Here is a 144179-nt window from a genome sequence, read left to right as displayed (position 1 = left end):
TGATTTCCTGGAGTACATTCTAGAGTGAAGTAAGAAATACTTCTAGGTTCTTTGCATGAAATATGAGCCTTTATTAACTTTTCTTGATAACTCCAACTGAATGCTTTGATATTTTTATATTTAGTGTTGTTTTACTTTGGTTTTCTATATCAGCTTCTTTTTTTTCTTTTCTCTTAATTTTAATTGTTCTCATCCTGTACTTTGGCTATGGATGTGTGAGAATAAGGATCAGAAAAGCTGATTTCCATTGAGCCCATACATAGCAGGGACATAACAGTTCTTTCTTTACAATGCATGTTACAGACTTGGCTGAATCAAAACTATTGTAGATCCTAACAGGTAATATGTTAGTGTGTGTGAAGAACAACATTGTTCATAGACTGCATTAGACAAAAAAAGTAATGGGTGTCTAACATATCCAGTGGTTTTGCTAGCAAGTTAATTTATACATAGGAACATGTAATAAAGTATTACATTTTCTATATAAATGGATTGCTTTCTAGGTTCTGGCTGATCATTCAAAAATTCATGGTTTCCCTTATAGTAGGTCTTTCCATATTCATGTACCTACATATCAATTAATTTTTAAATGTAAATGGGATTCCAGACTTCGCAGAAAGTAAAAATTAAGAAAATCAGAGGTTGAACTCTTGGAATCACAGAATACCCCACTGTTCTCTTTCTAAAAATATTCTGTTGACGGTTTTGATATTGGCTTGTTTTAATTTTTATTAAGGTATTACTATGCTAAAAAGCAACATGTTGAGAATCACGGAAGGAAAGAGAAGAAGAAACCATTGGTTTTTTTTCCAAATATGTCTCATTAGCTGTGCTGTTGATAGATTAAAATTATTATTTCATACCAGAATCTTAGTGATAATGTGATTGTATATCTGATTTTAGGTCCCAAATTATGCATTATATATAAATGATAGTTATAGATATATATATAAAAAGCAGAAAAATTAGTTTGTATCTTTAAATTAACACAGAAATTTTAGTCATGGATGTATGATTTGATCAGGATGCGCTGACAGTTTTTACCAGGTGCATTCTTGCTGCCTCAGGCTTGTTGACAGCAGATATTTATCTCGTTAAGAATGACACCACAATTGACCCTTCTTTTCGGAGACTAAGCAAAAGGTGAGGACTAAGGCATGCAACAGAAACCCTTTCCATCCAGGAACTGTCAAGCTGTATCTATGTATCTATGATTTTCAGATCAAATGCAATCTGGTTTCATTGAAGACTACAGGAATTTAGAATAGAGTCCAATGGCGTCAGAAATAATGTCTCAAGAACAGTGAACTTTTATTTTTGAAGAACTTATTAACCCAGAGACATTTTGGTAGAGTAGCACTGATGAGCTCTGTTGTCTCTGTGTTATTTTGGTTAGTAAAATATCAACACAATGCAAATCAGGTAATAAAAATAGAAAGACTCTGAGATCCATCTTTTGGCACAGATTTCTCCTCCTTTATTTCATCCTACGTATGCTGCGACAGACATTTGTACAGAAGCAGAACGCCTATTATATCTTGAATTCAGAAAACAGAAAACATTTCTCTTTAGTCTTTCAAAATATTCAGATTTTTAAAACTTTGAATCTTCCATAATAGTGTTACAAAAAAGAAAATAATTATATAAAACAGGTAGTTCTTTTTAAAAATGTTAGGCAAGTACACAAATAAATATTAAATTTCATTTTGCCTAGTCTCCAATTGTTACAAGTAAATACCATTATGAGGAATAAAAAAGATTAAGAGTGTTCAGGAACTGTAGATATAATTATTTTGTCTTCTTTCTACTTTACATATCTTTTCCTTGTTGTTAGGATTACAACTGTAGTATGATAGTTGGAAAATTTGATAATGGTATTAAAAGCTAGTTAAATGTTCTTTCCTTTCAAATGTTTACTACCCAACTATTTCTAACATAGGTCAATGGAAAGGATTTATACTTGAAGTATGACAACTACCATTATCAGTTCCCAGTCACCCAAGACTACAATGAACAAGCTCCCCAACATGGAGTACATAAATAGTCTTCTATAGCTTCAGAGAATCCTCTAGTTCAATCTGCAAGAATATTCTAAAATTAGTGTGTACTCACAAAGCACGTTCTCTTGGCATGTACATGCAAACCTGCATAATGAATCTGTCCCATCATCTGTTTGCTAGATGTCCTTAGTTTTCTTTATTTTTAATTTAGATACAAAGATGGCATCCTCCTCTTAGTGGTGTTTGCTGTGAAAAGTGTAAAACCTTTCAGTATGCAAATATTGAGCATACACTTCAATGAATATCTAAATCAATAATTGTAGTGTCAAGCTATTTTCAAAGCAAATGAAGACAATTATTCAATCATTGTTAAAAATTAATATAGAAAATAGTACTAAAGTCTGCTAATTCCCAGACCTTTGGATCTCTATATTTTTGTGGGATCTGTCTAGAAGATACTTGTAAATACTCTGGGCAAGTGGAAAAAATTTCAACAGGCAATCAGAAAAATCAAATTGACTTTCAGTCACCTTTCCCATAGGAAAAGAAATCCTTTACCCACAAAATTGATTCTATAATCCTATGCACCTTGAAATGCAACCAACACAGTCCTTGACACATATATGTGCAACATAAGAACAGTCTGGTGGGGCTAGTCTGCAAAGCAAAGCACATTTCTTACTGTAGTATCACATCCCAGTTATTCTACATATTTGATTTCCAGCAAGAAAAGCCTATGGTTGCAGTACAACTGAGACTTCTTTTCATTTTTGTAGTGCGTGTTTTCTGAGGGTTTCTTTTGCTGGGCCACAGAAATGCACTCAGTAAAACCATAATAAAAGAAAATGAACAAATTCTACAGAGGTCACTACAGAGCGTCAGCTGGGGTATGAAGTGAGAAGTAGAAGCCAAACTCTCTGTTCTCTGAAGCATTGCCGTGGGAAAAAAATGGGTAAAATCTCTGCAAAAATGTTGGCTTGATAGCAGTACAGTGGAAGATTTTCCATATTTCTATTTTACATTCTGTGTATTTATATCTGCATTTCTTCCTTGAAAGAAAATCTGAGTTAATGAAATATTAAGGGTGGATTTCAGTTCACATGATGTTTTGATGTAAAGTTTAAGTAATCTATACCTCACCTAATCATTGTATAATCCCTCTATGGTCAGTAAAATTAAAGGAGTCCATCAATTTCTTAGGTATTTTCAGTTGTCTTTTTCTCTGGAATTGTCTAACTTTGTCCACTGATGAAGAGACCCTGCAGAAACTAGTCTAGAAACAGACGCCAAACATTTAGGTGCCTAAATTAAGACAGATGAAGTCTACCCTTAAGTACTAACAAACATTTCTGTTGTGTGAGGGCCCCCCATGATATGAAATGACCTTGATTCAATAGAAATAAAGCCAAATACATACATTATTTTTAAGCACTGTTTTGACTTTTTTTTTTTTTTTTTTTTCTGTAGAAGTTCTGATTTTGCTTTAAGAGAAGATCAGCTTTCTGTATAAATTCTGGAATCTGCCAGTTTAGAATTAAGCATTCTTATGTTTTGAATTTTGGTTTTGTTTTTATAAAACTTAAAAAAATAATTATTTTAAGCCAAGTTGTTGTTTCAAATGATTTTTATTTTTTTGAAGTTTTTCAACATGTCTCATAGAAATCCTGAAAGAATCTTACTCAGGAACTTTCAACTGAAATTTCACATCCTAAAAAAACAAATGTTCTAACTAGGTAGAAGTGCAACTTACCTGTTTTAACTGACCACTTAAGTTATGAAGTATCTGGGTGGAACGAGCATACAAACAAGGCATATTTTTCCTTAGTCACAATTTCTTTTTCTCTCTGTTCCTCATACTAATTTTATTTTGCTCTTTTAATTTGACATAATTTATTCTACCTCTCTTTTCTTCTATTCCTTCCTTGTCCAAGGTACCTCGAACAAACTTGTCCTAGGATACTTTTCAGTTGGAGGAAAGAGCAGGCAGACAGTATTGTTAGAGTGTGCAGATGTTACTGTGTGATGTGCTATTTCTTGATAAGTAAAGCTGATGTTGCATGCTATGTGGAGCATAAGTTGTCTGCTGTCTTTAAGAGGAAATGTCCATCCTCTACCTGGCACACAGGTACCTTCCTCCTGTCTTGCTTTCCCATATCCTTTCCTGTTTGCACAAAGTCCACCAAATATTTTCTGGATCTCTGGGAAAATATCTTGCTTTCTGTCACTTTTGAGGCTTGTTTTCTCGTTTGTCTCCTGCTTCAGATGAAATCCCAGCTCCTCTTAGGGATCTATGAGGATGAGCTGTTGCCACAGGCTCCCTCCTGTGGCTCTGCCACTGTGTCTCCCCACCCTCCTGACATTTCTGGCAGTCATGCGTGCTTAGCTGTCCTTTGAAAAGACACCATCTCCTTCTGCTTTCAGATGGTTCTCCTTGTTCCACAGGTCTGAAGCCAAGGCATACAGGCCTGCCTTTCTTGGCAGCAGCAGTTTTAACACAAGTCTGGGTGGTGCCCAGAGAGTACCTACAACTAAAAAAAAGAAAAATATTGTACCATGCACCACATGCAGTATGAACTAGAGAAGCAGCTGCTGAAGAGCATTTTGTGTTTGGTAGGGTCAGTATGTTTCTGTCCTGTATAAAACCACAATGTTTTATTTGTTTTGTGTAACACTTATTATTGAACCTTAACTGTTTCAAAATCACACACTCGGTTCTCATAAAAACAGAATTTCTTGTGGATTTTATGGCTTGTCGGGCCTCTGGTTCAAAGCTTGACAGCTAAGGTCTAATGTAGGAGCACATCCTTTCCTCCCTCTCTAGAGCAGGGTGTAGCCAAGGGAGGGGGTGTTCTGTTGACATCTGATGGAAACAATTGGAGAAGATAAATAAGAGGGATTTTTGTTAAAGAGCTTTTCAAATGATAAGGCTTGTAACAATATATGGAAATGTTGGCTAATTAACTCTATGAATATTCCTAAAGTTACTGTTTGCACTAAACTTTGGCAATTGCTTCCAACATCAGGATGCAAAGGCTAGCACCTAGGAAAAGGAAAAATACAGGAGAGCAAGAGACTTTATGTAAATGTCTTCCACAGTGTGTGATGCCAGAAGCTGCTGAAGGATTTCCTGTGAGCTGAGAGACTCTTCCCCATTAGCAACGTTACATGCATTTTTTTCTAGGATCTGAAACAGAAGTGTTAGCAAAGCTGTGGGAGTTAGATGGAGAGGTAGGGAGTGAGGAGCAGCATGAGGCAGAGCTGGTGGGATGAGACGCGGAGCGAGGCAGAGCCAGAGAGGGTGCAGAAGCAGCAGCAGAGGCGGCCTGTGCAACGCTGAGAGCTGAGTGAGCCACAGGTAGCAACTACAGCAGTGAGGCAGCCAGCAGGAACAACATGAACAGCAGGTCGGACTGGCTTAAATCAAACCTTGATGCCTAATGAAAGTTAAAAATGTTAATAAGTGAATGAAAATTACTTCAGTAGAGGCAAACCATTAGTCTCACACAGTAGTCAGAGGAAAAGTCTGTGAGGTTTTATCCTTTGAGCACTGTTTTTACCCTATTTGTTGGAGTTTTCCTTTAAAGTTTCTATTTTGTTGGAATTTTCTTCCTTTAATAAAAATATTACTTGTAAATAAGTTCAATCATGTTTATAAGTGGAGCAAATTAGTTATCTAAGCCCCAGAACATTCACTGTATTTTTCCCAGGTTTCTTCATATAGGTCTGACCTAGTGTTTTTGTTAATACCCCTTTACAATTCTTTTTCATTTTTATTAGTTATTTCATGTGTCTTCTACTGACTTCATAGCCTTTTCATCGTCTACAATTTAAATCTAAATAGATTGTGTTTTCTCTTCTTTATATGACAGGATAGTCCCTGTAAAGATATCTCCCTTCCAAATAAGCTCAGCAACTCAATCCTGGTTCTCTTAATCTTCCTCACTTCTGGAATGAATTCTAACTCATTTGAAATCTGTCAGTAAAATTATTTAAGGTACATTTACTTACATTTCATATGACTGAGTTTTAACCGAGATAATTTAAAATTCATTATTTAGCAGCAGTCTGAAGTCGTGTAAATAGTCCATTGTAATGCATGACTGATTGATTTAGTGATAAATATGGCTTCTTCAAGGAGGAATAGGGGTCAGTATATGTCATCCAAAAGCTATTAGATTGAACTTCACTGCCTCCTTAGGGTGCAGTTTGACAAAATAGGTTCCAGTGAGTTGATAGGTTGTGTAGTGTATCTGTATCTAGAGGCAGGGAACATTATCATCAGTGGAGTCTTTGAAAGTAACATCGGAATGAGTGTAATAAAACCTGAAAATAACAGTCAGCCATGCAGTGCTGGCAGATTACAAAATCTCCCACCATTTTAAATGTCTGTGCTGCAGTCCCCCGAAGAGAAAGAGTGTACCAAGACATGACAAGAATTTATTCTTTTATGGGCTTGGATAGAGACAATGTCCTGCATGTTAATCCAGGAAGGAAAGTGTTAAACACTTACTCTGTGTGTAGCAGTGCTTAGCAGTGAACCTTTACATCCAGTACAATTAATACCCCTTTATGTTTCTTTGATCCTAGTCCTTTTGATTTTAACTCCTCTGATACAGATGTCTAGACGAATCCAAATGCATTTGCAATAAATATAATCTGGTTTGAATGACATATGGTTCAACTCTAAGAAGTACTAACAAGAACTGGTGTTTGTAATATAGTCTATCCATCACTTCTAGGTTGAAAAATGCAGAAAATAGCTAATCACCTGAAAATAAAAGTCTTTAAGGATATTTTTTTCTCTGCATCTGTAAGTACATAAAGCAGGTAGATGCAAAGCTACTGAAGACTGATTTATACTTTTAATCTAGAGTTCATACTGACATATGTTCACATGACTTAAAACTACTCAGGCTTACAGCAGTGACACTTCTCAGGACCTTTAAACAGCTCCGGAGAACGTTGCTTGATCCTCAGAAGTTCATGGGAGCCTAGAGATCACCTAGGTTGCACAAGCAGTAATCCTCTTTAAAGAAAATATATAGTGCCTGACACATGATAGAGTCTTTGAAAAAGGCAGAATCAATGTGGGAAAATTTTAAGAACTGAAAAGGAATGGCAGAAAGATGCTATTTTGACTGAAAGTCTGGGATTACACTGAAGGACTAAATTGTTCTGGGTTTCTGGGAATCATAAAACCAAGCTAGGATGGTTCCCCCCCCCCCCCCAAAAAAAAAAAGGTGTGAGTTGTTAGCAAGTTGGAGTGGTTAAACAGCCAAGTCCACTTCATAACAAGAAATATCCATGTATAAGTTTGGCCATCCTTATTTTTATGTTCAAATTCTTGTTATGGGCAAAAAGTAAATACATCTCTATACAACGCCAAGAGATCATTCTTACTGCAAATGAAATTTAAACCATGTTATCAAAGAAGTATTGTTCAGATCTGTTTGTTGCAGAAAAAGAAAGAAGGAAGAAAAAAGAAAATAAAAAATAAAAACTTGTAAAAAAAGAAAAAGGTGAAAAAAGAAAAAAGTTGAAAAAAGGAAGAAGGACGAGGGAAGAAGGCAGGAGGAAGGTAAAAAATCTGACTAAACACCAGTTAAATTTATTGCATGTGGTTTTACCAGCACCTATCCCTTTCTGTCTGGTGTTACGATCACCCTTCTGCTGTCCTCCGGGGTCCAAAGGATCAGTTTCCAGTGATGAGGGTAAGAGCATGTCATCTGTCCCAGGCTCCTTTCAGGGTGGAAGATTATGGTGGTGGTGGTGGGGACCCACACTGGAGCAGACTGTTCCTGAAGGACTGCACCCCATGGAAGGAATCCATGCTGGAGCAGTTTTTGAAGACCTGCAGCACATGGGAAGGACTCACATTGGAAAAGTTCATGGAGGACTGTCTCCCATGGGAGGGAGCCCATGCTGGAGCAGGGGAAGAGTGTGGGGAGTCCTTCCCCTGTGGAGGAAGGAGCAGCAGAAACAGCATGTGATGAACTGAATTCAAGCCCCATTCTTCATCTCCATGCACTGCTCAGGGGAAAGATGCAGAGAAATTGGGAGTGAAGTTGAGCCTGGGAAGAAGGGAGGGGTGGGGGGAAGGTGTTTTAAGATTTGGTTTTATTTGTGTCGGGGTTTAACCCCAGCTGGCAGCTAAGCACCACACAACCGCTTGCTCATTCCCCCTACATTGGGATGGGGAAGGGAATCGGAAGAGCAAAAGTGAGAAGACTCATGGATTGACATAAAGACAGGTCAGTAGGTAAAGCAAAAGTTGCATGCACAAGCAAATCAAAACAAGGAATTCATTCACCACTTTGCATCAGCAAGCTGGTGTTCAGCCATCTCCAGGAAAACAGGACTCCCATCGCAAGTAACGGTTACCTGGGAAGACAAACACCATCACTCCGAATGTCTACCCTTCTTCCCCAGCTTTGTATGCTGAGCATGACGTTATATGGTAGAGAATATCCCTTTGGTCAGTTGGGGTCAGCTGTCCCAGCTGTGTCCCCTCCCAACTCCTTGTGCACCCCCAGCCTACTTGCTGGTGGAGTGGGGTGAGAGCCAGAAAAGGCCTTGACTCTGTGTAGGCACTGCCTGTGTTATCAACTCTGTTTTCAGCAAAAATCAAAAAAAACATAGCCCCATACTAGCTACTATGAAGAAAGTTAACTCTATCCCAGCCAAAACCAGCACAGTTTCTCATTATCCTACTCTGATTTTGGCTGGTAATAAATTAATTTCCCTGAGTCAAGTCTATTTTGCCTATGACAATAATTGCTGAGTGATCTCCCTGTCCTTATCTTGACCCACTAGCCTTTGTTATAATTTTGTCCAGCTGAGAAGGACACCTGGTATCTAGCCAAGGACAACCCACCACACCCTAAAATTGCGTCAGCTGAGTTCCATAGTCCCTAATACTTTACCTAAAAACTAGTGAGTAGTCTATAGCCTTAGATCTCCAGTATCATCCTGTGCTCCTTTTCTGGTCATGCCATGTCTGTTCTCCTATAAAGTATGTCTAATGTCCTTGCCTTTTCTCAGGCCAGGCTGATGCTCCTCTACAGCATATCTATCATTCACGAGTATGTGCATTGTTGGAGTCATATACAGGGTAACTACTTGCTACTCTTAAGAATTATGTTAAAACACACAGAGAGAGCAGTGCACATAAAACTCAGTAGGCAGAAATGACCTCCTGGTCATTGGAAAAATTGCTGCTACAGCTAAACAAAGTAAAAATAAGAAGGCCAAAACAAATTCATACATAGCAAGCTGAATAGTCTTCTGTGCTCAGGCACTAACCCAGTTATTTCAAAACTTCTGGCCACTAACTAGTAACAGCAATAGTGTATACACTGAACTACAGGGCTTCCTTATCTTATCCATTTTGGTGTCCTTCTACCTAGAAAACCCCCAATCTTAGTTTTCGAGTCTACCCCTACAAAGATATGCTAATTCTTCCCAGTTGCTTCACTCATAATTCTTCTCTTCGTGCTATGTCTATATTCTCCTGGCCTCTGCCTTGGCAGAAAGACAAGGCGGCACTTATTTTCCTGTTGTCAGACATAGTAGGAACACTATCTGGTAATATTCACCTCTTCTTGGAGAGGTTTCATTAAAAACTATAAAGATTAAAGACCTGTGGTGAACAACTTGTTGAGGTTAGCCAGTAACTTTGGTCTTACTTACAGCAGTAGAAAAAAAATTACTATTTTGGGTGAGGATTAATTTTTTTCTGCTGAAAAGATGAAACTGGAAATTACAGAGAAATAATGAAAAAAAGCTACTGTCTTCAGCTGGTGGAAAACCAACATCAGACATTGCCTGTACATTGCCTGTAGTTGATCAGCTATGTTCTAGAGGTTTTATCCCCAGACTCTCATCCTGCCTTTATTCTACCATATCTTACTATTTCATCTGGCTGAAAAACAGGAACAGAACCCTGGTCTTGTCTTTATAATCAGTCCTAACTAAAGTGAACACCTAAATACTTCAGATGATGATGCCTGCATAATGACTGAGAAGAACGTCAAGTATTAACGTACTGCCTCTGATGCTGCAAGGTCATCCTGGGCTGCGATGCTTTTCTCAGCACTACTTCCAAGAATAGCATTTGAACCTTGATTGCAGCCTTGCTTTCCTGAAGTGTCGCCTGGCAACAAAATACAGACCCAGTGATTAGTTTTTTCAATTTAAGCATGTTTTGTGGCTGAGTTTCGCCAAACTTCTCCAAATTGAACCTTTTCTGCTTGATTTAAAGGACAGCAAAAGCTTAATCACAATATGCTATTTAAAAAGTATTGAGCTTCGAAATGTCTGTAAAAAGGTACTGCTTTTGATGCATTCCTGCCATACATTTATATTTGCGTTATTAGCAGTGAAGATTTCTATGGAAAGAGGTTTTATTTTTTATTCTTCTCTTCTAAGATTTTTGCACATGGAGTGCCTGTGTTTGATCCTTCTGGTAGAAAGAGAAAAGTTGTAAGTTGCACATTTGAATAGAGGCATACGGCTGAATATTAAATGAGTACACAGTTATAGACAAGCTCAAAAAAGGTCATGTAGAAAATGAAACACTCCCTTTCTAATTGTAGAGCTGGTATACATGGGGTCTTTAGTGAATTAGCACCTTATCCACTCCTGTTGATGTATGCTTTTGTGGTGGCATAAGGACATATATATTCAGAGTGAAAAGGAAGGTTCAGCAGGAGCCAGTGCTATTAAGCTTCATCTTTTCATCTTGACTTTTATATCTTTAATATCTGTGGCAATAACTTTCACCCCACTCTTGTATTTGTAGCTAGTCACAATATGTAACGGACAGTTTAACTAAATTCTTCTACTGTTTATACCAGTGTGACACTGGAGCTTTTCTTTTTACATACATCAATGAAAAAGGAAAAAAAAAAAAAATCAAAGTACTTACGGTTCAAACGGAAAGAGAACTACTGGGATAAATACTTAGAACATGCCTGGAATTTAGTCCTGGTAGAGGGAGCTGTGGGAATGAGGGCTGGGATCAAGTTGGATTCTGCCCTAACAGGCAGGATGGGGTGGGAGCTGTACCAGGGGAAATACGCCTGCCTCTGAAACATTTGTTGCAGCCTTGCAGAGAAAGGTTATGCAGGTAGCAGCATGAAATTGCTTTCTTTCCTCTTCTACACTGCTATTTCCCAGCATGGTTTTCAGGATCACTTCCTCAGCTGTTCCACCTGCTGCAGGTCGACAACTTAGAATCATAGAATCATAGAATCATTTAGGTTGGGAAAGACACATAAGATCATGGAGTCCAACTGCAAACCTAACACTACCAAGCCAACCGCTAAACCATGTCCCTAAGTGTCACATCTACATATCATTAAATACTTCCAGGGATGTTGACTCAGCCACTTCCCTGGACAGCCTGTTCCAGTGCTTGACAACCCTTTCAGTGAATAAATTTTTCCTATTATACAAACTAAACCTCTCCTGGTGCAACTTGAGACCATTTTGTCTCATCCTAACTCGATAGACTTTTGAAGAAAAGGACAAAACAATGCAAAAGTATCTCTCTCTGGTGCAACTAAAAACATGAGATAGAGCAAGCAACTGATGCCAGCAACAGCAGTTGTGAAAAAGAAAAAGGCATAGATGTTTAATGGCAACAGATTGTGAAGGATGCAGCCTCAGCTTTAGCTTGTGAAGGACACAGCCTCAGCTTTCAGCAAGTAAGGAATAAATGCCACATTTGGCTCAATCTTTCCCATCTCATACAGGCTTTTCCTCTGCTTTTAACATGTGTGAGTAGAATTTGGCACAGTAAAAATGGCATCCTCCTCCTGTCAAGTGGGTTTGCTCCTACAGTGCCTGTGAATAGGCACCATCCAGGATGAATCAGAGTGGAGCCTCCTCCAGATAGACATCAATTGTGCTGCTTTGAATCAGATATGGTATGATTTTTACTTACTGCTGTAAATTGGCTTTGTTTGCATATCTATGTGTCAGTTTTGCCTACATACCAAAATGTTACCTGCCTCCAGATCCTTCAGAAAGGGAAGATGCATGTCTCAACACACAAGGACTATTTATCCAGGGAGCACTCAGGTCAGGGCCTGTTTCGAAGGCACCTCTCTCTACTGGGACTGTTGTAAATCCATATCCTTCAAAAGAGTATTATATGAAGATTGATGACTTCAGTGTGCCACAGCTGCTTAACACACATTAGTGAAAGAAAGTTTGTAGAGGCTTTATAGATGCTTCAAATTTGAGAAGGTGGTAGGAGAGACAAGACACAGGAAACAGTACCCTTTCTGGTCTGGTCAATCACAGGTGGAAGACTTGTGGTTTCAAAGAGTCTTCTTACGCCTTTTTCATCTATCTCACAACCCTCTGAACAGTCCAGTTACAATCTGACCCATGATCTTTGCCAGTATGGAAGGCCCAGTCTCTGATATTAGATGTATTTTTCTATGGATTTTCCTAATAATTTCTCTAAGCATTTAGAAAAGAGGAAAATATTTCCTTATGTATGTTGTGCGTTTGTGCACATCTGTCAGTCTGTTTGGGTGTTCAGGGCTGCCAGTAAAGACTCAGAACTCAGTCTGAAGGTCTCTTCTTGTATTGTCACACTTAAAAATCAGAATGGGAATGCTTTTCAGGCTGGATGTATTGTAGCTTTGAGAAATGTGAAGAGGAGATGAAACATCAAGGGCAACTGCATGCTGCATTTCTGTAATTATTTTATTATCATTTCCAATTTATAGCAGATGGTTGTGAAACAGTTATTAGAAATAATGTTATGTATGTATGTTTGTGAGTGAGAGAAAGAAGGAAAGAGAATACTTATTAGTAATACAGTGCTGCCTTCTGTTTTAAGTACTAGACATACTAAAATGATTGGCATGCCTGGTGACACCTTCCTTAACCTGTGTTCTCTTAAAAGAAGTTGTAGATGTTACTACGTAGAGGGTGTTAGGAGCATCATAAACCAAAATCAAATCAATCTTTAGAATGCATAGGGTACATTTAGAGGGAGCCATAGAGGAAAATGATTTATCAGGAAACATCACCAGGCATACAGGACCATTTGTTAAAGATCACAATGTATGTGAATACTTTATCTTTATAGACCTGAGAGGGCTCAAGGGGCCAGTAAAGCATAAATTCAAGATAGGAAAAATGGTAGACTTTTAGTTTGAAGGGGAAAAATTTACCTTTTGGCTGATTTCATGAAAAAAGTTAAAAAGAGGAATCTACACAGCAATCTAGAGATCATGGGATTTTGTTTTTTTCTTTAGTCACTTTGAGTCATGGAAGGGAGATATATGTATTCTGATGTCATGGTATTTATGTTATAAAGCATCAGTGTGATTTTATAACAAAAACTTCTCAATAGAGCAGGACCCTGCTCTGTTTTCTACAGCTGTTTCCCAGTCCTAGATTCACCATTCCCTTCCTTAAACTGTTTTCTCTGTCTTCATTCATGAGAGAGAAACAGTGCTGCAGACACCAAGATCAGTGAAGAAGGAGTGGAAGGAGATGCTCCAGGTGCCAGAGCAGAGATTCCTCTGCAGTCTGCGGAGTCTGTGGTGACACAGGCTGTCCTTCTGCAGCCCATGGACCACCACACTGGAGCAGATATCCACATGCAGCCCATAGAGGACTCCATGCTGCAGCAGATAGAGATGCCCTGAAGGAAGCTGCAGCCTGTGGAAAGCCCACACTGGAGGAGACTCCTGGCAGGAGCTGTAGCCTCTGGAGAGGAGCCCATGCAGGAGCAGGTTTTCTGTCAGGAACTGTGGCTTACAGGGAACCCACGCTGAAGCAGACCGTTACTGAAGGACTGGATCAGTGCTGGAGCAGGTCTTGAAGAACCGCAGCCCATGGGAAGAACTAACGTTGGAGAAGTTTGTGAAAGACTGTATCCTGTGGAAGGGACCCCACGCTGGAGCAGGGGAAGAATGTGAGGAAGGAGTGGCAGAGATGAAGTGTTATGAACTGACCGCAACCCCTTTCCCCATCCCCCTGTTCCCCACTGTGGAACAAGGTAGAAGAGTTAAGAGTGAAGTTAAGCCTGGGAAGAATCCAGTGTAGGGAGAATGTGGTTTTAGTTTTGTTTTGATTTCTCACTGTCCTACTCTGTTATATACGTTAAATTATTTTCCCCATGTTGAATGTTTTGGCCATGATGGTAATTGGTGAGTGATCTCCCCATTCTTAATTTGATCCATGAGCTTTTCCATTGTATTTTCTACCCCTGTCCTGTTGAGGAGGATGAGTGAGCGAGTGGCTTGGTGGGCACTTGGCAGCCAGACAATGTCAATCCAACAAAATATTTTATGAAGTCGATGTTGTTGATATTGATTAATTCATGACATTAATTTCCTAAATCATGTTTCTCTTACTTAGACTGGGTGAACAGTAGGTGAGAATATTACTGGCTATTCAGCTGTCTTGCCCCAGCTTGGGCTTGAGTTACTTGTATACAATTTAGGAATATTGAGAAAGATATTTTATTTTTCCATATCAGAAAATATGTGAAATAAATAGAAAAGCATTTTTTTCAGCAGTTTTTTTCTCACAGTCTCCAAGTATGAGCAAAAATAAACAGTTGCAACCTAACAATGGTAATAATCTCTTCCTCTTCTATGATTGCTTTCTCTCATTTTTTTTATTTTTATGTGTCTATATATATAATATCTATGTTCATCAGAATTATTTTTTTAATGTGAACTCTAAATATTTTGAATGGCACAAATGAAGTGCAAACCTAATATGTAAACTCTCTGGCATATACCTGTATGTATGCAACGTTTGATGCTGATAATTTTCATTAACAGTGTGGGAGGAGCGTACAGATTTGTAGAATGATGATAATAATGTGAGGCAGGTCATTAAATCTTACTAACAATATTTGTGTTTTCGTATAATAGAATATTATCAGAAGCTTGATTTTTAAATCACTGCTCTTCATTTTAAGGACATTTTTTTTTTTTACTGAGGGTGTGATTAAGCTCCTACAGATGTCAGTAGAAGGAGGACTTGGCTTAAAATAAGCATGTAACTCACATTATCATTATGCTATAGTAATTACATGCATCATCAAAAGCAAATGTGCCCCTAGGTGAGTTCTAATGTAAACTCTAGTGCATACTGTACACACATTCTGTAGCTCATTTTAAAACCTGGGGATAATATTTTTTATGGGAAGACTGCAGATTTGGGAATGCGTTGTCTATCAGGAATGATTATTACCTGCTATAAGTGTGAGCTTCATTGTACTGCAAAAACTTGTGAATGTTCCTCTGAACCTTTATACCAGAGTGTAAAATTGCTGATAAAAGGCCAAAGCGAGCTCAGTTATTCCAGCAGAATGCCAGGTGTGTGGAATGTGTGGATCCTACCTCAGCTCGAAGGTTTAGGTGGTACACTGGGTGTAGTATTCAGGTTGACTTTTGTCTCCATGAATCTGCCTAACTTCTGATTAACCAGGTGTATCATATTGGGGCAATCAAGTTTTCCTTAATAAGATACTTTAAATCTCCATTGAATATTGAGTTAATGCTTGGATATGGTGTTAGTTTTTTACATACATCATTGATGTATTTTTTTTTTTTCACAGTAATGAACAAAGTTACTGCTTTCTGACCTCTCCAATGCTTCATGTAGTACATAAGTCCTTTGCTTTCCTGTAACAGTGTCAGAGATGGTATCACCTGAGTATTTTAGATAACTGTCTGGTTTATGTGATACTTTCTGTCTTGTTGCTTTTCCTCCTGTAATAACCTTCCAGCAGTTCAAAATTTTTGGGTCTGAATCTCTGACTTATCCGTCTTCCCAGAGATATAATTTCATAAGATATATAAAAAAATATACTTATAATATGAAATCGCATATGTTAATTATGTTCATACTTGCTCAAGTGTCCCTCCAAATTAACAAAACCCAATTTAGCTGACTGACACCCTGACCACAGGTGATGTGCAGCAAGACTAAAAAGTGACTATATGTTATATATAGTCCTGTATCACAGTATTCAAAATAATAAGATGTCCAGCATGTTTTCTCTTCTTTTACTGATATTTCTAAGTGCCATTCCAGGTCAGCTCTCTCTCCACTAATTAAAAAGGATCAAGCGGGTCAAGAAGGTCCAGAGGAGGGCCGCGAAGATGATCAGGTGGCTGGAGGACGTCCCCTATGAGGACAGGCGAGACAGTTGGGGTTTTTCAGTCCAGAGAAGAGAAGGCTCCAGGGAGACCTTATAGTCACTTTCCAGTACTTAAAGGGGGCCTACATGAAAGATGGGGAGAGACTCTTTATCAGGGAGTGATAGGATGAGGGGTAATGGTTTTAAATTGAAAGACGGTAGATTTAGATTAGCTATAAGGAAGAAATTATCTACTGAGAGGGTGGTGAGACACTGGAACAGGTTGCTCAGAGAAGTTGTGGATGCCCCCTCCCTGGAAGTGTTTAAGGCCAGGTTGGATGGGGCTTTGAGCAACTTGGTCTAGTGGAAGGTGTTCCTGCCCATGACAGTGGGGCTGGAACTAGATGATCGTTAAGGTGCCTTCCAACTCAAATCATTCTATGAATCTGTGAAGCGGAGAAACTTAGATAAATAACAGGAAAAATATATAGGAAGGCTCAGTCTTAGTTAGGAACAGTTCTGATTGACTGAAGAAGTGAAGCACTTGACATGTATCTTCACAGGTGTTAATATGGATCTCAGCGTCAGTAACAGTTTGGCACTATGGCTGTCCTTTAAATCACTTCCCAGTGGCCAGTCAACTCAATAACTGCTCATGTCACACCACAGATGCTGAGACACCCAGTTCCTTATTCAGGCAGAAAGCTTCTCAAACCTGTACTCCTCTCTTTATTGCATGAGCATGGTTGGATCCTGTGAGATGCATTCTATATGCAGCATCTGCAAAAACCACATGGGAAATAAGCAGCAAACCTACTGATGTGTAATACATGCCTAAGTGGAGCCTAACATATAGCTGTATTCAACATTGGTATATATTGAATACATGTAGTCAAATTAATGTTGTGTATTATATGTTGGAAGTAATGACTGTTACATGCCTTAATAGAATAGATATCCCATAAAATCTGAATGGATTAAAAAAGAAAAGAAGAGAAAAGAAGAGAAAAAAAGAAGATAAAAGGAAGAGAAGAGAAAGAAGAGAAAAGAAGAGAAAAGAAGAGAAGAGAAGAGAAGAGAAAAGAAAAGAAAAGAAAAGAAAAGAAAAGAAAAGAAAAGAAAAGAAAAGAAAAGAAAAGAAAAGAAAAGAAAAGAAAAGAAAAGAAAAGAAAAGAAAAGAAAAGAAAAGAAAAGAAAAGAAAAGAAAAGAAAAAAGAAAAAATCCAGAGCAGATTAAGTTTCATTTGTACTTGGAATCAGTTCTATGATACAACTCAGAATGAAACATTTATTTGAAGTTATGGGCTAGATTAACCTCTGATGTAGATAGTTCAAAGTCACTTCAGCTAAAACCAGGATAAATTAAGCTGAATGTGCCATGGTAAATGTTCAGGCTCATCTCTGGAACACAGTTTTGAAGTATTTGGTGTGAATATAAATTTTGCCCTCCACAAAGTGAATACAAGCTCAGCATTCAATATATCATGTGTCTATTTAATGCTACATTGTGTAACTACTGCTAGTTTTAGTGTTATATTTTTCCTGTTTGTAGAGAATTGCTTAGAGGCTTCTTAATAAAATTCATTTGAAAAAATTTGAAGAGCAGAAAGACGGGGTTATGCTGTCCGTTTCTTGAACTCTGAAACACAAAATAGGGCACACAGGTGGTTACATAATTTTCTTTAGTTACAGTGCATAATATTTCAGTTAATGAACTTAATATATTTTGTAAAATCAAAAAACAGGTAGTAAAACATTAAAAATAACCTTAAAAATGTATTTATTTTTTTTAATATACAAAGCAAATCCAAGAGGACACATAGGCTTAGCTCTCTTATTTCATTTTAATTTCTGTAAATGTCCTCAGAGACATATAGGATTTAATCTATGGTTCTGTGAATCCCACACAGGAAACTATGCTTTTAGGAAACCATTTATAAAGCAAGAACTACCTCAAAATTTTTCTGAACTCAGCATTCTTTTAAAATATATATTGGTGTATTCTCCTTACTAGAATTTTGTGCTTGCAAAATTCCCTGCATTAGTTTTACTGCTCTATTACTTTTAGAAGGTGAGAGAGAAAAAGTACTGCATTTTGAGTGACTAATTGTGTAATCATGTATCTGCAAAAATAAAAAATGAGTAGACCCTACTGACTAACTAAAAACTAACTAAATGAAATGTCCTGAATTTAATTTAAATAGGTAAAGATCACATTTTATTAAACTAATCTAAAGGTGAAATTTTTCTCATTTAACTTGTAACCATCTAAAATTAGGTACCTAGACTAAATCAGTTGTCTAAGTGCCTTTTATATTCCATAAAGAGTTAGACATCACCAGAGACAGTGAGAATAAATCTGCCTTTGGAAACAGTTATCTTCCTTCACTTACTATGTAGAAGAAGCCTAAACTTAGAGTAGACATCCAATTTTTAGATTATTAAAACTAGATTAACTGAGTCCTATTAAATGCTTTCAAAAGGGGCTACTCATAGACTGAGGTAAGAGTCCCTATAGGAAGGTTATTACAGTCCCCCTTCCTGTTAAACCCCTTACTTTTCACATCTGATGGACGCTTAGATGACTGAATATCTTCTACTGCAAGATCAGAACTGTTGATTAGCAATAATGTAATACATGGAGACCATAGTTCTTTCATAAGTGAATTCTGTAAGAACTTTACATAACAATTCATTAACAGTGGTAAAATGATCAGGCCTGAGAGCTCGTTATGTAAACCACAGTGTGTATGAAAAAGAAATGAGTGAAATGGCCATTTGTTGTGAAATCTGTCAAAACATCTCACAGCAAAATAAAGGAAAGTCACAAAACCTATTATAAATCTAATAAAAATAAAGCACAGAAAATAGCAACCAGAACTTTGTTTCTCATTTTCATTCTCTTATGCTGAAAAAAGTTTGGGAGATACAGGGAAACAGTCTGATAGTAAAGCAAAAACATGAGTAGAAAAATTACATCAAGGAATTGTGGAGGTGGAAAGTAGGAACACAACAGAGGTAGAACGATTTAATAAGCATGTAAAATATTAGTTGACAAGGAAAAAAGGCAATAAAATAATTCTTTAAAAAGAGAAGCTGAACTCAAGTGTATTAAGAATTATATTAACAATTATAAATTAAATTTTCATGGATGTTGTATCAGTAATTTATATGCCTACGTAGACAGGGATGAGTCTGATCTATTCTGTTTTGTGGACTTATCGAAATTTGACTTCTCATTAATTTAATGAAGGTACAGGACAAGAAAGTTAGTTTCTTGAATATGCTTAAGGATTAAATGTCTTCTTTTCTAGCAAAACTGAACAATGGATAATGTGTTAAAAAGGAAAATATTGAAAAATTAAAAATTTAATTTCTCTTTTTGTATACTTCAGAAATATCCTGTTTGTATCTTGTCAAGGTTTAGAAAATAATTACTGAAAATTTTGCTTTAGCCAGTTTGCAAAACAAATACATTTCAGTTTGTACACTATTATGTTTTTGTAATGAGTGTTATTTTAAAAGACCAAGTTTTAAACATACATACAATTCAGTATGGTTAGGGCTAAGCAGAATTTGATTTGCCTCCGATTTGAAATGGAATATATTCTGTTGTACAATATAATATCACATTAATTCCACCTCTCTGCTGGGCTGTCCTTATCTTTTATATCAAGAACAAATACTTGTTTTCACTGTCAAGGATATGTGTGACTGATCAGATCCCTGAATATTAGATCTTATTCATTACTGAAATGTTGACTTTCACATTTGACTAATCAATTATGTCAGATTTTATCTCTCAATTATTGAATTCTGAAAGAACTTTCACGCTTCCTTCCATGCAGCCTCATGTAGAGATGTGCTCCCCATAAACAATTGCCAACTAATATATGATGGAGATCCAAAATACTTCTCATTTCTTTTATGGCTAAAGAAGAGTCTTTAGAGTAATCAAGCTGTTGTAGCACTAAAAACACTGCGTACTGGTCTTTCTGCTGTTGCCTTTGTTTTTGTACGTGCCCATATTTTTTGGGTACAACTCTTTTCCCCCATGTAAACTCTTTGGGAAGAAGGTTGACTTTATTTATCTTTCTAGAGAATCTAAGAGAGTAGGTGTTAGTAGATGCTATTGATCTGATTGATCCTAGGCAGCATGGTAACTGCATTGCATGAGGAAATCATTATTGAGCTTCTTCAAAGTATGGAGCTAGTTTCTTAACACTAGTATTGCTATGATAATATTACAGTATTTGACATCAGATGAGACACAAAAGGCATAGTTGCACTAGGGCAAGTCAAAGGTTCACCTAGCTCAACAGTCTTCAACGATGAGCAGAAGCAGATACTTAAGGGAAGGGCAGAATAAAAATTTATAAACTACAGTTATTCTGAGTACTCTGCCAGAAACTCTTGTTATTAGAGGCTCAGGAAGTCCCTGAATGAGCTGTTGTTTCTATGTATTTAAGAATCCTCCAAAGATTTCTATTCAATGAACTTGACCAATGTTCACTTGAGAGGATGTAAACTTTTAGTGCCACAATCCCTTTGGCAAGGCATTCCACAGGTTAGCTAAATGAAATTATTACAATTAGTGTGATATCAGTCCTAGCTGATGTAATTAATTGGTAGAATTAAAATTAGATGTTTATCGTTGTAATACACAGTTGTCAAAGTGTTGGATGATGTGCTTATTCACATACTTGTAGCTTGGCACATATTTCTGTTCCCTTTGATATGCCATCTTTTACACAACATTTCACATCAAAATTCCCTCTCTGTCCTTGGCACTTGCATTGCTGCTTTCAAAGCAAAATAAAAAATACAACTGACAGCATTCCATGGCTATAATGGCTTAGCTGTAAACTACTTTATGGTACCTAGAATAAGAAAGAAGCAATAGAAAAAGTTTGTTTCCCTCCCAGAACAGGTCCAAAGAGAATATCACAAGATCCATCATTTTGATGGAGATGTTAATTATGATATAGGAACAGATGACTACAGGCTTTAAGGACCTGAATTAACATTTACCCACCATTCTTTCATATCCTAATGACATTGTAACAATGATATTAAAGGATTTACTCTCTTCCTGATATGGCTGTTTTGTCATCATTAAACACAATGGAAGTTTTGGACACATTGAAGTGGAAGATATACTCACCATGTCACAGAAAATCCACAAAAAAACATAATTAGCCACTAAACATGATGCCAACAGTTCATGTTCAAATTGTCTTCAAGGTTCCAAGTATTTATTTTAAAGGAAAATTTCATGAGAATAAGGAACAGGACTTGCCCATGTTCAATTACCTCCTTGTTATCCTGAAAGGCATGATTTGCCCCTTTCTTTTAAAACTGACCAAGGATTTAAGCCACAGTCATCAAACCCATTCACAGAGGCTCACAAAATTTGTTCAGCTTTGCCACAGTTCTTGACATAAGAATTGCTTTGCAGTCAAGACAGTCCTTGTTCATACAGTCTTCAATGTGCATGGATCAGCTTTGAGGGGAAAAAAGTTTTCTTCTGTGAAATTATTATGAAAATAGTGGGTGATCATAACAGAGCCCAACTGACACGACTCCTAGTGGCTGCCTTTACCAAAAAGGTTCTTCTTTCAACATGGTCTTTGGATAGAGAAAATGGGCTCTCTGACCTTTAGGAAATGGAGGAGTTGTGACAGCAGAGGTGGATGACTCCTCCTTTCTCTATGTAGATGTGAATGTGGGTGGATGTGAAAGGCATGAGTAGGTCCTCAGTCTGTAGGTGTCCAGATTATTATCTTCTCTTTGGTATTGCTAAGTCTATTTAAATACGCTGAAAAATGTGTGTTGGTGGGAGTATTTCCTTCACTCCTCTCACTCATGAAGCAAGAAGAATTCCTGATGTAACTAAGTGTTCTCCCACGCGCACTGACAGCCACCCACTCACAGCAGATATTTAACTGAAAAGAATAAGGGAAAAAGCACAACAAAAATTTGAAAGCAGTCCTCCACAAAGGAGAGAAATACTGCATTCCTGAAAAGAGGGAGCACAAGTACTGTGACTGAAATATCTCCCGATATTCAGTAAGCTCTGGTATGTCTTTTTTCAGTGAGGGCTGAATCTTATCCATACATCAGGATAACCCTTTAAAACACATTAATTAAATTCTGGTCATACACCTGTATCCAGTCTGTCTACACCCTTCCTACTCCCATCCTACCTTTCTTGTTCCCAGTTTACACTCCATTCACACTTACCACCACTTTGAATAATTATTGTCAAAGATGCAGCTCTTTGTTTCTGGAACAGAAACTGCTGGTCTTTCTAGGATTTTAAGGCCAAACCAGAAGTTATCCTAAATGTCATGGTTTGAACTCAGCCAGTAGCCAATCACCACACAGCCAGTTGTTTACTTTCCCCCTGCCCTCCCTGGTGAAATAGGGAGGAACAAAAAAAGGAGAATTCCTTGGTTGAATAACAGTTCAGTAATAGTAACAAAACAACAGTACCAATAGGAAGTCTAAACGGGTAATACACAACGCAGTTGCTCACCACCTGGCGACTGGTATGCAGCCCACCCCCAGGAGTGATCCCGACCACATCAAAGATCTTGCCACGCTGACTGGAAAACAGAAATAAGAGACCACACGTCTCCTTTATATACCGAGCATGACGTCCCATGATATGGAATACTCCAATGACCAATCCGGGCCTGGCCGTCTAGCTGTGCTCCCTCTCAGCCCAAGGAAAGTTAACTCTATCCTGGCTGAAACCAGGATACTCAACTAGAAAAAAGCCTGTCCTGCAATCATTTACTGTTCTTTGTGTAGGACTGTGTAAAATTATGTGGCAGGCCTAGATATCTAACACTTTTGAACTAAAGGAATTAAAATGTGAAATGAAGACCAAATGAATGGAAGAGCCAACAAATATACAGAAACTTGTCTTTCACTTATTAAAATAACTCTTATGAATACCTAAACAAGACTTCTTTTTTTTTCTCCTTTATTTACATCTCAAGGTATTATTTAGAGTATGCAAATGTGATGTGTTCCACAAATCAAACCTGGCAACTAATAATCACATCCTGCTGTATATGATTTAATATTCATAGATAATCATTGTCACTGACAAAAGTGTGTGTGTGGGAGAAATGTCTATCATTCTGCTATACAAATTAATCAATAAAAAAGTGTGCTTGAGGGTGCTATGAATAGAAGTGGGTATCAGTAGATTTTCCCTAAGGAAAACAGATAATTCCTTTTCCTTTTCTTTCTCCATGTCTCTAACTTGGACTGTTTCTTTAATGTGTATCTTAAACCTTTATTTGTTTAGTTTTTCTGCCCCTCCAGTTTTCTAAAACAGTATATTTAAATATGACAATATATACTAAATGCACAGTATTTTAGAATATCTTAATCTAATCATTTTCCAGCTGAGTTTCTAAAGGTATGTTGCTCAAATCAAGTAAAAGATCTACAGAGATTTCTAGAATATTTTTATTTTTCTGATAAGGTTTTCATTTGAAGATACTGGAATAAATAAATTTTACTTCTTGAAAGTTGTAATGATTTTCTGGTGTTATGGGGTCATTGTATCTTCTCCAAAGAGTAGGGCAGTACTTTCTCTTACCAGGTTGGACTGTGTGCTTCATAAATCCTAGGAATGCTTTTGTTTCTCAAACAGAACAATTAATGGTGAACTACTTTTCAGATTTGCTCAGTGATCCCAAGGTTCAGTGAACTCAGTAATTTTTTTTTTCTTACTTGTCATATATTTGAGAGATCCACTTATCACATGATTCTTTAACTCTTTGTATTTTGTACAGGATTTCATGTGGTTTCAAACATTCTTCAGGTGATCTATCGGTAAATATGTCATATATCCATATGCTGACATACACTTTGGATAACATGCATAAGAACATTTTACCAAATCTTTAAACACTGTGCAGAAGGTAGACAGTGACCTGGGGGTGGGGGAAGAGGGGAAGGGAAGTATGGGAGAGCTTTCATGACAGTAATATTTTTAAGGAAGAAAGTGAGTCATTTACAATAAGCTGTGTGGAGAACTATGTCATCCTCCTTGACAGAATTTTTCTATCCATCACTCTCTCATGTAAAACCTGTGCCCATCATTTTGATTATAAGGCTAAAGAGTGATGTTTGCTGAGGACATTCACTCACATGTTCAAAGGTCACTGTATAAGTGGAAGAGTAAGTGATCAGCTTACCTTTATAGATTCCTTTTCTGATACAGGAGACAGGTATTCACATTCTATTTATTCAGAGGTTTTCTTCTGTGCTGACAAAGTAAGTAGAGTGCTTACTTTTATAAACTAGGTCATGGATAGTATTATGAAAGCCTGTCCTACTAGCCAGTGACTAGTATATTCTAGCCTATTCCATCCATCAACATTAATGGCCTTCAGCATTTGTTTCTGAATTAAGGCTACACTATAAGCTGTTCACCTATAGCTTCTGTCCTTTGTAAGTACTGCAGCTTTGTTTCCTTCAAAAAGAAATGAAATGATTTTTTTTCACGATATTTTAGAGAAGGAATACTATAGAAATTAAAATACCTTTAAAAATTTGGCTATCAACCTGTTCCAATCTGCTGTTGTACCATGTTCAGATTTTAGTGTGAACACACAAAAAATTTCAGCTTCAGTTCTTCTGCTGATGCTATCCAGATTTGACAGTCATGTGTTTCTAATGAGGTAGTGTTTTGCAAGAACTTAGAATTTCTTGCTTTTGAGATTTTCTGAGGTAGATAGCTTTTTATTAGATGACCATAAATATCTGTTATCCATTCAGAAATAATTATGTGTTGTTCTTCTTTATGCCTAATTAACAAGGTTGTTATATTACCAATTATTTTTTTCTTGGCCTTTCTAGCTAGGAGCCTTCTGGCTGCATTACATAAACAAAAACATTATGAAAAGTGGACTTTAACATTAGTTCTGCATTACATGATTTTTGAAACACAGAACTTTTTGACTGAACTTCAAATCTTTTCTCATAATTCTGCTTGTTGTGTAATGTTTTAATTTCAGCACTGGAAGGACTTTGCACTATTCCACCTCAGGCTTTTTGATTTTGTGTTTATTTTTGTTGGGGGCTGTTGGTTTTCTACAATAATGTTTTCCTTCATCTTTGCAAGCTACTCATAAATGTTTCCCACCTGCATGGTCTTCACATTTTCTCTTTACTTTCTCTGAAATTATTTAATATTTCTTTAATCATCTCAGGATCATAATTTAGAACTCTCCTACATTTATTTATATTACCTACAGTTTTTTATTATGGATACTTTAATAACATATGTACATTACTAACCAGTCAGAGCAAGTCAGCACTCTTCTGGATGCCGAAGAAATCTGATTTATTGAGGCAATGGAGTGATGGAAGTCATATCAACCATAGAATACAAAAAAGCATCACAGAACATGACAAATGTGGGAAAGGCATTTCAGGGCATTTCACATTGGATCTGGCTGGGATGGAATTAATTTTCCGCATAGCAGCCCTCAGAGTGTTGTGTTTTGTATTGGTAGCTAGAAAGGTGTTGGCAACATGCCAGTATTTTGACTGCTACATCAGGGCTGTCTCTCTAGTATTCCCCCCCTGACCAGTAGGCTGCCGGTGGGCAAGATCTTGGGAGGGGATATAGGCAGGACAGTTGATCCAAATTTACCAAAGGGATATTCCACACTATATGATGTCTTCTCAGCAATAAAAGCTAAGAGATAGGAGAAGGAGGTGGGGGGCATTTGTTATTACAGCTATTATCTTCCAGAGCAACCTCTTTACTGAAACCTTACTTCACAGAAAGTGGTTGGACATTGCCTGCTGATGGGAAGTAGAGAATAAATCTTTTGTTTTCCTTTGCTTCTGCAGGCAGCCTTTGCTTTTGCTTTATTAAACTGCCTTTATTTTGACCCACAAGTTTTTTCCATCTTGTTTTCTTCCCCTCCCTGTCTTGCTGAGGAGAGGAGTGATAGAGTGGCTTGCTGGGCCCCTGGTGTCCAGCCAAGGTCAAACCAGCACAACATGTTGTGCATTCTGATCCTCTTGTTCTGAAAGATTTGTCAGTGATTTAGATATCTTTTCTACATAAGTCCCAAGTATCAGGGTAAGTCCAAGAGCAAGTTTAGCTCATGACACATCTTTGTTTCCTGAAGATAACATTCTCCTTACAAATATATAATGAAACATGGAAAACTGCTTTGGTTGGGATCATCTCAAGCTGCCTTCTTAGGTGTCTGTTTTCAGGTTTTCAAGATGCAATTGGACAGGGTGCTAGATAATCTCCTCTAGGCTCCCTTTCCCATGAAATGTTGGACCAGATGATCTTTCGAGGTCTCTTCCAAACTGTGTTGTTCTATGATTCTATGAAATTTCCCCATCTTTTATAACAGAAGATGAAATGAATATCCAGAAACCCTTTTAATCTTCACAGTGTGTCTCTGTTATTTAAATTTTCTCTTACATATTTTAACATGTAAATTTTTTTTACTAGTGTTTTCATTTTGAGTGTGTTCTCATCTTGCTCCTAGGCTGCTTATTGCAGTCTTTCTAGAACCTCAGACTATCCTTTTTATTATGGATTTTTTTTTTCTTATTTCTCAAAAATATGGAAAGACCAAACCCTTACATTTGGAGTGTTTTTTTAATTTTATTTTACACATACAGAAAAAACTCTCCCTTTCTGGAAAGTTCTTTCTGCTGTCCTCAGGGGATAGCACAATACTCCTCAGAGAAAGACGAATTAATCAGCAACATATTGTAAGCCTCTTTACTTCATACGTTACACCATATTGACTCTCTTCATTTTTCCCCTAATATTTATGAGGGGCTTTTTAGCTGTAAAATATGCTTATACGCTTTGCTTTCTTTATGAATAGATTACCTGGAGAGACTCTGGAATGTCTGACATGCTAGAAAATAATTTGTCAGGAATGGTAGGGATATAATTGAGTCTATCTTGGTCAGAGAAATAAAGAATATGACATTCTGAGGTCTTTCTGTTCAACCCTGGATTCTATTTCACTCCCTAATTACTAATTATACTCTTCCATCTCCCCATGAAGCTCTTCTCCCATTCTTTTTTTAATCTTTTGCATATTATTTTATTCATTCTGCATCAAGTCCTGCTGTGGACCCATGAACCAGAGAGTCTTCTTTTCACTATACCTTTCTTCTCATACAGACTTTCTTCCTTCTGAGATTAACCATTCCATTCTCTGTCATTTTGCTGATTATTCACCACTACATCAGACCAAGCCTGGGTTTTTGGCTTGTTTGCCACACAAGATTCTAAATATCTTTTGCAAAATGATCTTTAATTTCCCAAAGATGTTAATTGCTTACTTTAATTTTGGTTTTACGATGTGATGATGGTTTTTTTATATATTACTTGAAAGGAAAATAACCTCCGACTATGTTTTTTATTGTTGCCTAGGAAAGTTTCTAATTAATTTTATACATTCCTTTTCTGTATAGTAGTATGTGCATAGCCTGAGACACCTGAAACTTTATGTCCTCCCCAAGTAAGATCAGAAAACTCTTTAACATTCTTGAGAATCAGCTCCTTTTATGTTTTTTATTATTTCTTGCTTCATGAGTAGCAACTCATTCCTACTCCCAAATAATTTTTGATTTTGTTTTGTAGATCTATGTTTCATGAGAGTTTTTATCCTGATTGAGTCTATTCAGTACCAATAATTTTTCAATCTCTTACTCATTTTTGACAGTTAATATTTGAGAAATCTGTCTTAGAGCACTAATTTACCAAAAACCTTTCTAGTATGTTTAATTTCCCACTACAGTGTTCCTGTAATTTAGGACTCTCCCAGACTTTTTTCCTCTGAGTAAAAGGTTGTCAGAAAGTCTCCTTCCATAAAGTATTCACTCCACAAACAAGGTGGAAACTAGAAAGTTAAGGGCATCATCAGTGTTTACAGAACACATCTTGTCCTTGTCACTCCAGATACAGACATATGTTTGCTGTGATAACCTCATGTGTGGTCTCCTTTCTCTTTTGTCTAGGCTTTAAGACTGTTAAACATCACACAAAGACAGAAATATATAAGTGATGAGACTTATTTTGTATTTGGCCACTTCATTTCTCTGTCAAAAGCAGAGCCTAATGACTGGTATGATCTCAGTCTCTTCTGCATTTTGTTTTGGAGACAAAGCTTTATTTTTCAAGGCTCAAAGTGTTTTAGACTGATTAAGGTCTTTAGACTTGATATAGGCCAGCTGGGTGAAACTCAGTGGACTGTATTACATATGCCATAATAAATGATCTAACATGGTTTTTTGGCTTTACATTTTATGAATGTCTCAAAATGTATTAAAAACTGAGTGCACATCTTGAATCTGAAGTGTTTAAATTTAGGAAAAATTATTCAGCTCCAAATTCTATGATTATATCTACAAAGATGTATAGTTCAACCAGTATGAACCAAGTCACCCATGTCTGAAAGTGATTGACAGTGAGGATTGGTTTATTGGTGACAAGATTTTGAAATGTGTGTGTTTATCTGACAGCAGGTACTCACAGGTCAGAACTCTTGTTGCCTTGGCCAGAACCTTGTGCCTGGACAAGTTGGAGACCAATCACTGCTCAGTGTCTCACTTCATTGCAATCAAACTAATAATCTCAACTGATTTTTCATCCCAGAATACTCCTACCATACATATTCTACTCAGAGAAATTACCTGTAAACTATTCCATGGAGGGACATAAGTTCTAATGTGAAAAATAAATGGAGAAAATAATGTTGACATAAGGATCCAAATAATCAAGATATTGCTAGAAAAGAGGCAAAAGAAACATCACTGACTAGAATTTTAGATTTAGAGAAAACTAAAACATAATTGCTAATCAGATTATCTTGAGTATTAATGACCAATGAATGACATTGATAAACAATATAAGATTTGACCTTTTTTTTTAATACATAATGAAGGTTCCACTTCAAATTGGAAATGTCTCCCACCATCTATTTTGTTCATTTTTTTTTTTTTTTTTTTACATCGGCTTGTTAAGAAAAACATAAAGAGATTGAAGTTAGAAAAGGAATAAAAGACAATGAGACTTTAACAAGTTCTGGAAATTTTGTGTACTCTGCAAAATAGGTCTTAAAGATGTCAGCACTGGAAGAAAGATGTTGGCAGAATTAGACATACTTATATTGCATTGTACTTCAGCTGATAGAATTAATCTGTCTTTTCACCATTCAATGACTAAATACAGAAATTTAGAGAAATTAGATATTAGTTGAAGTAGTGGAAGGAAAGTTTCATCAGTATTACATTGTTTATAAGTCTAACTTGTGTGGTTTTTACAGACTGGTAAGAAACAGAAAAGCCCATGAAAATTATAAGACTAACAAAATGTACTTCCAGTTCAGATACTGTTTTAAAAAAGAAATAGGATTGGGCCATCTTAGTTTATTTGTAGATCTAAACATAGTAGGAAATGCAATTCTTGTCGATATTTCTTCCTAAGTTTTCATATGTTTTATTCAAAAGCTTGACTTAGTAACTTTTGTGCTGTATCAGGGAATGTTACTCAGTAGCTCTGATGAGCCATTTCAGACAAACTCTTCCTAGATCTCTGGCCTTTAGGTTTCCCCATGGTTTTCTTTTTAATTCCTTGCATTAATTCTAGCTACTGGTCCTTACTTTACCTTAAGTATAATACTTCAGAGGGAAAAAAATTATGCAGCTAGCTATTGTTTAAAAGTTAAATGGAATTATTTTATTTTAGTATTATCTCCATAATGACTATAACAGCCTCTTTTACATTTGGATTCAGGAAAGTGTCCATCTTCAAGAAAACTCCTAATCAATAATACATAAACACACAGATAATTCTATTCTAATTGAATTACTAAACTGACCATTCTGTTCAATGGGACAATTTATGTGAGCAAAAGCTGAAATACACTACAAAGAACATACTAAAACTACCCTCCTATTTTTTCTGGTCTAAAAATGTGGAGAGTAATGTGAGTTGCACTTTTTGAACACTAGATGAGCATTAAAAATGGCTGGTTTTGCAATAATCACTCTAGGGTCACCTGCTATAAATCTAGTAATTTATAAACTATGAAATGTGAGGCAATCCCTCATCAAAAAAGGGGAACACATTTGGTATAAAATGGAGATAAAAGACATAAAATAAGTATTTCATGGCTGGATGCCACATTAATTGTCTAAAAGTAGGGTTTCTTATACTATAAAAATTAATTCTGTTGGCTCGGAGACATGTAACATATGTAGAAAATCCAGGCTATTCCTGGTAAATTCAGCAAATTCTGAATTTCATACATCACAGTGCAACAATGCTCATTAGGTGTTAATAGGTTCTATGTAAATGTGTAAAGACAAAAAGTGGCTTAATGAAGATGAAAATCCTTGCTGTCACTTGTAAAGAGAAGTATTGATGGAGCATGGAGAACATCAGTGTTTTTATTTGGTTCTTTACCAAGTCAGAACTCATGTTAATGATTGATTACTTTTATAAGAATGAAAATCTGTGTCCCTGAATAGTCAGCGTACTGCTCAAGCAAACATAATGGGTCCTGTTAGTTTGTTTTTGTAAAGCAATGAATCCTTCAAAAACAAATGTGATAGAGAGCGCAACATGCACAGTATACAGAAAACTCAAGGAAAATAAAATGTACTTTCTGTATAATATTAAAATGAGTGACAGGAATTTTTTTTTTTTTTTTTTAATGGAGCATGGATGTGATTCTGAAAAATACGAATTAGTTGGAGCAGTGCTAAATATGGAGTAATTCCAGTAACACTCCAATGCTGGTATAAGCTTCAGAGTAGAGCACAGTCAGTGAATTATAATAAAGAAAAGAAGAAAAGTTGACTGCTGTGAAAGTTATTTTAACAGGCTGTCAAAGTAAATTTTCTATTAAATTCTGGTTCTTATGCCACACCATTCTAATTATTGATTCAATCTATCAAAATGTTAGTGCTGACCTCTAGATACTCCTTCACAATTTAAATAACTAAAATTTTACCAAAAGTATCCACTTATTCAGGGACTCCTATATGGATGTTACATTTTTTGTTGTGGATGTGAATAAATAGCATGGAAAGAAATAAATGCCATGCAAACTGTAAACTACTAGAGTGAGTTCTGGTAAGGGAAAGAGACTGTCGAATTTATAAACAGCCAATAGGGATTGTTTTCTGTCTAGGCAAAACATGCATTGGCTGAGATAACATTTCCTAGTGGAGTTTCCTCCTAGTGGTGCTGTTGAAAGAGATTGGGACAAGAATTTGCTCCTTTTGAAATCAGTTAAATGTGATTTTTTCCACTTTAAAAGGTATGTTCTATCTTATATATAAACAAGTAATGTTTTAAATTTTGGATATCAGAGATCCCGCACCAGTGCATTTCTCTTCAGTAAATTCAAGACTTAAATTCTCTTGTGAGTCTACTACAATGAAAGAAACAGATCAAGTTGCTTCCAGGGTCTGTGATGTCCATGTATCCCCCTGAATTAATTATGTCTTGCAAATTTGTATCACCACAGAACTGAATTATAACAGTTTCTTAGAAGAAGCAACTGTATTTCCAGGCACCTGGGGGAAAAAAAAAAAAAGCCAAGGTGATGTAAAATGATCAGATCTTCAATAAATATTTGAAAGGTTTATAATTTTAATTTCTAATACCTAGACTAACATTCTCAGATCATACTTAATAGTCCCAGAATTGTTGGAAGGGAAGAGAAAAGAGCAGAGTTTTGCTGCAACACCTATTTTCTTCAGAGCACAGCTTCGTGGTTTGGTGCAGACAACTGCACACATGCAGTTTTTGTGCACTGGTCTGGAACTGCATAATGTCATTAGTATACTATCCAGTGTAAACTGAGCTATCTGTCCTCTTAGTGAGGCTTATTAGCTCAAGCTGAACACTGTTCTGCTGTGGCAGTCCAGCTCACAGTTCAGTCACAGTGGATACATACCTTCTGCACCCAGACATGTAAATTTACCCTCAGGCAAAGTGCCCTAAACATTGGATTCCTAACACTGGGATTTCATATTTCTGTTCTTTGGAAGGAAATGAAATTTTTTTCTTCAGATAAGTTTCCTGTGACATTTATGTCTGGCCAAGCCAGACAAAATGTCTCCTCCATCACTGGAATTCAAGCATCTTCAGCTGCACACACAGTCACTAAATTTCAACATCTCCTTTTTAATCTTAATATCCTAACATCTTTGCATGTTCATCAGAAAGAATACAACATCTTGATTCAGTACTTAGGCAGCCTACAATCTGAGGACTAGAAAGTAATGCTGAAACTGTTCTCATGAAAAGGAAAGTGATTATTTCTCCCGCACTAAAAAAAAAAGATCATTAAGATATGTGGGAAAATGTGCAATATAGGCAATTTACTTATGGTACTTGGCTAATAAAAAATGAAATTAAGATTTGACTAACTAAAGAGTGGTCTGACTTTGAACTTTTAACTCATGGCTTTAGCTGAATCTCAGTATAAAAGACAATTCCCCTAGAAACAAGGTGCATTTTTCTGTGAGCATATGGCAGGTTCTAGGCACAAGGAAACCAGTACTTGATAAAATTCAGTGGGAACATCTGTTCAAAGAACCTAGTTGGAAAGTAGCCCAGACATTTAGACAAACCTCAGTTCAGAGTCCAGCTGCTGCAGTGCCGAGTAACATAGGAGAAAAAAGGCAGGAGACAGAAGCAAAGCTGGCTAATACATTTCACATCTCCGTGGACTCTCAAGCCTATGAATAAGTGGAATTATTTACTAGGGAAGATAACAAACACTTTTAAATGCAGGGAACAGAACCAAGAATCTAACTTTAACTGGGTTGGTTTTCCATTTAGCTAAAAAGCTTTCTGACTCAGTAAAAATCGAGAGAACCGAGAACATAAAATATGATTATGTACTGTGACTTGTCCCAATTTAGATATACATAACTGAAAATGTCACCTTTTGTATCAATTGTCCAACTGTGTCAAAAGAAATTGAGGCCCTTATTTCAGACGAGAGTTAACAACTAAAGGAGAATTTTCGGTGTAGTACACATGGGAAGGATGTGTATGAAAATATTTTGATGAACATAGATTTTAATATTGCACAAAAATAATTTGCAGTGCAACTAAGAAGTTTTGCTTTCATTATGCAAATTACCAAAGCTTTCTTCACAAGTTAAGAGGGAGGAGGTGGTGATGGAGGAGTATATGAAATAAAAATCTCGATAGAGGATTGTTTAGTCACTAGGCTACTGTGTTATATTGTTGCTAAGGAGAAGACAGTTATACACAGAATGCTTTAATTAAAATCTGTTTTCATAGCAGGGCAGGATACTGATTTAGGTTAGGCTGGTATGAAGTGAATCACTGCTAAATTTTTATCATGCCTCAGATGCATCTGCTGACTTTCTAAGGTGTTATCTGCCTGAAAGATCATGAGCTGGCCTTTTTTGTTAGAGTTGATTTGTTATAATGATTTGTGGTTTTTTGCACATGAAAACTGTGGTGTATGTGTGTTAGACAGTTCTCTTCTGCTCCCCATCAAGACCTAACATAAAAAGATTAAGTGAGAAAAAGGTAAACATAATTCCTCCACAAATCTGCATTATCGAAAACTCCTTCCTCTGTTTCTGTTCACTACACAGAAATCCTTACCCACATCATCCCATTCACCCAGTGCCATTACTTTGAAGTCCCAGCCAAAACACCCCATGGAAATGCTGAACCCCTTTGGGCATCAGCCAAGGCATATGACTGCCCTGCTGTCAGACCTCCAGAGCTATGAAAGGGTTTACCAGATGTGTCTTGACATTTTGTGGTCTTGGAATCAGGAGGATCCTAGTAGCAGGTAAGTGTCTACATTTTGGTTATTTGACTTGTCCTTAAGGAGGTTTTGCATTGTCCTCCCTCCTCATCTCCCACCTCTGGATGGTGGACGACCTCTTGGCTACTATGCTGCTTCCTGAGGCCCTTTCCCAATACTTTTGAGACTAGTTAACTATCTCTTGGACATCATGTATAGGAAAAGGCCTAACAATGAGAAGCATAGTTAAAACAGCTCAGTAGCCTTTAATTTATGTATGCTGTTATTTTGGGGTCCAGAGTTGATAACAGTCAAAATGCAACTCTTTTTTCTTTTCCTTTTCATGGGGCCAAAGAACAAATTTATAAACAGTTAGGTGTGCAAATAATATGTGCTTCTACTATAGCAGCACTTATAACTCCCATCTGTGATTAAGTCTCCCTTTTAGCAAGCCATACCAACACATACTCTGAATCACCCTGCAGAATCTAAAGTTAAAATAAGCTCATACACATGCAACAGACTGCTGGAACTGGTTTTAGCTAAGAAGTCAGGCAACTGAAGAGGAAACAGCAGTGGTTTAATGGTCAGTGGTTCAGGTAAAACTGCATTGATTCAGGTAAAACTGCATTATCCACAGCTGCATAATAGATATATTGGACTTTCTCAATCAGATCATCAGAAATAAATATTATGTTGTGGCCATTTGTTGACAGACCTTACCTTCCTGTGTTTCAAGCTGGCTGTCAAGCCACAGCATGACATCACTGGACCTGAGCCAGCCAAAGTGCCCTTCTACAGGACACTTGGATCTGACTGTGTCTTTTGGAGGAGACATATCAAGACTAGTTCTTTGGTTCTTTGTACAGAGGTTACAGGAAACTAAGGTTTCAAATGACCCTTGGAAACACAAAGACTAACAGCCCAAAGTTATCTTATTTGGCCTGCTGTTGCCCAGATCTTATGAAACACATTGAAATTTCTCATGGCTTCCATCTGAAAACATTAAAAAACCCTCTTGAGCACGCAAAATTCAGCCAAGAATGTCCCAAAAACTGAAGAGACCTCAAGAAACACGTTTGCAAACCCACACAAACATCTGGATCATAACAAAAGATGAATCTAACAAATTTATCCAAATGCCAGCTTTTGTTAAAGACATTGGTTGGAACTGTAAACAGAGTTACTTGTTTGATAGACAGCATCTGTTACATTTTCATGAACTTTGAACATAAGTTCCCCACTTCCTGGATGGTTTCACAACTTGATGGCAACCTCCCTTTGGTTTTTATTCTCATTGTCTTGCCATATTTGTATACACAAGATCAGTCTGTTACAGATTCAGAAAAGCAATCTCCTGGGGCATCCAGCAGTAGTCAATTTTGCCATGTATTTGTTCTCCAATTAAGCCTGTAATCCTATGAGTGAATGATTCTAATATAATTAATCAGAATTGCACGCATTCAAATCATTGCTGTGGACAAACAGTAACACAGTTGTGCTAAAGATCATTCACAGAACAGCCAAGTCCAGCTACAGCTGCAGAACTTGTAAAATGTTAAAAATGGGGGGGAAAGGAGATCTGGTTTTTGAGAGGAAACTTTATAAAATCTAAAACTACAGATTGTCTGCTCATTATTAACAGTGTGCTGGGCTGGCACCCAAAACCCGAGAAATGTTTTCAATCACTGTCAGTGCCATTGTAAGAATAGTAAGCAGCTGATAAAGGCCTTTTGATCTATTTCTGCCAAGCCTACTATGTCTTTTGTCCTTCAGCATATATAATTTGAATGTATAAATCCAATACATTTTAAAGATTAGTCATCCTAGAGACAAAGAAAAATTATTATTAAATATTTCTATTACTCTTCTAAAAAACAGTGGAAAAGTTGTATTAGAGGTTTTGCAGGCTGGGATAACGCTTTCTACTCTGCCAGTTGGATGAATGCAAGAGGAAAGGATTATTTTTGTGCTGTACAGGTTAAATGGGGAAAGACAAAGCTTTTAATAATCCAAAGCCTAATTAAAATGAAGCTGTACAATAAGACTTCTAATAGTGCACATAATACATACACCGTATCTCACCACCACAAGCCCCTACACAGAATACATTCTGGATGTTGGGAAGGAACAGACCTGTACCATGCACATACTGTGATATCTAAACTCTTTTTTCTTTGTTCACCAACATCTTTGAATCTCATTCTTCAAATCCAAACTGCATTTTCACAAACAATTTATTCTGAGTAGAAAAATGAACAAGTCTGTTTTCTGAAAGGAATGCATCACTGAGGTGATGGCAACAGCACTACTGGCAACTGATGCTTTGGTTTAGTGAAGCACTGCTGCAACTTAAATACTGCTTTTACTGCTTTGAATAAGGAAGGAGATATGCTAGGAAACACACTGACACTGTTTTCTTCTCATTTGTGTTCATGTGCATAATCTGGGATCATATATTATGTGTATTATGTGGAGACTGTGTTGCATTTCATAGCGTGCATCAACATAAGGAGGTAATTTAATTTATCAGAAATTCTTTGAAAGAGAGGAGAAAATACACCAGCAAAATGTGCAGGTTGGAAAGAGATTTGCTGTTTTACTTTTGTCCCTGTATTTACCCCAGGATTATTCAGTGCGCTTTCATTTTTCTGGATACTACCTTTACAATGACATTACATTATCTATTCCAGCTATCCTGTTTGTGTGACCTGAATTTGCACTTAATGCAAGTGAATTTCAAATCACACTGCAAGAATATGAACAACTGTCCAAGATGTTCAAAACTGCATAGTGATTATGAAAGTTAGTACTGACAGATTTTAAAGAGGTCCGACTCCTAAAGAGTGGACCCTTCCTAGTGTGGGATTGGTACTTTAGGTGCCTATAACTAACCCAAATTGCAAAGCAAGATGGAAAGATTCGAAATCTGCTCAAGAAAATGATGAAAAGAAACAACATTTTTCCTACTTTCTTCTATTAAAGGTAACTAGATTGTTAAAAATAGACCAAGTAGTCAGTTCTTGAAGAGATAGTTCACAGATATCAGTCACATTTCTAAAATCTGAGTCAAAAATGTTGACTTTAATGATGTTGTCTCTAATGTTCAGACTTAACAGCTACTCTGGGCTAGGTACATGCCTGAGAACCAAGGCAAGCTGTTTGTTTAGCATTAGTAAGAGTTACTAGCACATTTGAATTATTGAGAGCTATCTGTTAGAAAGTGAGAGCAGCCACCTTTGGCAAGTAATAACTTTTAGTGACTGCCAAAATAGATTAAGGAGGTAAGAAATTGTGTCAGAATCTTTCCCAATGGACCTTATGGAAATACAGACAAATACCTTATTTACCAAAATGTATTTAATATCTAACAGTTTTCATTGAAAAATAACTTTTCTGTCTTTGTGTCTAGGAACCTACTGATAGCTGCTGTGTCCAAATACCATGATTAAGGTGCCTGAGCTGTTTTCAGTCTAGTAGCACATTTGGTCTGACTAGTGCATATATATGTGGATATTTACTTGTCATCCTGTTAAAGTCCACCCACAGACATAGAGTAAAGAGGTGGTTTAAATGACTCCTAGTGGATGACTTCTCTTGGATAGTACTCACATCCAAAATGCAGAATAAGAACATTTACATGGTAGATGGTAATATATTTGATAGGTTAAATTATTTATTTTTCTGTGTTTCTAACTGACTTAGACCTGCCAGAATGGAATTATTGAAGTTGATATAAGCATTTACATAAGAACTGTCATAAAAGATTCTGAGACTTGCTAAATTAACCTATAAGAACTTTAAAAATGTTACGATGTATGAATATTGTATGCATGAACTTTGAAAATTTTGTGAATTGTATGTACTTTTTCTTGTGTAGAAAGATATAATAATAATAATAATAATAATAATTTGAACACACTTTATCTGTTTTTAAACAGAAGGCAATAAAAAGGCTTCATATATTTTGTTATTCCTAGTTAAAGAAGTTTATATTCAGAGCAAAATAAGAATCCAGATGACAAGCTTGCATGAGGACAGTCCTGCTTCTTAAAATTTTGTATACTGTTGTCTCAGTTTTACTATACACACATTAATTCCTGCATTCTTCTCAAGTGATACTGCCAAGAGAAAACACCATTTATACCTGTCACACCACTTGTCTCTTCATCAGTTTAGTCCTACCCACTTGTTGTGCATTGTTTTGCTGGTATAATGGTGGTGGGAGAGAAGGAAGTAATCAATGACAGTATTGAAACTGCTCATAGAGAGTGCTAGAAGCTTGTGCTGGTGGACAGTATGATCATGTAGCCAGCACCTGTGCTGTCTTTTGATTTAAAGCTTAAGTCATAACACAGAAGAGAAAGGAAACATATTTCTCTCACTGACTGTAAATGTAAAATGCCAGAGGGACTGTTTGATAAGCTGATATATACACAGTATGCAGGTTTTAAACAGCTTAGGAGGCTTTTAGGCGTTTTTTTTTTTTTTTTTTTTTTTTTTTCTCCTAATTAAGTTTAGAGGTTTTAATATCCTCTAAAGCATATCTGTATAAAGCCTGTTAAGGTATGTTTAGATTTTCAGGTTTTAAAATGTTTCAAAGAAATCTCTTGGAGTTACCAGTAATTTGAAAATACTATGCAGAAGCAAATTTTCCAGAAAGAAAGGAAAATTCCCAAATAAACACCAAGTTCATCTGATAATTAATTGGATATTCGTGTTCTGTCTGAATTTTCCCAGTTCTCTATTCCAACTCTAATTCGAGAGTAATGAAGAATATTATAAACATAGATTTTCTCTTCCTTTGAATAATATTTGGTCTAAAGCAGTATGAATAAAACAGAACAGAAGCCATAGAAGTCCTGCAATATGTGCAGGATTTTCAGATGGGTTAAAGCATGTTGAGCCTCCAGATTGTAAGTTAAACGCTTGGCAAAGAGTGTGTCTAGCATCTCCTACTCCTTTTCGGTTGCTAATATAACTTACAGAAGCCAAACTCAAATAGCAGAAGTGACTTTACTCCATGGAGGGAGTAAATGAATAACATTCACAAGACATTTTGTTTATACTGTGGACCTCTGAATATCAAAATCTAAAGCTAAGAGGAGAGTTAGAAGTGAAATCATGCTGCACTTTGACACATGGTAAAAACAGTTATTCCATAGCATTATTATCTATGATGTTTACAATTTATATAGGCTTCTTGGTGTCTGATACTAGTGCTGTTGAAGATAATTGTTTAAGTGGGAGAATATACAATTCATTGTAAAACTGATTGCTGCCCCATTCACCATGGATGTTTTGGTTCAGTTAGAAAAAAAGTCCTTGTAGTGCGGTCTTCAACAATTCATATTTGATTCCAACAGTTACATGCAGGGGAACTACTTAGATGCTGTGAGGGGCCTTGTCAAAACAAATGACTCACATGGTATGTTTTTTACTCATGAACATTTAAGTCTATAGGAAACCTAGCCTCACATCAGATGTTTTCTGCAATATAAATGCAGCTGTATATTAGGAAGACTAGATGGAAGTGAGAAAAGAAGCATGTATTTCTTTCTGACACCAGATGATTTGATTAAGTTAACTGCTGATCTGGTCAATAAGAGTTTTACTTTAACAGTTTCAAGATCTAGTTTTTAGCAAAATCTACTTAATAAAGAGTATCTGGAATCAATCACTTCCTTTGTTTTCTACACACATACTAGGCAAGTCGAATGAGATACAAGCCTGAACAAAGAACTGAAGGATTTAGCTTAATTAAAATTAAACCTGAGGAAAGTTAATAAGAGTAATAGCAACATTTCTTTAATATTCCCCAATTTATCATATAACCCTGAAACTCTTAAAGCAATCCTTTTATATTCTCTTTCCTTCTGTTCATGTGATATATTTAACCTTCTTCATTTTCCCTTCAATATGTTATTTTCTTCCTCCTCATGTTTAGCTTCTAGACTGTATTCTCTCACTCCGCCTTTTCCCACCTTCTTCCCAGCTTTCATGCAGTGGATCCTGTTTTTCTTTCTGTGTTACCATGCTGTCTGCTACTCTTTCTTTTCTCATACAACTGTTGCCTCTTTTATTACCTTCACTCTAATGTGATGTTTTCTGACATGCCTCTCAGCAGCCTGGTAAAAGTCTGGTCACTGAGACTTGTCCTTATATCTTTGTGCTGTAGGTACAGTTTTTAAGGTCCTTTCCCTAAATGGAAAGTAAATGTAGAAAAGACAGGCAATTTTCCTCAGGACAAAATTATTTAGATAAATATTAAAATATTTAAAAATAAATTGGATACAGATTGTTAGTTTGGGGCTTCTTAGGCTGAATATGATTAGGTATTCAACTTTTTTTATTGTGTGATTTTCTGAGAAAAATATATTTTGCTCTCACTGTATTTGTATCTATTATATCATATCATAGCTGGTTTAATATTACTACACTGTATGATTCTGCAAGCTTATACCAATAAGGCTGGCAAATTATGTAGTATACATTATATTAGTAATGATTTGGTAAAAACTCTGGAGACAATTCAGTTATCCAAACACAAGCATGTAATACTAGTTTTGGATATGCCAAGGATTCTTGCCAACACCCTACCTGTTGATCCAGAAAGCTGCAGGTCTCATACCACCTAGAGTACCTCAGATAACATTATGAAGCACATATGTCTAATTCAGACAGCTGAATTCTACTCTACATCTCAGTTATTAATCTGAATTAATGTTGTCTTAATTTGGAGCTGAATCCCATCCTTAGATTCACTATACATATTGTTCTAGTATTAGAGTTCTCTCTGGATCTGTGTTTCAGATGGGACATAAAATAGGGGTCCTGATAACATCTGGCTACCAGTGATTACCTGATGTTTACAATTTTAACTACTTTAACTAGGGCTATGCGGAAATTCCAGATTTCCTGTTTAACATTTCCATTTATTATGGTTGAGTTGATAAAAGAATTCAAAGTCTCTGGAAGGTATATTATTATTACTACTTATTACATCTCAGCTACATGTATATGTGTGTGCATACAAGCATGCATGATCTATCTTTTTAATCAAAAGGAATCCATGAATTAATGTTGGAAAGCAGAATTGCTCTATATAATTGAATATTTTGTTCACAGTTGAGGGAATAATAATTTTGAGGTTTGTAGCTGCTACATGTATGTGAAAAGTCTCAAGAATAATATATGCCATAGCAGTATATGTATTTATTCCCTTCAATTCTTTACTCCCAGAAGACAGCAGAGATGTAAAAATGTTGGTAAATCAGGACAGTGGCAGTGTGGAGAACTGCAGCAAGATTACTGTGTTTAGATGTGGATCATGATTTAGTACATGTAAGATAAAAATTGAGAGGTGACATCTGCAGTTACCTGTTGGTGCTATCTAGGGCATGTATTGGTTTCTGGTCCTCCACATAGCTGGATCTCAGAAGTGGTTGGTGGAGCTTACTGTAGTTGCTACATTATTGGTGTATCTAAGTTCCTTGTGTATGTAACCCCATGTGTTCTGCCTGTATACAGAATAGAAATGCATTAAGGTGTGCTGCCAGACTGCATGAAAAAATATTTCTGTTTTCTGTGGTCTAGGTGTAGACAAAACAGCTTAAAACAAACAGTCTGAAAGTGTGTCCTATGACAAAATAATATATTTGGCATCTATCTTGATCTTATCTGAAGATTACCTCATGTTTCATGCTCTCCTTAGTCCGTGCCCAACATAGAAAGTGAATTTCCGACTGGCTCATGACATGATTTATTTATTTTTCCAGTGTTATTTCTAGGTTAAGCCTTATTTGTAAGTCACTTCAATGCATGGTGGTTCATGCCAAGGGTCAAACAGGCTGGTCAAATCAGTCCATTGCCCTGAAAATGTAGTTGCAAATAGTGAAGAATCAAATGCTGAAGATCTAATTAATGCCTGAATCCACAAGTAAAGAGTTAAAAAAAAAAATAAAAAAGAAAAGAGAAAAAAGAAATTTATTGTAGAAAATAGAAAGCTGGCATTGATTCCTTCTGGCTCAGATGAGAGGATCAGCCTAACTTGTCTTTGCTGGTGGGACACTCACTCTCCTTTGATCATGCTGCTAGAGAGACTGTGCTCTGTGGTTTGCTGAAACTGGCTATTATTCAGTAGAACTGAGCTAAAACCCTTAAATTCCCTTTAAGTGCTCCTCAGTCAAAGCTTTACCTCAGATCACCAGCTATGGATTTAAAAAAAAAAAAAAAAAAAAGAAAAAGATAGGATAAAATCACCACCAAATCTGCTGTCAGATTATTTTAAGACACTCAGTTCCAGTCAGTTAAACTGACTCAAAAACATGCTGATATAAAAACAGTATAGTTGAAATGAACTTAGTGAACTCAAAAGAAAAACAATAGCATCAGACAATGTAGACTGCTTCCCCGAGCTTCCTGTCATACAGTTAGTCCCTAAATCCCAACAGAGCCAGTGAAGACAAACAACATTTTATAAAGCAAACACAGAAGTCTGGGTCTTTCCTGTTTTTCATAATGAGGTCACCTGAAAAATGAGCTAGATATATCTCAGGTGTTTGTTTTCTGTTGTCTCCTGCAGCTGTTATGAAGAGAAAGGAAGAGTTTTCTTTCCTGTTATTTGTTTTTTTAACAGATCCTGTGAGTGTTAACACTGAAGAAAGAAAGAAAGCATGGACTATGCAAACAATTTCTCCTTATACAGGTCATTGATGCTATGAGTCAGAAGAGGAAAATGGAATTCAGGATGCTGGGCAAACATTAAAATTACTCACTAATGAGTTGTAAATTGCCTTGTTAAAAAGGTAACAACAAGTTTGTATGAGATGTTTGAATGGCACAATATTATTCAGGAACTGCTTACTGTTGAATGTTGTAACTACAATAACATAACCTCATGCATTGTTCAAAAGCAAAGGGAAGTCCCAACAAAGTACTTTATAATAGTTATTATGAAATAGTAAATTAAATAACAAATTCTGGAACCACATAAAACTTGTTTAGCATTGAATTTTTCCATTTCATCAGTGTCATTTATGGAAAGTTCTTACTCAGGCAAAATGTCCATTGGATCCATCTATATTTTCCAGGCACTAGAATTTGACAGTCTTCGACTGAGAAAAATTTCTTGCTGCTATCCATGTGAGTGATTATGTTGCACACGTAACACTGATCCAGGCATCAAATGGTCACCTGAAATAGGATACATTATCCAGAAGCAATTACAAAATGGTATGACTGTTAAAGTAGCCAAGGCAAAATGACTGAAAGCTGATCCATAAAAAAGGAGAAAACAAACAGCTAGAGACCTAACATAAAACTGTAACAGGGCAAAAAGGAAAACTAGTTTTTAACGTTTATCTTAACTGCACTGGTTTTGCATCAGCATAATCATTAACTTCAAAGTGGCTACTTCTTTTGTTCATCCATGGGAGCTGGGTCAGATTTGAGCCTACAGTACCCCTCTGAACGCATTAGCAGTCTGAGTATTAAAGATGACTTATTTTAATAGTTCCTAAATCTGGTCTTTAGGTATGTGAAACCCTCAGTGACTAAGTCCACCAATGGGTAGGTACATAGCAAATCAATGTTTACCTTTAAATGATGTGCATGACTTCACCTAGAACATAGTAAGAACTTCTTTCTGGGTAGAAGCTTCAACGTTGAAAAGCAAGTGTTGTGGGTTTTTTTTTTCCATACTGTGAGCTTCTGAGGTGGGATTTGTGAGTGAAGACATTTCTTTATGTAACTGTTCGTGAAAGAGACATTTGGTAACAGTAAAATAATCTCACACAAATAATTTTTATGAAACTCCAAGAAAGACACTATCTTTCATTTCTGCAGCCTGAAAGGAGAAAAAATTGGAGTAATTTTTATTTAATTTCATATAGTTACTACGTCTTTTTACTGTACTAAAAAACAAACAAGACCCCAAAATACATCAAAGGTGATCATGTTCATTAAATTTTAAATCACAGATATATGCAGACATTTACTGCCTGATTGGATTCTAAAAGATTAACTTAGTACAGGAGCCCCAAGTTCAGTTAGATGGCTCAAGTGGCTAACATGTGGCTGATTTATTGTTCTCTGGGGACAAAGGGAATTGAAATTTGACAGACAGGGTATGCTGTACCCATTTACTGGCAGAACATTAATTCCCAGCAGTCAGAATGTATGCATTACAAGCAATGCATCTTTTAATTTTGTTTTGTTTTTCAAGCAGTATACATCTGAAAGTAGCACAGACAATGCCTGAATACCTAAGTAACTCCTACATAGTGAACTGGTGCACAGGAAAAGGAAGTGTGGCTGTCCAAGAAGCACTTCAAGGAAGCCTTGCAGGCATACTTGATTTAATGCAACATACTAGCCAAATCTTTTGAGCTCTTAAGCAGCACAGGTCTCCTGAGCAGCAGAAGCAACAGCAGCATGCTTTTCTGGGAAGAAAGCATAGTTTTTCTTCTACATACATAGAATCACATCCTTTAAAATTAAATGTCTTTCTAAATCTGCTCCAAATGTTTTAGCTGAAAATTTTCTTGCCATAGAGTGCTGTAATGCCCAAAATAAAGCTTTTTATGGGACCAGATGCTTTTTTTGACAGTATGACACTAGTAATTCTAAACAAATTAGATTGACTTTATTATCATTGAGTAAAATCTAATAAGATCCATGTATTACGTAGCACCTTTGGAAAATAAAGTGTGCTTACATAGTTAAGTATACTCAATGTGCACACCCTCATGGAGAGTAGAGACCACAATGGATAACAATACAAATTTCAAAATCATTTGGAGGCTTTTCTGGTCACTATTACAACACTTTCTCAAAGTCAGGTGATTAAATGTTTTAGAATGAATTATACTTACAGGAAAGCTATTATCAACAGAATCAGAGCTCTTAGTTTTCTGTTCGCCACTCTTGCTCAGGTTAGTTATGAGTGCAACATCACACCTAGCACTCAGTGAACAAAACGAGGCACCCCAGTTGGGAGTTTTCACTGCTATGTCTTCAACCGCTTTTCCTGCAACTACTTCCTTTTTTTCTTCTCTCACAGGCTATTAATGCTTGCACAATACTTCATCTGTGTTTTGCCCTGAAGGTGGAGCGTTTGTCATAGGTATACTTATTTCTGGAGTTTTTCCATCTGTGGGGTGTTGGGTTTAGAGATCCATTTCAGCTACAAACACAGCTTACACTCTGTGAAAGCATAAAATGTTCTGACTAGATAGCTAATGATTTATTGTTGCCAACAGTGGTTTTCTAATTCCATTACCATAATTTCCACTGAAAATTCCATTTACAACACTCTATGTTTAGACTCCAGGTAAATGAAAGTTAGTAATTTAGTGCTGTGAATGTGCTTCACTATTCTAATTAGCATGTTACTCGGTACAAGCCGTCTTCCTTTCTTTCTAGAAAAAAAGATTCCATAGAAATAATTGCCCCACATTTTTATGAAGAAAACAGATGAGGGGACTTCAAGTGTTATACTAAATATATCACGTAACTTATCCTCTATTCTTAATGCAAACTGTGCACTGTAATTTAAAGCCAACATGCAGTTACCTATTTTCCATTGCTGCTGAACTGGATTACCACCTGCCTTGACTCCATCCTTTGGGAGGCTGCCAGCATTGTTACAATTTAATGCTATATCCCACTGTGTCAGGAAAGACATGCCTCCTCAGTCTCACTGTCAAATGAGTGCTTGTCAACATCCTTAATTATTGCTATTATTAGGAATGAAGGTTAAATATATGTGCTTTGTAAATGGCAATGTCTATTGTCTGTTTTAGTTTTGTTAGGTTCAGTTGTACTACCAGGAAATAAAATAAAGATTTAATTGAAAGATGATTTTAGTCAGGTCTCTGAGTTTATTTGTCATTGTTTGTAGCAAATTTTGTTCAAGTTGTGTTAGCAATTACATTCCAAAATGCTGGTAAAAGAAGAGAGAATACATGTTCAGCAAACTAGGAAAAATATCACTCTCAGTAACTATAAAATAAAACTCAAGTTCCCAGGACACTATACAGACTCAGAAGAATACAAGCAACACTTTCGTCCTGGATAGGATGAGGACTATGAGAAAGTTGGAAAGTGGGCCCAGTTCCCATACCTGATGACTTGTTTTGTACCCAGGCGAATGGTTACTTCTACGAACTGTGGCCTTGCAACTGGCTGACAAAAGACGATAGGTCAGAGAGTTTTTTATGTTAGTGGAAATAAGTAAATTCTTGCAAAATTTTATAAGATATGGTCAAGTTGCCCTTCAAATTATTGCTCATGTCGTATTTGTTTCCAATATATATGTGGCCTATATATGCTGGTCTTTGAGGAAGACAAAATTTTTATTTTCATTGTCATGACATGCCCCTAAGAAGGTATTATAATTACCTCCGTATCAGGCAAGACACTGGCTCTTGGAGCAGGTATGTTACTGTTGCTGACATAGTATCTCACTGCAGAACTTTTCAACTCCTTACTGTTTCCAGCCTCTCTTCTAGCAGTGTAGCTCCTCTTTATGTAGTTCCAACTTCTTTCTGGTTCTGGTGCTCATTAGACACATTTTTTTTCTGCTGCATTAGCTTTCTCCTCCATTCATGAGTTCAGCTGGCCCATGGAGGGAGCTGTAAGTGACAGCCAGTGCAGGAGAGAAAAGAAAGAGTTTAGTCAGGAACAAGGAGGGAAAAAACTCTGTTAAATTCGCTCAAGCTATCTTTCTAACAAACTGTCTGGCTAACTTCAGCCACATTCAGCATAAGCACAGTTTAGGTCAGAGTGAACTTCCCCCTCCACCCCTGGCTCTTCACCTTTCTCTGTTCATCTCATCATCACTACATCTTCCCTTGCATCATATTTTTAAGTCTGTAGTATATGTAAACTCAAGGTACTGATTGAACTGATTAATATCAGTACAAAATAATACTGCTTTCCAGTTGTACCAGGTTAAGTTGACTGTGTGATTACAGAACCTTCTGATCTGACAAGACAGGAGTAGAGGGTGTGTTGCAGTAGCTTAATCAAAGATTGCTATGGGACTTGTCCCTACAACCACAGCCTGAAGCTGGCTGTGCCACCGATGGGTTACAACACCTGACAAATATGTGCTGCTCCGACCAGCGTGATCCACTGCCCTCCGCATTCCTATGGCACAGTCAGTGGTGCCACCAACAACCTGACTTTTTGCATACATAAATTAGGATAAACTCAAGCATTCTATCTTAGCAGGGAGGCAAAAAGAAACAATGCTTTAAACTATGTCCCAGTGTATTAGAAGAGCTTCTTTCACCAGTCCAGACTGGAATACAGAAATAATAGAAGTATTTTAAGTAGCTGTTTTATTCTTGTCTTCAACTGGAGTTTACTGGACTATCTGGCTTATTCTCTCGCCTCTACGAGAGCTGTTGCAAGATCACTCTAGGGAGTTGGCCTTCGCGTACTCAGAGTTTCTCAGCTTGTGCCAGGCAGGCTAGAAGGGACATTGAGTCAATGTTAGGATTTTTAGAAGTTTGTGTGGTTTACTGGTTAGAATAAAGCAAGGACATGACTACAAATATAGATAGTTAGGTGGAAGTTATTTCTAAAAGACAATACAGTATATTGAGTGGGGATCTACTCATGCATACACAATAACTGATGACAGGCACAGGGGAATCATCTCAGCTTCTGCTTGCCTGAAGTTCATATGCCTGATTAAGAGCTGTACACTGGTCATTTCCATCTAACTTGAGTATCAGAAGCAACAATCATCTTGTGCGTTTAGTTTTTGACTTGAAAAAAAGTTTGAACTTAAAATGCAGCCTGAGAAGGAATCGGAAATAGTGCCAAACTTTTCCATAGTAATCAGGTGTTCAATCTACTAATCCAGAAACAGGGAGATCTAAATTCAATCTCTTTCCCAATTAAGTGGTTCAAACTTCTATTTCTCTCTTCCTAGGATGGTAGCATGCATGTTTCTTAACAAACATACTTTGCAATCTTAAATTAAAGTTCTAGTTGAATACAGACTTCTCACCATCCAGGCAGCATGTGAGAGGAGGCTTCCTGTACTTAAAAGCTTAAATTCCTTCTAAATGCTTTCTTAGGTCCTAAAGCATATGGTCCTAATTTTTGCCCCCAAATATTTGCTTTGGTTTACAGGGAAGACCAGATCAGGGAAGTTAACCCTAGTTTCCCACATAGTTGTTTTCCTGCTTGACAAACCTGATCTCCTTCTACGACAGGGCGACCCGCTTATTGGATGAGGGAAAGGCTGTGGATGTTGTCTACCTTGACTTCAGTAAGGCCTTTGACACCATTTCCCACAGCATTCTCCTGGCAAAAATGGCTGCTCGAGGCTTGGATGTTCGCACGTTTTGCTGGGTAAAAAATTGGCTGGATCGCTGGGCCAAAAGAGTTGTGGTGAATGGAGTTAAATCCGGTTGGTGGCCGGTCACGAGTGGTGTCCCCGAGGGCTCGGTTTTGGGGCCACTCCTGTTTAACATCTTTATTGATGATCTAGATGAGGGGATCGAGTGCACCCTCAGTAAATTTGCAGAAGACACCGAGTTGGGTGGGAGTGTTGATGTGCTCGAAGGTAGGGAGGCTCTGCAGAGAGATCTGGACAGGCTGGAGTGATGGGGTAAGGCCAACTGTGTGAGTTTCAATAAGGCCAAATGCCGGGTGCTGCACTTGGGTCACAACAACCCACAGCAACGCTACAGGCTTGGGGAGGAGTGGCTGGAGAGCTGCCAGTCAGAGAGGGACCTGGGGGTGTTGATTGACAGCCGGCTGAACATGAGCCAGCAGTGTGCCCAGGTGGCCAAGAAGGCCAATGGCATCGTGGCTTGCATCAGAAATAGCGTGGCCAGCAGGGACAGGGAAGTGATCTTACCCCTGTACTCGGCACTGGTGAGGCTGCACCTCCATTACTGTGTTCAGTTTTGGGCCCCTCACTACAAAAAGGACATTGAATTACTCGAGCGTGTCCAGAGAAGGGCAACGAAGCTGGTGAAAGGTCTGGAGCACATGTCGTACAAGGAACAGCTGAGGGAACTGGGGTTGTTTAGTCTGGAGAAGAGGAGGCTGAGGGGAGACCTCATCGCCCTCTACAACTACCTGAAAGGAGGTTGCAGAGAGCTGGGGATGAGCCTCTTTAACCAAGTAATAAGTGATAGGACAAGAGGGAATGGCCTCAAGTTGCGCCAGGGAAGGTTTAGACTAGATATTAGGAAGCATTTCTTTACAGAACGGGTTGTTAGGTGTTGGAATGGGCTGCCCAGGGCAGTGGTGGAGTCCCCATCCCTGGAGGTGTTCAAGAGGCGGGTTGACATGGCGCTTGGGGATATGGTGTAGTTGGGATCTGTCAGTGCTAGGTTAATGTTTGGACTAGATGATCTTCAAGGTCCTTTCCAACCTTGATGATTCTGTGATTCTGTGATTCTGTTTTAGTGGCTATTGCCTTCACTTTCTGTGTTGTTTCTCTATAGTAATATGGAAGGAAAATGGCAAATCCAAATCCATCCAAAACATTTCAGGAATTTAAAAAGAAAGTAACAAGTCTTTTACAGTAATTATCTTTAAGGTTTATCATGAAACAAGCCATAACATTATTATTTTTTTTTTTTTTTAATCAGGAATGTGTAGCAGACTAGACAGGGGTTACTTTGAAGGATATAGTTTGAAGGTCATTTCATAGATTGTGAATACACAGCATTTAGAATAGGTGAAGTAGGGAAAACAAACTGGAAGTATTCAGTATTTTGTTAGTTGGTGTCCCTGAAGAATGACACATGTATGCATGTTACCATATTTTGAAAACAGTACCTGCTTGTTCTGATAAACTACCCCTTACAAATCTGAACAGTAAAACATCTCTAGAATTTTGGGATTTTCTGTAAATATTAAAAAATATTTATCTTTGAATACTAATTAATTCAAGAATTATTGCTAATATTCTGAATCCTTTTTTATCTAGACAACATATTTTTCTCTTGCAGAAAACAAATATTCATTATTTTCATGTGTTAACTCCAGTAGCCTATTAGTACATTCTCTAAAATCAAGTTTAAAATATGAGTTTCAATTAAAAAGAAAGCTCTATCCTGGAAGCACTCATTTTCTTTCTTTCATTGAGGTGTAATCCAGCAGTTGATACTATTAATACCCCTTTCTTACTTACTCAATACCAGTGATATTTCTTTCATCCCTTGTGCCACTAAGCCTACTGTGGTAATACAGAATATTTTCTTTTTAGTATGTATTAAATACAGAACCATCAGTAACTCACCCACACATTTGGTAAAACACTGAGAGTCATATGCATAGTGACTTTGAACAACACCAAGGTGAGAGATGGTTTACAGCTGCAGGTGTTGCAAGCTATTCACTTTAGCTTCTGCCTCTCACTCCTCATCGTCCCTTAAAAAAGAACTATGTTCCTTCTTTGAAATTTTTTTTTTTAAACAGATGATGCTGAATTTGTCAAGGTGAGAAAGTATTTGTGCCTGGATTGGACCATTTGTTGCCTTTCTTAGTAAGATTTTATCTATGCTCAGTTATTTCCCTGCCCTTTGAGAAAGAAAGTTCCAGAACTCCTCTCCTATCTCAGCAGTTCTGTCTGGAATCCTGCTTAACTTCAAACACCCCACCTTCCTGGGCACAACTTTCACATGTCTGTTGAGACAGAGTTCTTAAATACCACCATGAAGCAAGCCTTTTAGGATGTTAAATGTACATTGTCTGGTCTTTTCTCTAAAAATACAATATTTACAATTTGTGATTGAAAGTAAACTGTTTATTGCTATGTTCTCTAAGCAAATGTCTCATTAAATTGTCTTTTCTTTCTCCACCTCCCACTTTTCTTTGCTTCTTTCTAATATTTGAAACTCTACTTGGCAGATTTTTTCCTGGGTTTCTGAGACCTGTAAGCAGATCACCTGCTTATTGAATACGGGCCAGAGATCACTCGTCCTTTCAATATTGAGGAAAAATAAAATTTTAATGAAAAATATCAAATTTTTTGTCCTGTAGGACATCTACTTTATTGCTTGATGTCACCGCCACTCATCTGTGCCATTTGTCTTTTAAGTTATTCTGTTGTTAAGGTTTTGTCTTCTGTTTAGATTTTCTAGGCAAGATTTCCATAAATCACTGAAGAAAGGGTCCTAAACCTCTTAATTGCAACTTATAAGTGTAAATTTAGGTATCCATTTTTAAAACTCTGCTCATTCAATTATAAAACAGAGAATTAATACATTAATTCTACATTAATATATCATCTAATCTTAGAAGTAGATTCAAGTTTCACATTTTGGATAGGTAACAACTACCGAAAGCATTTAGATAAAAAAAATTTTGCTCTATTTTTAAATATAGCTACAAATCAAGATAATTTTTAAATTCAAAAGACAGTCTAATTCCTCTGTCTGAAGCATATGCATTTGTGCAGGAAGGAGAAAGAAAAGAGAGTGAAGAGGGTTTCATCACCAGGTCTTGATTTGGGTTGAACTGCAGTGATGTCCTAACAGCGTTTTGCACTTCAAAAACACTAAACATACACTAGGGTGATAACCTGATTACGTTGGATTGAGTCCTGAGTAACCCTGATGTCTACTTTAGCACAAATAATGTAAGGAAATGAAGTAACTTAAAGAAAATGAAGACTTAGAGATACCGACAGCAGAGCTACAGGCAGCACTAGTATGGATGAAACATGTGCTGTTCTTGACCTGCTTCCCCCATTATATGACCCAGAGAACATGCAATGCCTGGGAGCACAGGCTACAGCCTCAATAACTCTTTAATAAACATACCTTTTCCATCTAGGGATTTTCTTATAGGGGTAAAGAGAATCCAGATAACATACAGAACTTTTAAAGAAAAGAAGACAAAAAAACCCCACCCTCAGTACAGTATATATATAGTGTATAACAGACTATTTGTTAGATATTCTTCCTTCTTCTTGACCATACAGCTGTTACCATGTCATGGGATTCCATTGTCTTCAGAACAGTTAATTTGACCATCTCTCATAAGTATCGTTTTCTGAGTTACAAATTTTACCATCCACATCTGCTTAGAGGACTGTTTAATGCTTGAGTATACTTCTGCTTGCATCTGTGGGGCTGGGCTCAGAAGGTGTTTTTTGTTATGATAAGAGTGACAGAAAGAATGTATGTGCTGGTATTTCTTATCAACCTTCTTTCATGTAGTTGTGTTTTGAAATACAATGTCCCCCACTGAAGTCCACCTAAAGCCAAATTAGCTGTGAACAGAGCAGAGTAATTATAGTTTGCATTACTCAGGCCACTCCTAAATTTAAACCCACCGTACCTTTTCATTGGCAGCATTGTATTCTTCACTCATGGTCAGACCATTGCAGACTATAACCTACCATTCATCTGTTTCCAACTGAGTCAGTGATTTCCTCTATGTTCATTTATGGACTGATCCTGAGAGACACAAAGAACCTGCATCTGCAATGAAGTTCATTACACTTCCTGACAGGATCTGACACTTGATTATTTCTTCCTCCTTTACACATAGTGCATGTGTCTATGTTGGCTCTCATTTCATTCCAGTGGTTTTCTGTAATAATTATTGCCCCTGTTCCTGACTTCTATGTTTAGCATACTGTCTGATTTGTCATTTGCAGTTTAAAATGAAAATCTTGAATGAGACTGAATGTAAAATGGCCTCTAGTATCAAGACTTCCTTCTGATGATAACATCCTGGTTATGCTTTGTGATTAACTTTCTAGCCAAGTATCTTGTTAAATGTACAGTGTTCCTATTACACTTGCATCCACAGTGTAAATGGAAAATACATGATATGTGATATCTTTCCGTCTACTATCTTCACAGGACATTTCAAACTGTAGTTTTCCTAAAACCAATCCAGTCTTATTTTCAATGCCTTACACGCATTGTAATTTCTCAACATTCATATAAGTGATTAAGCCTAAGGTGTATCACTCTTTTGAAAATATTTTCCCTTATAATTTTATATTACCATTCATCTAAATATTTATTTTCTCCCATATCTCCAAACATTTGGAACCATGCAGTGTTATGACTCTGCTTATTGAATATATGCCTGAATGGTGAAAGTGCAGAAATGACACTACACCAAGGAAGCTGTGTGAGCAGGCTGCTCTGTGAGGGATGTGGAGCTGGGAGCCAAGGGTGACCCAGTCCCACGGGGGCTGGCCACAGCATGCAGAACTGGTCACAGGTATCAGGGTTCATTAACAGCCCCAGATGAGGCAAGTGGCAAGCCAGGTCCAGGGGCCATCCAGGCAGTTGAGTTGGGAGCAAAGCAGATGGAGTCAGGGATAGGGCTGGAGACCAGCATCCTACAGCAACACCAGGGCAGGAACCAACAGCTCTGGGATGGGCTGAAGTGTAGTCCTGGCCAATCAGCAGGGATAGTAAAGCTTAATGGTGCTCCCAGGGCTCTAAGAGCAGCCTGGTGCTTAACGTTTACCTCATCTTTGTATTGCAATAGTCCCACTATGCAATATATAATACAAGTTATGTACGGGAATGATATGAAACTATGTGTTTCCACATTCTCTCTGATTTTATTTTTGTGGTAGGTATATGACACATTGAGCACAATTTTCATATGATTTTTTGTAGTCATATTTTTTTAATATTTATCTGCAATATCTTTCCTTTCTCTGCTACATTAGCTATGAATAGGAGACTATATGAAAACAGCATTTCTTGCTGACACTGTTTCAAGTTCATGGACCTTTATATCAAATGAGATGTTTAGAGAAACCATTGTGATTCGTGAGTTAAGCATTCAAATAACTGTAAACAAAATGTCAACTGCAAGCATGGTAGACATCTCTAGCAATGCAGTTGTTTGGGCCTCAAGTCCTCACATTTATTGTGCTACTAATTTGCACATTTTATTGTAAAGCATGATCAAATTTCACTAGTAACTAATTTTAAGTAGCTGAGATAGCTCTGCTTAGGTGTAAAATCTCAATGAATATGTCACCTTAAAACTTTAATATTTAAACATGAAAACCACTTTTTTGGTTCTCAGTATCATACAAATAAATTTCCACAATTTCTGTTTTTTGTTGAAAAAACAAGGGGTTTTTTGGGAATGGTAAGATTAACAAATTTGAGTGCTACATCCCCTTTGTGACAATTATCCAACTACACCACATCCTGCTGGGATACTGAGTGGAAGCTCTCTGCATCCCCTATGACGGTGCTGGAAGCTGTTCACTCTCTGATGCCTAGCCCTCACCTAACCCCAATGTCTTTTTCTTCATTGAAATATACTGTATTAGTGGAGCTCCTATGAAGGCTTTGTGGACAGGTGTGAGGTGACTGTCTGCACTGATGAGAACAAAGATCATAAAATGGTAATAGGTAGTCTTTTGGCTGCACCTCAGTAAGTAATCACCCCATTTTAGCACACAGAATGGAAAGAACATCTTTTTTTTTTTAAAAAATCACGGTTCATTTCTAATGAAACATGGAATTATCTGTGTATTTGTGGTTATCTTTCACTCTTTTCATTATTACTTTTGCCCCCTTTTTATGAATACTTCATATTTAAACACCTCCTATAAAGAACAGCAAGCAAAAGTAGAAATTGATCTAAACTTGGGCTTTGAGGCAACTGCTGAGTGCTGTAGCACATTCTCTCCTATTACTATTTTCTTTCTTCAGAACTAGATCCAAATATCATTGGTGTGCTTGGTGTTCCTGTATCAGTCACTTCGCGATTCATACTAAATGAAAAAACAAAGTTTAAAAACATTTTCATTGTTTTATCTCTTTGTTTTATTGTGCAATCCATTTAGGTAGCTTAATTTAATTTTAATTTAAGTTTAATAACTAAGCTACCTTTTACATCCTTTTCTTACGAAGTGAAGAAGACTTATGCAACTTAAGAATTTTTACAATGATTCAGCAGGTAGATTGATTTTAGCACGTGTAATGGTATTAAAAAATGATAAAATTCAAGTTCAGCAGGTCTTAATAGCATATTGGCTTGCACAGTATTGCATTCTGATGGTAGTATAATGGAATATATGATGAACAGCAAATTTCGACATGTGGAAGTTTGTGATTTGATGCATTACAATTTAATACACATCTATGTTTCCTCACAATTTTTTTCAAAATGTAAAAGACCATCACGATCCAGCTTTGAATATTAACTTTATTTGTGAATATATCCACCTCTCTAGCAGAATGTAGAAGCACCTGCTGGTGATACTGACTGCTCTTACATTAAAAAAAATGTTTCAGGTAAGCACTGGGAAGACTTGATAAATTAGTGTCTTGGAATACTTTGTATGTTCAGGGTTTTCTCAGCATTTAAAACTACTTATTTATTCAATGTCTTAATCTACAAATCCGCAGCTCGTTTTTAAATTCAGGAAGTTCAAAGCTTAGTGTTTTTATTATGACAGCTTCTGTTTCGTCATGAAGCTTGTTCTGTGACTTTGGTAAGCTGGGTACAGTATTTTACAGTTAAACTTGTAAATCTTTATTATTACTATTATTATTACAGATGGTCTAACTACTTAAGCTAAGACAAATGTTGGTGTTCTGCAGAGACAGAACCACAGACTCTGCTGTAATAAAGAGCATACAATTTCAGGCTCAGTCCCATTAACATTCATTGATATCTGCAGGCTCTAACTGAATTTGAGGATGGAGTCTAAATAGACTGACAAAGAAAATGCTGGAGAAAGGTGGTCTGATAGTCTACTGGACAATTACTTCCATTTAGTCAGCTGTGTCTGGAGAATCAGAAAACTCTGGATGTTGTAATAATCGTTTCATACTTCAGTGGAATTCTGAATAAATGATTGTCTGCAAGACTCAAGAATTATCTCTTAACAGACATTTTGTATTTCTACAAATGTACTTGGTTTTCATTTAAAAGAAACAATGTCACTCTCATTTCTAAGGCCTATTTTTATCAGTGTTCTTACAAACGGAAGGAAAAATATGAATGCCACTTAGCCTATGATTGAGACTATTAGACCCAAAGTAATCTGAATTCCTTTGGCATTAAAAAGACTGAAATTTTCTCATTCTTTGCAAGAGAGCAATTATATTTCTCTGCATGTGTCTTACACAACTAACACTGGATGAAATGGACATATGGCTGCCAGGAACAGAGTAAGAGTTGCTGTATCAGTCATTAAGATAACTAGTGGAGCTAAAAGTCAACTCAGGTATGATGCAGCATTGCTGTAGTTATTACAGGATGTGGTGATGGAGTATTTAATTTAGGTTTTTTATTTATTTATATAACTACCTACATGGGTAATTATGAATAGATTTTTTTTGTCTCCTCACAAGTGAGGTAAGCTCTTTTCCACTTTCAAAAGAATGATTTGCACAGAAAAATGCCCTTAATAGGGCAAAACTTTAAAACCTATAAGGGTCTGTGTCTCCAGTTTTATTACTTAATGCTTAGGATTTTCTTCACCGCTTTGAACACTTGGTGAGCATATCAGTTACTGGAACAAATTCTGCTCTCAATTACACCATCATTAGCAACACAGGTTGCTAACTCCTAATGATGTACTTGGTTCAGCACAATGAAAACTTGGGAACTTTTGTTCTAAAGTGAAGAATATTTTAGAGTCAGGGTGTATTTTATATTCTGCTGGTTCTAAAGTGAAGAATATTTTAGAGTCAGGGTGTATTTTATATCCTGCCCATAATGCACCCTATCCAAAGACTCTATATGTCTTTCTGTAACAAAGCCTTCATTCTGGGATAGGTTTTCTGTTCAAGGTGGTTGACATGACAGACGATACACACATACACTCTCTCAGCGTGAAGACTTCACTTTTTTTTCTCTTGCTGCTATTAAGACTACAGGAAGCTATACAGGCTGCAAATACATGGAGGTTCCCCAAACATGGAAACAGTGTAACTGGTCCTTCTCACTCTCGCTAGATGGTGCTGCAGAGTAGTTTTCTAAAAAATAAATAAATAACCATAAATACAAACCAAACCGTCCCCAGAAATTTGTAGTTTACATTTCGCTTTTATATTTTGTAAAATAATGGAACAGCTATTTAGAGGGAAAAAAAATCGTAGGCAATGTAAATATAATGAAATTAGGATTCACAAATAGTCCAGATCTCTAAAGTCAAGTTCTTTACAGATTTTATATGTCAATTTGATTGTAAATTAGGGGATTAAAATACTAGGATTGTAATAAGAATGTTTCAGCACAAATTTTTCATTGTGTCTTACAGTGTTCTGCAGTAAGAAATTTTTCATTCTTTCTTTATATACCCAAGCTATTATCATTGTAGCAGAGCTCAACAGCATGGTATCTTCCCAAGTTAACTATTTGGGATTCTATTTGGGATTCACAGTTAGGCTTTCCTGTAAGTAGACTTTAAGATGTCTCTCTGAAATTCTCTGACAGGTCCCATCTAATGCTCAGTAACCACAAGAACACAAAACATTTTCATTCAGAAACACAGGAGGAGAATGTATCCTCTGTAACGTAATAGCTAAAAGGCTGGGACAGATTTCCAGCAACTGGGAGGCTAAGATATCCGATCTTCAGCCTGATGGGGTGCAAGTGGGCACAGACCATCTCCATACAGGTGCTATAGGCTGTGGGAGGGAAAAGGGGAAGGGATGAGAGCACCCATCCCATTGCTGGGGTCACATCAGTGTACAGAGAAGAAAGGACTTGTGAGATGTGGAAGACTGGGCACAAAATACAGCTTCATGTTGTAGCTTATTGACGAGAGTATTCACTGGGAAGAAGTTTGAGGAAAATAAGAATAATTTTTGTTTCTGATCCAAACATTGCTTATGCCATTTTTTATGTCTTAGGTAAGATATAGAAGATGCTGAGGACAAGGACAAAAGTTCAGGCTTTCTGGAGGATCATCTCGCCACTGATGTACAGACTCAGGCTCCTTCCTGTTCTCTCACTTGTGTTCTCTTCCTCACCTTGCAGTTGCATCCTAAGAGCAAATAGTTGATTTCTGCCTTTTCCAATAGGGATGTGAAAGGAAAGGAGGGCCTTTGGGCTTACATTTCAATTTCTATAGACCTATGTAATCTAGGGCTACAGGTAGATAGATGGGGGAAATCTGAGATACACATCTTTTTCTTTAGCATTTCTAATTACTACGTCCCCTGTTTAGTATGCTGTGCATGTGCATCCCATTCTGAAGCACCTGATATACTATATAGGGAATACAGGTATTTCACTCACATCCCATTCCAGTAACTGGAAACCTATCAAGAAAAATAACTGAACTGGTATGAAATGCTGATGAGGAAATTTTAGTTGAAACAACAGAAGAAATTCTGGCTGTAAATTATATTTATCTATAAATAATATTACAAAAAGAAAAAATCCTTCTACTGGATCTCCTTCCCAGACAACTTTTAAATGAAATGTGTCAAACCCATCAGACTAGTACTGTTTAATTTTTTTTCTGACTTTTGTTAACTCCTGACTATTCCGAGTACAACTCAGGTGTGACTCTTTTTTTGTGCTTGTGTTGTTAGGTTTTTTCCTTTAGAAACATAGGATTAAATATTAATAAGCTATATAGCTTATCTATTCAGTAGCAATCTGTCTATATTGAAATCAGGGTTAAAGTCAGTTTAAGAAAAATTGACAGTATGACCTAATATTTGTGGGAGGCTAAGTGTTAGGAAATATATTGCGTATTCTTGAACGGGCACAAGGGGAAAACGATACATCCTTGTACATACAGGACCAATACAATGCACACACAATGCAGGCATATGTAAAGCAGACACACATATGTCTGGTGTAAGAATGACTACACAGAAACTGATTTCACCCCATTGCCTGTCTTAAATCTGATTCCATTAATTGCCAGCTGGCTGTGAGCTGGAAGAAGACTGTCAATGAAAATAGGAAAAACAGATTCATCCTTTGATTTAATAAGGATGGTTCAGTACACATCATCTGCACTATGCATTTATTCATGCCCTTTTCTAATTGGTCTGTTCAAATTTTAGAAGATTACATAATTTTAGTTAAATTATATGAGATGAAGAGAGAGACCAAATAAGAGAGAGAGAGAGGGAGAAAATTATTCATTTATATTTAATTTTAATTCACCTAAATGTAGTTAGGTATTTTGAAATGTTTAAAGTTAAAATGAAAGACAAAGGAGAAATGTTTTGATTTGTTTGTATCTTAATTCCAAACAGCTATCACCCACTGGAGTCTGGAGCATAAAGCAAGCTATTTCATGTGTAAACTAAGACAGACAAAGGGCATGCTGACATAAAAAGAATAAAAGGAACAGTATGTTAAAAATCTAAGGCTTACCAAAAAAAAAGATTAGAATTTCAACTGGCTCAGTGAAGGACTTGCACATTCAACAAAACTATAACACCAGTTGTATTTTATGTGAAACCAAAAAAGGTCATAAGTATTACGTCTCCCAGAATTCCACCCCAAAAAATCCACTCAGATATTAAAGTCTTGAGGACTGAGGTCATGCATCAGTGACTATATGCTTAAAGGCACATTTAATCCTACTGCAAAACTGTTTGGTGAGACTCTAAGTCTTGGGTCCTGAGCAGGACATCTGGATGATGTTTTATGTAAAAGATCCCTGACTTAAGCTGCAGACAGATCCTGATTCATGTGACGAAAGCTAAGTCAGACCTGCCTTGCTCAGCCCTCTAATATAGTTAAAAACATAACATACTTAACCTGCATATATGGAGGGAAAGAAGAACGTCATTAGGAGTGTCAGTTGTGCCCATGTGAGAAAACAAGGTACCAATGCCATGCCTGACCATAAAGGCTAACTTTTTTCACTTTGATCTGTTTCTTCATTTGTATATTTTTTTTCTTTCTTGTAAATTTTGAAGGTGTGTAGAAGTGAAGCTTTGTTTAGAATACATATATTGTACAGCTACTAGTTTGGAAAATTTTTCCCATGTGAGAAAAAACTTTCTGTTCCATGGAGTGTTACCACTTTATGCAAGATGTCCTTCCACATTAGTAGGAAGCAGTACTGTACTACAGCTGGTCTTCAAAATATGTGACAAAGTTAAAAATTTCCAAGATACTTTACAGCTAAAGTAAAAAACAAAATTAGTTAAATTCAAAATCTGAAGAACTGACCGCATTATGCAACTGTGAAGTGTTTATTCAAAGTGTATGTTTAACCTTCCCAGTGAACCACAGGGATTTAAAGTGCTGAAAGTATAACTTCAGAGGTAGTAAAGTCTTTGAGGAAATGCAGGAGATTTTCAACTACTTGTTAATAAAAAACCTATGATATTTAAGAATATTTAATAAACAGTTGAGATTTTAATATCCAGAAGACAAGGTTTTGCATATCATTTTTGGGTTTGGATGGCATTTTCCTTCGCTTTTATAGGTGAAAAAGAAAAGTGATTTAAAATATCAGGTTTGAAATGCCTCATCCCCATATTCTTGGCATGCCTATAAAATTTTTCGCCTCTCTAGTATTTGGCTGTTGCTATGTCCAGAGATGATTAATAAATATAGCAGAGTAACATGTCTTCTAAAACGAAATGAAGAATTCTGACAATTTCATTGTCACCGATACATTTCAAACATACAGTTGCACCTTCTCTGAACCATTCACAGATCTATGCCTTGTCTCACTTTTATCTACACAAGCATAAGAGACATATTTTTTATTTTAAATGAAGTTTCACAATTACATGGCTACTTAAAAATGCCCATTTTTACAGCTACAAAATTGCAATACATAAAATACTCTGGTAATAGATTGATTAACTTAATGTAATTCCAATGTTAATATAGTTTTTATTTTATCTGAAAACATCACTCAAATAGTTCAGGCTTGGCAGAATGGAAAGCCAGAAATGAGAATTTTGCTTTGCTGTGCAGGATGCAGGCTTTGGTATAAACACTGTGGTTTTTTTACATATCCTTCTTGCACACAGCAGGGTTTGACACCACTGATGTGTATGGCTTGTTTCAACAGGTCTTGATGTCAACAGGAGCTTTTCCGTGTACTTAAATGGATATAGGAAGAGAGGACTGGTTACATGTTTACTGAATATATCCTGTTAAACGACCCAAAGAATGGTTTAACAGCTGTTTTTGCAGGATGTTGGCCCTTTTAATTAAATTATTTATTTTTCCTCAGTGTCACAGCTTAGGACAATTACCTAAAAGAGTCTGCTGCAGTGCCTGCAGGCCATAGTACACTCTACAGGATTCCCCTATATACATTCTACACTACATAATTGGGCTGTAGTGATGTCTTGCTACAACACATTACTCAGAGAAAGGGTTCAGCTTTCTATACCCACCTTTGAGAGTAAAATGTCTCTCAAGAGAGACCAAAAGACTGTGTAAAGGCACCAAGAACTTTTAATTTTATTTTCACAGTTGACTGTAAGAGACCAAAAATTCCAGCTCATGAGTTCACTACAGAACTTTTGCCAGAACAGGTATATTGACTTTAGAGAAGGTATTATGGGATTGAACTGCATCTAACCCCTGGGGAGGGCAGTCCTGCCAGGTCAGACCTAGTATGAGTTTGGATCTGTCTCCCTATACTTATCTGCATATAGATTTTAAAAAGGCTGCCTTCCATGGTTGTGAGAGTCCATTAAGTCAAAAAAACAGCATTTATTTGGGAAAAACACACTTGGGAAGGGAAACTGCAAGTAAATATTTGATGGCAAAGCATAAATCTGAAAACCTTTGAAACCCTATTAAACTAGTGATGAACAGGAGTGGAAAGTCTAATAGTCCTAATGTGAGCAGGGTTTGTCACTCAAGTCTCTCTGTGACTCTTACAAAATAGCAATGCCTCATTTCTCATTGAAGTGTATCCTGTTGGTTCATGTGTCTCAAAATATCAATTTAATGATTCCAAAACTGCCATGGGCATTGACTACAGCTTTTGGAAGAGCTGTAGCAATCATGGTAGCTTGGGATAAAATGCATTAATAGCACTTCACCATTGCCTGATAATACTGCCATTTACACACGTCCAAAATGTAGTTTGGTCTTTCATCAGTGAAAGGAAGAAAGTAGAAAAAGAAACAGAGAAAAGCTTGATCAGTGGTATGAAGTGTCATTTTTCTTTCACATCCTTACTGCATTTATCCAAGAAGCAGCTCTCAACCCTGAAAACAATGTTTCCCGAACAAGCTGGTTATTGGTGCATGATTATGAATTAACACAAATTGCTAGTGTATCAGGAACTGAAATCCTTTTTCCTGTTTTTCAGAGTTTGTAAAGGACAAAATACTGGAGTCTGATGTTTTCCCAAGTGAGACACATATCATCCTTCCGGAAGCAGACAGACTTGTTTTCTGTCATTAAAATGGTCTGGAGAGAAAAAATTTAATTGTTCCTGTCTCTTCAGGTTTAAAATAGATATCTGAAGCTGTTGTCATAACCTGCTGCACCTCTGTATCTTTTACTGTCAAAAGAACTTTACTTTCTGGAGCAAAGTTCAAGTTAGAGAACATTATATTTAGAAAGAAAAAGGGTAAAAGTATAAACTTTTTCTCCCTTGTTATTGTATCTTGAACTGACTGGAATTTTACTGTGTTTTAACAGCTCCACAGATACTAGCTTGTTTATTATAACACCCTAGAAAAATGAGATACTAATGTCAGAAAAACATGGAAATCTTTGCTTTGTTGGTCTTCTGTTTTTGTTGACTTTTGGTGCCTTAGCTATTCTGTTTATTGTCTACTGTTCTGTTTGAAATAAATAGAGGAGGTTTTTTTTTTTTTTTTTAATTGCACATGCATGCCTTTTAAATACTCCTTTTTATTTGTTGTTCAGTTATTTTTACAGTCCCCTGACAAGGAGAGGACTTGCCAGTCTCCTTGACTCCTACTAATGTGAAGGAGATCCCCAAAATGTCCACTCAGCCTCCTCACTGATGAAGAGGTGACAACTGCAGTCCCCTGATTATTAAGAGACCACTTAGAATGATGGGGATAGATGTGACATCAAAGAGGACAGACACCATAAGGATGTCACTGAGCCTTAGGACCCTCTTTGTAGTTACAGAGTAAGGTTAGCTGAGGTAGTGGCTAAGCAAAGATTCTGAGTTGACTTTTACCTGCTTTGGCCGCTCTTGAGTCAAAGCCATGGAAAGGTCAACTGTACTTAAGGAATTTGTTGCAAGAATTCTGCTCAAGAAATTGTATTTTATAGTTGAAAACCTACTATTTGATAACTGAGGTAAGAGGTCTGTGGCAGACAACTTTGTGAGGGTCCAGAACCCTTAATGTCTTATGACCCCTGTCCATCAGTATTCAGGAAGGTGTGAAATGGAAACTACATCATAGGTAATGCTAAAAATAAATTCTTGGTAGCGGATAAAGACAAAAAATCTGTCTCTTATTTACTCTAAAGCCCCCTTACTTGTCCTGGTAGTGTGTATATTTCTCAAAGTGAAATAAAACTGAGTTTGCTTTCATTTTATAACTGTTTAAATTACTACAACCTTGAAGGGAGGATGTGATGTAAACAAGAACTAGGTCCAAAAGGAGAGATCCATAGAAGATATGTAGGTTTAAGAACATTTCATTTCACTATATTTGACTTCCACATGATGACTTGCCAGAATTTATAACCTAGGATTGTCATTCATGTTCCCAGTGCACTACAGTCAAAGAGTGAAGTTGAGTGGGATCTGTTGAGACCAATATACCAAACAGAGCAGCTGCCTAACCTGTATCTCACATCTCTAGTGGGGTATGCCTGTAACATTCAGCATGATATCTATATAACGTTGGGTTCAGTTCCTTCTCCTTTCATCTTAAGCATTTATGTTACATGTTTAAATTTAGATGATCAGCTCACTTAAATGTTTTCCTCATCCATCCTGTCCTCTATAAAACACAAATATCAGTCTGGCAGCTGAAGAACTTGATCAGGAAATTGAAGACCTTGGTTCCCTCTCTGCCTGAGCACTGATACATAGTTTGTGTGATAAAATGCATGGACATTGTTCACAAGGGAACAGAATTTCCCCTTGCTAGATGAATGTTTCTGTCACTGACCCAGAAGACTGACACTGTCTCAAGTACATTCTCTTTCTTTGGATACCATTCATTTTAATATTCTTTCTTCATTGTAGTAGTATCAGCTAGAGAGAAGACAATAATGTTAAATAAGTCACTTCAAGCCTGATCTTTAGGATAATGGAAAGGCTGAGGATAGTCCAGACAGATCAGACTGAGGACTTGAATTACATATAACTTCACACTCCTTGAGTGAACTGATCAACTACTAATTTTATTTTATGAAACATGGACTGTCGTTCTCTAGATGTGCTTTTCAATGAAATTTTCTATGTATGTATACATAGTAGACAAATTCTGGAAATCCTGTCAAGCTAGGACTTTCATAGAACATAAATGAAGTAACATCTGGTTCAAAAGTGAGATTCATATCATGTAACTTTAGGTGCTACAATACAGGTCTTTATTAAGCTAGTTGTCTAGCATTGATGAAGATGGAGTCACTACAATCAGTGGAGAATACAGAGCAAGCTATTTAATCTTGAAATTTGACACAAGCATTTAAGGAATTGTGCTAGTGAAATCTTACCTTCTTCCGTGGCTGAGCAAAGCTCTTGTGGAATACTAATCTTTCACTTCAGAAGCTGAATATCACCTAGCAAATTTTAGAGGACTATCAGATTTCTAACCAGAGTGTGCAGTTGACATTTAGCAAACCAATCTTAGAATTCAAAAAGGTAAATGTCTACTTTGTGCTGGTTATTTGGACTCCTACTGTCAGTGGAAAACAGAAGGAGTTTACAGGATTACCTATCAACAGTTCAAACACACATCTGTTACAGTTTGGGTTCACAGGCATTCTGGAGTTTCTCCCTTTCCATTCCCTTTAGACATCATAGATAACTAGCTTGCAAAATACACATTTTTTATGGTAGAAATTGATTGCAATGAATCCTCTATCAGTGCCATCTTCAAACCAATAATCTGGGAGCTAAATCTAACCTGAAAGTCACATTGCCAAAGTGCTCAAAATTTTAAATTCTGCTGAGTGGCAAAGTTTATTAGCTTGGACTTGGTGCCACACTGACACAAATATCTGGCCACCTCAGAAGGCAGGAAGGCAATGCCTGGATATGCCTTCAGAAGGCCTTACTGACATACTTTTATAAGTGTTAATGGAAAGGCATGGGTAACAGTGTCTTTAGTTCTACATCACTGGAGTTAAGGCTGTGGAAAAAAACATCCAAGTGATTGAAAGTGATTGGCCTTAGAGAAGTGGGAAATTGCTGACCTTCAGTTCATGACATAATATAGACAACAGAAAGCTATTACTAGAATTAATGTATTGCATATTTCCTAATCCAAGATAGGTCACTATTGAGTGTGATCCTTTGCAATTTGGGGTGTTCATGGATGCCATAATCACTGTAGGAGTACTTTTCCATTTACTGCTGTCAGGGTACTGCATCTCTTTCATACACAGTCCTTGCTATCAGTCACCCACATTTCTATTACTTTGAGATAACTTTAATGTACATAACTCTGTGTAGAACTGCCTCTTTCAAAATAAAGATGAGGCAGAAGGTGGATGATGTTTATTATTTGGTGCATGATTCAAGCATCCCATCTTTACTCTAGAGGTATAAAATACAATACATGATATATTATACGACAATATATATGCTATAATATAGCATGTCATGAAGAGAGGCATTTTAATTTTTGGAAATTTTTGGACCTGAATAAACATTATTTTACTGAAGATAGGTATTACAGGTTCTTATGAATGGCATACTACATTTTTTTGTCGTATGTAAATTGATAGGTATGTACAAATTGTTATCTTCTATGTCACCTATTTTAAAGTACTTCAGAATAGATGCTTAATAAATCAAATATAACAGTAAGTGCATTTTAAATATATGAATGTAGTGTTTGCATAAACCCCCACCATAAAGCAATATATAATATATCAAATTCCTTTTCAGGTATACTAGTAATTTATCAAAACCAAATTAAGTTGCTTTAATGCAGTCAATAAATGCAACCGAATTGTGGAAGGAGTTTCTTAACAGTGCACTAAGGTCAAATAACTTCCAGGACAAGAACATTGAAATCTGTTTCATTAATTCCTAATCTTGAGTTTGTATCCCCAGCTATGGATTTAAACTTTGTTGTCAATGCACTTAACAACTTGAAAGCTAGTCACCTAGTGACTTTCGACTAGTCACAAATAAATGTTTATGAAAACCTATTCACTGTTATGTCTTTACCTGTCTATAAACCTATATCATCTCTTCAGTCATTTAATTTTTCTTAAGTTTTCATTTCTTTAAATTCCTTCTAATTCTACAAATTTAAAATGCAAATACAGAGGTCATATCAAAATCACTGTTTATCTCACATTAGTGGAAGGTACTTTTATTATATAAAATACAGATATTATTCTGTATGCTTCATATGTGTCTGATATATTCCTGGGCTGACTTAGAGCTTCATCATTTATCGTGTGCAATCAATGAGAGAATCTACACTTAATCTTAATTTTATTAGATTTTCACTGAATGTATTCAGTAAGTTTTTTTGATATGACTAATCTAAGCTTGTGTCAGTATTTTATTTCTCAGTGCTTTTAGCAGAATATTATTCCATACAATATAGTATAAAAAACACTTGTATAAAAACACTTTCAGTAACGAAATGAAGTCTGTTCAACCATATTGATAGGGAAAAAGGAAATCTCTTTACTGACTTGATGAAATCATAAGTAAACTGTGATACTTTAAAATCATAAGTACAGAGACATTTTCTGAAGGGTAAACTAAAGGTGGAAGGTTAAATTGCTTAAAGACACATATTCAGTAACAGGAGGAGTCAGAAATCTCAACTCAGGCTTCTGCTTGAACCACTAGACACAGTTCCACCTGAAGTTTAACTTTCTGTCAAGCCTCGTGTCTGTAATTAATCTTTTATTTAACACAAAAGAAACTCCCTATAGACACCTATGATTTATTTCTTGGAAACCCACCTTCTGACCCTTTCCTGGAGGTCCTCTGCAACTTGAAATAATTTCACTTCATACACCAAAGACATCATTGCATTCCTTACTGATGAGATGTCATATACTTACAGGCAGTAGTAATTTCCTACATGGCATGGCTCAATAGACCTAGCAACATGAAAAAAAGTCAGGAAATCTATTTTCCAGTCTTCAGCAAGCTGGTAGACAAAGGCATCTCAGTATATAAAATCAACCTTATAAATATGCATAAACCTATAAAACTTGTAGTGTCTCCTTTGACATCATAGTGTTAACATTTTGCAAGGTAAAGCATGACTTTAATATTAACAGTATGTGCATATTTAAACCCGTGTTTGGTGCTGTGCACCTGCTTATGATCCTGAGTGAAAGCTGATGGCTAAATTGAGGAGTCTGGGGAGTATATGGGGTGTGTATTAGGAAATCTGAAAGCTTCAGACAGGTCATCCAAACTTGTATGAATGTCAGGCTGTTCATAGCAAAGGACCAGGTTCTGCTAATGCAGGGTCTAAAATGCTCATGCAGAGGTTAGTTTTTCCAAATCAGTCTTCAACTTGCTGGCAGGGCAATTATGGGGAACTCCTTTGCAGCTGCTAGTACCAGATTTGGACTGTAGTATATGGCTGAATAAAGGACTACAGTTTTCACTGCAGCTTTCAGAAACTTCACTAAGAAAGAATTATTTATAATGCACTAAAGACTATTTAGTTTATGTGGTGCTGTTCCTGATTCCAAAATCTTCATCACAAGAAATGAATGCAACCATTCATAATAAAGTACATTGTAGAAAGTAGTAGTAATTTTCTACCAAGCATGAAATCTTAAAAATATCTTCTTATGTACAAGATAATCTAACAAAACCAGAACAAAACCAAACTTGCTTTAAACTGCTCTATATTTGTCTGAAGTGTAGCATAGTAACAGATCCACCTTACTGCTATGAAGTGTTTGATTAAATCTGAAGATCAGCGTTATCTTACATGTCAGATCAACAGAAGAATAGATAATTTCCATAATAATGAACATTTTTGTCAAATATAGTTCAAAGAAAATCAGAAGGGAGAAGGTTTTAACAGGGATCATTCCAGAGGATGCTGGCAACATGATCCATGATCCCAGAAACAAATTTATAAAACTTTAAAGTAAGGAATTAGTACAGTGAGATGAAGTTTTATTTTGCACAATTCCTAAAATCTATTTGTTGATGGCCTTATGCTCTCATTTTACTTCTTGTTGCTGAAGATACAAACTGAGTGATGGATTAGAGAGGATATACATTTCTCATTCTGTTTAAGAGTCAAAACCATTCACTATTCATGCATTCTCAATTCATTAACCTATCTGGATAGTGATTTGCATGCTTTGTTCAAGGGAGAAAATCTAGTTGGTGGTATGTCATTGTTTTTCTAAAGGTGCATGAATAATTTGTGGTGATTGAATTCCTTCAACAAATTAGATTTTTTTTTTGTCTGTTACTAAATGTCAAGACAAAGTCACAGTTTTAGATGCAATTCCCAATAAAAATATTAGCTTAATTATTTTTCCATCAGTAGTTCCTCTAATATTCAATAGTCAAATTTTGTTGGAGGTACTTGATCAAAGAAAAGGTCATAAAGTTCTGTTTTCTCTTCATAAATGAGCTTTCTTGAGAAACTGTATTCTGCCTGTCATGTCTCTTCCTCTTATGTGACAGATTTGTGGAGATGTAAGGTGTGTGTTGTCACGTTTTTGAAGACAATATTTTTGTTCTGATCCTATTGACTAAAAGAGGAAGAGCAGAAGCAGAAAACAAAGACCAGTTTCCAAGGATTCAAATGGTTTTCCCCATGCAAATAAAGACTACTCATTCCATAATACTGGATTTTCAGATCACGCTTATCCTGAACAGTCTTAAAACCCCTTGAAATGTAGACAGTTTATTTGAAGATTGTTGTAGAGATCATTCAGATTAATGAATATTTTCCTAGCAGTAATACCATGAATTTATTTTATAGGGGAAATTTGTGAGAGTAGCACAAAATCTCCATCCCCAGAAAAAACACAACTACTTTCAAAAATTCAGTTTTGCAATGAAAAATACTTTTCATGAAATAAACTGGTGCGTATTCCTGCCAGATCTTTTCAATGTAACTTTCAATACCACTTAAGTTGTGGCTCTGTTTTATCTCACTAAATAAATTTGCAAACCACGCAAAATGGGGGTGTGGGGGGTGTGTGTGTGGAGATGAAAAGGGAATTTAGGCTACCAGCACCTCTTTCCATATGGCTACTGGGATCTTTTGGAAGTTAAAAAAAAAAAAAAAAAGTATAAGGAAAGATTTCTCAAAGACTAGCTAACTTTCTGGTAAAGTTTTGAGTTGTTAAGCAGCTAGTTAATTCAAGACTCGTGTAAATGAGTTTCTCAGAGTTTTATAGCTGATCATTCCCTAGAGACAAAGCTGGTCTTCTTAACCAAATACATGGATGTGATTTTGCAACTTTATTATGGAAATGGCTGTAGCTTCCACTGTAATTAGTGCTTGGTCTTTTATAGACATTGCTTCCAGAATGTTTTATAGTAAGCTGCTTCATCATGCACTGTGTAAGGAAATTACACTTTTCTTTATGTGTTCCCATGTTCTCAATTTGGCAATTACTTTCAGTTCATGGGGATTATAAGGTGTCAAACATGTTATTTTTTTACAAAAGAAAGAAAAAAAAGAAAAAGGCACAGATCTACTGATATACCCTTGTCATTAAATGCTCACATTACCTTTCATGGCCTCTTAGTGCATTGAGCTAAAACCAAATTTTTTTTGCTACTCTTTGTGAAACTCTCTTGGCCTTTTTAAATACCTGCTCCCTTAACTAGACTTCCCTATGATTCTAGGCTTCAAAGTTTAGTTTTATGAGGAAACCACACTGTCTCCCTGTCTTGGTGTGCAATCTTTCCTGTCACCCACTCTGGGGGCCTGCTAAGCATGGCTTGCTGCACACAGATTGTTTGTGAAGCTGCCAAGCGGAAGCCAGCAGCTCAGTTCAGCTGAAAGAGATAAAAACAACATTATTTCATAGCTATAAAAGAACACAATAGACTTGTAAATGGTGCCTTGTACAAACAGGGCTTTTCTTCAAGAAAAGAATAGCTCCTTCAAGGGAGATTGGGACATCTGTATTGTTCATTCACCTCTTGAGCAATGAGTTGCTATTAATAGCTCTGCATTAGAAAATCTTGCTATAAATAACATCTGAAATCTACTCCCATAATACCCTTTGTCCTTGATATGCCTTCATTAGGACATTTGTATATTTACCCTGAACAAGAGAACAAAACAACTTTGAATAAAAAAGGCTATGACTATATTCAGTGATTCAGTTCCTGGGATGGCTTTGATTTGGTGGGGGGAGGAGAAGGGAGAAGAAAGATATAAACAATAAACATCTCTCTGACTTTTCTCCAATATTCTAGCTAGACTAACAGGCAAACACACACAGCTTGACAGACAGATGATTGTCTTATCAACTGTAACCATCTTGGAAAGAGTATATCCAATTCTCCTAAAATAGCTAATTAATCAGGAACTAGTCCCTCTGTTCTCTTGATATGGGAACTTTTCACAGCAGATGGTCTGTTCCATGATACAAACTGTATATTAGATTTCACATCTTCCTGAAATGGAAGACATACTAACAAGCTCTTCCAAATGAATGGTTCCAGTAGGAAAAGGCTGATGGTTTATCTCAGCAGATAAAGATTTGACAAGGTGTTTTACAAATTTCACTTGAGTCTTTTAGTTTGCATAATGGGTTTGCGGTATATCTTTTGCTATTTGTTTTCATCCTTGACTATGAGGAATATACAATTTGCTCTTTGGTTTTATTGACAGTGATGGTTATTGCAACAGTGAATCTAAAGGGGCCAGATTTTAAACAAACATTTTCCTTAGTTGTGTCCATTAGTGTTGTTAATCAGAAAGCAAAAATGCTGTAAATAGCTGTCTGTCAATGAACTTAAGTTTTCAGGTTCTTGTTTCTTGCTGAATTTTAACTTCATTGTACCTTCTCTACTGTATGTCTCAAAACAGGTTAGATTTTTTTTTTTTTTAAATGTAGAATTAAAACTGAACACGTGAAGAGATATGACTACTGTTCTTCATGTCCTCAAAAGAAAGGACAAGAAGAAAACAGTTTAATGTGAAATAGGGAAGATTGCCTTCTGTCTTCTTAATTCAGTTTTTCCTTCAATCACACACAATGTTTAGTTCACCTTTCATTTCTGGATTAATCCTGCATTTACAGGCTTTAGTTGAAGTCTCTCTGAAGAGGCTCTCCACAGAATCAACACTAACTTGTGCTGCAGCTGTTTGTCACAGCTGTTTCATTTTCATGGAAGAAAATACTCTTCTCATTCTGCTTCCTTCCTTTCAGCTGGTTTCCTACTTCCAGGTTCATAAAATATTTTACCCTTTTTAATTACTCCAGTGGTTTGGTACCTCATCATGGTTCCCCCAGGTGTCTCTGCTGTGCACCTAGAGGAAGCATGTCATTGTACAAGAGTAAGAAATTTGAGAAAGATGATACTTCCTGAGCATGCCTCATTTTCTTCTTATATGTTTTGAAAAAGAAATCAGCTGGGTATCAAATCCCACAATGGTACAGCAATGCAATACTGCAGTTACATCCTAGGCTTTTATACCTGCTTTGTAAGAGGTCCCACTTGCAGAGGCATGATAGCAAGACAGTGTAGTAGGGACAATATATGTCATTTTATCTCTTATGCCTTCAAGTGATTCAGCCTGCAAGTGTCATATTTCTGTACAAGCATTTCTTTTCCCGATATTCTGTAGTGTGTGTGTGTGCATACAAGTGCTTGTGAAAATATGTTTTTTCAACGTCTCAGTCTGCACTACAACTCCATGGTACCAAGACCATCTACAACTCAAGTAGGTTAAGAAATCATGATTCCTTCTTTTCATATCTTCATCAGTCACCTAAGGCATATGTAGCCAAAAATGGCAGTCTTTAATTTAGTAGTTCAATGTTATTTGTGCAACTGTTCAAATACATAGTCATCTTTAGGCAATAGATACATCTGATGGGTTGAACATGAATAAGAAGTAGCTGCATGAAAAGAGAACACACCAACAACATTTTGCCCAGCAGAGACAATCAGTTGTTAAATGAAGGCATTCAGCTAAATCATGTGAGGTGTTACACAGACCTTCAGATATGAGTATATGCTAAATGGAAGCTTTGGTCCTTTAATTATTGGCTACTAGTGATGTGGAGTTTGGGTCTAAAAGCTACATTTTTTTCTTGCTTAATTTAAAGTAGGCAACTGGCAATATTAAACAGCCTTTGGCCAGATCTACCATTAACAAAGATAATTCATAATTATTGTAATGATATACAAGAGTTTTCTAGCAATAGAATATAATTTGCCATGCTGTGCATGACAGCAGACTGAGATGTTCAGATTTAAAGGGTATTTAGAAAATTTATTAATATCTCAATTCTTGAAATAATTACTAGATTATGAGTAATTTTGGACAGAAAGATACAAAAAAATGTATTTTTCCCCGTTATCCTAAGAAAGCCCTGCTCTGAAGGAAGAAAATTGTTTCATTTCAGATAAGTAATTTTCATCACAGTAATTTCTATGCTGAACAAACTGTTCACTTGAAACAGATACTGTTGCACTGCTATAAGTGATCTTCCTAATTTTTGTGAATCTACACCTGAATAATGCTGATTTCACATTATAAATTTGAATTGTGAATTGCAGTTTTCTTTAAGCACTTGGATTGATGGAATCAAAGGTAATCAATTCAAAATTCATATTTTAGCAAATAATACCAACTCTGTGATAGGATCCTATGCCTGCTGACCTTGTGATAGACATTTACATTGGTAAAGCATGAAAACATGATTCTGGGCCACTAGAAATAGATGTTTGTGGATATTGTAAGTAGCTAGGATCAATAAAAGGATTTCCAAAGTAGACAGCTTGTCTCTGTTTGTTTAAACAGAATAGAAAAATATTTCCATAAGAAATCAAGCAGTGATGGTAAACTAATATTACAAAGTTTTATTTATTATCATCAGCCAAAATTCAGTACAAATTTGTTTTCATGGGAACTAAAATCTATTAAAGACCTTGAAGAAGAACTCTTCAGTGAAGCATTCTGCTTTTTCCGAGACTGTGGGTGATACTAAACATTGAAATCAACATAAAAAATGAAAGTATATGGAATATAAATAGAAGGTTTTTTATTGCATGAGATAAATACTTACTGGAATGAGTTCAGGAGTATGTGTTATTCATGAATGGTAGTTCACATTAAGTAAATATTTGTAAACTTATTTCTGTTGCAAGTTGTAACTAAATAAAACGAAAAAGCTACTTTTGAAGAATATAAAGAATCACTTTTGAGGATTATTTTTACATCTCGTATTGAGAATGGATGCATTTGTTGTCATGAATCCATACTTCTAGGGATCTGAAGAAACCATAACCTCCTAAATTGATATAAGGAAGGTTTATGCTGGATTTTAAATGTCACCTTTTAACATGCCTTAATGTTATGTAACTGCGATGTGTCCCTACAACATCCAAATCCTGAGACATGTTAGAAGATGCTGGAGCTCTTTTTAAATCTATGTGCCTGAATTTATTTCTTAGGGAAACCAGAGGAAATGAGAAGGATGATTGGTAAGAATCCAGCTCTTGCCTCTACATCATGTCCATGACTGTGTAATCTGCACATGCTTCTCACAGTTCTGTGGTTCATATATTCCAGGAAAAGATCCTTTCCTCAAGTTTCAAATCTCTTGTTTCTCTTCCATGGAAATATATATATATATATTTATTTATTTTGAGCTTTGCTATTAGTGATCATGATAGATACAAAACCAGTCACTGTGTGAGATACTCTGGCAGGTGGTCCTCTACTAGAAATTCCCCAAAATTTCAGGAATGGCAAATTGGAAAAGTTACTGAGGGGGTGGAGAGGAGAAGTGAAATCTTATAAACCACCTGGAATACTCCAGGAATCAGAAAGCAAATAAAAAATAAAAGACCATTACAGTCTTGGAATTTTAAAGACAGTTTTGTGATTTGTCAGAGCCTTACTAATGACTTTTTGAACAATTGCGTTTGACAATACTTTCCCTCTCTCTGTTTGGCATAGCTTTTTGTATCTGAACCCACTTCCTGTAAAATATTTGGATAAACCAAAAGTGTATTAACTTCCAGGATATCTGAAATTATCAGAATACATATCTTGAAGCCTCATTTACTGTGCAGAGTATTTGTGCTGCAACGTAACAACTAGTAAGTGATGTGGAAAAAATGAGAAATTGAGATACTTCTGTTAGTATCTTTTGATCTTATGGCTCTGTGTTAAGGCCATGGATGAATAATGAAACGAAATCTAATGAAAAAGGTTATCTGTAGGTAGTGGTAACTATCTGATTTATAGAAGAAAGTTTTAGATACTAACCTGTTACAGTGTTAGTATCTAGCTTATCAGCTGAGGTAATGTTACCTTTTTACATAATCAAGTAATTGGAAGCACTGTGAAACCACATGAGAGATTTTATGTGTTTAAATCAAAACTAAACAATATGAAGAAAATAGTAAGATAATAGTGCTTATGTTGTGCATTAACTCTGAATGATAATGCTTAAATAAGGGCAGGATACTATTTCATTTTGTCATACCAATTCCTTTCTCTTTCAGTGAGGAAACTGTTAATCCTTGAAATACAGACTTTCATTTTGGTTTAGGACAATCTTTATGTCAACAGTAGTACAGTACAAAAGTATAAGAAAAAAAAAAGTTTGGAAATTGTAATTAAAGCTGTTTCACATTGATGTATGAAAGTAGTAATATGGAAATACCAAAACATAGTTTTTTCTTTGGATTTCTCCGCCTTCCCTTGAAGAAGTAAGATTAGTCAACTTGATGTCCTGTAAGTGTCTTGGTGGTTGAGAACATGATCGGCTAAATCAGAAACATAATATTACTTATGGATCTGCACTGTGTACACTATATTTTAAATCGTGTCTGTAAATGAATGAAATAAGACATTATACGATAATATCCTAAAATCTGTCCATAATTTTGAAACCAGCTAAATCTTGGATTAGTATCCCAAATTAAGCACAAATTACACAGAAAGATTTTTAGGAATCAGTAGTCAAATGTTTTGAAATAAATGAAACCTAGAATGTTGAGTCTTTAAATAGTTGAATTGTTATTTAAATACTAAAATAAATGGACCCACTACAGAATATTTTGGAAAATGTTTGCTGTCATAACATTCCATTATTTAGTATAATATGGAAGAATAGAATGGCTTCATCTGTGTATAACAGACAGATTCTACACATTGAAAAAAAAAATAATTACTTGTAGATTTCTGCTTAAAATACGGAAGAGACTTTTCCTTTGGCTGTCTGCTCCAGATGTGCAGATGTGAACACTGCAAGGTGCCTGGGCCCATAGATCAATCTAAGATTTCACCTGATGTTCCACACTGGTGGAGTGGGATGAGGGCCATCCTCCGATAGCCCACTGGTTGGACTCGATACTGATCTCATATTCCAATCTGTCTGTCATAGTATGGTTCTACTTACCTCCAGTGTCTCACTGATTAAGATGTAAATTAAAAGTTAAGGAGAATGAAGGTTTTTTTCTTCTGTTTTCTGGTCTGTTTGAGGGAAGGAAGGCTCTACAGAGGGATCTGGACAGGCTGGATTAATGGACCAAAGACAATTGCATGATATTCAACAAGGGTAAGTGCCAGGCCCTGCATTTGGGTCATAACAACCCCATGCAACGCTACAGACTTGGGGATGAGTTTTTGGAAAGCTGCCTGATGAAAAAGGACCTGGGGGGTGTTGGTTGACAGCCACCTGAATATGAGACAGCAGTGTGCCCAGGTGGCCAAGAAGGCCAATAACATCCTGGCTTGTATAAGAAATAATGTGGTCAGCAGGACTAAGGAAGTGATGGTCACCCTGTACTCACCACTGGTGAGGCCACACCTCGAATACTGTGTTCAGTTTTGGGTCCGTCACTACAAGAAAGACATTGAGGTGCTGGAGCATCTCCAAAGAAAGGCAATGGAGGGTCCAGAGCACAAGTCTTAGGAGTGGCTGAAGGAACCAGGTTGTTTAATCTAGAGAAAAGGAGGCTGATAGGAGACCTTATTGCTGTCTACATCTACCTGAAAGGAGGTTGTAGTGAGGTGGGAGTGCTGGTCTCTTCTCCCAAGTAGCAAGTTATAGGACAAGAGGAAATGGCCTCAAGTAGCGCCAAGGGAGGTTTATATTGGGTATCAGGAAATATTTCTTCACTGAAAGGGTTATCAAGTGTTGGAACAGGCTTCCCAGGGAAGTGGTTGAGTCACCATCCCTGGAGGTATTTAAAGATGCGTAGATGTGGTGCTTAGGGACATGGTTTAGTGGTGGACTTGGCAGTGTTAGGTTTATGGTTGAACTCGAAGATCTTACGTGTCTTTCCCAACCTATGAATCTAATTACTAGTACTTATTTTGAGGCCAGATATGTGCAAAAATTATGTGCAGAATTCATAAAAAGGCCTGATGTAATGAGACACTAATTATACATTATGGGACACAATCCATGTTGTGCATCTCCACTGGTCTTTAGAAGAACAGTACTCTGCATATGCAGGAATTTGACACCCTCCTGAAATGTGAAGCTGGGCAAATTTGGTGCTGTTCTGAACTGGTTGGTGAACACAAGCTAGAAGTAGTACTTGGAGGCTTGGACTATGTTGCTACTGCTACTGTGATCTGATAATGTTTTAGTGAAAAAATGGAAGCAGCAGTGCCAGCAGCCTCAGAGTAGTGGTAGATAATGATAGGAAGAGGAAAGAAGGGAAGAGAAGTGAAGGAAGACAGGGAAGGCAGAGGAAGAAATTGTTATCTCAGATTTTTCTCTTTGTTTTTGTATCTCCTATTAACTTCTTTCCTAGTTCTCAACTGTTTGGTTTTTGGTTTTTTGTTTTTTTTTTTTGTTTTTTTTTTTTTTTTTGCTTGCTGCAATTACCCCTGTCATTCCTTTTCACTTGCTCTGTTTCCCTATTTCCCACCTTCCCCAGTGCTTCATGTCCTAGCTCCTGAAGGCAGCTGCAGAGAAAAAGAGTGAGATTTTGAAAAGCTGGAAGGACTGTTACTCCAATTGCCTATTTTTTGTGTTGTTTTTTATAAAGCTTTTAGGATTTATGCCTCATCAGGATTTATTTATGCACATTTGCACATATTCTTTTATTTATGCACACACGTGAACATATGAATATCCCATTTATAAATATGGTTTCAGTTGGCTTTAGAATGCTCTATAATGTCACAAAATGGTAAGAAGCAAATATCTCATGAAATAAAATGTGGAATTTGTTCTCATTTTCTTCTTGAAGTAGTTTCCTTGCAACCTCCTGTATTTTTACAAATATTTGTTTACTCCTATAAGTGTTGTCTTCATATAACTTTGAGAATCATTTTTATTAGCAGTTTCAGTTCAATATCTAGGCAAGTTATATTGAAGATTGCTTTTTCAACTTATGTTTTGTTTCATTTTGTTTGTAAGGTTTTATACAACTCCAGTACAACAACATGTGCTATCACATATTCTTGTCCCAAAATTAATGATGTTTTTTGCACTTCCCAGGGTTGCCTTAAGTTTTGGAGATGCCTTGACACAGAACATGCTACATGTAAGAGCTACAGACAGAGCTACATATCAAACACACAGTGACTTCAGACAGCACAACCCAGTAATCCCAGCCATTTCATTAGATATGTGGTCCCTGTGAAATCAAAGCTCTGAACTGTGCCAAATTTCTATGCTTTCTGATTTCTCTCAGTGCAAATCCTTGACAAACCTACTACCACCAAACTGCATTGATCATGTCTTACTTTCTTATTATTACAGAAGGCTCTGAAAACATTTGCACAGTAAAAAAAATAATTGTAAATTGAACTCTTATTGCTGAGAAAAAAAAAGTTGTTTTATATAAAGGGTTATATTCATTTCAGCTTTCACAAGATTTATAAGCCCAACCCCCTCAAAATTCATCAGAAGAAAATGTAAGGGTGATGCTTAAACCAACTACTAATTTCTTTCTAATGAATTCACATATATTATGTGGGTGGGCCAAGATAAAGAACTTGTGTATATCTATGCGGTTGATCAATTCAATCTTAGGTTTATAAGTGCATGCTCTTATAAGTGTAGGCTTAAGAAATTTTTCACTCTGTGCTGGCCACCAACTACTATTGTAATGTGTTGCATGTTCTTGAAGATTTTTAGTCTGGTCAAAGAAAATGTGTGTGGGTTTTGTATTATTTTAGAGTTCTTTTCTAGACCACAAGATAGAAATGGCAGAAGACAGCACTTCTAGACACTCCTTGAAACTTTCTATTGAGTTTATAGCCCAGACTCTTGTTCATTCACTGCAGAGATGTACATTGGTGAATCACTGAATCGGTGCTCAATGGCATGAATAAGAATCCTATAATTTGACCCCTTATGTATCTGTATGGTTCCTGTTGATGATGACAGATGACAGATGTTTAACACAACAAAGAACGTCCAGTTGCAAGACAATTATAGTAGATAATTATTTAAACTCTTTTGAAATTCTCCAAAGACATATTCCTCACTGTAAAGGTAAGCAATTATCTTTCAAAGAATAAAGGGCATTATTTTGTACTGAAAATTTTATACAAAACTGGAAAGTAAATATGTCCCTTAAGACAAAATATGACCTTCATTATTGATCTGTGATAAAGGCCTTCTCAGTTTAAAAGTATTTAAAAATCTTTAAGCATCTTTACATTGTTGTTCTTTCTTCTGCTTCCATTGCTCTACTTAGATACTAGTCTTGTGGCTCTGAAAAACAGTGAGGTCTATGTGGTGTCTTGGAAATCCAATGGAGGAGAAGCTAGAGACATAACTACTTAAATGTCTTTTATATGCATAAACATCAGAAAGGAACCGGTCAGCTCCTTCGTCCATAAATATTAGACCAATATCACTGCCCTAAGAAACAATTTGGCCTTATAAAGTGATTGTAATCAGACACAATTCCCAGTCCTCTCTGCCCCAAGCCCTGATATAGCCAAAAACTAATACCAATTCCGGTACTTGTTCCAGCGCTGTAAACTTCCTTGAACATCAGGGGAAAAGGAATGAATGAGAATAGAAAGCAAAATGCACTTGTACTGTATGTCTGAGGCCCTCTTAATATGGTCTTGACTGGAATCTGGAGCCTGTTGTTCAAGGTGCTTAACAAATAGTAGGAGACATTCCTTGTATTAGTTCAGAGGCATACAAGTAACCCATTAGCCTACACATGACACTTGACAATTTCACTGCCTATTTTACAAAGAATATTCTTAATGAAATGAAGCATTAAGACCAGTGCATGAGTCTGAACTGTATATAGCACACTACCTAGCACTGCATTTTAGAGCATGAGAAATGTGAACATGTTCAGGCATCTGTGAACAGAAATTGCAAGTTGTGGAAAATAAACCCCTTTGTCCTAAAGAGCTTTCAAGCAATAATTCACTCTTATAGAAAGGTCTTTCCTAAGGTCATTCTACCTTTATTTCATAATCCCAGAACACAGCAAGGAAGTGCATCTGGACATGACCTCTTTCAACTCCTGTTCATCAGAGCAGATGATACAAACAACACAGGCCTATCACTGCAAGGCCTGTGAACAAGCTTGAAATCACGGCACAATCTAGCCAACAAGAGAAATCTATTGAAATGGAAGAAGCATAGTTTATTAACTTGCATTTTTGTTGAAGTTATCTTTATCCAGAATGAGCTACTGTATCATTTTGATCAAAAAACTGGAATCAGATAAAGCATACTCTAATTAACATGTTTCTCCACTTAATTGATAATTCACATTATAGGTCTTTTAGTTTAGTTGTCTGTTTCTACCTAGCTCCATTATTTCAGTGAGGCTAATCCTATTTCACAATGAATAGCATCGGAAGCAGGCCATGGAGCTCTAGGGAAGCCAAAATCTTCCTTTCTGTTTATATATAAACAGACTGAGTCAGTTCTTGTTTCAAAAAAGCAGAGAGTGTTTACAGGCAGACAACCAAGATAACCAAAAGAGATTTAGGTAACAACTAATGTGATCTCCAGGCAGGTAGAGCCTGTAGTGTATTCAGGCACACTTTGTGTTAATTCAGTGTCTGTTTTCTGTGTATGGTAAACCAATGAACATCTTTCAGACTACTGCATTAGATTCCATACACTGTAAGAAGGGTCAGCTCAAGTCAATAGTTTGACTTTTTAGATGGCAAGTGTCCATCTTTCACTGTAAATCACTGAAGGGCAGAGCAAAACTAGAAAGCAGATAAGATTATTTTCAGTTTATTCCTGAAAATTGGTGATAGAAATATGAAGCACTTTTAGGTAAACTTAGGAAGTGATCTTATGTATGAAAGAATGAATTTCTTACCTGTTTCAATTTGCTGTAGTTTAGAACCACTGTTATGGTAAAACACACAGGACGTATTGATTTCCACAGTGTAAAATTATAGAAAATTCCTGAATACAGAAAGCATGCCAGAGTAAAGTTTGCACTGGTACAGGTCAGATACCACTTCTTTTTTTCTTCTTGGAAAATGCCACAATGATCCTGTGCATCATGCAGCGATTCTCAAAGTCTTCTCACACTCTGTGGGAAAACATGTAAGCTGCTGGTTTACCCCAGCTGCATTAAGGACCATAGTGCCAACTGCTGTGGTTTAGCACCAGTCTGAGCTAGCACAGTCATTCAATGCACTGCAATGCCAGGAGAAGGTACTAGATCACTCACCATAGCATTGCTTTGGACTAAACCTTAGAAAGTCTCTCTGGGAAACTTATCTGGGCCACACCGTATCTTTAATCTCAAGGTAAGGCAAGCTCTGCTCGTTTGACCATTTCTGAACCCTGTGTTATCACACTGAATGGATAGGAGAGGACAGGACAGGACAGGACAGGACAGGATAGGATAGGATAGGATAGGACAGGATGACAGTTCGCTCTCCTTCACCTTGAACTGCCTAAAGAGACAAAGACCTGGCAGATCTTCCGATATATCTTTTGAGCATTTGCTATATTTTCTATATACAGTTTTTGAAATATGGTGTATGAAATTCTAGAAGATATGGCCTAGGGAGAAGATTGACTTTTCATTTGAAGACAGGCATCATTAGAACCCAGCCTAACAAAACTTTCAGTATGTTCTTTTTCCTGTTTGTATAGAAAATTATTGCTAAATGCAGATGCAGCTATATTACTGGTTACTAGATAGATTTTGGGGGGGTTTGTGTTGGGTTTTGTTGTTGTTGTTGGGGTTTTTTTCAGATACTTAAACACAGGCATCTAGTGTAATATAAGCTCTAGTTCTGTGCAATATATGTCAACCCCACACAGATGTCTAGGACACTCTAGAGAATTGCAAATGAGCTTGTTACCCTTGTTTAAATACTTTCTACTCATTAGGTAGATTCACTGACTGTAAGGATGGAAAGATTGCTTCCTTTCTCCTTGTAATCTGATCTTTACTCAGACCTTTAATCTGTTGTTTAACATAAAGTACTTCCTCTGGAGGGAAATGTTTGAGTTAAGATTTAAGTCAAGGAGAATGCTTGATTCCAGAAAACTTCATGGAGAGATCCCCAAAATTTTACTAACTGCAAGACACCTCTGTGAATTTTGCTTCTCCATCTGTTCTGCAGCATATCTGGTGGACTTTTTTACACATGCAAAATGGATAATCAGCTTTTTCCATTAGTCTGAGCAATTAATTACCCCTTTATGTACAGATTTCATGCATCCATAATGTAGATGACAGGTTATAATGTAAGTATTCTATTAATTATTCGCATTCAATCAGATGCATGTTTCAATCACAATTCTGTGAATAAGAAGCTACACATAATGTCTGCCCCATGCTCTCAGATTCTAGGAGTAGAATCATTTTGCCACCCTCTGTCTCCAGGGAATGTCAAAAATATCAGGAAAAAATAAACAAAAATGCTAACTCATTTTATTGTAGTTTTGTTGCATTATTCATATTTAAGTACAGATTATTAAAGAAAAAATGGAGATTAACTGTATAAATGGCGTGTTTTTCTTAAAAAAGAGTTCTGCTTTAAAATGTGAAGAGAATGCGCATGTCTAAACACTCAAATAAAGGTGTTTAAAACAGGAAAATTGGTCTTACTTCTCACTATTTTTTTCCTTTAAATATTTTAGGTTTATATAATACTTATTCATAGCAAAGATGTATTTGCAATGATGGATTTATCTGTTCTTTAAAGCAGACAGTGGATCTGTTTTAGGCCAGACGTCCCTTAAGTCAATTAAGTTTCACCTTATTCTAAAGACAGAAATTATTTAAATGAGTAGAAAATTACCTACCCAACAAAAATGCACTGGCATTATTTTCTAATTGCTGCAGTCATGTTGCACATGCTTACTGGCACCAGAGCTGATAGCTCAAATTGAAGAAGAGATTAGTTTCATTGCACTGTCGAGAACAGTGATAATGGTGCTCTGAGACATATGTAAGCAATGTCATAGCATTATAGGGTGTTACACCAATGAAATGGAGAAAGTGCTGGAACATATCAGCAAGTAGCTGTGATGAACAACTAGTGCAAAATTGAAGGATTTCATCATGTGGATGACTTTTAGCCCGTGTTCCAGTGAGAGATTGCTGAGTTGTATAAAATGGCCTTCATCATGTAGGTGGGAAAACTAATTGATGGAGCCGCCAGCAACTTACTGTTAGGTTGGCAATTCTGTAATTATCCATCTATCAATTTTTCAGTTTGTAGAAAAGTGGTAGGTTCTGTTAACAAGGCAGAGGAACTGGAATTTCTTTCTTCTGAGAAGAAATCCAGTTGGTAAAATTAGAGATAACTCACATGATTGAAATGTCTTCTTACAATCAGTGTGGAAAAAAGTTAAAGGAATTCTGCAGCAATGGATAAAATTCTCTAATAAACACATTATTACACATGCACCTGTATTGTGGCAAATAACTGTAAGTGAACTAATTAATTTGTGTAAAAATTAAAAATGGGCAAATGTATCTATTTAGTTTTTCGAGTTGCCAGCAGAAGGAGGTAAAGCTCTGTGCCTAAATTTGTACTGAACTCCCTTAATCTGCATTTATTCTTATCCACACACTTCTACATCTGTAAAGCTGTTGCTAGAGACAGAAAAGGGATGGAGAGAATTAACACCATGGACAAACCACAGAATCATAGAATGTTTTGGGTTGGAAAGGATCTTTAAAGGTCAACTAGTCCAACCCTTCTGCGATGATCAGGGACATCTTCAACTAGATCAGGTTGCTCAGAGCCCCGTCCAATTTGACCTTGAACGTTTCCAGGGATGGGGCATCTACCACCTCTCCAGGTAACCTGTTCCAGCATTTCACCACCCTTATCATAAAAAAATTATTTCTTATATCTAGTTTAAATCTACCTTCTTTTAGTTTAAAGCCATTACGTCCTAAAAAGCCTATCCCTATCTTTCTCATAAGCCCCCTTTAAGTATTGAAAGGAAAATGGGGGTAGTCAGTTTGGGGTTAAGAGTGATGTAAGTATTGGAATAAAATGCATTTTTTTTCTCACAGATTGACAAAAATGCAGGTAAATTATACTTAATATAGGTAAACTATATTTAATAAGATCCAGTCAGAAGGCATTTTAATCTCACCTCAGACTTGAATCACAATGTATTGAGATGAAAACTGCAAGATAATGTGAAAAGTCCATTTTGGTTTTTGTCCATCTGGTTTTCACTGACACATTCTACACACTTCTATGCAACCAGTTCATTGTTAGTGTTGCAGACTTTAAGAGCAGAGCAGCATTTATTTAATGGATATAATGTGTGTGGGGGTGGTCCTATCACCACCCAGTAACTACCAAAGCTGCAGTTCAAAAGAGATGTGTGAGGGTGACAAATCTACAGAGATGATACTGTAGCAAAAATTAAAGAAATGGACAAACATAGATTCAGGTGTCCAGTTTCACTGCTGGGTTGAACTGAATTTGGACTACTTTGTCACCAAAAAGAGTGGTTATTTTCCCAGTTCATTCTTGAAGATCATTCCCCATGACACATTTCTTTCCTTTGACACACCAAGGAGTTGTTGGAGTCTGTGGTGGACTGGATTAGCTTGCTGATTTTGCTGGAAACTAACCTGCCAAAATATAATTAGTTTTATGATGAATGCATGGGCAGATTCCACTCAGCATGGAGAACAGGAACCCATGGCTATGGGTAAATGGTAGGAATTGCACTAGCTCAACTTAATCCAGCCATGAAACCATCTTTGCTGCAGATGGGGGTCAGGGTGTTGAGCAACAGTGTAATGATAACATTATCATTTAACATGGGGTGCTTTCCACCAGATTAGAAAGAACAGAGAGGAACCAAAACCTCACAATTTCTTTCTAACTATATAAACAAACAAACAAACATTGCCCCCCCCCCCCCCCCCAACAATTTACAAAAGTATACTGTATATATTCATTTATTTACTTACTTATTTTTCTGCATGAGGGAACCCTCAGCCTGAAAAACACGTGAGTTTCCTGGGTAAGAAGTTTTCACATTGTCATGGGTCTGAAGACCACATAGCAATGACAGACAGTGAGGTAGCATCAGTGAGGAAGGTGCTGCAGATGTCAGAGGGCACCTGAACTTGTGAGTGTGATGTTGCGTGAAGATCAATGAACAAGCAAAAGAACAAAGAGGGAAGGGTTTTTTTCTCAGTTTTCTTCCAGCCCCTCCTAATTCTTCTGAGAACCTTGTGTTCTGGGACTGCATGAGCCTCCAACAATAAATTTTGAGGAGAATATAGGAGAGAGGTGTTTGTTGTGGCTGTATCATGACAACTTATTGATATGTTCTCTCCCTTTTTAATAAAACTTCATTTGTTTCAAACAGAAAAAGGGATTGCATTGCCTGAGACAGGTTGATGCCAGTATAAGATATTTGGTCTTGCATAGGCCAACTTTGTGTTGCAACAGTGAGAGGTACTGCTGTTAAAACTCAGTCTTTTTTGTGTTTAATAATGCATGACATATAAATAATTTTTTGCTTTGTTTTGGGATTTTAAAAGTTAGATTCCTGAAAACAAGTCTCAGAAAGGGACTCTGGTAGAATCCACTAGGTAGTATCTAGTTAATTATTGAAGATGTTCTGGCTCTCTAGTTGTTGAGGCACAGTGTGAACCTGGACGTAATGCAGCTGTTGGTGGAGGTAAGTATCCAATGTTATTTTTTTAAGGTAACCAACTTTTGGTGAAGTTGGTACTTGACAAATTCCTGCCATGAAGAATGAGATTCAGATGACTGCTTGAATTTGGGAATGTGTTTCCTCTAAAATAAACATAGCTTTGCAAGACATTAAAATTAAAGAGGAAAGTACAGAAAGAACTCCTAAACACCTTTTCTGTTTATAAAACCAGGTCATTTAGTCACAGGAGACTGTAGCTGGGGCAATAGTTAGGTTGCAAAAATTAAGCCAATTTCTAAAAATAAATTTTTACTGCTCTAAAATAAAAGGTACTACTACTCTTGCCATATTGTAGCTTTATAGGACATAATTATTTTCAGAACAAATCTTGACAGATAAAATGAAATAACCACCTACTGGACTAAATTTGACTATTTCCTAGGTACTAGTGTATATGACCTGATTACTGAGGACTTTCCATCTGTAATAATGCTAGATCTCTGAGAGCACTTCTATACAACATACACTAAAAGGGAAAGTCCAGTCAAATGAAAATGTTTTATATTAACAAGGGGAATTATTTGAAAAAACAGCTAAAAATGTCAAGACCTCATAATCATGAAAAAGAACAAACTGTTGCAAACTCATCTGAACCAGGAGCAAGGAGAAGGAATCAATTAGATACAAGAAAGCAATTTACTGCTAACAGAAAGAAAAGGAAATAACAGTGGAGATAAATGAGAAATTCAAATGTGTGGAATTAAAATGGGAAGGTATCAGAGAAGTTAATGATACAACAGTAAAAATAATAAAATCTGTGGCGGCTAAGAAACATCAAGTTGTTTTTAGTGGTATTATGGACTCCTTCACTGCAATCCTGGTAAACAGTATTAGACAGCAAAATTGTAAAAAATTAACCTAAAAAGGCAGTGTTGTTCAACAGACACATATTTAATTTGGGAAAATGCAAGCATAACAGTGTATTTTGTAACAGAGCGCTAGATGCACTAGTCTATAAATGATGACTATTAAGCAACAGCTTCTAGTGATTAATATATTTTTATGAATACAACTACATAATATATCCCTATGAATCTTGGATGATCTGAACAAAGGGATCTTTTAGCCTGTTGATAGTTTTTACCACATTTAACAGTGTTGCAGAAGTACTAAAGGAACAGGAAAATGTAAATATTATGACAAAATTTAAAAGGATGAATATAACCTGAACAGGTGTAGGTGGAAGGCTGGTTCCAACACAGGGCACTACTATTAACAGGCTCTTAAAAAGATCCAGTTTCAATAAAATTATATTAAACCTCAGCCAAAGAGAACATTTTACATCTCAACTCTATTCTAAAGACACAGATAAAGGATGTGGGACTTATAGTTCATTGGTTTTCTAATGATTTTCACGTTCATCCCAGCTACAGAAAATCTGAACCCTTTGGTCTTCTCTGTCTGAAGGGATTTAAATTCATGTCCCACTTTCAGGAAGAGTGCTGTATCTTTGTTATCCAGTGGCTCCACAGAAAATGCAAATGTAAGCTTGGGGACAAAATTCATGGTTCCCCAATCAGCTAAGTGCCCCCAACATTAAGCTAGAGCACTGTGCTCCCTCTTACATTTTCTTGACCTAACAATTCTTGAATTCTTGCAGGATGGCATCACTACTTCAACATGAGGTCAGAGTATTAAGGTCAAGTTTAAAGGCTGCTGGTAAACCACAGGTCAGATCAAATGAAGGTGTGATTCCTTCTGGCTGTAAGCATTCTTTGCCTCTTAAATCTGGATGTCATTACTGAGGCAAAGCTTATCTCTAGTTTACTTGGTAAATTTTCCACCAACCTCACACAGATATTGATAAAACAGGTGATAAGACTGTCCCATAGAACAGATTTATCAGGACAAGGAAGGCCATTTCCTGAAAGTATGCTCTAGCATATCTCAAAGAAGAGTAGTACCAATGAGACATCCAGTCCAATTCTGTGAGTCAACACCACCAAGTCACACAGATCTGTCCATATAAAAGCAGGACAGAGATTCATAGGGTTAATGTATCACATTAATCTACTCCAGAAGGTAGCCGATCAACACTATCCTTTCACTTTCTTCACCATATGTTCAAATTGGGTTAATGATGCTAAAGAAATACTCAACTACACGTATTGATAAGCATAAGAATTTGTATTGTTTTTGGGGAATGGTGAGTCCTGTGTTGTGGCAAGGAATTTAAACTCTCAGATGTCAGGAGACACAGAGTATGAATTGAAAATCAAATTTATTTCTTTCTGCATTTATACGTTAATATGTGTTCCCCATTATTCTCTTTCAAAGCTGACTGAAGCTAAGGAAAAGTCCTTAAATAAGCATTGGATCAATGTTTTGCTGATTAAGAATACCAATTAAACTCGGACACTAGAGTGAAAAGAGTAGGCGTATTTTACTGGTGATAACCAAATAATGTAACAGAATACAGAAAACATGCAGTAAGAAAAAAGCAGAATAGTGCACTTAAAGCAGCAAACAGGAAAATACAGGGTAATGCATCAAATCATTACTACATGAGAGGAAGAATAGTGATTAAGAGAGATACATCACCTCTTGCATATATCATCACCATCCAGATCCGCAGTCGCTGGGGAGCCCCGGTTACAGCGAGGATTTGGAGAGCCTGTCCCGGCAAGTGGGAAATCCTACACGGTGCGTCCACCCGTAGGTGAGGCATCCAAAGTCACTGCAAACGGGTCCAGCCTTATATACCAGAGATCGACAAGCCAGAATAGCTGGCACCTTTGTTTTGAGCAGAAAATTTCTGGTTTCATCCTCCTGTTGGATTCCACCCAAAGCCTGGCCAGGGCCCGGGAGGGGAACCAAGGGAGTTTCTAACAAGGCCAAATACGTGGGTTCTCAGCCTTGAACAAGGCTAAACAAGGGAAGTTGAATACATTCTCTCCTCACTACAGATTATATTTTGTCTTTCACTAGTGAGTTTACATATTTTATTAGTGACTACATGCTAAGTTAGCAGCTTCAGCTTGTGGCCTGTTTTTCAGGCTGCAGTATTACAATGTTTTAGCACTTTTTACACCAGCATAAGTGGGTTGTTATAACTTAGTACAATACCTACTAGCACAATGGTTATCAGTTATAAAATATACAGGATTCATCTATAGGTCAACTCTGGCTTGGGCCTGTTGTCCAAGCCTTAGCACTTCAATCAACTAATATTAAGACCAATGATACTGATTAAGCAATTAATATAAGGATTTATCAGTGATACAATATCTAGAGTAGTGTATACACTATTGTCTTTCATATTAAAAATAAATATATATTGTATACTAACAGACTGATGGCAAGTTACACAGAATTCTGGGAAAAAGCCTGTTTTGTTCCAGTTCAGGTTTAGTTCATGATGAAGTTTCATTAAAAACTATGCTTCCTGTAGCTGCACGCTCTAGAGAAAACCTTGAAAAACTCAGAAATCTAATTTGAAGTTTATACAATTTGAAATCTATTGAAAGCTTGAAGTTGGTTTGGATGCTTTTAGCCATTTTTCATCACACTTCCATTCTGCTTACATAGCTACAAATAACATCAAAAAAGTAAATATATATAATTAAATAACAATGAGATAGAGGCTTTGAGTTTTCCTCACAGCTAATGCATTATAACTTTGGAGTTGTATAGAAATTCATAGAATTTTGCTAGCAGGAATTTATTGTGAGATGAGAAAGAAAACTTGACTGTACTACAGTATTTATCCATGGCTCATTTATAAAAAAATGGCTGATGACCTTCAGATTATAAATTAAAATAAAATTTCATAATAATTATTCACAGATATCTTAAAATTCTTACTTTTTGGATGAGTATAACATTTGTGTCTTACAACTACCATGGTGATCTCTCACCAACATGAATATCAGATTATATGCATAAAGATAAAAAATCATTACAATTATTACTAGAGATATTTTCAGACTGAAAAAAAACCCAGTAAATAAATTTTTGTGTTCTGCAAAATTTTTGACAACATTGTTTGTATATCAAGCAGAAGTCACTGTAACTATTCTACAAATATCCAATAGTTATCAAACTGAAAAAGGAAAATCTGCACCTGTGATTCTTTTGATTTAAACATTTCTAACTGTCAGCACTGTAAATGTGGTAACTTCTCAGTAAATTTTCTTTGTTTCTGTGCTTAGTGAATGGAGTTCTGAAACATGGTGATCTGCTGTTAATGTAAGTATTGCTCAGTTCTGATGAAAAAGTAAAATACTCATGCCCACACCTCTCCTTTGAATGATGTAATTAATTTGATTCTTAAAATCATTTCTCGTGCCACATGTTGTGTGTCTCTTCACTGCAGAAAAAATTATCTGCATCAAAAGAAAGAATCCCACAACATTTCAATTTTTCTACTTGAACATATTTTCACTATGTGTCCTTTGGGTCATTGTCACACACTATATTTTCAGACCCTTGCATATTCAGAGAGATGCACAGACTTACTTATTACATGATGTGATTTCACAATATGCATTCTAGAAAGTATCAAATACAGATAACTGGCTATCAAGTTGTGGGCAATTATTTTTTTTTTTGGGTCTTTTTGCTTTTGTTATGAAGTCTATTTTCCTGAGATGAAAAATGTTAAGATTATATTTCCTTTTCTTTCTATGCATAAAAATGTCCCTCCCTTTTTTTAGCTCTTCGAAACCTATGATTTGATAAGTACTCTTTACAAGGTGCAGTAAAATTAGTACCATTAGCTGCAGTCTACACAATATCTGACCTTTCAGAAAGAGACTGGAGCCCTTTTTTAATTGCCAGCCTCCCTAATTACCCTTCTTTTCACAAGGGTTGTTGCAGTTAGGAAGCATTTCAGCCTGCTAGCCTCTCCAGGCTATTTGCTTCAATAAACTTAATGTCCTTTTTCTATAAACTGGGAGACAGATAATCATGTCGGCAAGTCACATTATATAGTTGTTAAACATACAATCCCTTTTTTATCTCAGCTTAAAATACATCTCACTCTAACAGTAAGAATGCAGTATTTTTAACAGGTACAAGTATACATCATAGGCAATCGCAAAAGGAAGAAAAAGCTGTTCCTTGAACAAACATTCCTGGACAATTTCCTTTACTGGAATACTGTGTTTGAGGAGTTATATGGCTTCTTATATGCAAAAGACACTTGATTATTAAATTCACATTATGAAATGAAATTAAAAGATTAAAATCTCAATAACCCTTTTTATGGACAATGTCTTGATGTCTCACTAGTTGAACAATCTGGGGTTTTTCTGTATATTCTCATGCTTTTTCATGCAGCTATTCAGAACTAAAAGACTCTTGTCATAGAAGGAAGTGACACAGGGATAAAATGCATAATGACTACTTGTCCATTATGGCAAGTAGAAAAAAAGGGGGAAAAAAAGGAGTCTGAATAGAGACACAAGTGAAATATTTAATGAAACTCCTCATCTATTCTGAACCTGTACCTTACCCATCCACAGCTCTTCCACCTAGTCCCACATCTAAGAAAGTCTTTGTGCTGGTTCTTTGTCGGACTAATGAGGACAGGCACAGGGCGTGGGAAGGCAGAATCACTTCTCTTCAGAGCCAGGACTGAAATGTCAGTTCATCTGTCCATGTACTCCACATTCTGGGGGCAATGACTGGGGTCTGCATGCTAAAGAATACACCAAGCACAACTTTTGTCTTCTGTGCCCATGCTAACTTCACAGTTTCCCCGATATCACCTTTTACTGACTTGGTGATATTACCCTCAAGCCATAGACAGAGAAATCCTGTGTCCTGAGGGGATGAGAGCAGAATTTGGCTTTTTTACACACTGTAGGGGAAAGAGCACTGCTAATAATTATGCTAAAAAATAAAATGCATTTGTGTATTTTATTAATTTCCCATAATTTAATGCTACCTCACAAAATTCTGTTCAGTCAGGCAAGCAATTTTTTCTTTTGACAGGCCAGTAAGATATCATTAATTTTTCATTCTCATCAATCACCATGGTAAAGGCCGTCTGAGAAGGTTTTGTGCTTTGGCTGGTAATTTGTCATGACAATTTTGCAAGGCTGTTTTAATGCCTTCTCTTAGCTGATTGAAAATGTCTTATTTACTTCAATTAGTTTTGCCAGTGAGACACTGTGGTTTTATACAAAATGAATTGTTAATTGCTCCCCAAAGCCTAGGTAGACACCTGCTTTGCTATTAAAACACAGATCAAACTGCATATGTGGTAAGGGCTAAAATTAACTCAATTGTACAGGCAAGGCAGAGGGATTTAGGGCCTTCTAATCTGTAATACAATTAATGCTATTTGTAACATAAAATAATTTCTGATTTTCAGTTAAGTTTTATTTTTGCAATATATGAAAAATAAAACAAGTAGGACCTTGCTGTTTTTACTTTCTTGGTAGATACTACTATATTAAATATAAATTTATGTATATATCTGTATTGCCCTAAGTGGTAGGTGCTTCATAAATCCTTTGTAAAGCTGGTGAAATAAACAACCTTTCAATGACAATCTTTTAAGCTTAACTACTCAACTCTTTATAACCTATTTAATACTGACAGATGATAGAGAAAGCAGTAAAGAAGATTTAAACATCTACATTAAACGTCTTCAAGGCACCATGGTCCAGTGTCTAATCATGCAGCAGTATTTGTTTTCTGTACATACTGTATGCAATTCTCATACTGACATTAATATTTCCACATGGCGAGGTCGTACCACCATAGTATGGAAAAGAATTGTCCACAGCTGATTTCACTAGGTCACCAACACATTCTGCAGCTGGTATGAGACCATAATTAGTGAAATTAATTAGCCTTAGGAAACTAAGCCATGTGACATATACTTTAATACACATACTCGTTGCTATGGTAGCCCAAATAAGAGTATCTCTCAAGCTGTTAGGGCCCCAGGTTTCCTTTCATAATGAACAGCTACAGGGTGTGGAGCTGTAAATAAAGTAGATCCATTTGTTGGACATGGTGAACTGCAACAAATAATAAATGAAGTGACACTGGTACCTGAAGGCATCATTTGATAGAAATCGCATTTAAGCTTTGCGGTGAAAAGCTTGACTATTTCTAAACTTCAGACATTGTCAAAATTTTATGGCACTGGTCAGAAAGAGTGGAGGCAAAGTATGTCATAGTGATTTTTTTTCTTCACTGTATTGATTTCTTTGCTTATATTCTAAATCCTTCTAAATCCAAACAAATGAAAGCTTTGGGCACATTTAGCAGAAAGACCTTTTTAATTTTGCATTTATACTTTTTAAAATTTCCTGCCATTTTCAGACCATTCCCATATACTCTCCTCCTTATCTCCTTTCATTTCTCTACAAAATCATATTTAAGTACTGATCTCCAAAATCTCTGTTACAAAAACTTGTTAAATCAATGATAAAATGTCAGCAGGAGATGCATTCTCATATTCTAAATAATTTAATAATTTTTTCAATTATATGACATGGCAGCATTTTTCCAGATGCATGTTCAAAGACATATTTATTTGGAAAAATTAAAAAGAAAAAACGTAGGGACATAAGGCATTCATGTAACTTCTTTGACTTTAGGAAGACTTCATTTTAAAATAAAATCCCAAGAGAATTCTGCATTCTTTTTATGTTTTGTGCAAAGTTTGTGTTGGCTGACACAGAATTTCCTGATGTTGGGATTTAGAGCACTATTTTCTGCATTATTTTGACAACTGTGACCCTAAACTTTATTAGTCAACTTCAGTAGTTTAAGAATCTTTTAAAGAAGACATAGATGAAAGAAATTTTTGTTATAATAATTATAGTGATGCATGGGCTGAGAAGATGAAAATAATTCTGGGAGATAGCTTGAGGTCTCATGAATCACAATTGTTGGAATACTCTTTATATACTTAGTCAAATTTAACTGTGGGCTATATTTGGGTCCTGTGGTATAGAGCAGAGTAGTTCCTCAAAGACTCACTGAGGCAGATAGTTCAGTTTCTATCAATAGCTTACATAATGTTTACATTTCAATGAAGGGGTTTATCTGCTTTCTGAAAGGAAAGGTGGCTCAGGTACCCACCCTCCTCATGGAGGTTTAATGTAAATACTGTAAAAAAAAAAAAGAAAAAGAAGATTGTAAATAAATTGTTCCTGAGTACTGCAAATAACTGCATGGGAAGAAGTTCTTAAATGGTTCATGAAGAATTTTGAATAACTGGAAAATGATTGGAAATTAAGAAAACACACCCATAATTTTACACATTCCTTACACAAATGTAAATTCAATTGAATTTATGAAAAATATATCCAAACTTAAACTTTGGTGATAGTGAAATGGGAAGGATTAATTTCTAATCCAGAACAGCACAATGGATCTTGACCATCTGTACTGGGTCCAGGTGCCCAGTGCCCAGGCGCTGGCAGCGGGGCTGCTGGGGGGCCTCTGTGAGGAGAGGCCAGGGCTGCCCCGTGCCGGACACAGCCAGTTCCATCCAGCTCCAACCGACCCACCACAGGGCATGGCTGAGCCCCTTGGCCATGACGGTGCTGAAAATGTATTTAAGAAATGGCAAAAGAAATACCACAAAGACAGAGGAAGAGGAAAAAAGTGTGAAAAATGGCCCTGCAGACACCAAGGTCAGAGAAGAAGGAGGGGTATGAGGTGCTCCAGGTGCCAGAGCAGAGATCCTTCTGCAGCCCCTGGAGGAGACCATGGTGGAGAAGGTAGATATTTCCTGAAGGAACTGAGGCCTATGGAGAGCCCACACTAGAGCAGGATTATCTTAAAGCACTGTAGTCCATGGAAGGGTCCATGCTAGAGCAGGGAAAAAGCATCAGCAGAGATAAGTATTATGGACTGACCACAACCCCCACTCCCCACTCCCCTGCATTGCTCAGCGTGTACAGAGGAGTCAGGAGTGAAAGAGTGAAGCTGAGCTTGGGAGATGGGAGAAAGGTGTTGTTTTGATGTTTGCCTTTGTTTCTTACTACCCAGATCTATTTCAATAAATTAAGCTGATTTTCCCTAAGTCAAGTCTGTTTTGCTTGTGGTGGTAATTGGTAGGTACTGTCCCTGTCTTTATCCTGATCCATGAGCTTTGACATCCTGTGTCTTCCCTCCGCTCCTCTGAGGAGGGGGAGTGAATGAGCAGCTGAGTGGTGGTTTGGCTGTTGGACAAGGCTAACCTACTATAGTATCTTAAAGACTTGGGATGGTGTTCCAACTTGAAGCAACTCTGATGCAAACTATTATCCAAATAGTATGTATCTCCCTCACATAGAATCATAGAATCATAGAATGGTTTGGGTTGGAAGTGACCTTAAAGATCATCCAGTTCCAACCCCCTTGTCATGGGTCGATACCTTCCACTAGACCAGATTGCTCAAAGCCCCGTCCAACCTGGCCTTGAACACTTCCAAGGAAGGGACATCCACATCTTCTCTGGGCAACCTGTTCCAGTGTCTCACCACCCTCACAGTAAAGAATTTATTCCTTACATCTAATTTAAATCTACCCTCTTTCAGTTTAAAACCATTATCCCTTGTCTTATCACTACACGCCCTTATAAAAACATGTAAGAACCTATTACAGATGCCAAAGAATCTTCTTTCTAGTGATAGCAGTTCTCATTTACATGACAATATATAAATTCAAACTCAGTCTATAAATAGTATTATATTATAAAACTATGATATTTAATTTTGTGAATGTGTGTGCTTGAGGGAAGGTTCTTCTGCATCTTATAGCAGTGAAATTAGATCTGAAGTTTTGCCTTCAGGTACAACAAAGATGCAACAAAACTAGCTAACATACCAGGCCTGACACTGATTTCACACTGATCTGTACCAGGAGTAAATCCAACTCATCTTATACACGTAGTGAGAGGTCAGGATATCAGAAATTTTATTTATTTCTTTTTGACAGGGTAGGTAAATTAAATCATTGACAAAACTTGCTAATCATGGCCAGGTTTTCACCCTCTATGTTTATCACATCACAGTTGCTAAGGATAAAACAATGAAGAACAAAATAGAATACAGCCCATCACTGGTTTTCTGAAGGAAAATGTGAATTTTAAAAAAGTTTAAAAGACAGGGCATTGAAATCTAATCATGCAGAAAATTATCCTGTGTAAACATGAGTTTAATGTTTAAGGAATTAAAGAATAATAATTTCTGAAACACTTTTTGGAAGATGCATTTTGATAAACATTAAGAAGATAAAAGAAGACTGTGATGAATGAGAAACTGAAGAGCATATAGGGGGCAAAAGGAAGCTCAGAAAGAGAAGGAAAGGAAAATAAAGAAATTAAAAGAAGTGAGCTTTTTGAGTTGAAAAAGAAGAGAAGGCAAAAGTGAGAGATGCATAGGAGAAGTATTATGATGATGAGTATGTCAGATGAAATTGATGGGAAAAGCTATCACTACAAGTCAAACAAAAAAGACGAAGTTTTGTTTTAAACTTCAATAAATCTAGCTATAAATGGATTCAAAGTTCTACAAAATTAAGTAGATATCATTCATTCTCTATGGATCAGTAAACTATGCTCAGACATTGCCTTTATCTACAATATTGTGAAAAAATAATATCCTATATACAAATGGTTAAAAACAGAGGATGGGATATATCTGTCTTGCACCCAGAATTAAATATACTGAAATAAAAAAATAGTAAACATGTCATAAAAATGAGCTCTATTGCAAATTTCTATTGATAAAAACTTACAGTATTCTTTCAAAAACATAACAATACTCTAATGAAATAGTAATGCAGCAGACTTAAAATAATTAACCAAATACAACTGGTACCATTAAAAAAATAATAACATAAAAGACAATACCCACCTTTAATAATTCTGAAAAAAAAGATACTTATCTAACAGTATTATCTGAAGTTATTCTTGGGTCATCTGACTTTTTTCTGCTTTCATAAGACACTTCAGTATCCTTAATCACATCACTTGAACTTCCAGAGACTTCCAGAGACTCAGCCTGTCTTTTTAAAAAATATGGTCTAAAAAATATGGTCTAATATGAGACCATATTTTTAAAAATATGCTAAGCATAAACTTGCTAAACAAGTCTATGCCTCTGTTTCCCATCTGACTCATTCTCTTATCTAATGAGATAAATTCTCTAGGGTGGGGATTTTCCTTCACTGTGTGTAAGTACACCAGTTATGTCACTGCTAGGCAGTGACACAAATAGTAATGAACATATTATAATAATATTGATGTTGTGGTTTTAATTTGTTGGTGATTGTTGTCCGCAGTGCACGTTGTTATACAAGATTAATGTTTCCACTTTCCAGAAAGAGAAGGAGAAAACAAGACACAGGCGAGAAAGAAGACTATTGATTTGGGAAACTCTACATAAGAAGTTTATGACAGAGCAGAGAGCAGTATAAAGAAGTGTCTTGGCTTCCCAAACTGAGTCTTAATTATGAAAGCATCATTTCTACTCTTTACGAATGAAGGTGTGTAATAACATCAATAGCTTTAGTATTTAAAAAATGAATAATTGATTTAGTGTAAACAATGCCATTAAGGAAGGGTGACAATACTGAGATAATTCCTACTTTTTGTCTGTAGTAAGTGTTTTCTGGAAAACTTGATAAAAGAAAGAGATCAAGATTTACTTCAAATGATTTTAGTTAGTAGAAGAGTGTGGTATTGTGGCAGATGAAACATCACCATTAGCTTCTTCCTTGACCTTATTGCGTATATCATGTCCACATACAGAGAGAGGTAATCTTTTTTTAATTTGATTTGAAAGGTGCTTTTTGAACTTTATTTAAATTGTCTTTAGAATTTTTAGTTAACACCTCAGGAACAAAATTATATGTTTAAGTCAAAATACTCAGAAATGTTGTATTACAATTCTTGTTAATCTTACAATGAAAATTTAAATGACATTAAAATGAAATTTAAACTCTAAATAAAATTCATTGAGTACATGATTGTACTAACAGAATTCAATACATAAAGGAGACTGAAAGACATTGCAAGATGTTATTTTGTACATCCACTTCCACCAAGACAGATTCACACTACTCTGTGCCATTTTTCAGAGGTACTTTTTTAGTGTATTATTTAAAAATCTCAAATGGCATTTTACATTTTTCCTCGAGTATTTATTTCAATGTTGATATATCTTCACCATCAGACGTCTGACCTACTCCTTCCTTGCCTCTCCAGGCCCTAAAAGGTGAGTACTAGCAATCTGAAGCACGTACATTATTTTGAACTAGTAACTAGAGAAACTAATTAATAAGTAAGTTTGTAAAAACTGATCCATCTTCCTTCCTCTTCCTCTCAGGAATGTAGAGAATCATCTCTATCCCCACCAGAAATCTTTCTGTTGGGTTGTTTGATTAAAGGCTCATCTCCATGAACACAAAGGAGCCCAGAGGAACAATGACACATTGGGGAAACCCAAGAACCTTATCATGAGCCCCCAACCTGGCTCCTCCCTGAGAGGGTGATCTGTCCCATGGCCCAGGGGTGACACTTGCCAGTTCAAGTCAAAGGGAGAGGCTTTCCCTAGGGAAAATCTTACAGACTAGAAATGGGGCTACTACATACAAGGGTATGGGCCTTATTATGGGATGCAGTGGAAGAGCATTTTGCATAAGACATGGCATATTTGGAGAAGCAATCCAGCTATGGAGAGACTCATTTACATGTGTTTGTCTGTGCAAGAGGCTATAGGGAAATCCAAGGGCCAGGGACTGGATAGTCTGGGTGTCCACCCAGGCAAGTTACTGGAGAGATGGATCATGTGTCTGTCTGTGTGCTGCACAACAGAGGCTCTGAGTATCAGCAACTGGATTAGGGCTGTGGCCTCGGGGGTTCATATGTCCAGGTGTCAGCAATGGGGAGACCTGGGATGCAGTGGCAGCTGCTACAAAGACTGAGTGTCTGAGCCCAGCTACTGGAGGGATCCAAGCAGTGTACACATGTCTATATAGGTATACCTGTTCTACTAATCGGCCTTCATCCTAACTAGTCAGAGATGGGAACAGGGTAAGGATGTTGACTCTGTTTGTGTGAGTGCATTTTCTGTCCATGCTGTGCTCAGTGTGACCAACTGTGTGTAAATATATATATACACACATTTGGCATATGTATATATGCACGTGTGTGCCTATTGGGAAATCAGACTTGGCCTCACTACTGGTTGGATCTGCAAATGTGGAGCCATGGCAGTCTTTTCTCCATTTGGTTAGTGGATTAGGCAACTCCTAACACTTTTTCCTACAAATAATTATCTACTTTTCTTTCAGTATGACTCCTTTTCCAAATAATGATTGTGATACTGTCATAGTCAGTGTGAAAAGATCTTAAACAGGAAAAGAAGCAGCTAACCATTTGCTCTTGTATGTCTCTACAATTTGTAATTGTATATATATGTTTAATGTATATATTGTTTAATTCAGGAATAATACTAAAAAGGTCTACAGGGGTTAGATGCTGAAGTAACAACTTACTGAAAAAGGCAGAGAAGGTAAGAATTTTTGACATGCACTTCTATTGCTAACCCTGAATATTACTTCATGCAGCAATGTTATTTCACTGTGTTTTGACAAAATTAAAACCAAATCTTGGTTTGTCTAACCATATAAAAACACTTACCTGCATCTCAATGCTAACATTGCACTATCACAATCCTGTCAATATATTTGAAGAAAATTAGTTTTTCATCTGAGGTACATCTTTTAGATAAACCACCCTGACATACGGCTGAATAAAAATGCACCTGCAAAAACTACTATTTTTAGAATTAAGACAAAAGTGTTCCTAAAAATGCATCAGCCACTAACCCTCAGCCTCAAGGCTTCAAAAATATAGCTAGGAATATTTTCACTTTAAGGAAATTCCATTGCTTTGAATAGCAACTTTGCCTGTATAAGGAATATGGAGATAGTACTTAAAGCGCAGTGAGGTTGTCATGCTCAACAATCATTTTTTCTTGCAGGGCCAAGGTTTAGACTGTTGTTTCTCTTTTGAAGTCAATAGCTGGTTTTAATGTCTAGTTTTCTCTTGCCAAATCACAAGCTGCTTTAAACTATTCAAGACCCATCTTCCACTTCTCATCTCATATGTACAAGTGAAAGAAGAGGAAGGGGTGAACAGAGGTCAAGTGATTAGCAGGGGCAAATCAAGCATTTCAAAGTTAGCAGGTCTGTGTAAATGCTTGACTAGAAGAGTGTCACCAAGTTTTATTAAAGTAAATGTGACTACATGGGTGCTTAAATGCTGATAACCAGGGATGTGTATTATGGTCATTTGTTGAGCTCACAGGATCAAATGATTAATAATTCTAGCATCAATAGAGTTCTCTTCATATCTGAAATGTTTCCCAAACACTGTCTAATTAGAGAAACCTAATGTCAATTTAATTAGTCAGTCCACCCTGTGTGATTAATAAGTGTTTTATAAATAATTCTTGTGCTGAAAAAAGGCACAGGGACATCAATATTGGGACTAGAACTCAAGATAAGACTCAGCAGCCTCCCTCCCTGTCCTGTATCCCTTCTATGAGTATAACAAGAAGTTAAATGCAACCCATTTAGAAATTAAACTGAGCTGCTTCTGAGCCTGGAATAGTCCAACATAACCATCAGGCACTTCTTGGCAACTCTCCAATATGTCCTATCAACCACCCCTAAAATCTGTTATTGGATTAAACTGATGTGTCTGGCTCCACATTTAGAGCTCTTCAGTAGCTTCCTAAAGACATCTGTCATGATTGTAACTGGTTATACTTGCCTGTAACCTACCTCTAGCTGCATCTTCACCTCTTTATCCTTGTCAAGCATTTTACCTACTACCATTATTTAATAACATATGGGACTTCAGGAGTAGTCTGGCATCGCATTGCATGAGCCATTCCATAGATTTGTGCTAGGCTACTCTCTGCAATAAACAGAATAGAAAAAATTAAAATTCTTTGTCAGCATATGTGGAGACCCTGATATAGTGATTCCTAGTTCTATTCGGAATGTTATTACCACATTCTAAAAGATTAATAGCAAGGAAAAAAAGTGTCTATTAAGTAAAAAAAAAAAAAAAAAAAAGATACTACACCAAAAAAACCAACCCCAAATCCCCAAAGCAAATAGGCACAAAGTGTTGCCAAGCTATCGAGAAAAAAATCCCTGTGTATTATCATCTAGATTTATGAGAAAGCTAGCAAAAAGAAAATGGCATCTGTTTCAACATGTGCAGAGGAGAAGAAGAGGTACACACTGTTTTTGTAATACACTGAGATTGTACTAAAATGGTTAAATCGAGAGAACACTGAGTGCTTGCAGGGACAGCCATTGGGGCAACAGGTGCTACAGGTGATGTTCTTAGTTCTTGGCCCTCCATTCACAGAAAACACTGTAAAGCAAAACTTTTTAGTATTTTGTATAACATGAACTAAGCTTCAGGTCAGCTTCCCATTTGGGCTCTAGAGGAAGTAAGATTTGAAATAGGCTTTGGAACATTGCTGTGCCTTTCAAAGCTCAACTGGCACTGCAAGCTGGCTCATTTGAAGTAAATCTTGAAGGCAAGGTAAAAAAAGTGTTACAGTTAGGGTATACTTTGAAATTTGCAGGTATCAGGAAGGCTTATACAAGTAGACACATGGAAATTAATCTGCAAATTTTTCCTCTCTGATGGGTAAGAGGATGCAGAGTGACAGAGATGTGCTGGAAATGGCTAAGTCAATTGTTCAGTATTTTGTGGCCTACAAAGAAGGAATAGCTTCTTTGACAGCATCTGGGTAGAAAAGCTATGACTCCTAATTGATGAACATTATGCTGCTTCAGACCCCACATCAGAGGTATAAGATGGTGTTAATGAGAGGTGACATTAAATATTAGACTTTATGTCCACAAATATATGGTACTTCAAACATAGCTAGGGCAGCTTTCATATTTTCTTGCTACATTTACAGAATACAATGTCCAGACAAGTTGTATATACTTAGATTGAATGAAACAACTCATTGTACATGAACCAGCACAGCTCTGGGAGAAGCAGAGCAGTACTATGACACTCTGCCCTAGCAGGCTCATCCCACACTTACAAAGCTATACTGATTCTGATTTGAGAAACAGTCTGCTATTTCTTCAGCAAGATCAAGTTTATACAGTAGAGTTACCAAAGCAAACCAAAAGCTGACCTGAACTGAGATATAAGCAAATAATACTAAAACTGTCTGGATTTCTTTTCTCTTTTTTAATTTAAAAGGTGAAGACAGGACAGGATGCAGCCATTCTCATTAAGCTTCTCTAAAGAAATAGCTATTGCTAAGAGCCTCTAACTCTAATTTTTCTTCGCTCAGGCTTGAACCATAGATTGGGAAATCTTATGTATTCAGTGGGAGCAAATTCCTGTCTTCCTATGGGTTTCCCTGTAAAGTACTCAGTTAATTGGGTTATTTATGATGGGTAAAAGTGCATATTTCTTGGAAACACTTTGCTTTGTTTCCAAATGTATTGTGACATTCTAGATTGAATAAGGTCTGAGTTATTTTATCTGGGGCTCATTATAAAATTCAGCACATGTTTGTCATCACCCAGGACCAAAATAGAAAATGGCTTGGAAAATAATTTCTTATTCCTAAGAAATATTAAGATGTTAGGTGTGATATTTATTAAGTTTCCTGATGTAGAGGAAATAATAACAATGATGTTTTTGTTGGGGGGGTGGAGAATGGCAGGAATGATGAAGCTGTACAAAAAACATAATCTCTTACTGGAATGTAGCTTTGGACGGTGCTAGGAATTGCTTACTCATGCTGAGCTGCCCCTGGGAGTCATACAAGACTTTTGTTGTGGTCACATGCTTGCAATCACCATGGTGTAGTACCTTTATCAAAGTCACCAGGGAAATAAAAGCACTGTGCTTTTTAAAGAAGGCTTGTGGTATGAAATATGGTTGCTTCATTTTCTGCAGAATAATGAGCTCACAGAAACTATTATCAATATTCATTTGAATATGGTCATCACCTTCCTTACAGTGCCTTATTTTGTACTTTAAAAGGCCCAATTACAATGTGACTATGCTTACTAAATAAAATATTTAAAGCCACCTTTAAAAATATAGATGTCTTATCTATCTAGTTTTTTATTTTCTTTGGAGGTTAAAATTGAGAATACATTTATTGCATCATATTGTACAATATATGAAAAATTACTCAGATGAGTCTAACATGAGGACAGGGACTCTTTCCTTATGGAAATAAATTTCACCCTATATATTAAATTATTCTGTGTGCCAAAAGCTCATAGCAAGATATTTACATGCACCAAAACAGAGTTGAGCCTAATGTCACTTCTGAGGGTGCAATCAGGACTTTTGGTAAAAAGTAGAGAATCCTAGAGATAAATTTTCAGTGACTACATCATTTCAGAATGCTTGTGGAGGTGAAGACAAATCTTTCTCTGTCAGTTACAAATTGCTTGTATAAACTTAGACACAATTACACCTCATGCTGTGTACAGAGACCTGAATGAAAGTCCTACATGTAAACATTCCTGAATCCTTGTGCTACAAGAAGCCTCATGTTAGAATTAACTTAACAAAAATTGGTAGATATTCAGCAGCAGCAAAGTTTGACCTGGTACTGTGTGACCTCATTTAAAAGATGTGAAATACTGTGTTGCATCCTGTAAAATCTTTTCTCACTTGAATAACTCATCAATTTTACAATGTAGTTCTTAACCCTAAGCAGGCATTGGAAAGGTAGTTCATACTGAAGACTGGCGAATGGACCAGTGCAGGACTAGCTATGTGTTATCCCAGTTGGATTGTTACTAATATTTAATAGCTTGAATATCTCTACATGGAATTACTCCATTACAGACATATTCTGAAACCAAAACAGTATTATGAGAAGAGTCAACCAACTGCCAATGTAACACTTTCTTACGTGAATAAAGATATGAAGAAAATCTGATAAATGCTCATGGATCTCTCTGCAATATTTCTGGAACACAGAAATAGAGGTGAGTGTTTACAGATGTTTGTGTAAATTCAAAAATAAGAAGTGAAAGAGTGTATTATCAAATTAGACCCCCAATGCCAGAGCTGTAACTAGGGAGTCATAAGTCATCTTTCTGGTTCAGAACTCTCTGCAGCTGTTTTGTCAGACACCCATATATGTCCTTTTAGCACAATCAGTGTGCAAGAGATTTAAAGTGATGAAATTTGTTATCAGTATTGAGAAGGAGGTGTAAGAAAAGGAAATTAAAATAGATCTCATCCTACTTTAGCTTACCTCCTTTTACTCCTTGACACAGCATTTTCTCAAATTCTAGCTCTTACAGATCTGTAGATAGACTGCAAGTAGACCTAAAAAAGAGAGATTTTTCAGCATCACTTTAAAGGTGGCTCAGGATAAATATTAGTATCAAAAGGCATAGAATAACTGCAATATTTTCAAAGATATAAGTATTAGTTCCTGAAAAGAAATATACTCACTAATAAAGGAATGATGATTAAGATAAAACCATACCTTTCTTATTGATTAGAGACTGCTCTCAATGTTAGAATAATAGGATGAATTAGTGCTGCAACATCATAAAGTCAGAGCTTGCCAAATGCAAGTGGGTGTACTTCTGGCGCCATCTCTGATAGCCATGTCTGCCTGAAGGCTATCAGATAAATACGTAATTAAATAAATATGGTTCCTGACTGATCTGACTTTTTTTTGTTAAAGAATGAAAAATATGGAATGAGTATAGCTCTTAGATCAAAGAGAAAGGTTTCTGCCTGAAGTAGAATTTATGTTTTATGGACTGATTGTTCACAGTTGTTTCAAACAGTCTGAATTTTGTTCCATCTCAATCCATGTGCAGCTGGATTAAGTATTCTTTGGTGCAGGACATGCAATTAAAATGATAAAAGAAAGTAGTCACTGGGTATTGTGATTGGTTGCTAGAAATTTCAAACCATAGCATGTTCCTGGCATAAGATCAAGTGTCACATATTGGATGCTCATCACATGTAAACTACCAGGATGCCAACTGCTTTTCATTTAACCAAGCAATGCATTGGCCCTCTCCCAGCAGCTGGCTGGTACCCATTCAAAATTCACAGGTTGGTGGGACTGTGATCTCAGCAATCTTTTCTTCCTCATTTTGCTTCATTTTTTGCTCATGGCTTTCCCCCCTTTCCCTTCTTGTATCACTGATGATAACTAGTTTTCTTTTTTCTTTTGTGTGTGTGTGCCTTCTACCCTCCTGTACTCCAAAATCCCCTCTTTCTTCCTTTTTTCTTTCCTTTTCTTTTTTCCCTCTCTTTTCCTTTTTAAATTTATTATGTTTTTTTCTTCCTTGTTCCTTTCCCTCTCTTTCAATTTCTCTTAAATTTTTCTGTCTCATTCCTTCAATTTCTCTTCCTTTGAAAATCAATCCAATCCAATAAACACAAAATATATTAAACATATGTTGTCATATATTGTCAATACATGTACAACATACATGTAATCTGGATAGAGTGCTGTGATATGTTGTGGTTTAAAATGAACTACTTTAAACATCTTTCACTTTGGGGGTTTAATCTTTCTAGCCATTGGTCTTTGTTCTTCTCGTAAGAGTGAACTGCCAAATTGTAGAGTGCAATCACTGATGACTTGTCCCTATTCCGTAGGGTTATGTGCTAGTTTTCTAAAATTCTTTCTTAAAGAAAAATCTTATACTATTTTTTCAGTCATCTCAACATTGATGAATTTGATATAATTTCACATAAAGTTCAATTCAAAGCTAATCCACATTCACATGGAATCTGTTTTCAACACAGATGGGAGTTATGCAATAATTTATGCCAGCAGATTTATTCAAAAATCCAATTAAAAAAATTTATACTGTGTATAAATAATTTTTAATATAATAGATAAAAATATAGAATGTATAAATATAAAGTGTTTATATATAAATATAACATAAATACTATAATAAAAAAACATTATATTAAAAGATATTATATGAAATATGTAATTGTATATAAAATCTATAGTGTTCTATATAACTTGACTTCTTGTATTATTTCCACAGGAAAACCCCCCTCAAACCCAATAAAATACATTTAAATACCATACTTCAGTATGTCTTTCCCAGTTTAAGCTCCTAGGAGAAGTCCAGAAGTGCTTCAAGTTTCACATACTCTGTTTCAATTGGTGTAGCTGCAGTTTTGTTACCTGCCTACAGGAAAAAACTCCTGTCTTCTCCAGTCCTAGGAGGTCATAAAATGACTGTACTGCCCCTATTATGCAATTACACACACCATTTTAACAGTATAGTTATGAGATACCTACCATATTCCTCACAGGATTTGCTTTTAGACCTTTATATTATAAATATTCTCAGTAAGTTCTCTTTGCATTATTCAATAAATATTGACTGCTTGAAGCTGTGTGATTAATGAGTGAAGCAATGCTATATTAGGAATGGGGCTGATCACTGAGGTGTCATATCTCATAATTTCCTGCCTGAAGTTGAACAAATCCATTGGGGGTTCTTAGTAAAATCTTATTCATATGAGCTTTATAGAACTAATGCTGTGAAACCTAAATTTTCTGAGGGCCATTATCCACTATTCTTGCAATCATGAGAAGCCATAATTAGTCAGTTAAGAAATATCATCATTGAGCTCTCAACAGTAATCAAGTTTCTGGAAGCCTGAGAATTAACAAGCTACAAGCGAGATGAGATGTTTGCTTCAGAGAATGGATGGTATTTGAGAGAGGTACATTTCTAGAATTCTCCTGAATTTGGATATAGCTCTATTTAGGTGAAGGAGACTGGGCCAACAGGCCCTCCTTGGACTCATATAGAACACGAACCTTTTATTATTACTTTTTTAACAAAGACTGTCATCCATTTTTGTGAGTGCCCTCTTGAGTAGCCATGATTTACCTTACAATGTAGTTTAACATGAGGTCATTTCTACCCTGGACCTTCTGTGTATTTAGTGGCAGTATGTTTTACCAGCTGATACACTCTGAACAGCTAAGTACATCTGCACATTGCCTGTGTTGTATTGTAAGGAGAAAGTTATAGCAAATTGGCTGTTCAGAGCCCATTTCATTCTACTTCTCAAAGCCTGAATATTGTATGGAAATATCCAAGGTAATGAGATTTTCAAAATAATAACATTAATAGTCTTCAAACTAAGGTCTTTGGAGAAGTTCTTGGAGAAACAGAGATAAAAAATTTTGACCTAAATTACATCTTTCTTTCCTATGGCATTATCCTTTGGTCATAGCCAATGTGGTAACAAATTGGGGATAATAAACATCAACAATTACCCCACACCTCAGAAAAACATTAATCTCATCTACTGTTACCATCAAAGCCTTCAGGAAGGCCAGTCTGGATGAGCATTTTGTTCAGAAGTAATCTGTAAATCTACTGTTGCCTCCTGCTATTGCCTCTTACCTGATGATTGCCTTTCAGCCCTAACAAATTAAATGAGGGATTAAATATGGAGTAAAATTTCTCAGAAGACCTTTTCTCCTGCTTCTCCTTCACCTGCAAGTGATTCATTGTCCTGACCTCAAGTAGAATGTCTTCTAAACCTCCTTGATATAATCTGTGACTGAAGCAAATAACTTCTACTTAATCATGAAGGTTTTAAAAAAGAGAAGGTGGTATCTGTGAAAGAGTTGACTCCACTATTCCTCTCCTGTATGAACAGTGGGAGAAATAAGAGGGGAAAAAAAAGAAAGTAGTAAATGTTGTAAAGGATTGTCTTAAAAATGCTTCATATATGAATAAGCAGAAGGAGTACAAGATCAGTAGTATAAAAAAGTCAGTAGAAAAAAAATAAAAGTATGTTAACCACTTATTTTTAACATCTACAAAGTAGATGGCTGTATCTGAATTAGTCATCTTTGTCTCCCTTTATAGTCACTCACTGGAGAAAAATAGGAACTTCTAAATTGTGATTCATGTGATCTATTTTTAGGTCTCTGCATAAGGATGAGGATAAGATATGACAGAAATTCCCTATTTTTATCTTTCAACTATAAAGGAAGTCCTGACAGCCACATTTCAGATGATTATGTCTATACTATAAATGTCTAATATCGTGTGGTATCAGTACATAATAGTGGAAGAGGTGGAACAGTACATAAATGGCAACTTTCTTGGAATAAGAGGATAATTAAGGTAAGGGGGGGGGGGGGGGGGGGGGGATATAAAAAATACTAAAAAAACATTCCTGCAGACACAGACATACAGAAGCACTTGAGCAGATGGTGGTGGAAGATCTGACAGAACTCCATGTACCTACATTGCCAAACAAATGTGCAGATCAATCCTCCTTCCTTTTCCTGAACCAAAGTATTGAATTGGAGCAGAACTATCATTCAGTTAATGAATTAATAGATCTACTGTTAAAAAAAAAAAAAAAAACAAAACAAACCCCAAAAAACTATTGTCAGACTTTCTCATCCCTTTACTGATCACAGGTCATAAAAAAATTCTGATTCTTCTAGCTCAAGGACTGCAAGTAAAGATCTGTAAGGAGTTGAATGCATTGTCTTGCAAGGAATTATATACTAATCAAATTCAAGCCTGTAGTATTCCCAGCATATTGAACTTGCAGTTATTTGAATTTAAGCAAAATGCTTGCCAGCAAGAAATTGTGCATCTGATACTGAAATAGTCACAGAAATAAAGAACACTAATGCAACAATTACAGGAACAGAAAAAGAATCAAACCATTTTCTGCTCTAAGAAATGTTTTGGTAGTTAATATGGCAGTCCTACGCAGACATCTTTTCTTGCTAGATTCAAGCAAAACTATTCATAAATTGCAAAACTGCAACCCACTAAAATGTGCCAAATTTTGTACAGTATACCAATATTTTCTTGCTATTTTCACAGCAAATTTTAATTTGTAAACCAAAGTACTCTACCCTGCTGCAGCTGAACCCCTATGTATTTGTGTGGCTAAATATTAATTCATTAAAATTTTTAAAATTGTATATTTTCCTATGAATGATGTTAATGAGGCCAGGTGAGGCTGCTTCCTCAATATCCATAATTAATATTATTTCCTTAAACCAAGAAGAAATGGACAAAAGCAAGTGTAATGAGGACACAACTGAGGAAGAGAATACTGGAAGGGGAGTAGAGTGAAAGAGGAAAGGGTGATGCAAGACAGAGTCGGGTAGATGAAGACAAATACCTTATTCATTCTTACACTCAAGGCAGACAGAATCATAGAATCATAGAATGATTTGTGTTGGAAGGGACCTTAAAGATCACCTAGTTCCAACCCCCTGCCATGGGCAGAGACACCTTCCATTAGACCAGGTTGTTCAAAGCCCCATCCAACCTGGTCTTGAACACTTCTAGGGAGGGGACTTGAAGATCTTAACCAAAGGTATCATTATATTTTAAAGATCTCTCTAGTTTTCAGGATAACACATCGTCTGGTTACGCACCCAAGTCCCATTGTTTCTCAGTGTTTTGTTGTGAACACTACTGGTGCTCTATCCCTGCAGATGAGAAAATGTCATCCAATCTACTTACCAGAACGGCCTACTTTAATTTATGAAATCTCAGTATTATTAAGTCTATTCTTGCTTTGTTGCTGGCTTTTATGTGGTATGCTCTTTCACTTACCCCAAAGGGTTGTTTATCTTCCATAAGTAGTGACAAGAATGACAAAAGTAATATGAAAGTGTCATTGAAAGAGAAGTACAGAAATGCTGATTTGGACTATAAATACACTGAGTTCAGCTCCCAAATATCTAAAATCCTGTTAAAGCATGTTATTTCAAAATAGAGAAATACATGAGCTAGAGGTAAGATTAGCTATCTTCTCACCTTGAAGGTCAATTATTGCAACTATTCTAGACCCAGTTTCCCTTTCTAAAGAAAAATTCACCATCTGAAATCCAATCTCATTCTCTTTTAGCAGAGCATATATAATTCATATGCTCAGTGTACTATATGTGATCATTGACTGTGTTAAATGGATGAAGGAATACGTGAATAACTTATGCACTCAATAAAAAGGTAGTGCATAATATACAATGCAATGACAAATCATTTATTTCAGAAAACAAGCAGACAGAAATAGTATAAAAACTATTAAACTCACAAAAAGCATAAACATATGGTTTTTGGGGGTAGATATGATATTTGTGTAGAGTGTTTACTGGAAAATATAAGCTCTTATATTTAAAGTCTTAGAGTTACATTTCAGTTCATATCAGAACAGGGATAAAACTTGAGGATGGTTATAAATTCTTCAAATAAATCTTTGTCCAGTTTCTTCCGGACATGGATATGTACTTTACTACACATTTTCAAAATTACTTCAGAATGTCTTTTTTTCTTGATTTCCTTCTTTCTCTTATTTAAAGGAAATCAGCTATTGTATTACATTCTTTTCCATAGATAGTTCTTAGCCATCTAAATCTGCTGATCTGTCTTTTCTGTAGTATTTTCTTGACACTATTTACAATATGGGTTCTGAGGAAGTTTCTGGTATACAGCATACACTAATAACTTTTTCCAGAAACTCAAATGCACTTTCTACCAGCTTTAACGTTCTCTGTCAAATAAAACTGATGGTTTCTAATTGGAATGCATTCACAAATTATCACTGTGTTTGGCACTAATTGACACTTCTGTTCACATCATCAGCTGAGAGGTTAAGGACAGTTTGAAGACTGAAACTATCCTTTCTTTTCTGTAAGATGTTTACCTACATGTCAGAGTTCAAGTGCATGAGTAGAGTAAGACAGGGATTTAGCTGATAAATAGAGAACTTAAGACTCTGAGTTTTTCAAGTAATTTTGCAAAAATTATTTGGTAACCCCTCCTTTCCCCCAGAAAGAAAACCCTTTTGTCCCCCCACAAACTCTTAAATGTTCTAGTTTTCTGCAGGAGGTGAAGATATGTCATGGAAAATTAAATGATGTAAGGTTCACTTTATTTCTATTAAATTACCTTTTTTTAAAAAATATTTTTATAATATACCCACTGATGGCTATCTTCTGGTTTTGAGCTGCTTGAACCCTGAGAATCATACATGCAGTGGCCAAAATATTTTATTCTGGCCAAGAAAAAATCAAAACTTCCAATGTGAAGTATGACATATATACAGAAGTTAAAATACAGAGGTCTTTTTTCTTTTAAAATTATCTTCTTCCATCCATGGAGATCTTATTTTTAAATAATTGAGCTGTTGTAAGATGTTATGAAAAACATGAACTTGCAATTTAACAATGCAGTATAAATCTCCGTTTGAGTCCTGTGGGGTTTCATCTAATGATGCACAATTCATGAGCCATTTGTTTCAGTAAATCTCCTTGATATATCAGTTCATAACTACCAAGATGTGCCATTGTAAAACATTGTCAAAGGTTTGTGGAAACACCCATACAAATGGCAAAGAATCCGATTATCCTTAAGGGTTCAAAGACCCCTACTTGTGCTCTTGCCCTGTATACTTTTCATTAGTTTTTCACAGTCCAATGTTCTATTACATACAACACTGTATTTCATTGGGTGGCTATTTTTCAAGGAAGGATGCAGATATTGCCATTATATAGTATTTTTTTTCCACAGTAAAAGTAATTAACACAGAATTATGTGTGAGAATATAGAGCTAGATGATACTAGAACAGGTGACAAAACAGATGAAGAATGTTCAACTCAAGCAGGAGAAAATACAAGTTTCATATTCAAAATCACATATACCCAAAAGAAGACCACATGTCTCCCATGCAAAGGAGAAGCAGAAGGCATAAACAAACACTAGAAAGATGATGTTGAATTTGTCACTACTGATGTTTGTTTTTGTAATGGAGACAAAGAGAGCATTAGGAGTAAATGAATTATAAAAGACATTCTCCAAGGAAATTACCAGGTCTATAAAGAAGGAATAACTCTGGAAATTAAAAATGGCCACATGATATGAAAGACATCATGGTTTAAAAGTAACAATGATTGATAAATTTCATAAGAAGAAAAAACAACCTTACTACATGCCAGGAGAGTTCAATCTACCTATTTCTTTTTCTAGTTTACTAGACTCTTTACGTCTGTTGTGTTATTTTGTGGCTGCTTTACATTTTTCTTATGTTTCATTTGCATTAGATTTCTTTTAAAGAAAGTGTCAGATGTGGCAGTTTAGGTTTTACAGGCCTTTTTATATATGATAAGAGTAAACTCATATCTTGCTGTTGGTTGTGTACTCACTGACAAATCAGCTGACCAAAGTTTATTTGTTATCATCCACCATGATGTAAGACCAGAAAGTTTAGATTTACTGTGTAGTAGGTAAGTTGAAGTTCCTTTATTTTAACTGTCCCAAGATATGCTCCAGAATGCTTCTTTCCTGATTCAAAAGTAAGCCTGTTGTCAGAAAAGCCATAAACTAGATCTGGTTTTGGTTGTTGGCAGCAGCAGTAATTTCATGATGGATATCCATACTTAAAATTGCATCTTTTATATTGCATTGTCTCCCCTAACATCCCCATTGACAAACAGATAAATGGCCAGTGAGGTGGATTGAAAACTGGCTGAATTGCCAGGCCCAAAGAGCTGTGGTAGGAGGCATGAAGTTCAGTTGGAAGCCCATCACCAGTGACATACCCCAGGAATCAATAATGGGGCCAGTATTGATTAAAAACTTCATTAATGACCTCAATAATTTGGCAGAGAGCACCCTCAGGAAGTTTGCAGAAGATACAAAACTGTGAGAAATGGTTGGTACACCACAGGGCTGTGCTGCCATTCAGAGGGTCCTTGAAAGGCTGGAGAAATGGACCAACAGGTATCTCATGACATTCAGCAAATAGGAAATGCCAAGTCCTGTACCTGGGGAGGAACAACCCCTTGAACTGGTACAGGGTAGGGACTGACTGTGTTTGTAGAAGAGGACTGGGGGTTCTGGTGGATAGCAAGTTGCAAATGAGCCAGCAATGTGCCACTGCAACACAGAAGGCTAGTGGTATCCTGTGCTGCATTAAGACAAACGTTGCCAGCAGGTCAATGTTGATGAGACATATCTGGAGTATTGTGTCCAGAACAAAGGACTTGCTGGGTGATGTGATGATTGGAGGCAGTTTTGGACATAGATATCACAAAATGATAGAGTTTTTGATTCTTGGAGAAGTAAAGACGGGGGTCAGCAGAACTGTTACCTTGGACTTCCAGACTTTGGCCTGTTTAGGAGTCTGGTTGACAGAGTCCCTTGTGAGTCAGTCCTGAAGGGCAAAGGAGTCCAGAAAGGCTGGACATTCTTCAAGAAGAAAATCTTAAAGATGCAGGAGCAGGCTGTCTCCATGTGCCAAAAGATGAGCTGGCAGGGAAGACGACCAGCCTGACTGAACAGAGAGCTTTGGCTGGAAGTGAGGAAAAAATGAAAGTTTATGACCTTTGGAAGAAGGAGCAGGGAATTCAGGAGAACTACAAGGTTGTTGTAAGGTTATGCAGGGAGAAAATTAGAAGGTCCAAAGCCCTGCTAGGACTTAATCTCGCTACTCTCATCAACAACAATAAAAAAATGTTTCTATAAATACATTAACAACAAGAGGAGGGCAAAGGAAAATCTCTACCCTTTATGGGATGTGGAGGGAAACATAGTGACAAAGGATGAGAAAAAGGCTGACATACTTAATGCCTTCTTTGCCTCAGTCTTTAATAGTAAGATCAGTTGTTCTTGGGGTACTCTGTCCCCTGAGCTGAAGACAGTGACAGGGAATAAAATGAAGACCCCAAAATCCAAGGGGAAATAGCTAGTGACCTGCTACACCACTTAAACAGACACAAGCCTAAGGAGCCAGATGGGATCCACCCAAGGGTACTGAGGGAGATGGTGAAAGTGCTCACCAAACCACTTTCAATCATTTATTAGCAGTCTTCACTTCCATTCAGAAAGTCTTAATTGACTGGAGGTTAGCAAATGTGACGTTCATCTACAAGAAGGGCCAGCAGGAGGACCCAGGGAACTACAGGCCTGTCAGTCTGACCTCAGTGCCAGGGGAGGTTATGGAGCAGATAATCCTGAATGCCATCACAAGGCATGTGCAGGACAACCAGGTGATCAGGCCCAGTCAGCATGGGTTTATGAAAGGCAGGTCCTGCTTGACTAACTTGATCTCTTTCTATGAAAAGGTGACCCACATAGTGGATGAGGGAAAGGCTGTGGATGGTGTTAACCTGGATTTTAATAAAGTCTTTGACACCGTTTTCCACAACATTTTCCTGGAGAAACTGATTGCTTATGGCTTGGAAATAAGTACTCTTCGTTGAATGAAAAACTGGCTGGATGACCGGACCCAGAGTGGTGGTGAATGGAGTTAAATCCAGTTTGTGGCCAGCCACAAGTGATGGGCCAGGTCTTTTCATATATGTATCAATGATAAAGATATCACTGACCACCCTCAGTAAGTTTGCAGATGACACCAAGTTGGGCAAGACTATTGATCTGCTTGGAAGTAGGAAGGCTCCACAGAGGGATCTGGACAGGCTGGATCTATGGGCCAAGGAAAATTGTATGATTTAACAAGTTTAAGTGCCAGGCCCTGCATTTGGGTCACAAGAACCCCATGCAATGCTACAGACTTGGGGAGGAGTGGCTGGAAAGATGCCCAGTGGAAAGGACCTGAGGGTGTTGGTTGACAGCCACCTGAATATGAGACAGCAGTGTGCCCAGGTGGCTACGAAGACAAATAGCATCCTGGCTTTATCAAAAATAATGTGGCCAGCATGACTATGGAAGTGATGGTCACCCTGTACTCACCACTGGTGAGGCCACACCTCGAATACTGTGTTCAGTTTTGGGCCCGTCACTACAAGAAAGACATTGAGGTGCTGGAGCATCTCCAAAGAAAGGCAATGGAGGGTCCAGAGCACAAGTCTTAGGAGTGGCTGAAGGAACCAGGTTGTTTAATCTAGAGAAAAGGAGGCTGATAGGAGACCTTATTGCTGTCTACATCTACCTGAAAGGAGGTTGTAGTGAGGTGGGAGTGCTGGTCTCTTCTCCCAAGTAGCAAGTTATAGGACAAGAGGAAATGGCCTTAAGCAGCACCAGGGGAGGTTTAGATTGGATATTAGGAAAAATTTCTCCACCAAAAGGGTTGTCAAGCATTGGAACAGGCTGCCCAGGAAAGTGATTAAGTCACCATACTGGAGGTATTTAAAAGATGTGTAGATGTGGCACTTCAGAACATGGTTTAGTGTGGACTTGGCAGTGCTAGGTTAATGGTTGGTCTCAAAGATCTTAAAGGTATTTTCCAACCTAAACAATTCTATGATTCTATGAAAGGGCCACTAAGATTTTTAAAAGACAGGAGCATCTCTCCCATGCAGGAAGTCTGAGAGAGCTGGGACTGTTTAGACTAGAGAAGAGAAGGCTGGAGGCAGAGTGGGATCTCAACGATGTTTTGAGTGTACAGTAAAGAAGATGAAGCCAGGTTTTTGGGTTTTTTTTTATTGGTGTCTGGTGACAGGGCAAGAGGCAATGAGCACCAGTTGAAATACAAAAAACTCCATTTAAACAGAAAGATCATACTTGCAATGTGTTTAGTCTAGGGGGAAGATTCTGTGCATGGATGGCAATGCTGTTGGGACTAAGTACTACATAGGGGCTGTAATGAGTTGACCTTGGCTGAACACCAGATGCCCACGAAGCCACTCTCCCATTCGCCTTAGCAGGACAGAGGGAGAAAATACAATGGAAAACTTGTGGTTCAAGATAAGGACAGGGAGATCTTTCACCAATTTCTGTGATGGGTAAAACAGACTCAACTTGGGGAAAACTAGTTTAATTTATTGCCCATTAATAGCAGAGTAGGGTGGTGAGAAATAAAAAAACCAAAACCTTAAAACCACCATCCCCTCACCCACCTTTCTTCTCAGGCTCAACTTCACTCCTGACTCTTCTACCTCCTCCTCCCTGAGCAGTGCAGGGGAATGGGGGTTGCAGTCAGTACATAACAGTTGGTCTCTTGTCACTCCTTCCCCCTCAGACTTTTCCCATGCTCCATCGTGGGGTCCCTCCCATGGGATACAGTCCTTACTGAACTGTTTCAATGTGGGTCCTTCCCACAGGTGGCAGTTCTTCACGACCTGCTCCAGCATGTGTCCTTTCTGTGAGTTAAAACTCATCAGGAATGGACAGCTCTAGCAGGCCACAGTTCCCCACAGGCCATATTTCCTACTAGAAAACCTGCTCTAGTGTGGACTCTCCACAGGCTGCAGCTTCCTTCAGGGCATCTCCACCTGCTCTGGCATGCAGTCTTCCTTGGGCTGTAGTGTGGGTATCTGCTTTGATGTGGTCCTCTGTGGGCTGCAGGGCTTCAACCTGTGTCACCATGATCTTCTCCATGGGCTGCAGGAGAATCTCTGCTCTGGTGCTTGGAACATGTCCTCCCACTCCTTCTCTGACCTTGGTGTCTGCACAGTAGTTTCACTCTCATTTTCTCACTCTCCTCTCGCAGCTGTCGTACAGTGGTTTTCATCCTTTCTTAAACATCGTATCACAGAGGAGCAACCAACATCACTGATGGGATCAGCTTTGGCCAGCAGTGGATTCGTCTTGGAACTGGCTGGAAGTGGATCTGTTGGACATGGGGGCAGCTCCTGGTGTCTTCTCACAGAAGCCACCCCTGCAGCCCTCCCACTACCAAAGCCTTGTCATGTAAATGCAATACAGGGGCACTGACAATTCTTTAGTGACAACATGCTCTAATATTGATCTGCCCATGTCAGAAGAGAGGGTTGGCCCATGAAACCTTCCGTTTAGCAACATCAAGCCATACCACAGCACTGCATCTGCAATTCAACAGCTCCTTCCTTCTTCATTTCAACTCTCGATACATGTAAGCCATTTCAAGAGTCATATCATATTTGTTTGTACATTCCTTATTCTATGGCAAACAAAAGTTTTTGTTGGGACACTTAGGCTGACTGGCTCTCTGGCTCCCCCAGACCAGTGAGTCTCCCACTTGCCCAGACAGTATGTCCAGTCTGACTGGCTACCAGATGGTATGTGTTCACAAAATGAACTGATGCATTTTTTACACCATCAAGACACTGCTATCTTGTGCAGATCTGCACTAATTTACTTTATTAACACACATCCTATTTCAAGTGTCTTATCTCTCTTGTCCAGCAATGTACTTAAACATGTATAACTTTAAGACCAGGAATAACTGAGTTCCCTAAATAGGACTATTCATATTTTAAAACATACACATATGCTTGAATCAGGGTCCAAATGTTTCAGCTATTCCTCCTTAGATTGTTTTTGGATTGGATTAAATTATGTTCTCATGAGCCTCATGAGTAATCAGATAATCATGAATCATGCATTCAACAAAACAGGACAAATCATCAGCCTTATTTGTTACGCAGAGAGATCATCTGACTAGCTCTAGACGTTTCTGAATGAATAATTGATTCTTGCCCACTAGCTGGTGTTGTTACCTCGTCCACTTTTTTTGCCTCTATAGTCCTCTTTTAACTGGACTATAAAGGCCATTCTACCTGATCAGGTCTTATGGATAAAACTATATCTTTTAAAATAACCAGAGACTTTATGCTCCTTGCATTTAAACCACTGGAAAAAAAAATTACAGAAAACAGCAATGACACATGAGTTTTGGCAGATGGGGACATTATAGAAGGATGCCTCCTTTTCTGAGACTTCACAGAATTTCTCTCTCACTTTTTACAGTGAGTCAAAGCTCTGCTTCTGTGGGAGAAACTGTTGCATATAGTATTCTGATTTAAAAATGTCACAGATGTCAGCAAAGAAATCAATACAGCTTTGTGCAGCTTTTTCTCTGGCTCTGCATTTGCACCAACCCTGTGCTTACTCCTCAGAGAGCTGGTAACTCCCAGACTCAATTTGATTTGTGATCTTGTGAGTCCAGCAATAGTACCTTTTACTTTTATAAACATATTTCCTCAAATCTGTCCTCCTTGGGTTTCTTATCAGAGTTTTCAGGTCACCGCTTTACATTTTGAGCTTGAAGGGCATCTTTTGGCCCAGGTGTTGTTTTCCACATCCTCAGATGTATCATCCTCAACGGATGGGTTGAGGGTTCCTTTGTAAACTGCATTATTTCCTCTAATCATTTGAAAGCTTGTTTAAAATGATCATTTTTTATTTATAGATATATCTTTATTCTAGATTTTACCCATCTTCAAAAGCCATAGCAACAATTCCACACAAAAGAATAACCAAAAGAGGCCATGCTGTATGCAGAGCAGCCCTTTTTTCTGTTCAGTGCTATGTGAACAGCTAAACCAGTATGAAACACTGACTACTGAGAGAACACTGTAGAAAAGGTCAGTGCTTCTTTTTTTCCTCAGTGCTTCTTTTTTTTTCCTTCATGTTCCATTTACCTTTGACCAGCAGAGTCTGACAGTTTGGATTTATCAGAGGCACTCAGAGTAGCATAGTTCTGTGTCACTGTGTCTTCCTGCTATCAAAGGAGCTGGGCGTAGAAGAAAACACAGTTTCCAGGGCATTGTGACCATATTTGAGGCTGGCAGAGTGCCAGCAGAGAGCAAAACTAACAGGTATTTTATTACAAATGCTGTATAACAGTGAAGAGCTATCCTTCTTTATGAAACAGCATATCTGCTGATATACTGTGCCACTGCTGCATAAATAATTTAAAATCATAAAAATTAAATATGAAATTGTCCCAACAAATCCTTTCTTTCTGTATAGCTGTTAATTATTGATTGTCAGTTGCCCTCATTTATAAAGAAATAAAATGAATAATTTGACCCACTTGCAGGTGTTTCACCTTCAGCCTCAGAAAAAATATGCATACTGTCATCTCCTCTTACCCTGTCCATGACAAAGGTTGCTCTTGTGGTAAATGTCTCTCCAGTGTGACTGGCTGTACTTTGCTAATTTACAGTGAATCAGTTTATTACACTTTCAATTGTATAAGCTCTGAGGCACTGTCAGACTACAGCAGTCAGTAGGTACAAGTTAAGCAGAAACGGTGTCTCATAGCATGTAGGGGGAGCGCTTAGGCTTAAGATACTAATTTTTTTGAAATGTTAGCTGCTGACTCAGAGGCTAACAGCACCAACACAGTTTCATTTTTCACAGCTTTACAATTCCCTCTCTGGCACACGTGCATTTTTTTAAAGAGCAAAATTATTTTTTCATCAAGTGTATTGCTCACAATAATATGCCTATGCTTCACTACCACTTCTTAAGACAGTAATTTTTTATTAAACTGTTAATCAAAATATTAACACATGGAAAATTTATGCAATTCAGCTGCTCAGAAGGATGCTGTGATGGATTGTGAAATAATAAATATGTAGGTGAAAATAGTGATGAATGACAAATACTGTATTTAACTTTGGTGTGTCACCTATACTGAGTATTGCAAATAATTCATAGATTATCAAGTATCTCGTATACCTGGAGTGTTATTTTTCATGCATGGTGTATTTAACTTCGAACTACACTGTGTCAGTCAGCCTAATGCAGATATAACAAGGAGGAGGACACCCCTGAGAACATGTGGCTTTGTTCATTTTGACACTGCAGGGGAGGGAGCAGGGTCTGGGTACAGTGTCGATCAGTGCCTACCAGGCAAAGAAGCATCATGTCAGCCAAAGAACTGCAGAACTGTGGAATGGTTTGGATTATAACGGACCTCTGATGGTTATCTGGTCCAACCTGAAGCTTAAGCCAAGACCAGCACAGACCAAGTTACTCAGGGACTTGTCCAGATGAGTGTTAGACCTCTCCAAGGACAGAGGTTTAGAAATTTCACAGCCTCCCCTATTTGACTACTCTCATGGGGAAAACTTTTTCCTAATATCTAATTGAAATTTCCTGTGTTACAGCTTGTGACTACTGCCTTTCATCCTAACACCATGCACCTCTGAGAAGAGTCTGGCTCCATCTTCTCTATAGACTCTCAACAGGCTGTTGAAGACAGCAATGAGATCATGTTAATCTTTTCTTTTTAGGATTCCCCTTAGCCTCGTACTTTGTGAACAAATCTGATTTTCCTAACCTCTCCCAAGTTTGCTATGTGGTGCAGCCCCTGACTATGTTGATGGCCCTGCGCTAGACTCACTCCAATGTGTCCATATCTTTCTTGTACTGGGGATCCCAAAGTGGACACACCAGTCCAGGGTTCCAAGGCTGAATATGGAAACATCATTGATTTTAGCTCAAGATATGCAGTCAGAGACAACGATCCATATTGTCAAGCCTGCAGAAGGTAAAAATGGTAAACAGCAATATCCACAGTACTTTTTAAGTTTCATATTGCACACTAAAGCTAGTTATCTGACTTTGCTGATAATTCTGTAGGCAAAGATGGCTACCACTGGATATTTTTTTCACCTATGGTATGTCAAATGGTCCTAAAGAATCTTAAGGATGCAGATAGTGTGTATTGACACTTACAGTCTCTTCCTCTAACTCCTCACATCTCAAGTCAGAACATATTTACATGAGTGGACACACTATGGGAACCACAATCAGATTAGAACAAATAATAAAGTTTTGATATCTCTGATTACGTAGCTGGAGGTAAGAAAGGAAACTTTTTAAAATAAATCCATGTTTAGAGTTGTAAGAGACTGATTTCTGAAAAACTGAAATTCTGGCATTACATGGCCAAATTAATGATTTTACTCATGCAATAGCAATTAAAAATCCAGTTTAATAATACAATGTCTGCAAAGAATTTGTGCAACACAAGCAATTTCGGCTGGAAAAGGGCCAATAGTAGAAACTGTATTTCAACTGGGTCAAGTGCAAGTGACTTTGGAGATTGCTAGAAAGTATTTCTGTATGCAGTTAGTTGTTTCTACTGGAAGATGTTCAAAGACTGCATTGTGGGACTTTATCTCAACAGGAAGGAAGGAACTGTAGTACTATTCAAAAAGGACTAAGGCTCAGGAAACTATGGTTAGTGACTGTTAGCAGCATAAAGTTTGTTTGGTGGCGAGAGTCCTTTGTGGTCATTTACAAAAAAAGGATTTTCTAGTAGCCTTCCTCATCTCTTCATAACAAAACCATAGCAACCCCCACGCAAAGTATGTGAATGAATGTGCTACTGAATGCCTGTTTTGTAGGGGAATGGCTGGCAGTTTTGGAGCTGTGGCCCTGGCAACAATGATGCCTGGGTGTTTTTCTGTAAATACTGGAGTTGTCTCATAGACTCTTGGGATTGAAGAAACAGAAAGGACTGTTCTAATAATTTACCCTGACTGCCAGCATATCCCAGACCATAGAACTTCGCTCATTCCTTGCCTGGTTTAAACCTTTAAATTGTGTTTGATCTAGAAAGCTGATGCTTTTTGGTATTTATGGTACTGCTGTGAAAACATGTTTGAGAGAAATAGAGAGTCATATTGAGAATTCCGTATCAGTCAGAAAAGCCTGTGACCAAGCTATTAAGACACTTGACTACCTTCTGTTAAAAGACAACCAAGCAACAAATAAACAAAACAAAAATAAAGCTAAGAAAAATTCTGTAGGAAATAATGGGACAAATACACCTACCACCTATTAGAAATATACCCACACCTACAGAATACTAAAAAAGGTAGAGTTGTAAGATATTAATGGTTGCTGTTGTCATAGATTAAAAAACTGAACATGAAGTTGTGAACCAGAATCCTTAAACAACAAACAAGAGAGCTAATAACTCAGTGGGATCTAAAAAGGAGCATAAGATTAAGAACATGGGATTTCTCAGGTTTTTCCACTTATCTGGATCAGAAATTAAATTGTTGAATGGAGTTAGCTGAAATAGGTGAAAAATCCTTAAATAATTTGTGAAACGAGTAGCTGTTGCTTTGTAAGATATACCTGTGTGACTCTATGCCTGCACGTGAAGGTGATTGACTGTGACTAATTATTGACATGATCATTTCTTACTCTCTGGGCAGATAATTTTTTTCTTAAGACACAAGGGACTTGTTTTATAACTAATGGCACTGTCAATATATAAGTATCATTTTTTACAAAACCAACCAACCAAATAAATGCCCTTAGTGTCTCTAGTCTTCATGCAGAAGATTTGGAAAGAAATTTTGCTGAATTCCAAAGGAGGACAGGACTACAATGCAAGACTGAAAGAAGGAGTTATTTTTATCCTCAGCTTCTTCTAAACTTTGAACTAGAGAATGTTTTGAACTAGCATGACATGACTTTCAGAGGCTAGATGCTTACAGTGACCACCATCTTAGTGGATCTGGGATGATTTAAGGTGTTTAAGAGTAGGGTTGAGATAGCGCTTAGGGATATGGTGTAGTTGGGAACTGTCAGTGTTAGGTTAATGGTTGGACTGGATGGTCTTTTCCAACCTTGATGATTCTGTGATTTTGTGATTCTTTTTTAAATAATCCTTTGTACTGTTCAGATGTCAATTTTTGAAATTTCCTTATGCCTGGACACTTCATCAAAGTCAACTCCCTTAGGGAATAGAAGTTGTAGCATGGATTCTATATACCTTTTGAGGATTTATCTTTAAATGAGCATGAAACAAGATGGTCTTTTCTACATAGGAAGCAGTAATAGCTGTGAACTTAACTCCCCAAAGATTTTATTTCTCCTTCATGTATCTCAATACATGATGACTATGTACATGGCCTATGCAGGTGCCTATATACCCATCACTTGAAATGTGAAATGGATTACAGTGCATGGCATTTGTCCAGAATAGAATTTAGTGTGATTTTTTTCCTCTTTGCTCCTGGGGACACCTCTAGGCAGTTATACCCTTTATCACATGACTATGGTTATGATTGTCTCTCACTTTTTGACATTATGAGCATGCCTTTTTTCACTTGGATTAGGACAAACACAAATGACATAAATCAGTTTGGCTTGCTCACCATCTTGGTCTGACTCCACAGTCTCCTTTGGCTGTGTTTCATTTGTGGTGATGTGCTGATTTTCTCATTCTGCTCTCTATATGATTGGATCCATGTAAATATATTATACTTTTCAATAAAAATAAAAAAAGATATGAAACTTAAACTAATATTGGTTTATGTGAGATGCTACATGTAAAGTTCAAAGGTCTGGTAAGTACAGATGGCTCTTCTGCCTTTAATGCCTATGGCTTTGATGTTCATCAGCCACTGAGAGCCATTTATTGCCTTGTAAACTTGGAGGTAATTACCTTCCTGCTATTGTAGCAATTGTCACATGTAACGGTTCTCCTTGACTCTTTCTTTCTCTCTGTGTCTCTTCTCAGGGTTATAATAATTTGACAGAAATGTCTTTCACTCTTGGGATGTCTACATTTCCAATGTTGCTGTGTGGAATATCTTCTTTTAGCAAAGCAATTAGAAAATAAATTAGAATTAGAAACAGAAAACAAAATCAGAATTTCTGGACAAAAAGAATCACTAGTTAGTTAAGATTTTTGTTTATGGAAAAATGCCAATAATGTTCACTTAGAAAGGCATTTAGTTAACCTAATAGAATTAAACACAGTGACATTCATTCTCAGCAACAGATCAGTCAAGCTCTCCTGTAACAGATAGGTTATTTTGACTAAAACTAAATAGTATCAAAAGGGAAAAGTGGAGTAAATATGCAGATTATGTGATGAAATCAAGTAGGACAGATCCTCTGCTTGTATCTGGTTGTAACTAACATGTTTTACCCATGCTGAGGATGCCTTGACGGGTCTGTTTGGGTTACAAGAACATCAATGAAGGGAGAATTCAGTCCACTAACGAGAACTATGCTTCCTAAATGTATAGTCAGTGAGCATTTTTTCAAATTGCTCCTTTGGAGTGCACTCAAGGGTTTATAAAAGAACAAAGTAGTGACAAATGTGTTCTCTTGTCACTTGCTTGGAAAATTGAGTTTTGTTCAGTGTTGTGAAGACAGAACAGAAAGAACACAGTGTGAACAAGAACATCAAGACCTGAAAATCTGACTTTGATCTCTTTCTTAAGAACTAACCGGGAGCACTGTGACATTCTGTAAGGAGGCTAGATATTTTAAAAGCTGTAGTTGTATATGATGATGGCTTTTACTAACAATAGGAAAGTAATCTCATTTGAAGCTCACAGCACTTTTTTTCCTCTGTTACTATACAGTGTGCATCCCCTTTTCTTTGCCAAAATGCTGCTGGGCCTCATAAACTAGGTCTACTGACAAGATCCTTTTACTTCTCTTTTCTTTTCAAACACTAACTATGTGAATTAAGCTCTGAATATACCTCTAGTAATCTACAAGCTGTGTGTCAGGCCCTCTTCTAACCCCAAATTTTATTTCTATTATCTAACCCCTTCATGCTGAGTCTGTCCTGTTCAATGGTGGTCACCCTCTGCAATCTGCAGGAAGGAGAGTGAAAAAGGTTAGAAAAAACAGTGGAGGCTCTCATATGTGGGAGCCAGTAGATAATATATATCCTGACACTGTAAGAATGGAGCACGGTAGGGAAAATGGGTGACATGAACAGTTCTGTCTGTAAAGACGAACAAAGTCAGTAGACTTTAAATTATACCAGCTGGATTATATACCACAGTATATTTCTAAATGCTTGAGCCCAGAAAAGGAAATAAATTGTGAATTGGAGTTATTTTTAAGAACCACTAATTTATGGTATTTCTTAAAGTCTTAGAAAATATTTTGAAGTGTTTTTTCCTTCAATCATTTTTTCTCCATGTCTATTTTAAATATCCTTTTGATCTCTGAATTGTTCTCTATCTAAAAGGAATTTCTGTGGTAGATTATTTGCATAATATTTTCATAAATGTATTGTAAGTTAAGTTTTTTTAAAGGATTTGCACTTAAACCAAAGATAAAAGTGAGCTATACTGAAATTACATCAAATAAAGCAAGCTAGGCTTATCTTGGGAAACAATCTGTCATTATGGGCAGATTTAATTTGAATTATTGAAGTAGAATTGTTAGATATTAAAAGGACTCAAAGTGAACGAGTCTTGCTCATTATCCTTTAACTGGATTTTCCAGATGTTACTATATTTTCACATGACATAAAGGTCTAGTTCCAATATTTTATTGCTAACTTGGATTTATCCACCCTGCAAGAAATTACATTTCAGATTAGCTTGAACTTTATTATGCTTTTTATCATATTTTTTCCAAATGTGTAATACAAAGTGAAGCATTAGGTCTGCTTAGTCAAGGATATTAGACAGCTTTCCTGGAAAATTCCTGCATAACTAAATTCCATTAAACATTTTACTTTATGTGGGCTTTGAAATACCCTATAGAACTTCACTATAGAGTGTAGAATTGCATGAATAATTATATAAAACTTTACAAAAAGTATTATTGTCTGTTAAGTTCCTTGAGTCTTGGTCCTTACAATCTGGCAAGGCATCATCAAAGTCTGAAAGACTCAGTTCTGACTGCAGGAGAATTCACTCTTCTTAGGTAGACAACTTGATATGAATCAAGTAGATGGGTAGTCTATGCCATCTTCCAAAATCCTCTGTGAATAGAGTGTGACAAAATTATCCTGCCATCTAGGGAGTGGGACAATCAAGATGAATACATCTGGAATAATGCCACACTAAACAGATTCTCTAAGAATACTATCAGTAGGCTAGTCATAATTTGAATATGCTTCAGGTTTTGCAAATTAAAGAAGGAGATACCTCGGCTTCCAGGCAACCAATACTGTATATTGAAGCCACAGTGCACAGTCAAACTTGCAGTAACTTTCTCAGTTCCTCATTGTACCTCTTCTTGCTGAGGACCATAATAATGTCTTGCACACTTTTAGTATAATTGTAACAGAACTTTTGCAAATTGTCTCTTTAGGTGTTTTCTGTAGTACATATAAAGAATTCAAAATGAATGAATTTTAATTATGATCCATGTATCTTTTTAAAAATATCTGTGCTGCCAATTGCTCACTGTTCAAAGAGAAGTTAAACTAGAAAGCAATTGATAGAGTTTATATCAAAATTCTGTTGACAGCTACTATTAAAAAAAACCCAAAACAATTACAATTCCTCTGCTGCCTCAAATATGCCCTAGTACTTGGTCTATCCAAGGAGCCCCAGTTCTTTAAAGAAAAGAATGCATGTCTCGACTTTTAATTATTTGTGCTTTTGTCATTGTGAAATTGGGTTATTAAATTGAATTGTTCATAATCTGCTTCTTGAAAACGCTTTGGACTCTGAAAAAGTACTGAATGTGCCTGCCAAATTAATGAACGGAGACTCCTAAAGGAGCATATTATTTCTGTGGCTGGTGTTCTGTGTTTGGAGACAAAACACTTTCAGAAGTTGAAGGTTTGCTTTTGCCTTTTAAAGCATTAAATCTTTTGGATTCTGTTCATACCAAGAAAACATCTATCCTGCCCATCCCCTGCCATGATACAGCAACAGCTTCTATTACATGTGGGGCTTATGATGACAGCATTTGGGAGAAGACATCCTTACTGAAGTTTTTGGAAGGAGTCATTAATGTGAACAGGATATGTAACATGTATGGCCAAATTACAAGGCAGCCCATGCAGTGATACAGGACATTAGAAGGGAAGAAGTAAACATGTTAAAAGGCAGATGAGGACAGAGTAGAATGATCCTGGCAAACTTGGTTCCACTCTTCCACTTCTTTGCCGTAGCACATCTGTAGTGCAATTTGTAGTGGAATTAATTTCAGAGCCATTTACTCCCACTTCACATACAGGGTGATTAAGAAGGGGGAGAGTGTTTCTCTTTGACTCCTATTTCCATCCTTAGCTCTATATGTAATAAGACATGCATATGGTTCCCCTTACCTGATAACAACTGAATTTTGAGGTTGGAGGTTTCACGTTGGTCACTAAAGGAAGTGGGAACAGAATACTTTGACATGGATTGTCCACATATGTCCTATCACCTGAAAACTTGAGTTTAGAGACCTCTTAACCCCTTGGCTCTCACAGGGGGTCCAGTGTGCACACACACACACGGTGTTGTATTCAGCTCTCCATGCACTTTAGAATCCTTTAAGTTTATAACAGAAGAAATGGCCCCTAAGAAGGAAGAAATGTGGTCATCAGCATGCATGCAGGCAAAATGCCATAAAGCCTGCCAGTTAACATTATCAACCTTTTCTCACTGAAATACCTGTCTATATGTGACAATGGCTAAACACTACCATCTTCACCTACCCTGGTTAACCACAGAAAGATTTCAAAATCATTAGGAGAATGCAGACATGGGGATTGTTCTGCTAGGTATGACACTGTGCCAAGAAAACTCACTAATGAGGTAGGTGGAGCACCAGCCAGCAGTCCTATATAAATTGGAGAAACAAGCATTTCTGAGATGTTACTGAGGTGCCTTGTAAACCTGAGGAGCATGTGGGGATCACATCAGGCAATTTTATCATTACATCTGGAAACATGTGTAAGTAAAGTACGTTGGCCTCATTTATGCAGTTTACAGGAATGGGCTATGCTAACCAAAGGCTGAGTGATCTCTGAAATCAGCCTTTCTTCTTCAGGAATTTGTGTCCTCATGCTGATCCTTAGAAATGCTGGATAATAAGGTCTAGTGTAAAGTCCACACATAGGTATGTATCTCTATGGAGAGAAAGTTCAGGGTAAAATTCAGACAAGACCATTGAAATAAAAGAAAGCCCAAAATCCTCAAGAGAGCTGCCTAAGGAAATCCAAAGGCACTTTTTTTTTTTTTTTTTTTTTTTTTAAATAGGAATGCAATCCCTTCTTTTCCCATATCATCAGTGAGTAAGATAAACTGACAGACAAGACTGAATTGGGGCTGGATGGGTAACTCAAGCTTTTCCAAATCACTTCTGAGATGCAGATTATGTTTAAAAAAATACATCTAGAAACAAGTAGGCTGGCCTTCTTGAAAGTCACTCTGCTAGAAACTGGAATGGCAAGCACAGGAATCATGGTTTGAAGATACCTGAGGACTCCATATGGCAGATTAAGTTAGTCTCAAATTAGTAAATCTCATGAAGTCTTAGAACTAGAGATAAAGTAGTGCTGGTGCCACTCTCCCTCTGCATAGAGCAGAGTATTGATGTATCCTCAACCTCAATACATGTCGATCAGACAGATGAATGTTTCCGCAACAGGTGGGAGTGAGTGCTGACCCTTGTCAGTCATGATAGAGTGAACACTAGAAAAATAAGGAAGAGAAACAAGTATTAAACAGGAAGAAGACAAAAATGAAACAAACGCTGAGGGTTTACTGGAAATAAATGAAAACAAGAAAAACTGAAGAGAAATTCTAAATAAATAAAACCTCTAACGCAATAGGTACAGCAAAATTCTGTGACTCAAGAGGACAGCTGCCTCAAGGTAATGGTAAGAGGTAAGGCCCCTACTATTTTGTAACAGATGCATAACGGTCAAGACTGGAGCAAGCACCTATAGGTAGGTTAGAATCCACAGGTGGACTATAAATACAGAAAGCCACAAAACCTACATTTTTTGTTTTATTACTATTCTTTATGTCATAAACTGAATAGTTACTATGAAATTAAATTAATTAGGGGAAATAAGTCTCTGTAATATTATTGCCACACTGGTACAGTGCAAAATGATTTATATTAAATCATGACATTTTACATGTTTTGCAAGCAAATATTGAGTTTGGGGTTGATAGGACTCTTGATATTTTTCTTGATAGAGCTTTACTGTGGAATCAGAACCAAAACTTTCTCTGAAATTATATATAACACACTGAGACAATTAATTGTTACTATTTTAAATCGTATGATTATTTGACTTAATTTTTAGATAAGAGAGAGTCTACAAGAAAAATGAACCAAATTAAACCCTTTTTCTTTTCTCAATAATTATTCAAATACCTTGAACAAATACATTCAAAGCTAATAAAAAATCACACTGGCACAGCAAGGGAGTGTCCAGAGCATGACTTACTATGACTTAGAATACTATTTTTCTGCTTCTTAGTGAATGACCCTTCCAAATTTCAGAAACATTTTGTCAATTGAAATGACAAAAAAAACCTGACTCGGGAATGAGCTTCTACCTGGTTTAAGAAAATACAAATGCCTCATTTTTTTCTCATTCTTTTTCTCATTCCAAACTGGTTTAGGTAGTTGCAAGGTCTTATAAGACAAAGTACAACACAGAATCACAGAACCATCTAGGTTGGAAAAGACCTTGAAGATCATCTAGTCCAACCATTAACCATCTAGTCCAACCAGCACCTAGAATTAATTAGAAATATTATCTTCTCAGGAAGTTTAGCATTTCAGTTCTGATACATTAGAAGCCTCTGTTTTCAATGACTTCACATTGATTTACATTGTCTAAAGATCTAGCCCAGACTCCAGAAGCAGTCAAGACTTAGGTAGCAATATAGGAATACTAGTCCAACTTAGTAGTGACACTAAATCCATATACTGGGCCTATATAAATTAGTAAGCCTTGTCTACTTTTCAAAGATATGCACATTTCTATTACCTGTATTAGTGATAGCATAAAAATTTTGAATTACAGTAACATCCAGGGGTGAGGCCTCTTTATGCTGAAAACTACAAAAGGCGTAAGAGAACAAGGGGGCTTATATTAAGGAAGAAGAAAAGCTAGATTCCAATGCAGCCTTTAATTAAAAGCTACTTGTATATAATCTCAAAAAATCTGTTGCATTTGTAACATAAACTAATAATACTGATTAATGCATTTATGTTATTATTATTTTGCCAATTGTACTGCTTTGATAGATGTACTATGAAAGTACTATGTACTATTGAAAGTAATATGTACTGTTGAAGTAGCATAGATATTCAGCTCTTCACCAACCTGACTTTAGTTTGGACTTTCATACTGTGATAACAGTTCTAATTTATATTATCCTGTATTCCATTTCTCTCTGTAAACAGTACCGTTCAGAATTAATACCTCTTGCTCTGTCTCCTTCCATGGGAGAAGGGGATGCCAGCTTCCACAGTTGACCTTGTGCGTGTTTCTAAAAAGACATCTAGCCAGATTCCTATCAGCTTTGAGCACAGACACAGTGGCAGGGGTCTTTATGAGGGAGAGGAAAAAGCATTGGGGATGTTTCCTTTGCTTTTAACTTCTCATGCTTTTCTTTATCATTCTATGTCTTTCTGAATGCAGGAGGGATAATCATAATCATGTTCACTTAATGAAAGCAGTGTATGGTTCACTTAGAACTATAGTTCACTTAGAATATCCTTTTCTATTATATGGAAACCTGAAAGAGTTGACTTAGGGACTCATCTCTGGAAATAATCTAGAAACCCTTAGAAGAGGTGTGAAAAAACAAACATATTAGGAGATGAGACAATGAAAGTGTTCTTGAATTTAAAGTGTTCCCTACTGGATGGATTGAGAGTGATGTTAAGTTTTCACTGATCTTAGTGAAACCCACTTTTTGTAATAAGAGCTCATGCTAGGCTGATTTCTGCAAAGTGTTGAGAACCTTTAACTCCCACTGAAGCAAATTTGATCTTAGAGCTTTTGGAGATTTGCAGAATCATTAAGAAAAGTCAATGACCCAAATACTTAGAGGTTCTTAGCAACTTTAGGTGTCTAAATTAAGGAAAATTCCATTATGAAGCATTTATTTATTTATCATTATGAAACATTATAAGTTAAGAGTATATGCTTGAAACTGGCACTGCGTTCTACAAAAACTCAGTAAAGAATATTCTCTGTTCTGAAAGGTTTAGCTTCAGTAGCTGAAAAAGAGTTACAAGGAGTGTTTTCTTTTAACTGAATCCACTATAGTGGGCACTGATGTCTTTTGTAAAACATTTTTTGGAAAAATCCCACATGTATCTCCAGCTGTATGTTCCAAACACTATAGTGGGTATGGCAAAGAGGCACTGTTCATGAATTTCAAATAATTTTATGTATTTTGTCCAGCATTTTTTTCTTATTGGAACTATTGGAAAGAAATGCAGATTATTTATTACTTAAACTGCAACAGTTTATGATGGAATTATTTTACCATTATCTGAATCCATTACATTTAACCAAGAAGGAAAACTCTTCAAAACTCTTGTTTTCAAAATTATCAATACATTTCTTGTCATACTAATAATAGGAATTATTGACTAATAGTAAACTACTTTTCAATCATGGACATCTGTTTAAAAAGCTAAGAAATCATGCACAAGTAATCTATACATTTCTTAATCACGGAATTTTCAGCACTGCTTTCCTGTGCCTTTTATATACATGTGTACATAATCATGATTAGTTTTTGGCTGCCTTGCTTCTGTTTCTAGTATGCAAAACATTAAGTTGGAGTCAGTTGGCATTTCTCATTTCAGTTTCTCCAGAAGTAACTTGTTTTCTCCCAGCAATTCCGAAGAACTTCGTGATTGTTCTTAGCAACTGACAAATGGATGAGGATTTGTGAAAGAGTGACAAGGAATGTTAGACACCAATTGTCATTTTTGAGAAACAGTTCAGCAGAAAGTTTAGATGATCTACAAAATATGGAAAAAGTGTGAATTGTCCACTTAATCCTAATCTTAGAACATTGACAATATTCAGATGTAATAGAATGAGCAAACAGACCTTGGAGGTAAGTAACATCTTCTGCAAACCATTATATTTCTGGTATATTAGTAGTACACTGCCAGTGAAATCTAAAGGCAAAGTTGTTGTAAATCCTGGTCAACAAGTGAGAGACATTTTTTTGGAAAGACAGTAAAAATTGTAATCAAGTAGCATGATCCACTCTTCTATAAAATAATACTCTTAGTAGTCCTAGAGTCACTTCTATCTGCAGTGTGGACTACCATTGCACAGTGATATTCCTTGTAACACTGCAAGAAATGCAAAACTTCTCTGAGGTCGTAAGTCATTAAATGTATTGTCTGTGAAATTTTTTGAAGGCTATTAACGGTGAAGCTGTAGCTCACAACACTGATGTTATGTTTCAAATAGAAAATTGCTTTTTGAAAGAGAAGTTTTCTATTCTGAAAATTTTTAGCACACTCATAGCATCATTTTCTAGTGATTCCCGTAAATAGCCTGTACTATAATATTTCCAATACTAAGTCCTCCTATTTTCAAGACATATATTATGGATATCAGGATATGCAACAGAAATTTTCAAGCTGCACTCAGCATAATGAGTAGTAACAATAAATCATGTTCCCACTACTACTGGCACTTGTATAGTCTGTAGCAGCAGAACTGGTAATGAGACATAAATTACAAACATGATCTACACATAAAGATACCATTCTAGCTGACCTTATGCATGTATTTTCATTTATCCTGATTGACACTTAGATTGGTAGATATTAAACAAGCTATATGTCTGTTTCAGTGATATGTGGACTTAAAAATGTATGAGTTACATCTAAAACTGAAAATAAATTGAGGTATTGTACTTGTAATTCTAGACACCATAGTTATAATGCAGTCTCATTCTAATTGTATGGCTTAAACAGACATATTTATTACATAAATGTTGCATACTAGTCATCAGAAGTAGAGATATCACAACTGAAGATCGCTGTGTGTACATATCTTTGGACTGAAATTCCCTGAGATAACAAGAGAAATTTTGAATTATAATGATGTTTTCTATTTTAATGTTTAAAGATATTAACATTCATTTTTCTGGGTATCATGTGGGGAAGGGAACAAAAGATTTTCAAAGATGTTTTATACCTTTTTTCAGAGGCACATCAGCATATTCAACCTTAATGAAGTTCCAGATAACCTAATACAGTCAGTGTGGATACCCTGAATTTTCAGTGATCAAAAGATCTTTAATGAATGTTGGTCGTTCAATTGCAATTCATAACCCAGAACATCGGTTGGTTCTTGGCAGATTCATATTCCTCACAGGCATTGGAAAATACACTGAAGATTTTGAACTTAACTCTCACTATCACTTAAGTCTATAGACTTACCATGTGGTAGTTTGAAGATGTTTTTTGAGAGCAATATTTTTAATTGAAAAAAGAGTCAGAAGTTCCTGAAAAATTATGATTACATTTTACCAATTCTTTGAGTTCTAGAATGTCAAAGACTGGCCATTCTAAAAGTTTTAAAAGAATTTGCAAATATATTCTACAATGTCAAGTCCACGTTCTTTAAATTATGGAAACACATTTTGCAAATGTTTCAGAATTAATTTTTAGCTTCTGTTTTGGTTTTGTTGTTTGTTTGTTTGTTTATTTTGTTGTTGGTTTTTTTTTTTCCCCCCAGTTGACTGCAGTCATTTGATGATGTCATGATAGTGTTTTTCAACAGAAAATAAATCTATTTTCCAAACCTGGAAAGACTATGTTAGTGAAAAAAAAAAAGAGGTAAGATTACCCAGATTTTTCACTACAATTTTTTGTTGGTTCATTTCAACTTTTTTCTTTGTTTTGCTTGACATGGACTCTTTTGTCTTGATGTGTGATAATCTTCATTCTAATGTAAATCTTTTTATGGGTGACAAATTAATGAAATACAATATATCATAAAAATTTGTACTATTAAAAATTATAATGATAGTAAATGTGCATAATTCTTTCATGTTGTTTTGCCATTCATTGTGGATATTTTGCTTTCTCTTCTGGGTGATTGCATGAGACCATATTAGTGCTTCAAATGTTGGGATGACAGAGCTATGCCTTTTCACTTTAATTAAAGGATTTTTGTGTTATAATTACTGCTTCTTAACTCATGATATGTAATTCCTTGAAACTGGTGGACATAGGTCTACTGACTTCATTGAGCTGTGTGATTCAAGAGCCTAAGGGCCGGGTTCTGATATACTTGCTCATCATCAGTAGTATGTCAGCGTGTAAGCCAATTCTTTTAATTAACGTCTCTAACAATTAAAATCAATTTTATTATCGATATAATAAGGAGTCAGATTTTCACATTCAATCTTCAGTTATGAAAAGCTGTGAAAAAAACACTTCCTTTATAGAGTAATTTAGAATCAGCAATTTTCATGTGTTTTCTGTTATAAAAAAACAAATCCACAAATAAACAAACAAACAAACAAACCCCACAAAAAACAGATTAGGGAAGCTGAAACCTGAGTTAAAGCTTTGCAGAAGGATTAAACAGTGAATATGGTTCCTAATTTTCATTTCCATAGAAACACAGAAATGGCACTCCAATTGTTCAGAAATAGAACTTCTAACTTACACATTTCAAGTGTTGAACCATCCCTTTGACATCTTTAATACTAATGTACATTATGCAAAAAGAAACAATGAAAACCCTGCTTTTGTCCACCAGTTCTTAAATAGGCAGAGGATGATGAATACACTAAATATTTTGTCTGGCCCATCTTACATAGAGGGAAGTTCAAAACAGACAAGATTAACTGGTGTGAGCTCTGTGTTTGTCACAGAAGAAAGAAGAATAAGAATAGCAAAAAGAAATGCACAATTGTAATATTGGGCTGAACAATATTTTTTTAAAGCAAATGTATTTAATTCTCATATCATTCAGGCAGTTTATGAAAACAGTAAAAATTAAAAATGTCATTGTTTTATAAATATTCAAACTTGTATAACTGGAAAAATTCCATCTACACCTAATGAAAACTCTGTCCTACGTTGCTCATTCAGCCACTGCTTTTTCATATGTGGGGGAAATTTTTCCTGAGTAAGAACAAGAGGTCTGGACACAAATGTAGTATTTAAGCTGGAAAGTTTAAATACAATCTGACCCTGTGTGCTTCACAAGAATAAAATGGAGCAGACAAAAGAATGTTATGTGTATTCAGGTTCAAACACCCAATCAATCATTTCAAATGACATAAATTGATTACAGACAATCTAAAGGCACAAGTCTCCCTGAACTACTGGATTTGATTGTCCCACTTATTTAAAGCCTAGCTAAGTGCATAGTAGTATGTCTGAAGGTGTCTGCCGCTTTCAATAGTAAATGGAAATCATAGATACTCTTCCCTGAGATACCATTCCACATTTACTATTACTGACAGCAATTGCCTTTGTCAGGATTTGATTTGAAGACTAGGAGATTCTCCTTTAGCTGTAAAAAATCAAAGCAGAGAGCACTGAATTTAATGGGCCTGTGAATGGTGAATAGTGAAAAATGTCCAGTTTTGAGTTAATAAATTCACCCACACAAAAACTGAAACACAAATTACACTAGACAGCACATACCTAGGAAAATCTGTTATTCATAGCATACACCATAACTTGGAAACAAGAATTAGGGGGGAAAAGACTCTTCATACTAAACAACTTGGGGTTGTTTTGTATATCCTGGGACTTGTGGAGGTACTACAAAAATGTGACTTCTTTACAGACTAGCAGATGGCTGATTCCCAGCTCTGGACACCAAAAGATGGGGAAGTAAGGATTTATTCTACTTCTGAAAATCCAGGCTTCCTTGTTCAAAAGTATCACAAACTTCTCTGGGAACTGTGCCTGTGGGACATGGGCCGATGGTCACAGAACATAGCCTGAATGTTATCTGCCCAGATAGTTAGACACTGGTAATCAGAAACAGTTATGTAGAAACAATAGGATAGCCACACTCCCCCCATTCCCTTCCGTGACCCACACAACATACATTTGTTGTGCATTTTCTCTCATTCCCTTGGCAGAAGAACAAACTACAGCTTTGGAGTGGTTCTTTTAGTTTCTGTTGATCAGCTGCCATATGGAGCTTAGAAGTGGGTCTATCAACCTATAAGTTCATGGTATTATTTTCCTTCTGGCTGGAAACAGGAAAAGATCTGTAGATATTGTTTTGGGGTCCCCAATGAAAGTCTGTGAAGCTGACTTTTGGGATAAAACTTTGGCTGCAATTATATTGCCGCAGTATTACATTTCCAACTCCCAATCCCTGTTATACCATGCTTGTTCTTCATAAGAGAGCCACAGAGGAAAAGAAGATATAAATCTAGTGAGAAGAGACTGCATATTATCTTTTTGAAGATATGACATGAACAGTTTTACATGAATTCTTGAGAAAACTGTAAAATGGGGAAGTCACTTTAAATAAATATATATGCTAATTACAGTAAGTAATAAAAATATTAATAACATTATATTAAAAAGAGGGGGAAAGGAAATGATTTAATCCCTTTTGTTACCTTCTGATGACTCAGTGCCCAACTGTATGAAATGAGAGGTAGGTAAACATTAGCAGAGAGGAAGGATAAGGTCATCCTAGGCAGGGTTAGACAAAAGGCAGGACACCCAGGGCAGCCACTTTGGATGCTGCAGATAGTTATCTTCAACAATAGGAAAAGAATGAAGTAGCCAGAAGAACTCTCAAGGGCCAAGTGTGCATTGTATGGGCTAATTACCCAGCAGTGACAAACTAGATAAATGCTGGAACACCCAAACAAAATCCTTATTGTTAAATATAACCTTAATACTGAGTTTTTGTCCTATCTTTTCATGACATCTATCTCAAATCATAGTTTAAGTAAACACCATTCTATCCTTAAATTTAACTTTGAGATAAGATTACTCATGGGTAATCTGACAAATGAAGGAACATTGTATCCTTGTGGGTGTGCCAGTCGTTAAAAGCAGGACACAGTACAGAACTCCTCATCAATACTGGTGTATTTATTCAGGATATCTGAAGAATATCAAGGCACATCCTTACTGCAATTTAGACTTTCTGAAGAAGAAATCTGTGATCAACCTCTGACAATCTTCTGACACTTTTTAGGATCGTCTAAGGAAGATTCTTGGAAGACCTCAGGATACTGGAGAAAATATATGAACAGAAAGGTCTCAGGGAAGTTTTATCAGATACCAACACTAACAAATCATTGATGAGTCTTACAGTATCTACTATCACTTTCACAAGATCTATCCAATGTGAAATCATCTATAACAAAGCACTGACTTAGTCCTTTAGAAACACATCATACCTTTCTTTACATATAAAATGCTTCTGCTTTACGTATTTGTGTTTGTGGGTAGAAGAGTCTTGTAGTAAAAGTATATGATGCCGAAATCTTTGTAAGGCAAGAGATGAAGGAAAGGGTGAATGAAAAGATGAACAGAAAAAAAAAAAAATTATTGAAGGGGTAGAGATAAGTTCAGCAGAGATTTTTAGAGTTGAGTGCTAATATCAAGAAAGACGCTTCTAGCTGGAGTGAGTGGATAAGTAATGTGGCTGTGAAGTGCATGTAACCTATACAGAAACTCGAACTTTTCAGAGTGGTGAGAAAAAAAGATTGGAAGAAAGGAGAAAAAATGTAACCTAGACCCATTTGGTCTGAATCTTTGAAAATGAAAATCAACCATAAACACTAGAAGATGCAACTTTCTAGCAAGTATCCCTATATATTAAAGACACATTAATTTAAAGTATATATGCTATAAACACATATAACAATTCCATTTTACATTTATGGACATCTAGTTACCAATAAAGACACACTTGTAAGTTACTCAACTATTTGTTTATTAAAAACCCAGGAGAATTTGTTTCATTTACTTAACTAGCCCTATCTCTTAGATTATATGGTAGTTTGCCATTTCACTGTTTGCTCGTCCAGTGCTATTAAAGAGAAAGTGCTGTACAAAAGCAGAGTTCTGTTTGCAAAGAACAGAATCCTCTTGTGTTAATTTAGATAAGGCAGACTGTGGGGGAGCACATAACCATATTGCAACAAATGAGAGATCGTAAGATTAGGTGGCACATTAAAAAGTTTCCATTGTTTATTCAGAACTGTTGTAGCAAGGTGCAAGTGCTTGGTTGTTGTTTAATATGTTATTAAAAATAGAGCTAAGAAAGTATAAACATTATTAAGAAAACTCCAATCAGGTTCCAAAATACTGGAAAAGCATGTTGGAGTGAAAGGGTCAGGAATCTGAGAACAAGTCTTTCCAGTTCTACTATGACTGACTCATGGTATGGGTTTTTTGCAGATTTTTCTTTTCCTGGACAGGATGCTCTGCTTGTTGAGGTCTTTAAATTAAAAGCATATATATTTGTGAAAATGAGCCATGGGTTCAGAGAGAAGGTAACCTTGACGTGAAATTTCTTGGATAGAGCAAAGAAACAGAAAGTGGCATTGCTTTGAGGCCAGGCCATGTGAACAAGGAGGTAAATAATTATGTGTTTTGTACCGTGCCGCTACCTACCTTGCCATTGGACAACCACATTCATACTAAACAACATTCTTCCGTCATGTCCAAAGAAGAACGAGGCTTGAGACACTCTGCTTTTTTACATAAGTTATTTCCCATTTTGTGTCTTTGCAGAATCTGCTGTTAAGACAAAGTAACAAGTTTCAATGAAACAAAGAGGTGAGAATTTTGCAAATATGAGAACAATAGTATCTAAGCAGAAATTTGAGGATATGGTGGCACTGACCAACTGATACTGCTTTTAATGCCCATTAGTTTGAATGTGGATCCTTATCCTACCTAGGTCTAGGAGACCTAGACTCAACTCTTGTGTGGATAGTTCTGTGTGATGGAGATATAGGTGTAGGATTTATCTCTACTAACCTATACTTTTATGTTTGCTATATTTGCCAAGCTCCCTTTATAGCCTAAGCAGAAAAATAAGCATTAGCAGAAAATTATCTATTCCACCTGCTTTCTTAACTACCTTCCAGTGGGATGACTTGCTTTCTGAAAGGTACCAGTTTCTTTCACTGGAGTGCATGAAGTTAGCTTTGATTTAGAACAATATTGTCAATGTAGTTATGGCTTGCTGAGGTGACACACACTAGGACATGTGTGATGGAGGGACCGGTAGAGGGTATATTCCTGGGACTCTGTGAGAGTCTGTCCTGCTACTGTAATGACAAAGCACACAAATAAGACAAATACATTCTGGGAAGCTGCAGTTTTAGGATACTGCAGGTCTGGGGTAAACCATCTGTGAAGTAAAATTTGCATGTTTTGCAGTAATGGACACTGCATGGTTTGCTGTAGCAAAACCTCTAAGGGAAGCCTTATTCATCAAATTGACTCCTTATGTAGATCATGTGGCCAGAAATCAAAAAACAGATGTATCGCATGAATTTTTCCCACAACCATGCCTGCAAAGTGCCAGAACATGCATTAGAAGTGTTGAAGATATACTGACTAGTTAGGGGTACAAAGCAGAGCTTCTGATTTGCAGGAAGTGTCAAGGTTTTATGTTTGGATTTGGACTATTCCAAACCACTTAATAATGTTAAAAAACCAAAATGTTAAAAAATAATAGAAAAAATGAGAGCTGAACAGCCTCTGCAGCTGCTCTTTGAAACTGACTTTCATGTTAGCCTGTGTATATGAGGAGCAAAATGGACAAGAATATTAATTACATCAAGCAGTGACTGGGACGCCTTGGGCACCTGGCTGTTGGGCAGCAACCAGGCCAGGGGAAGGCAATCTGCAGTTCCCAGACTCTGCAGCCTCAGGGCAGCCTTTCTGGAGTTCAGGCCTCAGATTTGATGAAAGTTAATCAAATCTGCAGTGTTTCAGACAAAACATTTGGGGCTCATATATCAGTGTTTTTCAATGAAAATACATTTCATAATAATATATCAGATCAATGGTATTGCCAAGAGCAGTTCTCTTTTTCTTCCTTTGCTTCCCCTTTGCTTTTACTCTCCTTGAACTCCTTGTCCTCTTTTATTTTATTACATCTTTTCTAGCCTTCCCTTCTTCCTGTGTTTTTTTAATCTGCTTAAAGCATTCTTTATATCTCCCCAATCTCAAACCCTATCTAATTCTGGTCATTTTGCCCTCAAACCCTGTATCTCCTCAGTGAGACTAAGCAGTCTCCTACTTGTCAAGCAATCTCTCGTTTTTGTAACACAGAGGGAAAACATGGGTCAATGCCATGAATTCATTCAATTTTATTGTTGATTCTGCAGCTAAAATAGTAACAATTTCCATGTGAAAATGTCTCCCTTATTTATTGTGTAACCAAAGTTCTGATTGATGAAAATTTTTGAAGGAATTTGTCTCAAGAGAAAATAGCAGTAATTTAATCTTACAGTCCAAATATGCAAAAGTTATTTAAGGAGAATGCCAGTAGTTTTGAGATCAGTTCCCTAACAGTAAGAAGCTTAATGGTATAAGGTCAGCGAAGAAGGAATAGGAGCAATAATATATTCCGGGTGCTTCAACCTTCCTAGATATTTAGAAACAAAGAAAGATCTAAGAGAAAGATAATTTTTTTCCTAACATCAACGACTTCTTTGCATGTTGTGTAATCGATAAGTGATAATACAGGACCTTGAAGTTACATTGCTTCAGAAATAATTTTGTCACTGAAGTACACCAGATATCTGGAACATTTACTAAAAAAGATTTTGTATTGTATTACTCTCCAAGAACAGAGTAAAAACAAACTGAAATTTACATCAGGAGACTGGAGCCCTTCTGTGCAGAATGTTTCCCACAAAACTTTTTAGATTTTTGATATGGTTTTCGAGTTTAAAAATGCTTCATTCAGCCACTTTAAAGTATTGACTTGCTTTTGGCTTCTTCCCATTTAGTTTAGGACATTACTTTTGTTACAGCTGTGGTTACCTCTAACAAGACAGAAATAGCTGTAACAAAACAGTGTGACAGTGAGCCACACTGGTGGGTATGTGAGGTACCTTTCTCCTAGGTACCACATTCTTTATCAACCACAGAATAGGAGGATCTGGGGTGTGCAGCCAGCTGTAATTGCAGTATGTTGAAACTGAGTAATATACAAGTGGGACTTTTCTAATTGGCAATATGCCTTGCCACTGTACACACTGTAACAGAAAGTAGTGGATGACTAGTGTCCTTACAGAGCTGAATTAGAAAACTGGAAGACTAATTTGTAGTAAATTGCGATGTCTTTCTTGCACTGAGTTCTTCATGATAATGTGTATAATAGTTTTCCAATATCTCAGAATACCTGATAGTATATTGGGGTAAAAGCAGGAGGAGGGAGGAAGGTTTAAAACAAGATAGCAGTAAAATGAAGATGAAGGTTTGTTTATCAAAGTAATCCTTTATAACCTTCAGAATTATGAAAGCTTTTTATGTTTAAAATTTACCAATCGCTAAACCAGTAAATTACCCACCTTAATGACATGAAGTCAAGAATTTTTAATAGTCATTTAACTCCTTTGTAATTTATTGTACATGAATGAAAAAGACTATCAATAAATGTGGAGCATAATCTTCATTACTAGTTTACCTTGTAAAACTGTTCAGTTATTTAGGTGAAATCAGATCATAGTTTCATTTCATGTTTTAGTGAATAAATGTCCACATAGAAGACAATCATAGTGAAAATGGTTGGGAAACTAAGAATGTTGTCATCCAGGTCTATAAAAATGTCTAGACAGAGGTTTCCATGCCCAGAGAAGATTTTGGCATCTTACATGGAAGCATCAGGAAGTAGAAACTCAGTTTCCAGCACTTTTATGATGATATCAGCAAACTTCCGGAAGTAGGTTCATAAAAGCTAGCTCCTGTTCATAAGAGAATAAACATGACTAAACCCAAGAAATTCAAATTGATAAAAAGGAACCTTCAGAAATAGCAGCTGTAGTAGTATGCAGCTGTGTTTCATTTTAAAATATATTTTTTGACAGCATTGGGTTGTTTGCATCATATATCAATACTGTAAAGGCAGCATGCAATGTTTCAAGTCTAGTGAAATAATATGCTCATGGTTCACTCCACTCCACATTTGCACACACAACCTTTCTACTACAAGTTACAGTATAATAATCGTCTTTTGCAAACAGTGAGAATATAAATGCTGGCAAATTTCCAGTAACTATAATACAAATAAAAATAAATGTTAATTTGAATGCAAATGGTTAATATTTCACCTAAAAGTGTATTTGAAAAGAAATAGCTGTACAAAACTAAAGTTGAATTCCTTTCTTCTTGGCATAGTAGATAATTTTTATTCTTTTCTCGCATTAGCCATTATGAATTTTATTTCATAAATTCAATAAACTAGTTCAATATTTATTCTGGTCCAACAAAAAGAAGCTCAGAGTTAAAAAACAGACACAGATCTGCAACATCAATTAGCAGTGTTTTATTTAGTAACAGTACTGGGACTGTGCAAGAGCCAGGATCTGTTCAAGAAAGCAATACCTGCATAACAGAACAGGATATAGTAAGAGACATGTTGTTTTAAATCAATTGGCAGTTCTACAAAGATGAAACGTGAGAACCTCAGATTTTCCACCTTCAGCTCACATACTGATGAACTTATTACAGTGGATCTAGAGCCCAGAACTGACAAAGGATGTACAGGCAATTGCCCTGTGCCTTCTTCCAAAGTACATTGAGCAAGGTGGTGTCTGGCTAGGGAAGCATGGAACAAATCTGACAGAACTCTCGCCACAGTGAAAGGAACTGCCAGAAATTAGTTACAGTAAAGATTTGTTTCATTAATCCCATCCCACCTGTGTTTATCTTGCTACCCTTCTGGAAGAGACACCACTGAACATGTCACAAGGAGTGACAGAGACACAGTCACCTGAAAATTTGTTCATTTACTAGCCTTGCTGAAGGCAGGGTGCATCGAGATTCTCCTGTGACATTAGAGAAGTCTGTTTCTCCGTATGTGTTAGATGAATCACAACCTTTGCTAGGGTATTTTAAGACTTTTCCAACATTTTGTTACTAGTAGCCCCTTTTCTTTCATGCTCTAGAAGGTTTGATAAAACTTGTCTATGGCATCTATAGTTAGATGCTTTGGGACAACAGCCAGATGTCATGGCTGCACAACTCTAAACTAAATTTTACATAACTTGTTGGCTGTCCAGAACAAAACAACCCACAGCAGAGATTTTCTGCAACTTTTCAAACTTCTCAGCAGTTTTGAAGACTTCTCCAAACCTGCAGGCTCTTAATCCCTTTCAGGGCTTTACTTACTGGGCCTATTCCCCTAGTTGAAATATTAATATATATACCTTTGCAGGAATAGTAGGAATTAGTTGTATGGAAAGTGATGTGATTTGTTGTTTAATGGGTTTTAGTATACTGCAGCTTTTAGAAAACTATTGGCTAGCCACTCAGCTGGTGTCAAAAAAAGTAAATGATGTTATACCAATTTGCATTAAGTGTCTGTATTTTGATTGGTTTCCCATAATTTATTGTCTGTGTATTGATTGTTGATAAAAATGTGATTGTTTCTGAGTTGTTTTGACATCTTTCAATACATTGTTTAACATAACATGCTGGCACAGCTTGGCTGGGCAGCATCCCAACAATACGTCATTCTCAGAAAACGACAGAGAAAATGTCAATAGTACTGCAAGACAGGGTTTTTAAAAATACACTTATTGAGAGTAATATCATTAGAAAGCAGTAAGTAATTGTCAAACTAAAAGATCACAAATCCTGTACAACATGAAAAAAAAAACAGTTTTCTGAACTTCACAAAATAATAAAGGAAAAATATTATCACTTAAAGAGTGAGGGGAGGGGCTTTTTTGAGAGAGGTCTATACAAGGATCTACTACTGCAGCTACACTATTAAAGAAGTAAGCTACAGCGTGTACAAAGAGAATGATAAAGATGCTGCACATTGTGTTAGCACTTGCAGAAGCTTCTCTATTGCCTCTGTTTTAAATTAAATATAGTAACTTGACAGATACTGTAGATTAGAATTTTCTAAAAATACATCTGAAACCCCAAAGGGGTTGTCTGACAGATTTTGGCATGTATAAAAACAATTGAGATTGTAACTCCTCATGTATTTGTGTTGTATAAGCAGCCTTATCATTGGCTGGCAGAGCAGACAACTACTTAAAACCACTCCTTAACTGCCTTGATGAACTTAGTGAAGAAGTGTAAAAGGAGATCTGGCCTTTACTAACTTTCTGACTTGTGATCAGTCCACCAGCTATGGTTATACTATCATTGCTCATAAATATAGCCATATAGTAGTGTCATTCATCATTTATGTCTGAATGAGACTTTGTGTTCTGAAGTTGTGAAATCAGTTCAAACCAAGTGACACTGGGAGTGCCAAAGCTCCAGACTGAGGCTAAAAGCAATGATAAAGATGTTGTGAAAGCAACCAGAAAGTGTGTTTCTTTAATATTAAGAAATAACTTTAGTTTATATTTAGTTTAATGATTTCAAAAGGGATTGTCCAGAAAATTCTCTGGTTATGGACAGAGTTGGTGCAGCAGAAGCTGTGACAGAGTAAGATTTCTCACAGTTTTGGTTCTACAAGTACCTGGAATAGATGTGAGACCTATCTTACTGCAATTGTCTTTTTACAGAAACCTATCCTTCTATCTGTTTGCAATGACTAAACTGATGTATATATTTTTCCTTTATCATTTAGGATATGCTATCAAAAACTTGAGTGAAATCAGTTCATTCCACATGGGCCACTTTAAGGGCACTATGACCTTCACTGCTAAACCAGAGTAGATACAAATCATGATGGAAAGTGAAGAGATTTCTTCCATTTTGTTGAAAAATATCAGGTCACACATGTTATTATTTTGTGCTTTTTTAGTACAGAAACTTATAGCGACAGTGGTGGTTTAACCAAAATTTCAAATATTCTTTAGACTGAGAAGATGTAAACATATGGGGAAAAAAGGAGGTACTCCTCCTTGAACAGCCTCCCAGAGCAAATTGTTGCAGGATATTCTCATCCTGTGGTATTAAAATATTAAACTTAGGGCTCTCAAGGGATTTAATTTTATATTGTTATTGTTATTTTATTTTATTTTATTTATTTTATTTTATTATTTACTTTTTGTCTGTAACAACCAGTCTACTGTCCTTTCAAGTCTTTGACTATGGTGGGTTTTTTTTCATATTTCATAACATATTTTGCCCATCACTGATTTTTTCTTCTTTTGTATTTTAATTGTAATGTCATTGAAATGGTGATGATCTAAGGATTTGGACTAGGTAAGATTGTTAGGAAGACGTGATAGCTTCTGTTAGACTGAATCATTTGACTGGAAAAAAGGCAAGTCTGGGGGCATGTAAGCACT

This window comes from Strix uralensis, chromosome 5 (genome assembly GCF_047716275.1).
Source record: "Strix uralensis isolate ZFMK-TIS-50842 chromosome 5, bStrUra1, whole genome shotgun sequence".
In the NCBI taxonomy this organism is placed as follows: Eukaryota; Metazoa; Chordata; class Aves; order Strigiformes; family Strigidae; genus Strix; species Strix uralensis.
Note: the sequence above shows the minus strand (reverse complement) of the source record.